The 125,119-nt window shown below is 38.3% G+C and overlaps 7 protein-coding genes across 13 annotated transcripts; 6 read left to right on the top strand and 1 right to left on the bottom strand.

The window, feature by feature from the left end:
* Window positions 1-4,202: 4,202 nt before the first annotated feature.
* LOC131777895 (succinate-semialdehyde dehydrogenase, mitochondrial) lies at window positions 4,203-12,934 on the top strand. Its single transcript, XM_059094257.2, has 9 exons — window positions 4,203-4,533; window positions 5,546-5,800; window positions 6,973-7,089; window positions 8,303-8,446; window positions 9,041-9,184; window positions 10,033-10,191; window positions 10,774-10,943; window positions 11,525-11,583; window positions 12,399-12,934. Exons 1-9 carry the CDS (start codon window positions 4,300-4,302, stop codon window positions 12,611-12,613), a joined length of 1,497 nt encoding a protein of 498 aa, XP_058950240.2. The 5' UTR covers window positions 4,203-4,299; the 3' UTR covers window positions 12,614-12,934.
* A 412-nt stretch (window positions 12,935-13,346) lies between these two features.
* Window positions 13,347-32,359, top strand: LOC131777893 (F-box and leucine-rich repeat protein 13). Its single transcript, XM_059094255.2, has 23 exons — window positions 13,347-13,680; window positions 15,452-15,561; window positions 16,366-16,462; window positions 17,077-17,144; window positions 17,323-17,443; window positions 18,181-18,214; window positions 19,356-19,465; window positions 19,910-20,017; window positions 20,319-20,440; window positions 21,543-21,652; window positions 21,765-21,817; window positions 22,870-22,970; window positions 23,677-23,806; window positions 26,467-26,565; window positions 26,658-26,778; window positions 27,348-27,510; window positions 28,727-28,846; window positions 29,121-29,331; window positions 29,589-29,642; window positions 29,747-29,827; window positions 30,136-30,218; window positions 30,893-30,973; window positions 32,006-32,359. Exons 1-23 carry the CDS (start codon window positions 13,606-13,608, stop codon window positions 32,085-32,087), a joined length of 2,334 nt encoding a protein of 777 aa, XP_058950238.2. The 5' UTR covers window positions 13,347-13,605; the 3' UTR covers window positions 32,088-32,359.
* Window positions 32,360-33,284: 925 nt separating this feature from the next.
* On the bottom strand, window positions 33,285-35,124 carry LOC131777894 (uridine 5'-monophosphate synthase-like). The gene has a single exon (XM_059094256.2). It carries the CDS (start codon window positions 35,107-35,109, stop codon window positions 33,685-33,687), a length of 1,425 nt encoding a protein of 474 aa, XP_058950239.2. The 5' UTR covers window positions 35,110-35,124; the 3' UTR covers window positions 33,285-33,684.
* A 34-nt stretch (window positions 35,125-35,158) lies between these two features.
* LOC131777898 (polyglutamine-binding protein 1-like) lies at window positions 35,159-40,510 on the top strand. The gene is made up of 9 exons (XM_059094262.2): window positions 35,159-35,307; window positions 35,421-35,557; window positions 35,951-36,006; window positions 36,566-36,624; window positions 37,226-37,276; window positions 37,856-37,968; window positions 38,713-38,761; window positions 39,053-39,128; window positions 39,879-40,510. The coding sequence occupies exons 1-9, from the start codon at window positions 35,250-35,252 to the stop codon at window positions 40,042-40,044; spliced, it is 765 nt and encodes a 254-aa protein (XP_058950245.2). The 5' UTR covers window positions 35,159-35,249; the 3' UTR covers window positions 40,045-40,510.
* Window positions 40,511-43,978: 3,468 nt separating this feature from the next.
* LOC131777902 (trichohyalin) lies at window positions 43,979-84,289 on the top strand. Of its 3 annotated transcripts, XM_066174359.1 has the most exons (56): window positions 43,979-44,303; window positions 45,047-45,161; window positions 45,623-45,796; window positions 46,284-46,390; window positions 47,434-47,571; window positions 48,326-48,510; window positions 49,878-49,920; window positions 51,516-51,588; window positions 52,125-52,221; window positions 52,512-52,565; window positions 52,836-53,092; window positions 53,666-53,719; window positions 54,000-54,045; window positions 54,497-54,697; window positions 54,847-55,008; window positions 55,360-55,385; window positions 55,642-57,010; window positions 60,158-60,248; window positions 60,969-61,163; window positions 62,270-62,339; window positions 62,447-62,681; window positions 63,522-63,654; window positions 64,553-64,732; window positions 65,019-65,340; window positions 65,571-65,675; window positions 66,068-66,202; window positions 66,661-66,740; window positions 67,034-67,118; window positions 67,518-67,574; window positions 68,024-68,143; window positions 68,670-68,716; window positions 69,487-69,586; window positions 70,219-70,266; window positions 70,660-70,785; window positions 71,252-71,314; window positions 71,479-71,544; window positions 71,829-71,978; window positions 72,931-72,957; window positions 74,697-74,816; window positions 76,871-76,942; window positions 77,279-77,377; window positions 77,466-77,516; window positions 77,594-77,667; window positions 78,223-78,292; window positions 78,751-78,849; window positions 79,225-79,306; window positions 79,824-79,852; window positions 80,356-80,427; window positions 80,556-80,624; window positions 81,024-81,080; window positions 81,542-81,631; window positions 81,941-82,024; window positions 82,434-82,528; window positions 83,142-83,262; window positions 83,524-83,593; window positions 83,749-84,289. In XM_066174359.1, exons 1-56 carry the CDS (start codon window positions 44,083-44,085, stop codon window positions 83,874-83,876), a joined length of 7,239 nt encoding a protein of 2,412 aa, XP_066030456.1. In that variant the 5' UTR covers window positions 43,979-44,082; the 3' UTR covers window positions 83,877-84,289. The 3 variants fall into 3 exon arrangements, with proteins under 3 accessions (XP_066030456.1, XP_066030457.1, XP_066030458.1); XM_066174360.1 differs by lacking the exon at window positions 72,931-72,957; XM_066174361.1 differs by lacking the exon at window positions 60,969-61,163.
* Window positions 84,290-86,945: 2,656 nt separating this feature from the next.
* On the top strand, window positions 86,946-102,022 carry LOC131777916 (apoptosis regulator R1-like). 4 transcript variants are annotated; one of them, XM_059094286.2, is made up of 3 exons: window positions 86,946-87,036; window positions 97,588-98,225; window positions 100,139-102,022. In XM_059094286.2, the coding sequence occupies exons 2-3, from the start codon at window positions 97,704-97,706 to the stop codon at window positions 100,253-100,255; spliced, it is 639 nt and encodes a 212-aa protein (XP_058950269.1). In that variant the 5' UTR covers window positions 86,946-87,036; window positions 97,588-97,703; the 3' UTR covers window positions 100,256-102,022. The 4 variants fall into 4 exon arrangements, with proteins under 4 accessions (XP_058950269.1, XP_058950268.1, XP_066030474.1 ...); XM_059094285.2 differs by lacking the exon at window positions 86,946-87,036 and adding an exon at window positions 88,734-88,872; XM_066174377.1 differs by lacking the exon at window positions 86,946-87,036 and adding an exon at window positions 89,896-90,035.
* A 53-nt stretch (window positions 102,023-102,075) lies between these two features.
* On the top strand, window positions 102,076-116,026 carry LOC131777928 (transmembrane protein 209-like). 2 transcript variants are annotated; one of them, XM_059094306.2, is made up of 19 exons: window positions 102,076-102,123; window positions 103,067-103,214; window positions 103,832-103,890; window positions 104,599-104,730; window positions 106,409-106,560; window positions 106,928-107,007; window positions 107,175-107,206; window positions 107,747-107,833; window positions 107,982-108,084; window positions 108,358-108,424; window positions 108,765-108,827; window positions 109,886-109,982; window positions 110,329-110,454; window positions 110,744-110,841; window positions 111,686-111,800; window positions 111,891-111,949; window positions 112,436-112,471; window positions 113,275-113,348; window positions 113,853-116,026. In XM_059094306.2, exons 2-19 carry the CDS (start codon window positions 103,075-103,077, stop codon window positions 113,908-113,910), a joined length of 1,578 nt encoding a protein of 525 aa, XP_058950289.2. In that variant the 5' UTR covers window positions 102,076-102,123; window positions 103,067-103,074; the 3' UTR covers window positions 113,911-116,026. The 2 variants fall into 2 exon arrangements, with proteins under 2 accessions (XP_058950289.2, XP_058950286.2); XM_059094303.2 differs by lacking the exon at window positions 102,076-102,123 and having other exon boundaries at window positions 102,970-103,214.
* Window positions 116,027-125,119: the final 9,093 nt, after the last annotated feature.

Consider the following 125,119-nt stretch of genomic DNA (forward strand, 5'->3'; position numbering starts at 1 on the left):
GCACTAGCTTTGCCATGTGTAGGATATCGGCAGCTGATGTGAGCTATATATCCCTTTATTCGAGTTTGAAGGACTCCTTCTGAGGCCTCCGGGGTCCAATGTACCGCATTCGAGAACAGTAAATACTCAGGGTTCGATCCGTCTCCATGTGTTCCGCAGCCATCTATCGGTATGTCGAACACAGCAAAGGTTTCGTTGAGATCTGTTGCTTTGCAGTTGGGATCGTTCAGGTGCATTTTTTCAGCTATCAGAGGAGGATATTTGCTCAAGTTCACCTCAACTCTCATTATCCCGGTCTGAAGACATGAAATAAACGCCCCCAAATCTAACGTGAAAAGAAGATGTAAGCAGTTAAATATTCAGGGGAAAGAAATATTGTATGAATTGAAATTTTAGGGCCAAAAAACTTAACCTCTTAATGTCCAAGAGTACCATACGGCACAAGATGCCATTATATGCTCAATATTTAATCATTTATCTGAAACTTCCACCACCGAAAGGTCATTGAAAGATCTTTACATTGACGGTATACAATCAATCAACTTTTGGTACTTTTTGTCTTTGTACTGTGTTGGTCAACGTGATATCTCACAACGTGATATCTCACAACGTGATATCTCACAACGTGATATCTCACAACGTGATATCTCACAACGTGATATCTCACAACGTGATATCTCATAACGTGATATCCCACAACGTGATATCTCACAACGTGAGACGCAGGCCCTTAATCTTCCTTGCCTAGAAGCGATGAATCGTATTCATTTTTTTGACAATTATCGATGCGCAAATGACTAACCTTCAGTTAATGCTTCATCTAGTTTGAGGCCAAGGATTAGGAAGAGGAAAAGTCTCGTAACATGTATCATTTCTTCACTTCTTCGTTCTCGATCAAAATTAGACAGTGATTTCGAACCTTACACCTTTAGAAAAACAAAAGATAATTAAAAACCAATTCCTATTATTGAAGAAATTCGTTTCCTTTAAAAGTCTTAAATACACCGGGATGAGACGGGAATAGTTTGGTGATAGCAATTATTTCTCCTCCTCTTTTGCCCGAGTCAATTCACGACGTGAACAGTGCTTTCAAACTTTAAATCTTCAGTTCACAAAAGGGATATGTTACTGACGGAACCAAGACAAACCGCAAGTTTGGAATGGAAAACAGAATAAATCATCTAAATAAGAGTTTGCTAGAGAAAGGGATCTAGGGCATTGGACTGACTGACATGACATAAGATTTCTTGAAACTTGCAGGCGCAACCAGCTGACCGAAGTCGATTACGAGCCAAAAAAAAAAACCTCCCCTTCCCTCCCCTCCCCTCCCCCTCTCAGACACATGCACCTTTCTTAGAGATTGGAAAACGACGTTTTTAATTTTTAAACGACAAAGGTGTCTGTCATATTTTATCGCCTGTGGGGGGAGACGGTTGGTGTTCTTAATTCCGCTAAGGCTCTTTACTATTCTAATGCCCTCCTTCCCCCTATTGGTAGTCAATTTTCTATACTCTCCCATTTATACTCAACGACTGACTGATTTCCCCCCCCCCCCCCTCGTTCCCTCTGCCATGTGATTCCATCAAAATCCTCCGACATTCAGTTGGAGACTACTATTTTACGCAAGGGTGCTTCTGCCATGATCGAAAGGCATTGTTCAAATGTGGATGGCATGTCAAACCATTCATACTTGCGCATGCAGCGAAAAACCTACTTACCACATCCAAACTAGATTACAAGATTGAGCAGTCAACTTTACGGTTTTTAATACCACAAATGTTATTCCATCTAACCAAAAGATTTGCTTAGTGACTTTTTACCTCGAACAATTGTTATATGCCATGAATATTTATCATTCAAGAGACTCATGCTCTCCGGAGTCCAAAACTTTCAGTATCTCGTTAAAAACCAACAGAACTAAGGTTCAAAACTGGGCAATCAGCGGGGTTGAGAGCTCTGAGCCGGCTAATTAGGTTCGCGAAAAACGTTTTGATTAAAATTCAATTAACTCTCCTGAGGTTAACTTCATGACCTTGTCTCAGCTCATGTTTCAACATGTCCTTTTTTAAGAGCTCCAAAATTTACATAAGTGCGTTAAGTGTTACAGAATGAACTTACACGAAACCGTAAGAAATGTTCCAACAACCATCTTTGTTTATGTTAAATTGTATCGATAAAGGTTCTCTTTAATATCACTTGGCACTCTTTTTGATTTACTGGAAGGTGTTGTAATATCATGCACCTTAATTGTTAATCGTGTCATCAATCATGAATGAAGTAAATGAAGAGTGAACACCAACCGGTCTTTCGTAATGTCTTTCTCTGAAAGGTCACTATGAATCCCAAACGTTGTGATCCTTTAATAACCATGCAAAATGGCGTGGTAATGAATTTTTTTTGTGATAGCTTGCGGGAGATTTAGGGGAAATAACTATGCAGATGACAACACTAGGATTCTAACCACGCAAAAGTGAAGTCTTAGCAGCACTTTGTATGCGTTCTACCACGTTCCCATCACATGGACTAACAAACAAACCGGCACAGTTGGTAGGCCATACAAATGCAACCGAACGAAGTCGAACGCATCCGGACAAACTGCAAGGTTTACGGTTCGAGTCCCTGCTGGGGACATATTCTTTTTAGTAACTGCATCACCGTGAGAGATTTTTATTTCCTTTACCCCTTGTTTAGGAACTTGCTATCTCTCAAGTTCGAACCTTTCATTTAAAAAGAAATTGTAAAACGCGAAGCGTGAAAAAAATTAAATCAATGACAGAAACGTTCTTCAGAACAGTGATAAAAGCCGGTGAAAAGCTGAAGTTTATATTGACGAAGTCTCTATATGCGTCACGGATGATTCATCATGAGGTATTAACTGGAATTAAAATTCAGCCCAACACAACAGTTTCCTTATTCGCAGTCCATACAAATCTTATGATGTTGACCAATTTTAATTGCTTTCAGATTAACACCACATTAGTTTCTTTCCTTCCAAACTCCTTAATACGTATGTTTTTCAGGTAAAATTTCCGTAAAACAAATCTGTTTTCCCAATGGCAATGTATTATCTTTGTCATTATTTTCTCTATCTAAGAACTGAATGCATAATGTTGTATGGAACTGTGCGGAAATTTTACCGTTTTTCACTTTAAAATGACCAGATAACTCAGTAAAGACTTCGTGTAGTTCACATATTTTGACCGCCGATACGAACGAATACAAGCGCTTGTCCCACTTACCTAAGAGATAGTAAACAAGTTGTAAACGAGTTTCCATGCGAAATAAAACCACAATGGACATTACTGATCCTAGCAGGGAGCAGAATTAACGTTTGAAGCGTAAAACTATGGTAAACCATGATAAATGAACAAAGGAAATATTAAGTTTCTAGAGAAACTGTGGTGCTGCGTCGATGGAAATTAACATATTAAGTGTAAAACCAAGGTCAACCATGATAAGTGAACAAAGGAAGTAATTTTAAACTGTGGTGCTGCGTCGGTGGTAGAATAACTAGGGAAATATAGTATTATTAACTGATTTGATAATGTAAATTGGCCACCGTCTAGAGTTTAAAAGCTGACGTCTCGAGTGTTAGCCCTTCGTCAGAGCGAATGATTACGTTATCAACGCAGTTGATAATACTAAATCACCAGGTTAGCAGAGCATACGATCTGAATTTCAAACGCTTGTGGGAATGTTAGAATTTTTCTTTCTCATATGCTGGTGACAAATATTTTTAGCGACATTTACCTGGCGAGTTAATCTGTTGAGTTCTTGTTATGGTGGTTTTGTTGTTGCTGTGGTGCTGCTTTGCTACAGTTTTTTTGTCGATAATTACCCTGGAGCAACTTCAGAATACCCCGCAACTCATTTACATGTCATTGAATAAGAATAGCGTCTATTGTGTTATGCCTCGATCTTCAAAGCCTCCCGACACATGTAAGTGAGGCGGACCAAAGTTGCGGGGTATTCTGAAGTTTAGCCATTACCCTGTTAGTGGTCTTGGCGACACAAGTGTCAATTTTATTTTCATGCTTAAATTCTTTTGAGGTTTTGTTGTCTGAGTGAGGTCACCGACGCTTCGATCCATTGACACTTGTGCTCGCTTCCTTCACGGTCAGGAGTAGGAGAGTAGAAATCAAGAGATTGGGAACAAATGAAACAATTCATATTCTCCCCATTCCTCTCTCTGTTAACGAGGATCTAAAATGGCGGCTCTTCATTCTCCGTGGTAAATTTACACTTTTTGAAGGTGTAGTTATAAATACTCATGACGTAATTTTTATCATCTATGCAAACATGAGGGCAAGGTTGCCGTGTGGATTATTGGGATGCATACGAGGCATGGCTCTTTACCGAAGTTCTGGTTATATTGGAGGAAAATGGAAAGATTGCGAGACGAAGTTTCCAGTTTACAATCCTGCGACGGGTCAAGAGATTGGGAGAGTGTCTGATATGGGGAGAGAAGATGCGGAAGAGGCTGTGAAACAGGCGTATGATGCATTTAAAGTCTGGAAAAACGTGACAACAAAGGTATGATGGGTAAAAACTTTTGTTTCAATCAGCGGAAGTGCATTCATGTCGCGCAAATTATTTTAGAAGTTGCTTTTTCTAGTCGCGATCAGATGTTCGAAAATGGAGAGATTATCCATTTGCCGTTACAATTAACTAACAATTGATGAGGTAATCGCGTGCTTTGCACTATTTTTATACTGCACAATACGTGGTTCAAAGAAAGTCGACAAAATAGCTTTGGAATAAAGATATGGAAACTTAACACGTTCTATAATTTTCCTTTATTTTCGGCATACGCGAACGCTTAAAATTAAATCTTGATTTCTAAGATGTTGCTTTTTATGACGTTTAAGCCCCGAAATCATACATAGTACGCTTGGGCTGCCTGTGGTATGAATCAAGGCTTGCACTACTTTCAAAATGAAACGTGCACAAATTAATCAGGCCACAGAGCTTATGCGAATTCCAAAGGTCTTCCCGATAATACTTAGAAGCCAGATCGAGTGAAAGTTGCTGTCCTTGGTCAGCCCTTTTCTGAATTTCTCCACTTCCTCCTTGCAATCCACAAATTCTCCAGGCTACATGGCAATGTAAAAATGAAAAATTTTCTCCTAATTTATTAAATTGACTGAAAGTTACTGTTCCTCCTCTCTTTTGAAAGTTCTTTCCTCCGTATATAATATTATATATCAGACATGGTGGCATAGCAAACTTCTCTGCAATCTCAACAGTGCTTAGTATGTCTGTAATCAATTTGTGATAATGCATGAATTGGAAGTATATGTTGTTTAATAGAAAAAAGGCCACAATGCATTATTTTGCAAGGTGCGATCTTGGTGTATCAATGGTGATTTGTTAAAATATCATGAGACTGGATTGTATCAGGGATATTTCCTGTGCCAAGAAATGTGGGTTGAGGGAGCAGGAAGACTGTGACTCTAAGTTTTTATTTTGGGAAGCTGTGGCTCCTTTACCCTTTCTGTTCCATTAACAATGTAATGTCTATTTCTTAACTTCGTTTTGTTTTAAGGAGCGAAGTCAGAAACTACGTAACTGGTATGACCTCATCGTCAAACATGAGGGAGATTTAGCTGAAATGTTAACATCAGAACAAGGGAAGCCATTGTTTGAAGCTAAGGGTGAAATCAAGTATGGTGCTTCATATGTTGAATGGTTTGCCGAGGAGGCTAAGAGGATATATGGTGATATCATTCCTTCACCTGCTTCTTCACGAAGATTGTTTTCTGTGAAACAACCTGTTGGTGTTGCTGCCCTTTGGACTCCGGTAATAAGCATATCTGAATTAACTCTTACTCAATGTGAACTCCAAAATTTATACCTGAAAAGCTTGACAGACTACTTAAATTTTACATCAGTCAACAAAATCCTTTTAGGATGACTCCACTCCTAACTTGGCATACATCCTATCTGCTAAATCAAAGAAAACTAAATGGTTAAATTAAAAAAAAAAACAAGAAAATGATAAATGCTCATTAAACTCTTGCCAGTAGGTGATAGCTAACAACAAACAAAGGAAAACCCCTGAAGAGAGTCAAAAGTAACTTCAAATATGCAGTTGTACCAGAAATAGGGATAGTTTCTGTGCTCTATAATTTTTTCTCCAAAAGACATGAAATCCATATAAATATATGGCAGATGCAGTAACAGTTACTGCATCTGCCATATATTTATATATCAGCAGGTTATAGTAACCTGCCAGCAGGGTTGGTCATAGCGTTTTGTTCTTGTCCTCATAGTGGGTCTGTTTGAGTGCACTGTCCCCTCTTAATGCCTCAGGTAGTGATTAATTATGGGAGGAGGCAAGTATGCAGGCAAAACAAGCCTGCAGAGCAGGTGTCTTAATATGGTGAGTTAATGTTACGAAGCTCGCGATTGTTTATTCAACTGGCCATGTTTGATTTGGAGATAAAGGCAGTGTTGAGGGGGAGGGGGGGGAGGACAGGGAAAAGCAAAATATTCAGTCTCCCACCCCTCTCCTTATTTTTCACTGTTGCTCACCCCCATGGTACTAATTTCTTTCTCTCCTCATCCGTCCACTGCTATTAGAATCAAAGATAGTGTTGATAGTTGTTGCTAGGAAAATACTGAGCACTTGCATGCCAAAATTCCACCTACTCTGCAGGTTAAGGCAAAACCAAAGCCATTACTATGGGGAGATAGAAGGGTTGTCAAATGTACATGGTGTCTATTTATGCCAAAAAGAAATAAATAGGATAAAATGAACCCATGTAAACCAAAACAGAGAGGAATCATGAAGAGAAATCTCCCCTGTGGATAAGCGAGTGCACAGAAACTTTAAACCTAAATTACAAGAGAATTTGGGGCCATTTGTAATTGATAGCCTGCAGTTAGAATGATGTTCCACTGTCTGTCACTTTCTCAAGCAGAATGCTGTACAGCTTTGCACTAACAAAATAATGCATCTTCATTTGATAGTGGAATTTTCCAGTTGCCATGATCACTCGAAAGGCTGCTGCAGCACTGGCTGCTGGATGCACAGTAATAATTAAACCATCAGAAGAAACTCCTTACTGTGCCCTGGCTCTACAGAAGGTACAAATATTAACTTTTCCTCTAAATTACACTTTGGTTCCTTTAAGTCAAACACTGTTTCATACTTTCTCTCTCATGGGAACGCCACTTAACCCTTTAACCCCTTAGAGTGACCAGCATCTAATTTCTCCTTACAATATCAGCCCTGAATCAAACATTCAGGTAATGAGAATAAAGGAGATGGTCACCAACCAGAGAAGCTCTGGATTATAAAACAAATTCTCCTCATCAGCACCTTAGGGAATGTATAGGGAACAGTATGGAGAATTTACATACTGATGTTAGGGTGGAAAGGGTTAAATTTGCAAGATGACTTAAACCACTTTCCAGGCTCCAGGTTTGACAAATCCTTTTGTTTACTTTTTTCTGATAAGTGACAATCAACAAGAATGTACAAACTCCTTGCATTAGTTGGACTTCACAAAGATCCGCTTTAACCCACTGTAAGGATTAAAGTACTACTCCTGAGATCTATCACCAAAAAAGGAATTCTCCCATGTAGCTACAACTTAAAAATTTCTTCATAAAATATTTAACCCTTAAAACCGTAAGAGTGACTAGAATGTAATTTCTCCTTACAATATCACCCCTGAATCACATATTAAGGTCATGAGAATGACACAAATGATCATCAACTTGAGAAGCTCTTGATTGTCAGACAAGTTTTCCTTGTTGCTCCTGTGGGGTTCTGGCTCAGAGGCTGGTACCCGAGGAGGCACTATAGAATCCCCTGCACATAGGGAGGAATAAGAAATAATGTATTATAGATAGAGTAGGTGGAAAAAATCTTGTTTTGTCCTGAAAGTGGTATACAGAATGGGCCTGTTGTAGGTCCTTTTCATGCCGCATGTGTTGACATCAAATCAATCAGCCAAAGACTTAATGTCACAGCTTGTGTTCCACATCAGATGGTAAGCAACTGAAACAATTCACAATACTGTTTTGGTTGAACCTGAATTCAAATTTCTTTTTTAGTTGTCCGACAATGCTTCATATAAACTCTAAGTAGAAGTTTTAAGATAGAAATTTGAGTGCTAAAAAAAGGCAGTGGGGTAGTTTTAGTGACACTTATTACAAGTGAGCAACTTAGGAAATGCATAGAGCGCAGGATTGAGAATTTGCATACTGATGCTAGGGTGTCATGGGTTAATAACAAGATGTTATGTGTCAATTTCTTCTGAGATTTAAAGGGTTTATTATTTTTCATTCTCAGCTGGCTGAAGATGCAGGTTTTCCCCCTGGGGTGGTCAATACGATTCCTTGTTCCCGAGACAATGTGAATCAGGTCACAGATGCACTTCTTGGTAATGACATTGTGGCAAAAATGTCATTTACCGGCTCTACTGCAACTGGAAAGGTATAATAATGCAGCTTAACTCTACAAGATCTTGCACTTTTCTGAGAAAATGAGACTGTGGGCTGGTTCAGTTCTGAAGAGGCTTTTGACACCAGAACCAGATTTTGAGGAAAATGTTACGATTGCCTTTAAATTGGCATCTTTTCCATTCCAAAAGGTAATTCTTGCACCAGCTATTGCTATCTTCAAAAGGTCTTATGACAAACAAGATATACCCCCATTGATCTCTTGTCATGGTTTAATTCAAATTTCTAATTTCCTCACAACTCTTTCTTTAAAGGGTCTTCTTCCCCAAACTGTGTTCTTGGTGGCAGAATGAAGACAGACACTAGGGAAAAGGTTATTCCTTGTCCCTGTCAAAGACAAGAGAAGTCACCCCCCCCCCCCCCCCCATTACTACCTGAGAAATGTGCACATACCTGCCAACACTGAGGATGTCTCTCTGAGGATATCTCTCACTTTTTGATTATCCCTTGACCTCCTAGGCAGCAGGCTGCATCAATTTTTTATCATGATTTTTTAAGCAATTAGAATTAATTTTGATGTGTTACCATCACAAGATATAAGGTATATGTGATATTTTTCATTGAATAGCTACTCATGTCCAAGTGTATTGATCCAATCAAGAGGGTCTCTCTGGAGCTGGGGGGAAATGCACCATTCATTGTATTCAATTCAGCTGATGTTGATGCAGCTGTCGCAGGAGCACTGGGTGCTAAGTTTAGACATACTGCACAGGTAATCTATCTCATTTCTCACAGCAATTATGATAAGGCAGCATGGCTGTGTGGTTAAGGTGCTGGTCTTGTAATCTGGTGGTCCCAGGTTCAAGCTTTCAACCCTGCTCAGTTGTCACAAGTTCAACTCCTTGTCTGCACTTTGTGTATAGCCAACTGGTCTGCCTTCTTCTAGTTGGGGTTTTAACCCTTTAATTCTCAATATAATATTGTTAACTCTCCCCTCGGCTGTGACACATTTCTTTGTAAGTAAGTCACAGGAATTTGGTGTTAAATAAAAATAATAACTGCTACCTGATAAGTTTGAGGTTTCTCATCACCTGTTTGCTGAATTAAGTATGGATGTGGTAAGGAGAAGTTACATGCAAATCACTTCTGGGAGTTAAAGGGTTAAACACTATTTATTCACACTATTTCAATATATATTGGCCCTGAAAACCCCATTAGGGGAGTGATCAATTAAGTATGCATACATACTGGTACATTCATACATATTCACCCTTGATAATTTATGATAATGTGTGATGATTGTTTTAAAATTTATGATAACTTATGCTTATCCATGATCTGAGTGCAAAGTTGATTTACAGACTGTATGTACTTAAGTGTATAACTTCATTACCAGCACTGGATGTAGATAGAGGTGAAAGAGGGATTGATACTACTTTGGGAGGGAGGCAGGGGCAGATTAGGGAGGGTCTTAACCCCCCTTTCCTCTCCCTCCTTGTATACGTATGGGAGGGGAGAGAAACTGCCAGCATTAGTTCAATTTTTGCGTAATTTTGTAGCTGGGATTAGCCTGTTTTTTTTTTAATTGGACTTAATTTTGTGTTTCATTCTTTCTACCAGACCTGTATCTGTGCCAATCGCATCTTAGTTCAGGACAAAATTTACGATGAATTTGCATCTAAGTTTGCTGCGGCAGTTGATGAACAACTGAAAGTTGGAAATGGAATGGATGCATCATCAACGCAAGGACCTCTTATAAATGAGAAAGCTGTGGAGAAGGTAGTGTCGAGAAAGGAGCGACTAATTCATGCGTCAGCCGTGCTTTCATCGAGATATCAAGCACGTGCGAGGCTTAGAGAGCACCAAAGATGTGTTAGAATTTCCTGAGGCATAGCTGAGAGTGGATCTGAGTTGTTGAGTGCCTTCTAACTTTCAAATCTCGTTAAACTCATACTTAAGGCATAAACTAATTGTTTCTTAATATTTTAAACACGTTAGTTTTAAACCTTAAATCGTGCAACACACATTTGCAGACGTTTTGCTACCTAAACTGTTGTTGTTGGTTTTCTTTTGAAGGATCGTGTCGTTTCACTGAGAATCACTGTACAGAATTTAGCATTAGCTTAGTAAAATTTACTTAACAGACACCCGAGTGAGTTCTTGAGATAGATTTTGAAGAGATTTTGATTTTGAATTGCTTTAGTTACGCATCTCATTGGTCCAGAGAGCGGTGTGAGTTTCTGAACGAATCATGGAGCGAAGTAGAGCAAAACCAATGCAATCCCAAGTTACTTTTGACAATTAATTGAAAAGTTTTCATAGAAAAGACTACTAAAGATGCACTCATTACTCCATTATTAGGTTGAAAGTCACGTAAAGGATGCTTTGTCCAAAGGCGCCAAATGTCTAAAAGGTGGTCAGCGGCATGAACTTGGAGGTAACTTCTTCCAGCCGACTGTCCTGTCCGACGTCACTCGTGATATGATCATCTGCAGTCAAGAGACATTTGGGCCGGTGGCTCCTCTCATAAGGTGTGTAAAATGTATTTAGCACAATTTCCCACTTGCGTTTCTTAGAAACCTGCTCACGCTGGTTCGAAAATCTTAGACTGTATGCTTTCACTTGATTCTGCCTTAATTGTCGACAATTCAGCATTACAGGTTTCGTTCTATTCCATCCTGATCTAACTTAAGGTTACAAAAATCGCTACATTTTTAGCCAAGGAAATTCACGCCCAGATACGTAATTCCATGTGGGATTCAAGGCTTTCAAACGTTCCACAACGATTCGTGGGCACTAATTTCTAATCGGAAGTGGGTTTACTTGACAATCATGCTGCTATGTTCTTACGCGCTCAAATAAGATTTATTTCTGTTCACAGAACTAATTTGGTTATCCAAAGCCTCTTCCTGTAACATTTTACTTTAACGGTAGAAATATTCTGCTATAACGGTAACGAAATTACACATTACTTGATACACAATTAAAACTATAATTGAAAGGGAATCAATTTTGAGCGTAGAAACGCATCCCGACAATGTCATTACCTCTTATGAAGATTGCTCTTAAGTAAAATTATAGAGTTAATGATCTGATCTGGATGATTTCTTAGGTTCAAAACCGAAGAGGAGGCCGTGGCAATAGCTAACGATACCTCATCAGGATTAGCAGGTGACTTTGAATTTAACTTACGTAGTTTATACCAATGCATACATAAGCGCTTGAGTCCAGCCTGAGCACAATTTCAGTTGTAGAATACGTGTTCTCTGCAATAAAATGATTAGCTGTCTTGCCTTAAACAATTTTTTTTTTTAATTTTCAAAAAAACTAAACTAGTTAGCAGCACTTTGCGAAGAGCAGTCGTAAAACTTCTTTATTCGGCAACTCATTTTGTCTAACTGTCGTAAACTTCTTCAGGGAGTTTTACGAGTTAACACTCAACGCCTGTATTTATAAGCCATAGTTAGCAGCTATTACGAAGGCCATTGACCATGTAGGCTTGGCCGGACTTACAAACAGGAACAGTCCGAGTTGTGAAAAATTTTGCAACTTTTTAGTGGGCAAGGTGAGAAAAATATTTCGGGGGCCCCCGTTTTTACCTAAAAACTAGTTAAGTTTTTAAGAAATTATGTGAGTTTTGGCCAACATATGCGGCAGACCTTTGCATAGTATGTCGGCTCAAGGAAGGCTCTATGAATCTATTACAGTGTTCAGTGCGTTCGTAATCGATTTGGAACAATGCATTGTTATGCAGTTTTTGAACCAGTCCGACAACATGATTTCGTTGTGTGCAATCCTAAAGGAAGATCTGTCGTAAGATCGCAAAGCTGAATATTTTGCCAGGGTGGGGTGGGCGGAGGGTGAATGAAAGGGGGCAATGACTCCTTCAAAATTTTTTTCTGGAGGCTACAGCCCCTGTTCCTTCTTCCCCTGCTTCGCCGCCTTTGTCTGAGGAAAACGTTTTTCTAATTTTTTTTCCATCCTAGGATACTTTTACTCCCAAGACGTGAGCCAAATCTGGCGCGTGGCTGAGGCCATGGAAGTGGGTATGGTAGGGGTAAACGAAGGAATCATTTCATCAGAGATTGCGCCTTTCGGTGGCTGGAAGCAGTCCGGGTTAGGGCGAGAAGGTTCAAAGTATGGAATTGAGGAATATCTCGAGATCAAGTATATCTGTTTGGGAGGAATCACTAATTCATGAAAACTGAACACAGACCTGATGCAAGACCTCATGGAACAATAACATTGAGCCATTTAAGTTTAGAAATTAGTTTACAGTCTTGACACGTGTCGATGGACTTAAAAAAAAAAACGCTGGGGAGATTTCATAGTAAACAGGAGACCGTAGACTTTAAATCTTCCCGAAAGTGCGACTTGCTCGGGAATTGTGTGGACGGTTTTTTTTTCTAGGTAAAGAGAGATAATCGAATAACGTTAGGTTATGATTAGGGTATGTGATTTTTTAGATATACAAGGGTAATATATAAACGGAGTCTATGAACTAAAGCAAACGGAGTCGTTTATTTCAAACACACCTTAGGTGCGTGAATTATGGCACCTTCCATCGTTGCAGTTTCCTGTACAGTCACTTTAAGGGATGCCGTTGCCCCCCGCCTTTGCTTGTGGACTGCCTCAGAATGATTGACCAGGCTCTTAAGGCCTTAGCTATCTTCGAGCATCTCCACGTAGTCAATGTCGCAGTTTGCGGTCGGTAAGAAACTGCAACTGCATGGAATTTTCTGTAAGAAGGGACCTATGGAAAGATTATTGAGTGCTTCGGCAGGGCCGATACTTTTCCCGGGGGTTGAGTAACGCTAGCCGCCGCGGCGTGATGTCCTGAAGGGGTCTAGTACTGAGTACCAGACCCCCGTCTCAAATCTTTCGTCGGGCGGAGAAACGCGCGTCCTGTAGCGCTAATGATGAGTCCTTCTCGCAGGTGATAATGTCAGTTGATGCATAAATTAGGTCTGAGGCGTTTCATATTTTCTCACTTGAATCGCAGTTTATTGACCAAGAACGGGATCGGGTTGTCGTGGATGCATATGCCGGCCTACTTTACCCAGTGGTCTTTTCGGTCTGCCTACTTGCCATTTTTAGACTGGGCCGAGGAATCTCGTTTCCATGGTGCGTAAATAGCAAAATGGCGGCTTCCCTTCAAGTCACAAAGTCAGTTCACTTTTTATTACTTAAATCATGACTTCTCTCAAGAATTGTGACCCGCAGTTAAGACGATATTTGCTTGTGCATCGGCTTCCTGATATATTTGAGGTAAGAATTCACTTTAACAGGCAAACTGCAACCTTGATTCCTGAATCAAAGTATTTTATCCAGCGATTTTCTCAGTTTGTGGGAGGAATCCTGCGCAGTGATTTTCCCCCCGACAGAAAGTGATAGTGTTTGAAGTTGGAATTTATATAAGCTCTGTTTGCGTTCGAGATCCATACTTTATCTGAAAGATTTGTTTCCGTAACCTAATGCGTCGTTGCCCAAGGCTATGGCCAGCTGTCTTTTTCTTGTTGTTAACTATTGCCGATAAGAAGTGGTATAGGATTGATAGAAGTACATTTCGTGTAGGTGAACGCTAGGGGCTGAGTTTAATTAACAATGGTTTTTGAACTGAGCGGAGTGCAATTTGTATAGGTAATCGCATGATTGCAAGTGATAAATCAGCACAAATATTGCTCATGCTAATTTATCCCAAAATAAGACAATTTTTTAAAGGCTAACCAAATTGTAGTCTTTTAAAAATTTACGTGTGCTGATTTATCCCCAAGTCTGGTGGCTTACCTTTGCCTTGTTGTTGAAGTAGTCAGGCTTTTTCCTCAAGAATTTGTTTCAAACTTTTAAAGCCTCTCTCAAGATTAATTGAGAGTTTGTACTCTTTCTCAGTTAGGTATCACGCCAAGAATCGTGCCTGTCTTTCATACAAACAGTTGCGTAAAACTCCTTGAGAATTTTATTCAGGGCCTCCGGCTCACACTTTCATATCTGTTTTTTGAGGCCAGACTTTAGGCCAGCTTATCCTTTGCTGAATGTTTTTGCTTTTTGCATACTACCTCAAACTCTGAATTAAAAAAAATTGTTACTTTCTCTACACCTGTCCACTATTTTGTTTTGTTGTGCTTAATAGAAACTTACCTGTCAATCAATGTACTTTCAACTTTCTGCACAAAATTTCAACCCTCTGCACTGTTTGGGATTAACTGAAATCACAAAATTCAGTCACTAATTACAAGTTTTGTGGGAAGCCATATCAGTGTTCAATAATCATCAATGAATCATAAAACGCAATAATCAGCTGAGTCAAACTTTGTTTTTGTGCCATAATGCCAAGGCAATGAAACCAGCCATACTAAAAACCATTACCACAATTTGTTAATGAAATAATAATACTTTAAGTGTAAGTGAAGCCTTTTTTTTGTTTTTAATTTCAAGTAACTTTGCTTGGGGAAATTACCAAAATTAAAGAGAATGCGCTCCTTCTCAGCCTATCAGAATGTAGTAATTTTGCCCTTTATGTTATAAAAGTGTTATCATGCAAGTGGCTAACAAAATTGGAAGACTATGAAGTGGGAGACTGTGTTGTTAATTACAGATATGATAACAGACAGAATTGAATAACATGAAGTCTTGTCACCAATCAGTCAAAACTATGACAAAATTTTAGATACAAACTAGTGATTCATCATAGGTTTTCATAAAAAGATTTCAGTCACCTTGGCAAAATAGGTGACAACAGTGAATGCACATGATGCATACTGTCCAATTACACAGGACTGGTATGCTATGCTTATATTGTCCTATAACGTTGTCCAATTGGTGTTGATTGGAACCAATCATGTTTGAAAATATTGATAAAGTATTGAATACAGTATGGAATTTTATGGATTTCAAGTTCACCCCTGTATGTGTGGTTAATAAGGTTGATTCCTGACTCATAATTTGACTTTCATCTTTTGTCATACTTGGAAGTGCACAAACCATATAATCTTTATGTAAGCTTTAAGATTGTAAGTAAAAAAATACTTTTGACTTGCAGGCTATTGTCAGTGCTTTAGCTGTCAACTGCCCAAGGGATCCACAGGCATTTATCCTTGAGAAATTAAAACTCATCATAAATTATGAAGAGGTCCTGGATGATTTGCGATGGTATGTATTTTATTGCATTTTTGGATACAGAGTTCTATCTGATTAATGCTAAAGTAACTGAAAAAAGTGCAAGTTGTTCTGAAATCATACATCATTGTGTTATTTCAGAATTGAATGAGTGTCTCTATAGTGCAGATACAATTGTGGAAAACAAATATAAATTCCTTACCAACATTTGCACAGCATGAGGTTGACTTGTCACTTATTTAGATCAGTTTTAACCCTTTAACTCACAAGATCTGACTGTTAATTCTTCCCTCGCCCTGTTACATATTTCTTTTTACATTGGTGACAAGAATTTGGTGTTAGATCTAGATAAAAACTTCTACCTGATAAGTTTGAGTATTCTCTTTACCATTTTGCAGGATAATGTATGGATATAATAAGGAGAAGTTACATATTAATCACTTCTGGTAGTTAAAGGGTTGATAGAGCAAAATTTAGTGGCCCACATACAGACTTTTGGTCAATGAAAAATATTCCAATTGACCCAGTGGCTATTTGGAAAAAAAAAAAGAGACATGAAGAGAGGAAAATGACTTTTAAATAAATTACATTGATGAAATTTCAAACCTATTTCGTTATTTTGATTTATTGATTTTGGATTTTAACTGGCTGCAATCAAATTGTGATTTAGAGACTGAAAAAGGAGGTACCATGCATAAACAAATCGCACTGCTTAGAGCCAACCAGATTGCAAGGATCACTAGTGATTTTAAAATGGATTTAATAGACTTGTATACTTACTGATATTACTTTAGGCTTCCTTTAAAATTGATTGATTAAATTTCTTTTTCATTCCAGGGATTCTTTTATTGATCAGAAAAATCGTCCCAAGAATAGAGTGGTGAAGGCTTCAGTTTTGGATTTTCTGTGGTCATATGAAGATGAAAATTCACAGGTAAAGAAGAGTTATTACATTTTAATTGATATTTGATAGAACAAAAATAAAGTAATCACTTCAAATGGCCCATCAGAACTGAGAGAATATTACAAGAAGCCATTGAGGACTCTAAATCCTTCTAAACTGCTTCTAGTTTAGGCTCAAGGGGAGATGTTGTGGGGAGGTGTGCTATGGGTTGTCTTCAAGGTCAAGAGGTTGGCTTTGAGATGTGGCTGGGTTATTGTATTGTGTTCTCAAGCAAGATACTCAACTCTCCTAGTACCTCAGTCCCTGCTCAGAAGTTTTAACCCTTTAACTCTCATGAATGACTACAACAGAATTTCTTGTTACAATACCAATACAATATCAACCAGATAAGTGATAAGAATAAAGAAAAATTTGAATTTGGGATCACAATCAGTTAATCCAATACTAAATTCTCTTAACTAACTGAACTTATTACTGGTAATAATTGTATGGTTGATAGTAAGGAGAATTAAAAATTTGATCTGGGAGTCAAAAGGTTAACTCTCTTAGTATCTCTTCCTGCTCAGGAGTTTTAAATGAGTACAGGCTCTAATGATTTAAAGACAGTCTAAATTAATTCAAAGTATTTTAACCCTTTCCCTCAGCCAACTCCTGAAATGTACCAAAAAGCCTACAACTTGTACAATGGTAAACTGAAGAAATCATGTTTCAGGTAAGGAATGAGCTGGAAATTGTTCGACTAAAGTTTGTTCCTCTATTTAGGTCTGTTGTTGGTAGAAGTCAGTGTTGTACAGTTAAGATTTAAGATCTTAACTGTACAACTATTTTGTTTTCATTTATTTTCATAAAGGAAGCTTTCATGAAATCCCAAATACTTTCCTTTGTCATAGTGCCTGGATGCGTTATCACAAGTACATGAGGAGAAAGAAAGCTTTATTGGCCAAAAAACTAGAGAATGCTCAGATTTGGCATCAGCGTAGGGTACAGAGAATACATCTTGAATATTGGATTGTATCTTTTTAAAATTCAGTCAGGAGGATATGTACATTGTGTAATACTAAATTACATTTTCAAGAGTATTTTGCTTTATAGTTTTTTGGGAAACCATCTGGCAGCTTTACTGTAAAAACCCGCAGATAAGCCGCACCTTTTTTCATCCGCTCTAATGCCTGGTTACTAAGCTTCGAATGTTCCACTCGCGTTCTTGTCGTAGTGCTAAAACCTATGGAAAAGCTGTGTTGAATGAAGAAATTCCCGTCAACAAATACCAGAAAAAGATGAATCATATGTCAAAGTTGGTAGAAACGATGTTCATTATGTTGAAGTGCCAAAATTGTGGGTAAGACTTTGATTTATTTCCGTTACAATGTTAATAGTGAGTGTACGTTCGATGAACTGTGGATGAAGAAGACTTCTCAAGACTCGACTTTGGATTTCTTTTGATTTCTTTTAAAAACCTTTTTTTCCAAATTTTAGCTGCTAAATTCAGGGTGTAGCTTATGCGGGTTTTTACGGTAATTTCTATTTGCAGGATGCCTCATAAAATTTGGCTTTTAGTATTTGCAGGATGTCTCATAAAATTTGGCATTTAGTATTTCCTACATTGTGATAAGAATCCTGTCAAAGATAAAAATCTACAGAGCCTTGGCTTTTTGAGTATAACTTTTTTCACATTTTATGTTTGTACAGCAATGAATAAAATTTGTGCTACATTAAATTTCTCCTTCACTTGATTGACGCTGCCACAGGCATGGGTTTCTGAGAGAAAGGAGAGGCAAAATGGTTAGTAAATTTTTCTTTTCCTTCCAGTTCCTCAGTTTTGAAACAATATTTTAGTTTTCAGTCTTTAATCATCCACATCAATGGGTGTCTGTAAAATATATAATGTTGAATATCAAACTTTAGAGTCAAGAAAATGTTTCACAAATAGTTATAGTTAACAGATGATTAACCCTTTAACTCTCATGAGTCATCAAGACAAAAATTCTCCTTACTATATCAATACAATATCAACCAGACAAGTGATGAGAATAAAGAAAAATATCAATTTGAGGATAATTAGTTGATCCAATACTAAATTCTCTGAACTAACTTTATATAAGAATTGTATGGTTGACAGTAAGGAGAATTACAAATTTGATCTGGGAGTCAGAGGGTTAACAGATGTTCTTACTACATTTTGATGTCCTCTGTGATCTGTTACTGAACAGACCAACAGCAATATGGAATCTATTTCAATTTGTTTTATATGATAAAAAGTAAAATATTGTTGACCCTGTAACTCCCAAGATCTCATTAGTAATTCTCCTTACTGTCTGCCATACAGTTCTTGTCATGTTAGTTTGGAGAACTTAGTATTGGATCAACTAATCATCCCCCGATTGATATTTTCCTTTTTTCTCATTACTTGTCTACCTGATATTGTATTGATATTGTAAGGAGAAATTCTGTCTTGGTCATTCATGGGAGCTATAGGGTTAATTGTGATGTCATTCATGCATCTGTCCTCCAATAGATCCTCATTAAAAACTGATCAAAATAAATGACTGTATACCTCGGCTCATCATTAAAACTGTCTTCTTGATGGCCATATCTTTGTTTGAGGATTGCAGTTTCTGTATTGATCAAAACCCTGCATTCTTAAATTTTGTGCAAGTAATAATTGTCAAACATTCTGTGAGAAAAAATGAAGCTTAATCCTTTTACTCCCTGGAGTGACTGAGACAGTTTCTCCTTAAAAAATCAGCACAATGTCAAGAAGACAGTCAAGTGATAAGAATAAAGAGAAATATCAGTCGGGCAATTGTTAGTTGATCCAGTGCCAAATTCTCTGGACTAACATCATAAGAACTGTTTGGCAGACAGAAAGGAGAACTACTAATGAGATATGAGAGTTAAAGGGGTGAATTTGCTTTAATTTCAGTGATCTCCACAAGGATCCGCAGAGTCCTTGCAATCTCATTGTTGCGTGTGGTGTTTGATGCATGGCATAGTGTTGCTGTGGATGCCAGGAAGACAAAGGAGTATTTTGAGGTGGGTAAGACAAATATAACAGGCTGGGGGGAAAATTTTGTGACCTACAGCTGTATGTGAAATTAGAGGTTTCTTCAGATATTGTAATCCTCAGGCTTCTGTGAAAGATTTTGCGCCTCTACTGAGGATGAGTTTGAGTGGGTACTAGCTGGGTGTGGGGAAAGCTTGACAACAAGCACAAGGGTGGGGGTGGGGGTTGTTAATCCCTGAGATGTACTAATATGCCTTGTAGTAGAGGAAGAAATACCACAAGTTTCTTGTTTACAAAAAAAAACAACAACAACAAAAAAAACAGGGTAAGCTTTGGTAGTAAAGACAACTCTAAGATGGGAAAACTTCCAGTTAGACTGTGGGAACTGTTTTTAGCACACAAGTGTGATTTTGTGTGTTCTTGGTCTAATAAACTAGCTCACTGCTTTGCATATTTTTTCTGGAAATATTCAGCGGATTGAAAGAGGAGAGATCATTGATTCAGGGTATGAAGGATTCTTCCGTGTCAGAGCAGACGGAAAAGATGAAATTTCATCCCTACCAAGACATGTGGCGTTAAGGGTAAGTGTAGCTTTGAAAGGGTGTGAAATTTTTAGATCCGTTTTGTTATTTGCTTTCCTTCATCTCAGGTCAATAGATTTGAGGAAGGTAAGTTAAAGAGGCATTTTATAAGTTTTGCTAGCTGCTGTAGTAAGGAAAACTTTTATCAGTTTGTGAAATTACAAAGCAGTAGAAGTTTCTTAACTTTTTTTAACAGAAAAATCAGGTTCATTTACATGTAATACAAACTTGTCAATCCAGATTTTAATATTTGATTGTCATACGATTTAAATCGTTTATTAATACGCGTTTCTGTTTTCAGATTTTCAGTTACCTGAGCGTGGGTGACTTGGGACGTTGTGCTCGGGTCTGTAGAAGCTGGAAGGTGTTAATTCAAGCCAACATACTCTGGAGTAAGGTTGATTTCTCCATTGTGAAACACATGTAAGTCACAATAATGGGGGTGGGGTGGGACAGGGGGAGGGCTGTAGCATCCCCTCCCCCTGTTTTAAACGGAATTGGAAGAAAATGGAACTGTTCTGATTCTTCCGTCTCCGATTTCGTCGCGCTAATTAAGAGGTCAGAAGCGCTCTTTTAACCACAATTCCTAATCCATCACCTGTCAAAACCAGCCTTTTAGCATATTTCATGTTCTTTATACTTCCTGGCTCTGGTGAGGGGCTAACGCTCGATACATCATCTTTGGGACCTTTCCTTTATGTTTATTTATGTTATTCATTGCCACAAAACATTACAAGTGAGAATTTACAATGGAATAACTGCAGAAGAATTGTGATGCTACTTTTATTTACGAACTGTCATTAACTATAAAAGACAAGTATCTCTACAATTATAACATTACCAACCCAGTTGCTAAATAAACAATAGCCTATTGGGCTATTGTTTATTTAGCAAAGGAAAGGTTTTAAATCAATCCAGATTAAGCCTTTTAAAGGCTTAAAAAAAGGCTTTTAAAGTCTTTTAAAGGCTGAGCCTTTATTTAGCGCCAAAATAAAAGCAGATATTTGTCCGCGGACATTATCGGTTCCAAGATGCGAACAGTTTTCCAAGAGTAAAGCTCGATGAAAACTGTGAGCTTCGAGGAACAGATTATGTCTAAGGAAAAATATACGGGTATATTTTCGTGCCAAATGGAGGCTATTGTGTTTATCATCCTTCAAATATTTTACAACACTCATGAAAAAATCTTTACAAATAGCTTACTGTTTTCTGCTTGAAATATGTATATTTTTAAGTTTTCTCTCGTACGCCTTTATGAGGAAACAAATGTTTCCCCTTCTTCTGTAACAACCACATAACGCTCTCTCATCTTGAATTAAATATTCGTAGTTGACGACAGGTTTGAAAATCGGGGAATATCACTAGGGTGATATCCTTGGACATCCCACAGTTTTAGCTGGGGAATATTCGGTCACGTGATGTATTAAGACCAATTGCGCGCGAGCAAAAAATATTTGATGGATTATAAAACCAAATTATGACGTATGTACCAATTGTTTACCAGACGTATTCTTTTTTCTTTCAGTGCAACAAATAAAGTAGCAGCCAGCGTTATCCACAAGTGCCGTCCATTTCTGGGACATTTGAATCTTCGCGGATGCTATAATTTATCGAGTGAAAGCATCAAACTTACTGGTACGGCTGTATATGCTTGAAGTAATTTTTTTAAAATTATATTTTACGTTATTTCTAACAGCGCATCACTGTTGTTATGGAAGGAAATATTTCTTTTTTTTTTTACCTTCAGCTCAGTGCAGAAATCTGCAAGATCTTAACTTATCAGAATGCTCAGGGGTTACGGTAAGGACTGATAATTGTATTGATTATAATGATGACAATTGTTATAATATAAATTGTTATCAGCGTCATTTTTTTATCATTTTAATTATTTGTCACTGAAATCCTGACACAAAGTTGTCCAGAAAGTTCTATTCTTTCAGAGAAAGGCGGAATAGTACTCACTACTTTCCTTACATAAAAAAATGTAACTTTTTTTGACGTCATTTTGGACAGGCATTTTCTCTCTAGGGGTGTATCACATCAAGTGAAGGTTTTCCTCGCTAATTGGAGCTATAGTTCAGTTTTCAGATAAGGAGTCGGATATAATCCGGTGTAGCATTGGAGTTATATCACGAAGCTCTATGATTGGCCTAGAAAACTGGCGCTACTTTCTGCGCCAATTAGATGCAAAACTAAAAACGATCACCTCGTGGTAACCCGTAATTTCCCGCGCCGCGGGCAGTTTACTTGTTTTTGCTTCGGGTTTTAATTAGCTCGTTGCGATATATTTCTTTGTTGTGATCGGTTCTGTGATTGCTTTGATTTAATTTACGACACTATCGAATTGTGCTCTACAGAGAGATTTCCACTCTAACCAGTCAAGTGCAAATCTACAATTAATCCCCTTGCGACTAAGTCACTCACGTTTTCCCGCGCTTCAGTTCGGTCACATAACATACTTTTGAGCTCTCATGGGTTCTTTGTGACCTTTTCTGTCCTGACTGGCCTTTGTAATTATCATGCGATTAGTACTAGTATAGGTAATAACACGATTTCGAGTGCAATTTGGTGTTAATAAGCACGAGTAAATTTTTTAAAGACAACAAAATTGTACTTTGAAAAATTTCCAAGTGCGAGAAATCATGTTGTTACTTGTTAATAATGTATATGAAGAAACGTCACAGAGAGTCAAGACAGACGTAAATTTTGACAGCGCGCGCGCTGTTTGTAATTTGCACTCGTGTTATATGAGAATACACCAGTTCAAGCCAATCAGACACGCGTAATTATTTCATGTACATTATTGCGGTAGTTAGTCGAATGGCGCACTAACTGTGTTTTCATTATTGTAGGATGAAACAGTCAAGAGTGTTGCCATGGGTTGCACTGCTTTACTCTATCTGAACTTGGCCAGAACGCCTGTTTCTGATGCGTCCCTCAGATATCTCGGAAGGTTAGTTTTCCACAAAATGTTTCCTTCAGTTTCTGAAGAGTGACTGAGACATTTAGGGTTGGTTACTGAAAGAACATTTCATCGTTGTTCAGAAAAACCTTCGTTCTAAACCATATTAAATTTAGTCATGTCATTCATTTCTTTATGGCGGCATGACTGAGCCCTTCTCATGCCCCAAGGATGCATTTTGACCAAGACAGAATTTCTCCTTACAACATTAATGCAAAATCAAGGAGACAAGTGATGAGAATAGAGAAAGATATCAATTAGAGGATTATTAATTGATCCGACTCCAAATTCTCCAAACTAACATCTTTAGAATTGTATGGCAGATAGTAAGGAGAATTACTAATGAGATCTTGGGAGTGAGAGGATTAAGCGTTTTCACCTTCACCTTTCAAATTTATCAGTCTACTGTGAGCAGAAAACGGGAGAGTTTTGTTGCGTTCGCAAAGGAAACGTTGTCTTCAAGATTCATAGGCTTATTTGGGATGGCTTCACTTGCAAGCTCTGACGAAAGGCTAACACTCAAAACATCAGCTTTGAAACTCTTTACGGTGGTCAATTTACGTTATCAACTCGTTGATAATACTAAATTACCCTGCTATACTCTCCCACTGAGGCAGCACCACAGTTACTTAAGAAACTTTCCCCCTTTATTGATTTGTGTAAACGTTATATTCACCTTTTCCTTGTGCTTGTTTAGATACTGTTCAAACATGCTGTACCTGAGCCTGGCTTTCTGCACAAAGTTTACCAATAAAGGTCTTAGTTACATGGCGAATGGTAAAGGATGTCACAAGATTGTTCACCTTGATTTGTCAGGATGTGAGCAGGTTAGGGGTCTATTAACTTCTATTATTATACATTCAACTCACTATCTCTTTTCTGATTCGCCAAAAGCGTACAGCGAATTTTCGAAATCAGCGCCTGGGACGTCATCTAGCTGCAGATTGAATAACAATCATGTCAAGAACACTCAATAATTAATTGGGTAATTGTGTCATGTAAGACAACGGAGCATGATTCTAAAGGTAATCATGTCAAGTTCGCGCGCTTTGTGTTGCTTTCTGATTTGTATATTTTTACACGATTAGAATTAATTTAAGTTCAACTTACTGTCCTGACTATTTTTTTTTTCGTTTAATGTATAATAAAACTATTATTAGACTCGGTTTAATTGTGATATCCAGAATAATCAAGATCTCGGTAGGGTTTATCAGTCTCAACCTTCGGCTTCGGTAGCCTACATTTAGCCGTACCCTCCCCCCCAAGGGTGAAACGGAAGCGAGGTTTTCGTAGACGTTCCCTCACTTCCGTTTCATCTTAGGAAGCGGAGGAGAGGAGGGGGGACGTCATCAGTGATCTATTGCTGAACAGACGCGCGGCAACATGGAATCTATTTGCTTACAATGTAAACCTTTTAAACCCTAAGAGTGATTTGTATCAAATTTCTCCTTTCAATATCACCGCTGAATCACACGATAAGGTCATGAGAATAAAGGAAATGATCACAAACGAAAGAAGCTTTTGATTGGTAAACAAATTCTCCTTGTCAGAACCTAAGGAAGTGTATAAAGATCAGTATGGAGAATATGCATACTGATGTTAGGGCGTAAAGGGTTAGGTTACATTAGCCATGAATTTAAGCTGCACCAGCTTTCATAATAGATATTTAAATAACAATGTATGGAACCGTATCTTCCTGTGGCAGTTCATCCATGATTTACACAGTGAAGGTATTGAAAGACGGAAAAACCAAACAAATAATGGTAATGGTGTTTTTTGTTTGTTTGGGTTTGGTTTTTTGTTTTAACTAGACTTAAATATAAAAAGCGCAAGTGAGAAATCAGTGAAGGACAAATGACAAAAGATAGTTGAACACTTAAACCCTCTAAAAGTGACCAGCATCTAATTTCTCCTTACAATATCACCCCTGAATCAAACATTAAGGTCAGGAGAATAAAGGAAATGATCACCTACCAAAGAAGCTCTTGATCGTTAAACAAATTCTCCTTGTCAGCAACTTAGGAATGTGTAGAGAACAGTATGGAGAAGATACATACCGATATTAGGGCGTAAAGGATTTAGTGTCTGGTTTCCTAGTTGTACTTACCCCTGCCGTCCAGAACCCAAGAATCTCGAAGGTTTTTAAAACCTTCAAGGTTCTGGGGTTATACGGCTTGGGTACAAACACTTTGCTACCAAGATCTAATAAGAAATTCTCCCTTTCAGCTGCTGAATATTACTTAGTTAACCAATTAGCACAATAGTTGTAAACGATATGAAAGAAACTAGGCTATGTAGATCAAAAATAAAATGTATTGATCGAACTTTTTACCACGGTCAACTCTCACCTTCTGGAGACTTCGCCATTAACTCTTTACCTTCTAAAATTGACCAGCATCTAGTTTCTCCCCACATCGCACTTTAAGACCAGAAGAGTAAAGGATATGATCACTAACTAAAGAAGGTCATGATTGTTACCCAAATTCTCCTTGTCAGCACCATACGTAATCTATTGAGAAAATTGTGGAGAATATGCATACTGATGTTAGGTTGTAAAGGATTATGGGCAGAAGCTAAATGTGGGGCTTAAACTCTCGACGAATGTTTAGAAACAACTATTACAGATATGCGAACACTTTATGTGCTTCAAAACTAACCTTTTCATTGTTTTACTCAAACAGTTTGTACCTATGAAATTACGCTCTCCGTGGTCTTGGAATGTTCCCGTTTTCGCCGCTTTTTTTCTCATACTCTAGTAATTTATCTAAGCCTTTTGACTCTGCTATTCATTAAAAGAATCTGGAGTTTAAAACAAGTAAACGAGGTTATATAAATCTACTGGCGTTCTATCGCTTATGGTGCAATCTTATTGTCTTCTCGTTGCTATTTATTAAGTACAGACAGTGTGCTGCGAGAAGCCTAACGGTGTGTGGTTGTAAACAAAATAAAATGAAAACATCGATCTGCCTTGTTGCTAATTTTGAACCGCTAGTATCGAGCTTCGCTTTCGTCAACTACCACGCGACAGAAATCTGGAATCTCGAATGAAAATCCAATTACTTAATACTCAATACTCAATGCGTTGTAGGTCATTTTTTATAACCAAAAACTGGATCATTTTAAACACCTTACCTCTTACGAACCCTCGAGATCGAAAACTCAGCGACACTGTGATTTTGGCAATTTGATTATGCATCTAACGATAGAAAAGTGAGTAACTCAATAAACAAGTAACGATTTACATCTTTACCAATTGAAATTACACGTTTGCCTCGGAGTCGGTGTGCGGGCGATGTCGTGGGAGCTTTGTCAACATTGTAAAATTTATCCAAAATTTTTCAAGTGATCCCTGTCAGATTTCTCCATTTTCATCGTTACTAAGAGCACCTAACGGCATTTGCAAAGGTGTGTGGTGTTACGATAGTTGGCAGAAAGCGCCTGCAAATCCATTAAGAATTCTTTCTAATTTTGTTCAAAATAATTTCAGATAACAGAGGAAGGCTACAAATATATTTCCATGGGTTGTGGTACTTTGACAACGATTATTTTGAATCAGCTGCCAGGATTGAGGGACGAGTGTATACAGGTATTTTAACTGAACGTTACTTGTGCACATGATTCAAATCTTTTTTTCATTTTTTTTTTCAAATCTTTTTTCATTTCTTTCGCATATTGAAGGCATTGACATCCGAATGTCGCACATTGAAGAACGTTTCGATCATGAACTCGCCCTTCTTATCGGATGCTGCATTCAAATGCTTGGCATCGTGTAAGAAACTTAACAAGATTAGAGTCGAAGGTGAGTTCAATCTATCATTCAGTGAATCATTTCATTTAGAGAAATTTCTAATTGAGTACGCATAACAATCCAGAATAGCATTATCATTCAATGTTCTATCGCTTTGACGAAGGGCTAGCGCTCGAAATGTCAGCCTTCAAACTCTTTACTAAATTATCCAGGATTGCTTTTCTTCGTTCAGTGATTGGTCAAGAAAAATTGCGTCACTATCTAATCCAATCAGATGCAAGACTAAACACCGAATGCGACTTGGTCAGTCGCGTTTTCCGGCGCTTCAGTCTGCTTGGTTTTACTTTGTGCGACGAATAAGTGATCACACTCGCCAATCAAAGTTCAGGGAGAATAAGGAGCCAATGGGAAACTCAGAATAAAAGCGCGGGAATACGCGAGTGACCAGCCGATGTGAATGGCTGTAGTTTTGCATCTGATTGGTTGAGAGGATGATATGAGTTTTCTGGACCAATCAAAGGGCGAAGTAAAGTAAAACAAAGCAGTCCTAGATCTCTTTCGACTCAGAATTCACTGTCACATCCTTTGTCTTTTTTTTTTTTTTTTTTCCTTTTTTCAAGGAAACAATCGTCTCACTGATGCATCAGTTAAAGTGTTGGCCAGAAGCTGTCCTCTGCTTGAACACGTGTACCTTGTGGACTGCCCCAGAATGACTGATCTGGCTCTTAAGGCATTAGCTACTTCCAAGCATCTTCATGTGGTCAATGTCGCAGATTGCGTTCGGTAAGAAACTGCAACTGTATGAAATGTTCTGTAAAAAATACCTTTTTTACAGATGGAAAGTAAGAAAGAGTATGAATTTTGTTTTAAGGCTTACTCGTGAGCGCTTCGGCACAAGCGTCTCCTTGCTCGCGGGAAAGTAGGAGGCCTGGAATGAGGTGAGCCGGCTACAGATCAACAAGGGGTCTGGCACTGTTTACCAGACCCCTGGCAAGCCTCTCCCGACTCCTCTTAACTCTGCCCGCGGGCGGAGAAACGCGCGTCCTGCGGTGCTCATAATAAGGGCATGCACGAAGGCTATAAGCTATGAATTGTCCTCCCTTTTCTGTCTTTGCTTTTCTCCAAATCTCTGTTTTTTGATTTTTTTTTTGTTTTCTTGTTTACACCGCTCGTGACGTTACAGATTCTGAAACCGAGAATGAATATTCTGATATTTTAACATTTATTTGTTTCACTGAAAGAGGTTTCCTTAAACTCCCACGAATCACCCAGACAGAATATCCCCTTACAATATCAATACAAATATCAAGTAAACAAGGGATGAGAGGGGAAAAAAATATCAATCAGGAGATTATTAGTTGATCCTGTAACAAATTCTCAGAACTAACTTTATAAGAATTAAAAGATGATGTCGATCAATATCAGTATCTGGGCAACTGCCCACCTACCCCTCCCCTAACTCAGCAATGGTCAATTGATAACAAGTTAGGGTTAATTTTGGGTTAGGGGAGGGGTAGGTAGGCAGTTGCCCAGATACTGATATTGATCCGATGATGTTATTCTGTGAATGACAAAAGCACACTCGGAGAAAAAGACGGAACTCCGAGTGCTCCCGAAAGAAGCCGAACTTACGATCTTCCGATTATTACTTCAAATGCTCTACCACTGAGCAATAGGAGACTCGTGACAGGCTAGGCCGTATAACTAGGTCCATAGTGACAAACTTCCGGCATACTGCTAGAATAAGATTTTCGAATGTGGTGCTTTTGTGCAGTGACGATGAAAATGATAAATGTTGAGCCTCGTTATTGAAGTGAGATGATGTTTTCAGTAAATGACACAGGCTTACTCTGAGAATTGTATGGCAGGCAGCAAGGGAAATTACTTATTAGACCAAGGAAGTTTTGTACGCTCCATTAGTGATGTTTTTGGTTGCGTTGCTTGTAAAGCTCTCCAACTGGAGTTTAGTGGTTTCACTTTGCTGTTCATATTTCATCAGGATACAAGACACAGGAGTGAGGCAGATCGTCGAGGGCCCGTCAGGCGCTAAGCTGAAAGAGTTGAATCTAACGAACTGCGTGCGAGTCAGTGACGTCACGTTGTTAAGAATCGCACAAAGGTAAGGGTGTGATTAAGGTAATATTCAGAATTATTTCCCAGTTGTTAACATTGTGTGTAACTCGTATCTCTGTGGTAGCAGAGAGAAAGATTTGGATTTGAATTTTTGAAGGTCAGTTCTAAAAACTGTGTTGTCAACAGGGAGATAATTCTGTTTCCTTTGAAATCATGGGAAATCAGTTCTTAAAACGTTTAAATATCAAACGCTCTATAACTTCATACAAGTTAGGTTGTCTAAAACGTTTAATTGATACCTATTTTACATTAATTTCTAGGTGTCACAATCTTGTGTATGCTAGTTTTTGCTATTGCGAGCACGTGACGGACGCCGGGGTAGAATTGCTGGGTACCCTCCCCTCCCTCATGTCACTGGATTTGTCCGGGTGTAACATTCAGGACCAAGGTGTGGCAGCACTTGGTAACAACCCGCGCTTCCGGGACATCACGCTTGCTGAATGTCCAAATATCACTGACCTGGGTCTGCAGGTGCGTACAGAGAACCTCAGAGAATCGGTTAGTCAGTCAGTCAGCCAGCAAGTTAGTCACTCACTCATCTACTCAGACACTCAGTTTATCAGTGAGTCGCACGGTTGATTTGTTGGTCAGTCAGTCATTCATTCCTTCAGTCGGTCGGTCAGTCAGTGATTCAGTCAGCCATAAATCAGTGAGTCAGTCAGTCTTGCGGCCTTTCGCATGTTTAAACGCGTCAAATAACAGAATTTGAATGTCTCCTTTTTTTGCAGAAAATGTGTCAGCAGTGTCGACAATTGGAGAACTTCGATGTTTCCCACTGCAAGGTACAAAGGGCATATCACGAACTTTTGAATAACTAGCTGGTAGCCACTCTCATTGAAAAAGTTATTGTGGACGCCGTGATTGACGTACGTTTCTCTTCCATTAGGGTTTAACTGATAACGCCATCAAGAACCTCGCCTTCTGCTGTCGATTACTTCGCACGCTGAACCTCGCCGGCTGTAACAAGGTAGAAGAGCAAAGGGTTTTTATTAAAAGTCAGTTACTGTCAGTCTACAGCTGTCTATAAAACCTCTCACCGCCGCTGTTTCGCCTGCATGCAGGCTCTTGAGTTTAGGTTCCGCCTTACGGCCCTTTTCAGGGCAAAAGGGCCTATTACACCATCGGCAGCCGCTTATGGAACAATTTATTGAAACCCCTTGAAGAGAATGCAAAACCGAAGATAACCTTACTGTTCCTAATGAGAAAATTGATTTCAGGCAGAATTCTTTGTTCAGGCAAAGCGTTTGACTTATCTCGTTTTCACTTTTTTTGCAGTTAACAGATTCAAGCCTTCAATATTTATCAGGTGTTTGTCATTATATTGAGGCGCTAGATCTATCTGGCTGTGTTCATATAACGTAAGTACAGACAAGAAAACCGTTAGTAGTAACATAACAATTTGGATACTCACAAATGGTTGTCAGCCATGTGATGTCTAAACGGATGTCTTAACAGTTTTAGTTGAGCGGTTGAAGTTTCGGCTCCTTGTGAAATTTACCTTTGTTCTGATCAGCCATTGAGATAAGTTTTTTGGTGTGTTGACAAGTGTTGTGCGATGCGTCGCGGACAGTTTCTTCTCCACTAAGCAAATTGGACGAATCTTGATTTTTATTACGAAATTCTTCAGTTCAGTATTACATTTGAATGGTAATCCTTGTAGTTTAAACTACGTACATCGGTTGCTTTAAATTTTATATCCTTGACGGTAGTTACAGATCGTCTTTCGATGTATCTGTATTTCGAGTGTAGTGCTCCTTAACCCCCCAAGATTGACTAGTATCTAATTTCTCCTTACAGTCTCGTCCCAGAATCAAACAGTAAAACAAGGAGAATAAACGATATGGTCGCCAATTTAAGAAGCTATTGATTGTTAAACAAATTCTCCTTGTCAGCACAAGACGAAATGTAAAGAGATCAGTATGGAGAATTTGCCTACTGATGTTAGGGTGTGCAGGTTTAACACCTTTTTTTAAAACTATTCTACTCTTTACGGAAGCGATGCAGGTCGTAACAAGACTTGTTTTGGTTTCAGAGACAAATCTTTACGGTACTTGAGGAAAGGATGCAAGAGATTGTCCTCTTTGACGATACTCTACTGTAGAAATGTTTCAAAGTAAGTTAAGTATCTTCCAATTTATCGATATTGCTTTTCAGGTCTTTTAAGATTGTCGAGGGAGATTGCGAACGGTCCCTCCTTTGTGGCGAAGTCCGTCATGCGAGTTAAAAAACAAAACAAAATAAATTGACGTTAGCGCGCTACGCGAATCTTTGGTAATGAAGTGTACGAGAAGTGGCTACTTTTCTGGCACCTTCCTCCCAAAGTTCCGCGTGGTCAATTTTTTCCTCCTAACTTTTACGGCTAGTGTGGACTGTTTGTTGTCTAGATTGCAAGGTAGATAACAAACTGATAACACCGCTGTAACTTGCCTCGTCTCGTTATCGCTTTTCTGCGCTTCAACAGATATCCTCGCCTTTGTCTACACCTTGTCCTGCGCTTTATGTGTCGTTACGACATGCGCAGTTTGTAAGGGCACCATGACTGCTTTAAAAGCCTTCCTTTTTATGCTTTTAGAAGTTCTTGAATCTCACAAGCAGGTGTAAGTGCACTAATCGCTGATTACGCATGATTGGTGGCGTAGATTACTTCGTTTCCGTTTCTGTTTCCCCACAGTTTGTGAACTCCCAACAATGACGGAATTCTGTTTATTTACGAAGTCATTTTGGTAATCAATACATAGCGTTCAGCTTGAATACTTAAAAGGATAGATACTTGAGATTCTTGTTTAAACAGGTGACTGAGTTGAACGAGAAATCCAAAATCTGTACTCGGATAGCGAGGACGATATTTTATTTTGTTTAGCATGAAATACGTCTGAAGAATAAATTCAAAAATTTTTTGGGGTAGGATGATTCCACCCCCTCCCCCCCTGCGACAAACTCGCGTCCTTAGTGCTAGTTTTCAATCCCCCGTTCCCCTCCTCCCCCGGTTGAAAATAGGCCCTGCCGTTCCTATATCTGTTGAGTACTATTTGAATTTCTCGTTTATTCTACAGCTAGTGTGTGCAGTCCCTTGAATCACTGATTTCATTTCTTAACCCATGGATTGTTTGTGCTCCAAAGTTGACGTATCCTAAATCTTTTGTAGGTCTTCTGTTCAGAAGCTTCAAACCAAATGCGAACACGTGCTCCACAGTTCTGACGATCCATCGCCAGCTCTAGGATATTAGCTGACCACTCACACAGATGGCTCAAGTCCGTTAGAGGTCCATGGGAATGTGTACTATTAGAGTCCATTCCATGCTCTCATGTTGTTTCAACAGAAAGATAGAGTTGAAAATTTCATCGTTCTACTTGCCTCGTTGAAACGGTGCTTTAGATATTGTTGTACATAGGTTTACAAGAAATACAATTCCTTATGTTTCAGAATTCACACAACTTTGTTTCAGTAAAGAAAGGTGAAATTTATTTCAATAATGTATAAAAGAATTCAATAAAATATCATGCATGAACAAAGAAAATAATTAAATTCAATATTAATTAAACTAGACTCATTTTGTTTGTTTTTTAGGCAGCTAATGAACTGGCCACAATTTCCGAAATTTAAATTTATTTATACATTACACATCTTTCTCTTATCAGTAGGCCTGCTTTTTGTGTCTATTTTTACATCCGTGTCAACAATAACAGACAGGGCTCACCTCTGCTCTATGGAACCTTTATTTATGGGACACTCTCATTACTACAGGAAATGCCCCATTAGAGAGGTATAGCTCCACTGAAGGTGACAGATACAAAGGTTCTCAGGGTTGCAATGAAGACGTTTTACAGTCTGGTTCTACTCAGACAGCATTTCATTGTATAGTGCTTTTTGATTGGTTCTTTTTCACCCAAATCATATGCAATCTTCTGAGACTTAGACAGCCCAGGTGGGGCTGTGTAAAGCTATCCTGCTTGGGAGAGGGGGAGGGGGGTGGGGTAGGACTTTGAATTGACACAGGTTTTTGTTGGGTTTGATGATGCCATTGTGACATCTGTTTCTTCTTTTCATTTGTGAAATCTCTTCTCGTCTTCTGTCCAGCCATTATACAGCATTATGTCCCTAATCACTCTAAAAGAAATTGTGAAATGCACATTTATGTGTTGCTCCTGTATTTAATGATCAATTGCCACAGATAATTACACACTCCATTGCCTCTACAAGCTGTAGAACTTAACACATTGATTCACCATGAAATGTAATTACCATGACTATGTAAATGTTCATTTTTCATGTGCCCTAGTAAATGGAAGTTTTTCTAAAACTAATAATGACAAGCCTTTCATTTATGGCATAATCTATGAAAACATGTGACTGTAGTGGCAGGTAAAAAAAAGAGTGAGGGTCTGGACCCAGCACTGCTCCACCCCCCCCCCCCCCTCCCTGAAACACACACACTTCTTGTCACACCTATGGGTTTCTATTACTTGACTAACACAAAAATTCTTGCAATAGCAGGATTGCATATTACGAACCAAATAGCTGTTTGCTTACTTGTTTGGGAAAATGAAGCACTTGTGAAGAGAAGTTATTATTGTGCCTTATTATTGGATCAAAGGTTAGACCTAACTATCAACATTTTGTGGATATGCTTCTAAACTGCATGACTAACTCTGTGGTCAATGGTGTGTGTCATGCTAGTAATTTCAAAGATACAAAAAAGGTCATTGAAGATAGAATGAGATTTGATGTAAAAATTCATAATTTACATTGATTGATTGCTACCAGTTAAAGTCTTCGCTTCTGAGCAAAACCACTGTGTAATAAATTCCAATGTCACCAACTCATCATTCAGTTTCAGTTCGTTGCATATAAGCTGCATATGCTGCTTCTTTATATTGAGCTGCTGCCTTAACAGGATCCTCAGCCTGGTAGATACCTCTTCCAACGATTATAACATCACTGCCTCGGTTTAGAATGACTTCTTCAGGGGTGAGGTACTGTTGGCCAAGGTTATCTCCTCCGGCATTAAGCTGTACCCCTGGGGTCATGTGAACAAACTGAGGATCATTAACCAAACATGACAAGCTAATGAACCCCATGACAAAGTCTTTGTGAGCCTGTGCCATGTCTGCAGCTGCCTTTGTGTATTCCCCAGTAGCCAATGTTCCCTTTGAGCTCATTTCTCCAATCAGCAGACACGCCTTTCCAAGTGGCAAACCAACTTCTTTGAGGCCATTAATCACACCATCCCCAGGAACTACATGTGCATTAACCAGATCTGCCCATTCTGCAATATGATACAACCCTTTGGAGTACTGATTCTTGACGGTGTTGCCAATATCAGCAAACTTCCTATCTTCAAAGATCAAAACGTTGTGCTTTGCAGCAAGCATTTGAAGTGATTTGGCAAATTCTGGGGTGAAATCATCCAGAATGTCAACGTGTGTTTTCACGATGCAAACATGGGGCCCAATCTTGTCAACAAGACTCAAAACTTTATCACAGCTGGTGAAATCAACAGAGACTGCCAGGTTTGACTTCTTAATATGCATTACCTCAAATAACTTTTTTGTGACTGAATTACTTGCAATCTGCGCCCTTGCTTCGAAGCTAAGTTTACTTCCCGGTTTGGCCGGTACTTTGGCAACTGCTGCTGGTGTAAACGTGTTTGTTGACAGAAATTCACTAACTTTTCCTGCCATTTCTTGACCAACTTTTCCCTTTGCCAAAAGCACATCAAGAACTTCAGGGAGCGTTAGAAGACTGTGAAGCTTAACACCCTGAAATTGAAGCATCTCCTTTCCGCCTTGAAAGCGATCTAACAAAACTACAGCGTCCGAAACGACTAATTCTACCGAAGCAAGAGCTTCTACAGTTTCAAGAACACTCGAGCCACTAGTAACTACATCTTCGATTACCAAACAATTACTCTTCGGAGTAAAAACACCCTCGATCAGCCGCTTCGTTCCATATGATTTAGCTTCTTTTCTTCTCATCACCATCGGGACATTTTGGTTAACTGAGATAGCAGACGCAATCGGTAAAGCGGTGTAAGGAACGCCACAAATCACAGAAAATTTTGCTCGCGATGAGGTAGCGACATCCCATAACATACCACTGATTTGCTTCAGAATTTCCGGATAAGAGACGATCACACGCAAGTCAACATACACTGGGGATTGTATTCCGCTTTTCAAGGTGAAATCACCAAATTTTATGGCTTGAATATCGTGTAACTTCTCGATCAGATTTTCCTTCTCGCACGCCATGATAAAATATCGAGAACATTCACGTGGGACTGGTAGTAGCGGTTGTACAATAAAGGATCGCAGGCTCAATACCGCCATATTGAAAATGTGCTTTCCTTTGCTTCGGTCTGAGATCGTGTCATTCGGCAAATAGTTCGAAAATGCCTCTTCCTCCGGCTCTTCAAGCTCGTCTTGCAAAGAGAGGGATAATTCATAAAGGTAAAGTGATCTTAAAAGGATGTATTTGGGTTTTCGATTTGTATGTGGTTAATGTCAAGAAAAAAGCGTGTCTAGTATGAGAGTAAGACTTTGTTGTTGTTGTTACAATGTAGATAAAGAAAAAGCAGATGAACCAAGTGGATTCGATGGACCCGTTAAAGGCTGTCCAAACACATCAAACCCGTATCACTCATGTGTGGAATATTGTCGTAAGAGATATGGTGAAAATGCAATTGCTCCTCAAGTAAAGGTGAGAGTTAAACGGTTCTGCCCAGCTGGATTAGCTACGTGCTGGATTCAGGAAACATTAAAGAGTTTTCAGAGAAGCCATTGACTACCTTGTTTGATTGGCCAGTGAAGGGTACCTAATCCTGAAAATTAATGTCGTCAGTGATGGCAACTAACATCATTAAGCATATTCTCCATACTGTTCTTAAAACATTTCCTAAGGTTTTGAGAAGGAGAATATGTTTAACAATCAATAGCTTCTTTAGTTGGAGATCATTTGCTTTATTCTCATGACCTTAATGCATGATTCGTAGGTGGTACTGTGAGGAGAAATTAGATGTTAGTCACTCTTAAGCTGTGCTTTGTAAATACAAATTATTGATTTATTATTATTTTATTGTTTTATCGTTGTCAGGATTACAGTATTGTACCATTACCTGTTGGATGGTACCTGGTACCTGATCCCAATAGGTAAAGCAACTTAGCAGATATTTTTACTTTGAAAAAAGAAATCATTCCTGTTAATGTTCTAGATAATATTTTAGTTGATTCAACCAATACATTGCTCTTGTTTCTGAGCCCTCTAAAAAAGCAGAGTGTTGCTGTTCTGATCCCAGTAATACTGATAATAGTGAAAAAAATAGCATTGCTTATGCAAGACATTCCTCGCGCTGCGTGTAGCTAAAAAGCTGCCTTTTCGATATGAAGAAACAACGAGGTTACCTGCCCTGCAATGATTTTTTTATCCTAAATTAAGAGGAATAGTCTAGTCACCAGCTCTGGACAAAGAAAAACAATTCTGAGTCCCCATGAGGAATCAAACCTCAGACCTTCATGCTTGGTGCTCTCATGCTCTACCACTGAGCCACAGAGACTCAAAGGTGAGCAAGGCCCATTACAAAGTTCATATATGACAGGCGTTCTGCATACTGCTGGGATCAGCAATGTCGATAGTGTCATGATTTGTCAGTAGAGTAAGAAAGATTGTAAGTTTAAAGTAAATTGAATTCTTTTGATTTACTTTTTATAGTGGATCCAGGTACTATTGGAACACTCTTACAAATCAAGTATCATGGCTTCACCCATTAGGTGAGAGTTTGTGTTACTTATTAGTCTGTCATCACTATGGCACATGATTATACAGCTGAGGGAAATTCTGGAGGAAATTGGTTGTTGATCTACTAGTGGACTAGTGGGTAAAGGTAAAGGTAAAGGTAAAGTCTGTACTGAAGCCTATTGACCCACCCAGTTGGAGCTTAACTTGGTTTCTATGAAGCAGCAACTAGAAGTATCACTACTCCCTTCTGGATGAGATGCCAGTCCATTGCAAGGTTACCCCCCCCCCCCCCCCCCCAGCATTTCATCAGGTTCCTAGACAATTCACCAGTACCCATTTGCAATCCTGGGGGGGGGAGAGACACTGTGAGAGTAAAGTGTTTTGCCCAAGAACGCAACACATTGACTTAGCCAGTTCCGAACCTACTCCTCTCAGCCTGGAGTCCAGTGCACTAACCAATAGGCTACAACGTCTCTCACTGATCTACCATTGAGGAACAATATAGTATAATTATAATGATATCTTTTTTGTACAAATGTGTTTCTCAGAATTTTGAATCAATTCATTAGCAGAATTTAGTACCCTCTGTTGGAGTGTAGTGCTGACAATTTAGTCTTAATACCTATTTTTCAGATCCTGAGGCAGATGTAACTCTCCCTTCATCTGTACTGGATAAACAAAAAGGTCATTACTATTTATGTGTAGTACATTAAGTTCGTTTTTTGTGGTTGTTCCTTTTCTTGACAGGGAATCAATTTATGTCTATTTAAGTGCCTAAAGGTTTTAGGTCATTTTATGTTGTCAGTTACTCTTTTGCAAGAAAATCACAAAATAACTTTGTTGTGTCTTCTGGCTATTTGTTAATGTGTACTTTCAAATTGTGTGAAATGATGTTCAGTTTGTAAGCCAGGATGCTCTTTATGCAGTGCTAGGGTATTACTTTAATATGTGTTGTCTCAGTTTGTTCAATAACTGTGAAGAAAAAATTCTCTCTCAAATCACCCATACGGTATGAAATATTGTTTAACCCCTTAATGGCCCCTCAGAGTGAGTGGCATCATATTTCCCCTTTCAATATCACCCCTGAATCATACCTTAAGCAAGGAAACGATCACCAACTAGAGGTTCTTAACTGTTAAACAAATTCTCCTTGTCAGCACCTTAGGAAATATATAGAGAATAGTATGGAGAATATGCATTCTGATGTTAGGATATAACAGGTCAAGGCCTTCATTAACGACCTGACTTGATGATATTTTTCAGAGGCCCAATCAGAAGTTCAAGCCAACAGAGAAATCCTTGCCCCACCAGGGGTGGACACGGAACAAGATAAGGAACAAGTGCTGAGTATTGGCAAACATCCCAGTCTTATGAAGGTAATAAAACATACATCCCTGTGCACATTTTTATTCATAAAAAGCTTAGAAAGCTCCATGAAAGCCTAATTGCCAATGAACTTTGTAGCTTCCTCTAGCTTTTTGTAACGTGAAAGAATATTGGTACTTGCATCTGCGTTAAGCCTTGAATGTTGGCCCAAATATGAATATGGGAGTGTGGCTTATTAAGATGATGATGATTGTTATTATTATTATTATTATTAACAACTGCATTGCTAAGTGGAGGTTGGGTGCCTGAGACATCCAGGAGTTTCCTCTATTAGTAGCCAGCTACAAGGTGGAGACTGCTCTCATGGCTGGCAAATCCTGGCAACTCAACCATGAGCTCCCACCCAGGAGAGGGAAATAAGCACCCATCACAGTGGAAAAAGGGAGGGAAGGTTGGGAAAAACTGCCTGGACAATGAGCTGCCATTCTAAACAATGCTGCAAGTTCACGCTCAAAGCACAGGCAAGAACGCCTCAAATGAAGAGCAAATGGAATTCTGAGTCATTCCCATATGTGAAAACTGCTGATTGCAAGAGTACTCTGATGCTCTTTGTTTTTAACTCTGTTAAATTGCATTTATTATTATTATTATTATTATTGTTATTATTATTGTTATTATTATTATTATTATTATTATTATTATCATCATTATTATTATCACTTCTTTCATAGTCAAAGCTGCATTTCATTTTACCTCTCCCACATAATCATTTTTATTTTCAATTGTTGTTTTAGGGTTCACAAAAACGACAAGAAGCAGCTGTAAAAAGAAAAATTGATAGAGGTGATGAATACCTTTCTGAAGCACTTTTACAAACTTGTACAGACATGATGATTCAATAAAGTTAACGGATCAATATCAGTATCTGGGCAACTGCCCACCTACCCCTCCCCTAACCCAACATTAACCCTAAGTTGTCATCAATTGACTATTGTTGGGTTATGGGAGGGGTAGGTGGGCAGTTGCCCAGATACTGATATTGATCCAAGTTAACCTACATGTATGGAGTGATAGGCCTTTTTTTTTTTTTTCTTTTTTCACTTGTCTTTATTTTCCTTTTGTTATTTTCTGTAGATACAAAGGCTGAAAAACGTAGAAAGTCAGAAGAAGTCGACCCAATGGACCCTGCTGCCTATTCTGATGCTCCAAGGTATTTTTTTGCTCTGAAAAGCAGACTGAATGCTGTAACTCTTACAATTATCATTCCATAGTCTCTTTTTAACTTTCTTTAAACCTCCAACTGATCAATTTGAGCATTCTCATTACCTGTTTGTTGGATAATGTATGGATATTAGAGTGAGAAGTTACATGGGAGATGATTCTCTGTATTGTATAACCTTCTAAGTCCCACTAGTGACCAAGACAGAATTTCTCCTTACACTATAATTATAATATCAAGCAGACAAGAGATGAGAATATAGAAAAATATCAATTTGGGGATTATTGGTTGATCCAATTCCAAATTCTCCAAAGTAACATCATATGAATTGTAGAGTAGACAGTTAGGAGAATTGCTAATGAGATCTTGGGAGTTTAAAGGTTTAATCATTATGGTAAATGGGGGAAGGTTATACAACGATTTTATTTAATTGATTAAATATTTACTGATTTTTTGTGGCTATTATACATAATATGATCTATTCCAAGTGGCTTTCCTATAGTTATCTAGCTATGTAGAAGCTTAGTAAAATGTTCACTCCCCACCAGTCTTAAGCTGAAACTTCCAAATAATCCTTTAACTGCAAACTATTAAGGGTAAACTTGGACATGCTCAAGCTGATATCTTTTGTCATTTCTTACACTCTGTTCACTGGATAATGTATTTGTTGAGTAAGAAGAAAGCATGTTATTCACCTTTGGGAGTTAAAGGTAAAAACTAATAACTGTACATTTTCCACAGGGGAACATGGTCAACAGGTTTACTCAAGAAGGGAGAGGCAAAAACAGGTGTAGATACAACTGCTAATGGACCATTGTTTCAAATGCGACCATATCCCAGTCCTGGAGCAGTACTCAGAGCAAATCAGCAAATATCACAGAAAGGTGCTGTGGAGACTGCTGAGTAATATTCAGTTAAAGTGCTTCTTAGCTGAACCTTTTTTTTTTCATGGGAGTTGCATGACACATTTTCCATGAAGAAGACTTTGTTTTAGGACTTTCCCTAGAAGGTTAGGGCCATGTAAAAGCACTGCTTTGTAGCTTTTATTTGGAAAGTCAAACACTAGTATTTTAACTGAAGAACTGAAAGGAAGAACTACATTGAACAGTATTTTAAACAGTACCACAACAAAGAACTGCCTGGTAACTTTTTGAATAATGACACACGGAGATTTTCACCAAACAGCGCAGAGTCAGAAAATTTGAGTAACCACAGGTAAACTGTGAGGGCATGACTAAGAAATGGGAAGAAATGAATCTTTAAGTCTTTCTTGTGAGTGCAAAGAAGATGCCATTGCATACACTGTGAATATTGTCATTGTTATTCAGTATATTACTAACACTTAAAATTATTAAAGTTAGTGAAAAAAATCATTGTTCGTAATTATGTGGGCTCTTCATTTCATCTGTCTGCAGGGTGCATGCAATATATCTTAAAACAGTAGTTTGAATGTGAACATTACTACACTCTTTCTACACGGTGGTTTAAAGATGAACGAATGTTTTATTTGAAAAAGCCTATTCAAAATATGAGATGCTGAAATGTGTGTAGCAAGTCTTAATTGCAAAAAAAAATTAAGAATTAAAGAGAACTTGTTAAAGGCTCAGTTTCACCCTTGATGCATTGCGCACCTCCCCCTTCATTAATGAATATTCCGTAGTCGAAAATTATCGACCAAGCGAGTCACTTCAAAATCCATTTCAATCGGCGGATATTTTTCTCTTTTAGTGTCTGTAATTAATGTAAACAGGCTTCTTTGCTATCATATTCTTGCTTTTCATCGATATTTCGGATAAGGAGTTCGAGTAGGCTCGATCATTTTGTGCGAGTTTGTGGCTGCGCTGACTGATCGGTTATGGCGGATGAGGAGAGAGTTGTATGTGTTGGAAGGCCCCATTTACCGGATTGGATTAAGTATGTTCGTCTCCGCCAGTCCGTACTCAATCTTTGGAGCGAGGGGAAAGACAGACTAGGAAAGTTTACGAAGTGGCTAGATGTGGCTTAAGTATTACACTACCCACACTTCAAGAAACTATCCCCCATCATTCCCCGCGACATCAGCCGTGCCAATGTGTCACTATGGCGACAAGCTAAACAATGGCGAGGCAAAGTGTCAGATTACGGCACGGCTAATATTTTGCAGCAGACTATGACAGTTGGTCCGGGTGCTACGATATACATTGTTCTAAAGCGCATACTAAACATCAAACCGTCAAGGTATGTCTGAAATTTGAATATTGGAGTTATATTTCTCAATTGTTTGATTGTGATTGCTATAAAGTTTATTCATAACAAGATTGAAAATCAATCTGTGAAGGGCTCAGGACAAAAAATCTCGTCTGATACTCTGACTATAGTTGAACCTTTATCCTTGGTAAACTGGTCGTGTGTTTTACGTAATATCAGTCTGTAGGAAACATGCCGCTGGACAGATTAACCAGCAGAGAGAAGTCGAGCTTTTTTTTCTCCCTTTACTGAGCTAAATTGAATGAGTGTAATGTTTGCATAGAAATGAGGCAACATTCCTCTGACGTAAGCAGACTGCTTAAACAGAAGAAGAAAAGAATAGAAAGAGGATGGAAACGAGAAATGAAAATATAGCAATTTAAACTAGCTGGCGCGTTCGTGCATTTTCAAATTTTCATTGTTGTTCTCTTTTCGAGCTAAGGTTGATGTGTACAGTTTAGGAGTTCTCCTCTGTGAGATTTGTATCCGGGAACTACAAGATCCTGACGGGCGCGACGAGCAAGTTGCTATGGTGACAAACCGCGTGCTTAATGCTTCGAGCTCTCATTCGGAGATGCCTTCAACAAGATGCTGATGTAAAACCAAGTATGGAAGACATCATAGATAAACTTGAACAGTCAATGTAAGACTGGTTTTGAAAAGATCTGATTTCTATCTACACTGGCAATCGAAAATAAAATAAACATAAAAACCTTCGAACTGAAATGGTCTGTATAAACTGGTTTTTTCTTGGCTCTATGCGAATGTGCTATAATGTGTAAGACTTGCTTTTTGAGATGCTGAACGTTTCATCAGCCGAACTTAAATCAAACTTGGACCAGCTGGCTGCACAGGAAGATAAAAAATGGCGAATTTTATCATAGAATCCTTTAAAAATTTTCAATATAGTCGAAAGAAAGCGAATTCAAATTTAACATAACTCCATTCTCCTCCTTTTCCTTCTGTTTTCTTTACCCTCCCTTGCGAGTCCCTTTTCCTCCCCTCCCCCGTGACAAAAAGTATGTGTCACAATTCATGATCGAGGACGAGTGATCAACAACCGTGGAATGATTCGTGCGAATCAGGAAATACAGCGTGATACCAGGAAGTTCATGGAAACAACAACAACAATAACAAAAACAATACAAGAGTTATGGGCATTGGAAGACACAGCTTGTATCAATCTACCAAAATTTATGGGCTGAATTCAACATTAGTAAAATGGTTTGTTTTTTCGTACCGTGACGAATAAAATCATGAAAGTCTACTTATAACAGGTTTAACTTTAAAGATTCTGTTGTTGTCTCTCAAGTTAAGCGCATAAGTCCTCTTCATGCGTCTATGCACAGAAGGCCTCGCGCAGAGAACACCAATTATTTCTGTCTGTTACCGGTTGGTCAAGCTGCCCCTATGACAAGCCTCTGTCCCCCAGTTTCCTTTCGACAATTCTTAGCCAAGTTTCTTTGTGACTGTTTTATTGTAATGCAACTATTTAACTATGTTAAGACTTTTCATTAAAGTCTTATTGAAAGAGAAAGGATGGGGGCTGTTTTTCATGTTGCTTTTTCCCTTTTCAAGTTAAGTTAATCATTCAACAATACTTTCAGTTAGAAAGTAGTTCTTACGCAAATTGATTAAAGAAGTCAGGAAACAAAATTTGCTAAGTTTCTGTGTACGCACGATTCACGTTGTTTTTAATTTTATCAGAATTAGTTATTAGTAGTTGATTGGGTCGTGATTTCGCTCATTCACTTAATAACATTTGGCAATAACCCTTTGACTCCCAGAAGTGATTAACACGTAACTTTTCCCTACAATATCCATACATGAAATTAGAAGATCCTCGCAGCTAAGAACACTACTGAAACTAGTAGTTGTAAGTAGGACCTGAAAAAAATTTCAGGCCCGTACGGGATTTGAACCCATGACCTCTGCGATACCGGTGCAGCGCTCTACCAATTGAGCTAACAAGCCAACTGGGAGCTGGTCAATGAATTGGGTACAATAAACATCCGAATTGAATTGTTAGCTCAATTGGTAGAGCGCTGCACCGGTATCGCAGAGGTCATGGGTTCAAATCCCGTACGGGCCTGAAATTTTTTTCAGGTCCTACTTACAACTACTAGTTTCAGTAGTGTTCTTAGCTGCAAGGATCTTCTAATTTCATCTTTCCACCGCAGTGCAAATATGTGAATTTTCATATATCTAAAATCTATATCCATACATTATCCTGCAAACAGGTATTGAGAAAACTTTAACTTATCAGATAGAAGTCGTTATTAAGACCTAACACTAAATTCTCATAACTGATTTACAAGGAAATGTGTAGCGGCTAGAATAGTCCATTTTACAGTTGCGAGCTTTGTTGACCTTGTTATGATACATACCTTGCTGTTTTTCAAATGTAAATTGCTTTGTTTTTATGCTAATTAGGTACTGGCTCTATCACAACAAGGTCACCTCCAGCCTCACTACAAATCAAAGGCTTGGCGAATCAGTACACAACTGTAAACATTTTTGGGAGTTTTAAAAGTGTTAAGCTATACCGAAGAGATTCATGGGTAAATAGTCTTTCCTCAGAGGGAGGTCTGGTACTTAATTTACATCAACTCAACTTGAGCTTAACTGCCGATCTGAAGTTCTTCTGCGAAAACTTTAAAAATGTCATCAACACTTAATACATAATACTACATTATACATTAGAGAGGCCCTTATCGCCATGTCTGGCTTTAAAAAATTCTTCAAAAAGAAGAGTCCCAGTGCGAAGAACACACTGTCAACCGAAGACCTTAGTGATGCCGCTAGCATTGCTTCTGGTTACTCGATCTCCAAAGACAAAGATCTACCTAAGCTTCATAAAGCTGTGTGGAGCGGAGATTTGACCAAAGTGAAACAGCTGACAAAGAAAGGAGACGTCAACCAGCTTGACAAGGAAAACAGGTAAAAATAAGGAAATATTGGTTTACTGTTGAAAAGCGATCGCAATTTCTTCCGAGTCGCGGTCAAGATATTATGTCGTTTCTTTGGTTACTCGGTTAGCGTCCTCTGGCTTTCATCCCATTTAAAAATACACAACCTACAGCCTACTTGACATGTATTCCGCAAATCGTTGGACACATATGGCTTTTGAAAAGTGCTGTTTCGTATTATTATACTGCCAAAAAAATCAGTTCTGTTTTCCAGTATCTAAATTACTGTAATCGTATTTTTATATAAACAAAGTATGTGATGATGGTTTTGCCTTTGCTTTGTTCGAGATAATTGAAATATTTTATCGTGGTCGTCATTGATTATTGTTATTGGGCTTAGTAACACCATGATAAGTCAGTTTACACAGCTGGTGACCACAAGAAATGACTTTTACGATCAGATCGATCGTTGACGAAAAAAATTTATTCGTCACTTGTGACATTTTTTAACACAACTTGTTTGGTAACTGCAGAAATTAATTTTCCTACCTACAAATATGTAGATTAATAATTTTCTTGAAGCAGGGCCGTATTCAGCGAGATAGCAATTAGTGCCAAATTGCTTGATGAGGCCGAGGTGGAATTGTGAAGAAATTATTTCAGCTATATAGAGAGACATTATTTTAAGCATATTTTATGGTCTAAAAATTCACCCAAGATAGTTAAATATCAATTTTGATTGACAAATTTCCTTTCCAATTTCCTTTTGGTTAGAACTGCCCTTCACCTTGCCTGTTCTCAAGGTAAAGAAGACATTGTAAAATTTCTCTTGGCCAATAATGCTAAGACAAATCTTTGTGATAACTATGGAAGGACACCACTTATGAAGGTGAGAACCATAATATTTTCAACTTGCTGTAATTATCCCCTCCCCCTACTGACATCACAGGGTGGGGGGGGGGGAGGGCAAAAAATTAGTGATAGACACTATTGAATTAAGAGAATGCAGAAGACTTCAAGAGGTTGGAGTCTCTATAGTCTTGTATACTTATTAACTGAGCTGGGATAGGCTGCTGGTTTTTGAATGTTTTTTTTTCCTTTCAATGAATGTATGAGCCAGGCAGTAAAAATCTTTTGATAAATTATTTGAAGTCCCTCCTCTTGTTTAGCAAGTACAGTATCACCCTCTTGCTCTCTGTATATGGAAGGGGAGGGGGGCTTTTTATTTTGGAGAAGCTGTCTAAGAAAACGACTTATGGTGTAGTTTTAGTTATTGTCTTCAACATCCTCATCATGTCAGAGTCCTCGTCATCTGATTAATGAGTCATAATTTTGAATTTTTCATAACAGGTAGTTGAATGCCAGTTTGTGGAGTGTGTTAAAATTTTGCTGGAACATGGAGCTCAAGCTGATGTTGTAGATGTTAACAATAGCACACCACTCCATCTTTCAGCAGCCAATGGTGACATTGACATTGCAGTGCTTTTGTTAGAGAGAGAAGCAAAGGTCGATGCCAAAGACAAGGTGCTGTAAAGTTCACACTGATATTGAATCTCCTGGGAATGAGCATAGCATAGCATTAAATGTTTTTTTTAGACACATGTATTCAATACTAATTGAATGGATTTGAAATATTTGGGTTTAACCCTTTAACCCTTTAACTCCCAGATCAAATTTGTACTTCTCCTTACTGTCAACCATACAATTCTTATAATGCTAGTTCAGAGAATTTAGCATTGGATCAACTAATTATCCCCAAATATATATTTTTCTTTATTCTCATCACCTACCTGGTTGATAGTGTATTGATATTGTAAGGAGAAATTCTGTCTTGGTCACTTGTAGGAGTTGGTGTGAAATCTGATCTCAGATTTGAAAATTTTAACAGAAAATACATGATAATTCTTTCTTTCTTAAATTTGGTGATTGGATACTTTAAAAAGAATAGAGAAAATCATTCCCGAAAGGCTTTTGAACAAAGGAATCAAGAAATATTTTCTTTTCTTTCCAGGAAGGGTTTACTCCTCTACATGTGTCAGCATCACTTGGAAATCTAGATTTTGTAAATTTTCTGATTAATGAAGGAGCACAGATTGACCAAGTTGATGCTCATGGCAGGTAAACCGACTGTGCTCATAAGCACAAGTCTTGGGATATCTCTCCGTGGTTGCCAAGCCTTTGAACAGGAGTGAGGCTAAGGGTGACCTTGTTATGATAAAAATGTTGCTGCTTTATAAATATATATTACTTTATTATCATGCTAGCTAGATACTCTTTTCAATCACAACAAGGTCACCTTCAGCCTCACTCCAAATCAAAGGCTTGGCAACTAAGCACACAGCTTTAAAATGGCTTATTCTCCAAGCTCAAATTTTTCAACAATTAACCTATTTGTGACTAATAAGATAATGAAATGGTGGCCAGAGAAAATTCCGTTTTCCCTAAAAAAAAGAAATATTGAAATAATCATGGATTCATCTCTTTCAGCTACTAAAAAAAATTATGAAAAATGATTTTAAAAAAATTTTGCCAACAGCCTTTTGTTTACAGTGTGCAACTGTTCTTATCATCACTGCTTTAATCATCATTATTATCAATATATGCGGCCAAATAGAAAATCGGCCTCTTCAAAACACACGCTCAGCGGGCCGCAAAAGACTGACAGCGGGCTGCTAATGCATTATCAGCCCTACAGCTGATTGGTTCTTGCTTCATCATCCGATGGATCATTTTAAGGTTAACTTTGTGATATGCCTATTAGTTATAGACGATTTTAAGCATTTTTTTGGTAATTTTCAATAAGTTCACTGGACTGAGTTGATTCTTTAATAGCTTGTTCAATCAACACTTACATGATGATTTGAAGTGACTTTGAATTCGTCATTCACTTAGCTTGTATTATTAAAACTCGCATTCTTGATATCATTTGGCCTTGTTTATTGATAATAATGATAATGACATGACTTTTTGAGGGAATATTGTTTATTTGCGCCCTTGTAGTGTCATTTGCGGCCCCCGCGCTTTGCGCTCAGGCCGCAAATGACACTACAAGGGCGCAAATAAACAATATTCCCTCAAAAAGTCATGTTATTCCCTTATTATCACTACCTTTGTCTTCATTGTTATTGTTATGATTAAACAATGTTTTTTTTGCATGGTAGGACTGCATTGATGACAGCTGCCAGTGAGGGTCACATGAGTATAGTCAGGCTCTTCCTTCGACAAAATGCAAACACAGAGCTGAAAGATGCTCAAGGTTGGAAGGCTTCAGATCATGCTGTTATTCATGGACACCACAGGTTAGGCAAGCATGCCACCCTTTACACAGGGGTACAAATCTCTTTCACCCTTTAACTCCCAGGATCTGATTAACATGTAGCTTATCCCTATGAAATCCATACACAATCCAAAAAACAGGTAATGAGTATACTCAAACTTATCAGGTAGAAGTTGTTGACTCCTGATCTAACACCAAATTATTGTTACTTAATTTAACAAGGAAATCTGTAGCAGCTAGAGGGGAGAATTAACAATCAGATCTTGGGAGTTAAAGGGTTAAATGAGATTTCACTGAATCATGTGAATGATACCTAATCAGCAGGCTGTGACCACTTTGGTGGTGATGGTGACTAGAAAAAATCTTGGGCAATTAACTGAATTGCTTTTTAAGTTGCTAATTTGGTAATATATATGCAGAGGAGTCATTAAGTAAGTTGTACACATTTTTACAACTTAGTTTTTATGGTGTTACATGAAAATGAGATGAAAACACTGCTATGGAAATTTAGTCATGCCTCGTCATCTTCTTGTACAAAGTTTGCCTCTTTCTTCCTTCAGTAAGCCTTGAGATGTTCTGTTAATCTCTGAAAAAAATTAATGTCAGTTCTTTTTAATCCAAAGACATTTATTGTGGTCAGTTGTTTATTAAACAAAGTAATATTGCACAAAATTTTGTTTTTGTGGTAGGCAAATTTCATATTTGAAAAACAGTTAGCTAGCAGCTTGCTTGATTGTCCTTCAGTTTAACTTTTCAGTCATTTTTTTCTCATCCAGTATTTCAAATATTATCGAGGAGCATGAGGAACAGCAAGAAAAAGCAAAGAATCAAGCAAGAGCTGCTACTTCAAATAAACCAGCAACACAAAACAAGAGAGGAGATTTTTCAGGTTTATTAGGATCTGGAACAGCAACAAATGATGCGGATTTCTCATTTGGGGGACCAGTAGCTGATGAGGGAGGTGAGAATGTTTTTGGCTACTCTTTGGTAACAGTACTGGATGAGAAAACCAAATTTGTTTTCTTCAAGAATTCTTAGCTCGTCTCAAAACTTGATTCTTAAACCTTGATTCTCAAATTTTGGAAACTCAAAACTCAAAACTCAAGCCTGGAAACGTGATTCACAATTTTTGAAACTTTGAGGAATTAAAGGATTGAGTTTCAAGTTAAGACCATCAACTTACTCTTTTAAGCCTTTTATTCCCAAGATCTCAGTAGTAATTCTCCTTACTGTCTTCCTTACAATTCTTGTGATGTTAGTTTGGAGAATTTGGTCTTGGATCAACTAATAATCTCCTGACTGATATTTGTATCTATTCTCATTACTTGTCTGCATGATATGGTATTGATATTGTAAGGAGAAATTCTGTCTTGGTCACTTATGGGAGTAAAAGGGTTAATTAGTGGTATTGTAAGTGAGAGAATAATAATACACAGGTTGCTGGTGACAGTATAGTGGACTAAAAGATCTAGAATCAAGCTCATTGTATTGTGCTCCTTGGCAAGACACTGTTGTCATAGTGCCTTTCTCCATCCAGCGGTTTACACTCAGTCAAACCTGTGCTAGGTGGCCAGTCCCTCAGGGTATGGTAGAGTCTCTGCTAAATACAGGTTCCACAGAATAGGAGTATTTTTAAAACTGATTAAAATCACCATTTTATAACTTAATTTAACCACTAGATGCTGAAAAATTCCATCGAAATACTGCTAGAATTGATTGTGAGAGATAAAAAATGGATTAAATTTTACTCGAAAGATTATTCTTAGTTTTATTTGGGAATGAGTGGTTCCACTTTAAGTGCCTGTTCAATACAAGGTGAGGAAAATACAAAAAAGCTGTTGGGACTCTCCCTTAATAGATGTGACTGCTTACCAGAAATGAAAATGACTGTAAACAGTTATTAAGGGGTAAAAATTTTGGGACTTTGAAAACCAGCTGTTTAATACAGGGTGTCCTCTAAATATGGTGACATGTAATATAGGTTCAACTTTAATTAGCTTCTGTCAAGAAAACCTCACAAAATGCAGGAAGGTAACTTGGGATGGACTAACATCTCATTTGGAGGAGTAATATAATACTCTCACTCACTTCATCTTAATAAAAGTGGTATTGTTGCTGTTAAGCCTGTGTGAGGAACATCTTGCTCTATGCCAATTTCCTTTTACTTGCCAAATTTTAAATTTGGTTTCACATTCCAAGTAATCTTCCATGCAGTTTTCATTGGCTGGGATGTCACGCAATGGGACAAAGCTTTAAGCTTTCTTTGAGATTATTCATAATTTACGTTAGACTCTGTAAACCTTACTGTAAAGTTTCCTTTTGATGCAGGTTACAACAGTACCTCAGCAAAGGAAGAGGATTCTGCCAGTCAGTAAGTATAATCTAAATTTACGTAGCCACCTTCAGGGATTTCAGGAAGCAGTGCAGTTAAGGAGATTAGCATTAAGTAAAAAGGAAGTAGTCTCCATGTGTGAGAAACGATAGCACAGGTTATTGAAATTTAGCACATGAATTCTCCCCAATAGCCAGTGAATTCTCTGACCCCCAATAAACAATTCATTTTAGGTTCAATTCCTCATGGCAGAGAATTTTACATTTGTCCCACACCCGTGACAAGATCACTATTTCTTTACTCTAAGCTTGCCATCTCCCTTATTCTATACAACCATGTTTGGTAATTGTTTGGTTAAAAATGGTAGGCCGGGAATATTATTAAGCTTGCATGAAAAAAGAACCAAAATGAAATGAAATTTTATCTGCATGCCAATTTGCACTTTCTTTATGATGAAGCAAGTCGATTATTTAATATATTAATGTGGCTAGATGTAACTAAACCTTGTGTAGGTGAAAATGATTGCTAGCTATAAATATGCTAACTTGGAGTAAGCTTAAAACAAGAAAACGCCTGCTGTGAAATGTTGTTATGTGTAATTATATGCAAGAATGAGTAATGAGCATCATAAACTTAACGTTGTAAACGAGAATCCTACCGGGTGTTGTTCTGAACAGAAGAGTAAGGTGGAAGACTAATATAGCAACTGTTAGTGTGTAGTTTATAGTACATTGTGTCATGTCATAACAAGCTCTATGAAGTTCAGAAACTGGTGATAGCTTCATACTTACCTTTCTTCCAGCTGACGATTCCTTACAAAGTTAATTTGTTGTGTATGTTGAATTTATGTTGTGTTTTGCAAATATTTACCATAGTGACTGAACATTTCCACTGCTGATGTAGTGTTAACTATCAACTAGTACACGCAAGCTTCCTTTAATTTTATTTTATGGCCATCAACATTAATTTTTATCTGTAAACACAGGTTATTACAACGGGGTTGAGTCCAATTCAGTGACTTGTATTTTTTTCTTCAAGTGTAGTAGTGTAGTTACTGCATGTAGTAGTGAATTTGAACAACTTTCACTAGTTATAATTTCCCTATTAGAAAATTCTTAAGACTTCTACAAAACATCAGCGAATTTTTAGTGTTGTTCCGTTACAAATTATTTTAAGAATGGCATCTGTCATTTACTACCCGCAGAGTGTTTTTCAATGAAGCAGGCCATACTTTACTGAGCGGTTCGCTTGAATTTTTATTTTTTGCCTGATATTCGGAACTTTCGCGCGCAAATGAAAGGATAAACCTTTTGTCCTATTTGATTCGTGCGTGTGAACGCTTTTCGATTGATTGACGTACAACGAAAATTAAATTAACCACAACGGCAAATCAGAGGAAAGGAAAATACCTTCAAGAGCCAATTAGAACTCAAAGGAAAACAACCGAAATGTCCAAAGCGCGGGAAAACGCGGGTGACCAAGTCGTGATTGGTTTTTTAGTTTTGCATCTGATTGGTTGAAAGAGAGGCGCGAGTTTTCTAGACCAATCACAGAGCGACGTAAACCAAACTCCAAGCAATTCCCGAGTGTTTTCGACATTCATTGAAAATTGTTGTAATTATTTTGCCTTGCAGTCACTCAGGGGGAGGGGGAAATTCATGGAGCTCGTCTGATGACGATGACGACATGCTTCAATCAACGGCAAAGGTAAACAGTGATTTTTTTTCCTCTTCGTCCTGTTTAGCCAATCTTGTTCTCGATGGAGCCTGATGAATTGAGAACTATACCATTTTTGAAGGTGGGAGTAGTCCTGAGAAGGACTCTTGTCGGTAGTGGTGACTGACGTTTCTAAGACCTTAGCGGAAGTCGTCATGAGAGTCGAGTGAAGAGTTGTTGTCAGTCGAGAGTTTTAAGTCCGGTTCGTTGTAAACTGATTGGTCAGTTTAGCCGTGATTTTTTCGGGCTGTAAGACTCAAGAGGTATAAGTCGATCGTGATTGGTCAGTTTCGATCCATCGGTAAAGTTAGGTCGTTCTGTATAATATGATTGAGGTGTAAATTACTGACCAAGTCGCGTTTGGTTCTAGTCTTGCATCAGATTGGTCGAGAAGGTAGCGCGAGTTTTCCAGACCAAATCACAGAGCGACGTAATTAAATCAATGCATTTCCAGATTACTTTCGACACTCAATTGAAAATTGATCACAGAGGTGATTTTACCATTGATGTATGTTTTGTGTTGTTAGTCGAGATCAGGCAAGCCAAGTTTGTTGGCAGCACTGAGCAAGTCATCCAAACCAGTCACCAGGACGGCGTCAGATGTTTCCACTCAGAGCGCTAAATGTGAGTATTGTTTGTAGGAAAATTCTCCCAAAAGATATCCGAAAATTTCTGCCATTTCGGTTTTGTAGAAATCAATTTTTATCTGCGAGAATGGAAGATTTGTGTGATTCACGGAAATCATGGAATTTAAATAGCATTTTACAGGCCATGGAAGTCGCAGATTTCTAGTATTGTGTATGGAAAAGTCCTTGAAAATAACTGATATTTTTTCATTAATTTTTATCGTACATTCGGTCGAAAGTTTCGGTATTGTTAAGTATCCAACCCTTTATTGCAATTTCTTTCTCCAGCAAATAGCCGAATTCCTGTGAGAACAAATGTTGTTAAAACAGAGCCTATTCAGGGTGAGTTAAGCTCAAGTTAAAATTTTACGTAGTTAATGTTATTGTTCTATTTTTAATGTGTAAAACCAGTTTGACACTCAAGATGCTTTTGGTGTTTGTCCAATTATAGCAAATTACAGCAGAAGCTATTGAATTTATTAATCTTCTAATATAATTCGCTGTGTGTTTTTTAATGTATGAACAAGTAAGTCACAGCGTAAATGAATGTTGTTGTTTTTTTTGATCAACTGATTGCTATTTTAGAATAAAGGTTGTTTGGTTTTACGCTAGAATCAAAGCCTGCAGCACGTGACAACAATGCACCGTCACGCATTCCTGTCAAGACAGACGAGAACCAGTCTCCATCTCCAGCCAAGAAACCGTTGATAACTGAAGCGAGTCCGAAAAGCAGCCCCACCAACTCCCAACAGAGTACACCCACCAGGAGGAAATTGCCAACACCAGGGGGAGTAGGTCAAGTAGTGAAGGAATCGCCTCAATTATCCCGAGCCACGCCGCAGAGAGTGACGGAGGATCAAGACTCGGAGGTAATTACGCATGATTCTGTAAAACGGCACATTTTGATTTAGTTTCGTAAAACCAAAACCAAAGTTATTGCTACGGCCAATCAAAGCGAAGGAAAATACCACAAGAATGAATGAGAACTCGAAGTGAAAAAGGCGGGAAAACGTAGGTGATCATGTCGCGATTGGTTTAACTTTTGCATCTGATTGGTCGGGAGGATGGCACAAGTCTTGTAGACCAATCATACAGCAAGCTAAACCAAATCAAATGGTGTCGGACGAATTACTTTCGACATCAACTGAAAATTGCTTCATTCCCTGTGATGCAAATTTCATGGTTTTGTGCTCAGATTGGGTTTTACTGTGCTTGACTTCGGTGATCAATTTCAAGCTTTTTCTATTGCTTGTTTTGTGGGTGCCAAGCTTCGAATGTACACGTTTTCCCGCGCCGTTCCCTCCCGCGGTAGACCCTTGCTTTGAGCTTTCCCACCCTTGAAATCCTCAAGCTTCAGTTAAACGTTTTCCCGCAATGAGCCAAATCTTTTAACTCTTTGGTGAAAAGGCAAGAGTTTAACTATCTTTCTCGTTGTGTTTTAGGGTGCAATCTCTGACACAGATGTTCTCGCTGCGCTGAGTGGTGGAAATACAAAGGTTGGAGGGTTTTTCAGAGTCAAAAGACAAAAGATTCGAAAAAAAGTATTCAGGAATACTACAAACCCAAACGTCCAATAAAATATATGCATATATATGTGGCAAAGGGTCTTAGGATCGAACGGATTAACACAGTAACAGCTGTCGCCTAAATTGTGAGCTTCTTCATCATACAATCTGCCTGTCAAAGCTACAAGTATTTAAGTTAATTGCTCAGCGCCTTCTTGTCGTCTCTAAAACTTAAGATGGTTATTAACATTAACATTTGGTTGTTTTTCAGCTGTCAAAACCAGATACATCTGCGAAGCCACCAGAGAAAGCAAATGGTAAACACACTTTGTTTGAACGACTAACTGGCTTACTAACTTACTGACTGACCGACTGACTGACTGACTGACTGACTAGATAATTTGGCTTTAACAGACTGAGTTGATAATGTTAATTAGCCACCGTTAAGAGTTTCTAAAGCTGACGTTACGAGCGTTAGCCCTTCTTCAGAGCGATTGATGAAGGGCTAACGCTCGAAACGTCGGCTTAGAAATTCTTTACGGTAGTCAATTTACGTTATCAACTCAGTCGATAAAAACAAATTGTCTTGATATGCTCTCACACCGACGCAGCACTACAGTTTCCTTAGAAACGTACCCCCTTCATTCATTTGACTGACTGATTGATCGACAGGCTGGATATCTAACTAGCTGACCGTTTGACTGACTTATGTAAAGAATGCCACACCGATTGGTTGATTGATTGACTAATTGATGTTACCTTTTGAAGGCGATCTCGACTTCAGCTTGTTATCAAGTGATGGTGAAGAGAATGATGGTGAAGATGTGTCCTTCAGCGAGCCTCCACTTGATGACGAGGACGATGAACTGCTGACCAGGCCAAGCTCTGGGTTTACACCCTCACCTCAACCGTTGACATCGACGCGGAAACCAGAGGAAGAGAGTGTGGGAATAGATAAGAAAGAAAATGGTGAGAAACAAGCAGCTAAATAAACTGTAAACAGTACCATAATCCTTTTCTTCGCACCTCTACTTCTTGGGATGTATTTTATCGGTAACAGTGCCTCTAATTATTGAAACCCGAATTTACCACCTCTTCTCGTCTATGTTTTTTCTCAGCCACACCCAAATTGAATTTCGAGCTTGGCAGCCCGGTAAGCTCCGTATCTGACCCCGACCTCAGTGGCATTTCAGACAACGAGCCTGCGAATAAAGGCAGCGGCAAAAAGAGTGACAAACCGGAAGAACCAGTCAAACCTGCTGGCGGAAGTCAAAGTGAAGGTAAAGTGAACCGATACATTTCTACTTTCTGTAGCTGATGTAAAAAAAGGCGGGAAAAGTCTCGTAATACAAGTAGCTATTGCGCGCGAAACCTGGTGCAGAATCTTAGCACTAAACCCTGTACACCCCAACATCACGATGCATATTCTCCATACTGTTCTCTATACATTTTCTAAGGTGCTGACAAGGAGAATTTGTGTAACAATCCAGAGCTTATTTGGTTGAGGATCATTTCCTTTATTCTCATGACCTTAACGTGTGATGCAGGGATGATACTGTGCGGAGAAGTTGTATGTTAGTCAGTCTTAGGGGTCAGAAGGTTAACTATTGATCTTTTCTCTCTTTGTACAGAAGAGTCCGCTTGGGACAGCTCGGATGTAAGTGGAAATTTATTCATTGTTAGATTGCTTATTCCAATCGGCGATAGCTGTTGATTCTGTGCTTCAAACACTATTGTGTGACATTCAAATGAAAGCTACTGATCAGTGCTTTCATATATAACTGGAGGTTTCGCCCCATTCGCCTCGACCACCTGTGCAAGTTCGCCCCCAAACTTGGTTCTTGTTACATTGTAAGTGGATTTGTCCTTAGTGGTAGACTTGTAACTTGATTTATTTTCTTCGTTTTCCGAAGGATCTTCTTCCGTCCGATGGTCCTGATACCACCAGAGGCAGCAGCTTGTTTGGTACGAGAAGCCCTCCGCCTACAAAGACTGTAGGTGAGACCAAACCTCAGGTAAAGGTTGCTGCTTCCCCCCGTAAGACTGATGTAAACGACAGCGATTCCGAAGTCACGGAATCAGAGGGCGAGTGGGAGAAGGAGAGAGCTTTAGAAAAAGCGAAAGAAAAGGAAAAACAGGAACAGGAAGATTTGGAAAGAGAGAAAGAAAAGCAGAGAATGTTGCAATGGGAGAAGGAACGAAAAGAGAAAGAAGAAGCTCTCGCCAGAGAACTGCAAGCAGAGTTAGAAATGGAAATGGAGATGGAAAGGAAGGAAAGGGAGGAGGAGGAGAGGCGAAGAAGGGAAGAAGAAGAAGAAGAGAAAGAAAAGAGGAGGAAAGAGGAAGAAGAAAATGAGAGGAGGCGAAGACAAGAAGAGGAACGCCGGAGGGAAAGGGAAGAAGAGGAAGGAAGATTAAGAAGGGAGGAGGAGGAGGAGGCGAGAAGACGCGGGAGGGAAAGAGAGGAGAGAGAAAAAGAAGAGAAGCTAGAACGTGAGCTGCGGAGGAAGGAAGAAGAAAGACGGCAGCTGGAGCTGCAACAAGAAGAGGAACGTCGGAAGCGAGAGGAAGAAGTACAAAGGATTAAAGAACAGAATGAGCGAGATATGCGTATGTTTGAATTACAAAAAGAACAGGAGCTTGAGAGGCAAATGCGTCTTAAAGAGGAAGAGATGGAACGGCAGAAGAGAGAGTACGAGGAGAGGTTGGAAAGGGAAAGGATTGCGTTGGAGGAACAGCGCGCGAAAGAAGCCGAAGACCTTCTTCACAAGCAAAGAACTGCAGACGAAGAAGCTGAAATTCTACTTCAAGCTTATCGACGAAAACAAGAAGAATTGTTGGAAAAAGAGAGATTGTTTGAAGAAGAAATGATTCGGCGTGAGAGGGAGCTGGAGGAGAAAAAGCGGAAGGATGAACTGGAAAGAATTGCTACGCAGGATATGGTGACCGTCGTGCAGAAGGATTCAACGTATTCCGCTGCTCCTTTAGGTGGCAGTTTAGAGCAGTCCAAGGAGTTGGAAGAACTAGAGGAATGGAAGCGGATGTACGAGATGAATGTAGAACAGGAGAAAACGGCTCTGGAAGACGCTGTCCGCAAGAGGAGGGAAGAAGAGCAGAAGGCCGCGGAAGCTGCAGAGAAGTTGCGTCAGATACAGCAGGAAGAGGATTTGAAGCGGATCGAGGGTGCGCTGCGTCATAGGCGGCAGGGAGAGGAGGTGAAGGAAGCAGAGAGTAAACTGAAGAGGCTGGAAGTAGAAGAACAGGCTGTCCAGGCTAAGAAAGGTGAGTCTAGGGGTAAGTTTCTAAAGAAACTGTGTTGCAGCGTCGGTAGGGGTATAACAAGATAATGTAACTTGGCCACGGTAAAAATTTTTCTGAAGCCGACGTTTCGAGCGTTAACCCTTCGTCAGAGCGAATCAACGAATTTCGCTCTGACGAAGGGCTATCGCTCGGAATGTCAGCTTTTGAAACTCTTTACGATGACCAATTTTCCTTGTAACTCAGATAATTGTTGAAACCAAATTATCCAAGAAAGGCGAGCTTTAGTTTAAAAAGCTGTTGCTTGGAACAAGAAGGTGTAAAGATTCAAAATGAAAGTTACCGAGCTGCATATTCATATGGTATTGTCTATTGTGCTGATGGTTGTAATGATGGTTCGAACTTTTCAGTCTGTTACTGAAACCCGAGTGTGTGATTTATGCCATGAAAAAGTTACTAAGCAACTAATAACTACCACATGAATGAACTTTGCTGTACAAGGTGGTTTTTAACTATGAAGTCTGAATGAAGCGTTAGTTTAAGACAATTCAAACGGAAGCAACTGAAAAGTAATTTTTTTGTGATGCCTTTTAGTTTTCGACGAGAGTTTTCTTCACTTTTACTCAGTATACTTGTGTAAGGTTATTACCTTCCACGAGTTTTTATAACTTTTTCCACGGGCAGCTGTCGATGTTTTAATAGGCGGCTGTGTCGTGAGCCGAAACTCAAACATGAAAGCCTGCGTGCAGGCTTAACAGACGTCGGTGAAATGTCATTAAGCCGTAGACCACCGTTAAACGAAACCCCTGATTTCCCCTTCTAATTTAGAGAAAAAAGTTCACCGAATGTATGCCTCGTCAAATTATGAGCAAACCCGTCAATTATTTCAGAGATTTCATGATCGAATGTTCCTTTTTTTACACCATTATTTCCAGATTCTAAAATTACACCAAATTCAAACAACTTTGTTTTGTTTGCTTAAGACGGAACGCTTGGCTGGCACGCCGATTTATTGAAATAAATTTACATCTCCATAGTGGTCTGTTTACAAATTTCACGGATGAGCGAATTTTTCGTTTTTTCGTGTAAGCGACCGAATACAGCACATCAAAGTAAAAGATCACCTAGAGACAACAGTTTTTCAGGATTTGAGGAGCTAATAGTTTATGAAATTCGAACGGCGAGTGTTTAGAGGGGAAAGAGAACTTTTCTGTGGAATTACACGGCAATGGATTGCAACGTTCGTAAACCGATTTAACGCTGTCAAGAACATTTTGTGTTCAGACCGTCTTCGTTAATTGTGGCGAAAACTTTCTTATAAAAAGCGGAGTTTCGTTTTGACTGTCGGCAATCGTCAAAAATTGAGGTAAGAGTGAGGCTAAATATCCAACAACCCTTTTAAACTTCTTGAAATTATAGCGTCTGTCGTTGACAAATTGATTCGGGTTTTAGTCTTTCAGAGTTAATTTGTGGATTAAAGTTCTTAATCATCATCGACCACTGTCTCTCGGTGTAAATCACTGAAATTTTCAACACTGATCGTTCCTAAGCTTACAATTTTGCCTTAACTCATGATTGACAGATTTTACCAATTTAGATTGAAGTGGCTGTTTCTCGCACATATTCTGAAAGGTGTGAAGTATTGTAATAATCCTTTGGAAAACAAGAAAGGAAATTGTGCATTTTAATCGCTTTCACCTTTTTGTTATTCTAACGTTGTCATAGCTTCAATAAGAAGCGAAAGAGATATATCATAAAATTTTGTTATCACATAACTTTGCTTGACTACAGTTTCTCTGTAAAATGAAATTCTTTTTCGCAAATTATATTTGAAGGTTTTACAAGGCGCTTACTTCAAGTTTGTTTCATTAAGTAACTCAAATGTGCTTTAAAGCACTTAACTTTGAAATTCTCTCCTTGTCTTATCCCATTTAGCCATAAGAATGATTAACATCTAATTTCTCCTTAGAATATCAACTTGAATGAAAAATAAGGTCACAAGTATAAAGGAAATTGATCACTAACCAAACAAGCTCTTGATTGTCAAACAAATTCTCCTTGTCATCACTCTAAAAACGTCTAGAGAAAAGTATGAAGAATATTCATACTGAAATGTGGATGCAGAGGGTTGTTGCACACTGCCGTCGACTCGTAAAGCGACTATTGCCTTTCTACAAGTATTGTAATGAATCGATTTGGTAGCTGAGCTTGATTTGACTTTTGCAAAGTTTCCGGAAAAAGTTAAAACAGTAAAGTTTACCATTTGTTAGATCATGACGAAAGTTGGTGGAAACTTTTACCATGACCCTTTTTGGGTTGCGCGTTCCCGCTGAAAGCACTTGGCTCGCTTTCTTGTCTGTATAAGATGTAAAAATGTGTATTGTATTTCAGAGTTTTTTCCTGCTCCCACCTTTTTTATTGAACTAGTAATAATTTCTGAAATACTACAGCTGTACACTTTTGAAAAATCTATTAGATTTTTATTTATTCTGGATTCTTCGAAGATGACCTGCTAATGAAAGTGGAACGATTCTCTCTGTGGAGGATGAGAAAATACTGATATGGTAAAAAGGTTTTTGTCAGCTTTCAAACTGCAGTAGCTAAGAAATTATTAAACTTTGCTGACACAACTCGAGAGGGGATGCTTGTTAGAGAGAGGGATAATTAGTGAGGGGTACTCATAACAAAAGGGGTTATAAGAGAGGGGGACTTATTAATGAGGGCGCTTTATAGAGAGGGGGGCTTATTGTACCGTAGGGGAAAAGTGGTGAAAGCGAACGTAATGGAAGAATTTCTTGCAATCGCGAACATAATTCTTTTAGGTTCTCACACAAGGCATTTGAAACAAAACAAAATTTGCAATAGGCCATTTTACAGTTGTGTACCTAGTTGCCAAGCCTTTGATTTGGAGTGAGGCTGAAGGTGACCTTGTTGTGATAGAGGCCAGTATCTAGTTAGCATGATAAAAAAGTAATTTGCATATGAAAAACAGTAAGGTTTGTATCATAACAAGGTCACCCTTAGCCTCATTCCTGTTCAAAGGCTTGGCAACCAAGCACACAACTGTAAAATGGACTATTAGACTTAGTTACAAAAACCATATTCTTGTTAAAGATAATTTTGGAAATTTATGGAAAGTGGTAAGGAGAACTTTGTTTCTGATCTTCACAGAAATCGAGCAGCAGCGCTTAATGGATCTGGAGGCCCAGAAAAATCGCTTGGACCAGGAAACCAGCACTAAACTGGCTGAGTTCAATAACAGGTAAGGAAACCTCTTTCAGCAATATGTAATTGAACTTCGAAGATAATGAGCGATAACATTTGTTTTCATCGACTCCGCTCTAAGTTTATTCTTAATGCAAAGGTAAAACGAATTGCGACTCGGTCACGTGAGTTTTCTCGCGCTTTATGCCGTTAACGAGTATTTACTAGATTTCTCATTGGCTCCTTGTGATTTTTTGCCCTTTTCTGATTGGCTGTTGTGATTGCTCTCGTTTGGATTACGACTCATCGATTAAGCCTTATACATGGAGTATGTTCTCTCTCTTCAAGGAACTACTTTTTTTTGGGCCATGTTACGAAAGTGAAAACTTACGATAGGGTCTGGCCTATCACGACTGGTTTGAAAAACAGTTACGCTTTTTTTTCTCGTTTCTTGGACCAGTTTCGCTGAATAGCAGAGTTCTTTAGTTTCAGAGTCAATATTTCCGTCGCTCTTGGCAAAAAGTTAGTCTTCTTTAGCTCTGCTGAAAATTTCTCGAAGCCCACAGGAATTCAGAGGTCAGAGATGTTGCTAGGCAAAGTGGCGTATTCATGACGTCTGACGTTCATTGTGAAGAAAAATGCGTACTTTTGAGATTAAACCCGGGAATAAAATACGAGGAAATGAAATATGATTGAGTTAAGTAGTTAGTTCTTCGCTTGAAACCCAAAACACTTCAAACCTCGTTCACCAAGAAAAATCCTCCCGCTTGCTGTATAGGCATCGTCGAGCGGAGCTTGAGAAAAAATCGCGGCAGATCCTCGAGGAACGAGACCACCTTAGCACCACGTTTGAGGCAACGCGGCAGAGGACCACAGAACTGAACCAACCCCCTTCGGTGTCGCTTCTTTCCCCGGACAAACGGCTCAGCGTTGTAAGCTTAGGGAGTGAAGGTGACCGCGACAAGAACACCAGGTAGGACTACTGATGGCGTCGTTTTTGCTTGTCACGCAACGATCCTGTGTGTCACAAAAGTTGTTCTTGTTTCGCGCAGAACTATCGGACGTCGCATAGCCTCGTGTATACTGCACGAATTCTCCACCTCCCAGCGTTGGAGTGAAAATAGCTAGCACTTGAACACGGAAATGAGTGAGATGATTGTTTTTCTTCTTCCTGAAAAAAAAAGACCAAAAAAAATTTTTTTTTCCAAAGTAGTGCACCTCTTCTCTCAAAAGAGGTACTCAATGCGAAGGAACAATGTCTTATTTTTTCCAACCTCCTTCAAGGATTCGAATAATCAACACGCAGTATTTTTTGATAAAGATTTATTTTTTGCGTGGCGACATCTCTGGCTTACGTTAAATTTGAAATTGTTAGTAGTTCCTAGACTAAAAATAGTCCCCGCTTTTTGGCGAAGTTTGTAGCGCGAGTAAAAACGAAATTGAAGTTAGTGCGGAACTCTAGGAGTGAGCGCGCAAAAAGCAGGGAAGGTGAGAGAGAGGAAGCTGTTCCAGACTTACCTCACAATTCTCTTCGCCGTAGGTAATTATTCACTTCAAGCGTAGCTTTAATAACTACAGGAAGACAATCCAGTTCTAGACCCTTAGTTGGTGAAAATGGGTGGTTTAGTAGCCCATCCAGTTGGAGCTTATCTCGGTTTCTTTGGCTGGAAGCGACTGAGAGTATACCAACTCCCCCTCTGGGTGGATAACAGGTCGTTAGCTTTCCCTGTCAGTTCGCTGGCCTGGTATTTTTTTATACTTCTGGATGGAGGCACTGTGAGGCACAGAGGTACTGTGAGGGTCAAGTGTCCTGTTGAAGAACACAATAGACTGACCTGGCTACGTTTCGAACCCAGACCTCTCGACCCGCTCACCCCCTTCTCGACAGAGGGGGGTGAGCGAAAATCGGTGGCTGTCAGAAGAACGGCTCACTGATTCCCGCTAATTTTCGCTCGCACGTGTTTTTTCACTCGTTTTTTATTGACCAAGAGCCTTGAACTGATTACAAAGAGCCTGGGGAAAGCGGGAAAATTCCCATTTTTTCTGCTCTTTTAATCTCTCTTTCTGTCCTTTTTGTAGCAATCCTTCCAGCGGTTACAGAATTAAAGACAAAGATAAACCAGATGGAGAACAGATGAACTCGCAGAAGGTATGTAGGAGTTTACCTCCGAGGTAACCTTTGCCGTTTGTAAAAGAAAAAATATTATTCTTTGTTTTTTTTTTTCATCTTACGTATTCTTTCTTTTTGTCTTCTAGCCACTCACAAATGGTTTCGCGGATGATGGAGACTGGTCCGAATCATCCGAGGAGGATCACCATGGCCGCTACTCTCCTTTAGTTGCCATGACAATGAACGGCACCAATGCCAAGCCTCCCACGGGAATCTCGCCACCTCGGGCTCAGTCTCCTTTGTACAAAGCGTCTACTCCGCTGAATACAACAGGTGGTGGACTGGGCACGTCATCCCTCAGCAGTTCCTTTGCGCTTCAAGGTAAAATAATTTCATATTTTTAGGAATCATTCCATGAATGGTCCGTTGAGGAAAAGTTCTCTCGAGAAACTGTGAGGGATTAATGGTTCGAGGGAACTCGACACATCTTTTAGCAGTTCCCTAGAATTAAGCCGCTGAGAAACGCGCTGCCAACCAAAACAAAAACTCTTCGAGTTTTCGAAAAAAAAACAGATTTTTATCTACCTTAAGAGGAATTTTGTTAATTCTTCGGAGGCGATCCGTAATCGTAACAGCCCGGAAACTTGCCGGGATAATGCTGCGGCCGTATTTTTTGACGCGAAAATCTGAGCTATTAGTTTGATTAGATAAACAGCTCTTTTTAGACTAATCACTGGCAAATTTCTTCGACACTATTGCCATGATGATTTAACACCCGGAGATTGCTGCGTCGGTAGGCGAAATCAAGTCATTTTCGATGGCGCACTTATTCCGCGCGCGCATTTCGTTTACACGTCACAGCAAAAATCGGATACGTCATAATGCACGAAAAAATTATTTGTTTACCGTTTGTGTTTTTTTCTGTTGTGGTAAGCACGCTCGTAAATCTGATCGACCAAGTCATATTTACAGTTTACAGCTTATGAAGTGCTGATCTCCGCTATCTTTTGCCGTTCTTTCCGAGTGTTACGTGGTTATCACAGCTCTAGATTTACCGGCGTCTTTCCAGCCTTCTCATCGTATGCGCTATGCGTGTTGTTTGTGTTTTCCACCTTTGACGCCCGTGGCATCCTTTCTCGTGGTTGTTCGCTTCTGATCAGTGAATTGCAGATTATAGAACATTTAGGGTGGCTAAGCTAAACATTCCCTTTGACATTTCAGACAGTACAAGCTTCGCGCGTCTTCAAGAAGCCCTTCGTGATTCAAAACGACAAGTTGACAAGCAGAAAGAGAGAATTGTAGCACTGGAGACAAGCAGGAAGCAAATGGAGATCGATTTAGCTGAACTTCAATTGTAAGAAAGATTTCTTGTTGGTGTATGTCAAGTATCATCCAACACAGTGCACTCTTAAGAAAAACGTATTTCACATTTCTTTTTCAGGAGGAGGGGAGACTGAGAAGGGTAGCTTTGAATAAGTGTTAGAGCAGTTTTCAATTGAATGACGAAGTGCCAAAACAAAAGTAGTAACAACGCCCAATTACCGCAGGGATAAACATCATCATTAGCCAATGAAAATTACGAGTAAATACAAACGAACTGCCTAAAGCGCGGGAAAACGCGGGCAACCAAGTCGCATCTGATCGGTTGAAGAGATGGTGCGAGTTTTCTGAACCAATCACACAATGAAGCAAGCAAAGCAAAATCAAAACAATCCTGGCTTATAATCAAAGCTCAATTGAAAATTGCTCCAATGGAAATAAAATTTGCAAGGTAATAAGCTGGAAATAAGTCGGGAATGCATCCAACTGCGAAATCGTATCTACAAACCTGGCTCCGGTTGTTCGAAGGGGGAATAACGCTATTTATTGGAAAGATCTGTATTTGGTGGATAGCGCAGTAGGTTTTGTTAACTTTAGAACAGTTTTCAGTTGAGTATCGAAGAGTGGCCTAGAAAACATCGCGCCACAATCGCAACCAATCAAATGCAAAACTAACTCCAATTACGACTTGGTCACCCGCGTTTTCCCGCGCTTTGCGTAATTTACTTGGTTTTTGTTTGAGCTGTCATTGGTTCTAAAAGGTATTTTCCTTTCCTCTGATTGGTCATTGTGATAATTTTGGTCATGGTTTTATCCGCTGCATAGCGTTCTCTGTATTTGATGGCGTTATCCTCATGAGGTATTTAGCTTTTTATGTGTCTTACCCTTATAAAGAATGTTTCCCAAAAATTTATATTTTTTTCCCTTACCAGGAATGTGGAGACTCTAACCAAAGAGAGATCTGAATCTGAGCGGCTGAAAATGGAGGTGGAGTCAGCCTATAGAACACTGCAGTATAAACATGAACAAGAGAGCGAAGCTTTGCGCGTATCTGAAGCTCTTCAGAGTCAACTGAAGGAGCAGATTTCAAGATCAGAAGAAAAACTTGCTAAGTAGGTTGAAGTGAAGATTTGTTTTTCGTTAGCGCTGTTTTGATCGGAGAAAGAGTTTAGACCGAGAGTTTTTTCTTGTTGTTTTCCAATGTTTAATTTTCCTCTGTGACTCTTAATGATCCGGTTAAATTCTAATTCGAAAGGAAACGAAATATTTAAATACAACGTCAAGAGCATCCTTTTATTTGTGTTTTACGTAGTCAAGCTTGTTACTGAATTCTTTGTAGTGTAAATGTTGATGCAGTGACATGACAAATATTGGACATCGTTCTTTGTTTTTCAACAGGGAACTGGAGAAGCGACAAAACTTGGAGGTCGAGAAGCGCCAGCAACAAACTGAGGTCAAATCCTTACGCAACACCGTTCAACAACTTGAGTCCGATATTCGAGACCTGAAGAGAGCGCTGGCAGAAGAACAAGACACCCGCGCCGCGCATAGCGAATTACTTGATGAAGAAAGGCGTAAAAACGACGCCTTAATGGAAGAAACGCGACATCATTCCCAGCAGAAAACTGAAGCTCTTTATCAGCTTGAAGCGGTGGACAAAACTCGAAAGTGCTACGAAGAAAGTAGTGGCTCACTGAGAGAGGAACTTAAAGCAGCACTGGTAAAAATTAATGAATTAATAACTTATCTCAGGGGCAGTTTGCTTCATTCCGCTTCGTGATTGGTCCATAAGCAACCAATAAGAGGCAAAACTAAAAATCAATAGCGACTTGTTCACTGGCGTTTTCCCGCGCTCGAGGACGTTTGCACGCGTTCACTTTGCATGTATTTTGTAATAAACGCGCTAGGGTTGTAACAGTTGAGTGAAATCACTCATTATTTGTTTGATAGGTTGAGTTGGCTGAAACGAAGGCTCGTCTAGAAGCAACCAAAGCATCTATGGGAAAGGAAATATCCATTTTGAAGGAAAAGTTAGAGAAAAAAGCGGTCAAAGTGGTAAGTTACTACAAACCAAAATTAGAGAAAACTCTAACACTCGGAAAAAGAACGTCTTGATCAAAGATTGTTAAAGTTTTGAAGAACACTCAACACTCGGTTATTATTTTTAACCCATAACCTTTCACCCTTAACCCATAACCTTTCACCCTTAACCCTTAACCTTTTAACCTTTCACCCTTGAGCTCCTACGGTCTGATTTCTAACTCTTCCCTTTGACTGATTCCCCTTTTACTTGTAATTGGTGTTAGATCAAGATAACAACTTCTACCTGAAACGTTTTAGTAATCCTATTACCAGTTTGTCCGATAATGTATGTATATTATAGGGAGAAGTTACAGGCTCGTCACTTGCAGGAGTTAAAGAGTTAAAATGTTCTTGTTTTGTCCCAGGCCAAGCATGAAGAAGCGCTTCTTCAAACTCGCGCCGAATTCGATTCACATGTGGCTAGCGGTAGAAACGAACATGCGCAGATAAGCAGCAAGTTGGAAAGTGAAACGCAGACGAGAACTCGCCTGGAGTCTGAGGTACTTCATATAACTATTGCAATGTGTGACATTACTGACAGATCAATGGTGGGCTAAATCCATGAGTAATGATTCCGGTTTTGACCTAGGTGTACCGTGGTGTGTTTTGCCAGACAGTCAATTCTCACTATGCCTCCCCCCACCCACCCAGGAAAATAAACGGTACAGGGAAACCTGAAAAAAAAAATCCAAGGGGAGGGGTGGTTAGAAATTGTAAAAAGGGATGGGGGAAGTGCATCGGTAACCTAGGCAGGGAAGGGAAGGGAATTAGCTCTAAGAAGCTTCATTTTATGTACAGAGGGTAGTAGTAATTGTGATTCCCATCAGCTGTATTTGAGGGTTGGGGATAGACTTAACTTTATCATATATTCGTCTGCATTGATGTTTATGTAACAAGAAAGTACTGGGAGTAAACGTTTTTCTTTGTTTCTTTTGCTTTGTTTCGTTGTTTTTTGTAGGTTTCGTCACTGAGATCACGCCTGGAGAAATCGGACAAGGAACTAGAAAGAGCAAGTGTCGGAAGAGTGGAGGCAGAGAGGTGAAAAGTCTTTAAATTATTTTCCCTTCGCTAAGTATTTCATTGTTCATACCATACGGCAACGTTATTTAGGCCGCATTTAATGAAGAATTGTTTCACCTGATAAACTGTTGTGTGACATACAAAGGGACGATGAACTGGTTACGTGACCGTGACATCGCAAGACCACTATCGGCTTCACTTTTTGGCTTTCAACGGAGGAAGCTTTGTCTCTGGACTATCTCTTGAATGACGTCCAAGTCGCAAGTGAATCGTAGACATAAAAGACTGATTTCGTTGTTTGTTGTTTTCAGACAAGTACAAAACCTTCGTGATGAACTTTATCAGGCGAAGCTTCGACTGGAAAAAGAGACTTTTTCGTTAAAAGACACAAACAAGGTAACTTTTTTAGAGCAGTTTTCACGATGGTCGAAAGAACCCCTGAATGATATTTATTTTGCTGCACTTCGCTCTCTGATTGGCCAAGAAAAACGCGCCCCTTTCTCACTCTCAACCAATCAGATGCAAAATTAAAACAAGCGCGACTTGGTCACTCGCGTTTTCCCGCGCTTCAGGCAGGTTACTTGTTTTGAATCTGAATTCTTATTGGCTTGTTGTGATGATTTCCTTTGCTCTGATAGGTCATTGTGATTTCTTTGGTTTTGGTTTTACACCACTCAGTCGAAATGCACATGACTGTAACCTTATTTCCAATTTGTTGGAAGGGTTAAGAATTAGTTCTTCTATGTAAATTTGTCCCAAAAGGTAACAATGATTCCTCTTTTTTCGTAATGTAAGGGTCTTGCAGTAAAGTTGGAGGCTATGGAAAGTAAAGCAAGCAACCTTGACATTGAGGTAATGATAATTCCTGTCGAATATATTTCGAAATTCTTGGGGAGTCGTTAGATTAACAGATCGCATCCTGGACTTCCCTTTTCGAGTCCTAACTGAGTCGTTGTGACCCAAGAAGGGGGAGGTGTACCCGGTTCTCCAAATCTGACTTATTTGAGGCCAAAACATCCCATTTTCCAAACCCGGTTTCCGACTCGGCCCCTAAAGCCAAAAGCCTTTTACAGGTCAAGTATCACGGCCAAAATTAGAACTGTTAAAATTAACCCGAAAAGTTCGTTATCAGAACCCAAAACTTTAAGCAACTTATCTGAACTAGCCACTCTTAACAAGAACCCACTTTCGTGTCGTCACGCAACGAGATGTCGAGAGCGAGAACCCCTTTCGTGAAAAAACCGAGTATCGATTGCTAAGGCGACATCTATTCCTCCTACTAAAACTTCTTAATCCTTCAGCTGCAAAATGCTAATCTTTTACTTACGGAGCGAGGAAGTCAACTGAACCTTGTACAGCGTGACACGGAATACCAGAAGTCACAATTTGATAGGCTGCAAGAAAAGATTCGACTAGAAAAGGTTTGTAGAAGTGTCACGTAGTATCACACATTGTGGTCAGGCTGTTTCAGTAGTCAAGCTTATACTATCATCGCAGTTAGCTATCTTAGAGTTGTCACGCAGTAGAGAGTCACGCGCAAGTGGCGTTGCGTCACGTCTGCTATGTCACGATCTAACCGTTTTATCCTTAGGTCTAGAGAGAAATTTTCTTCGCTTCCTGCCATTTATTTCTGGTAATGTCATTTCTAAAAAACTTGGTGTTGAATCGAACAGTAGCCCCTAGCATATGTTTTTCTTTTTCCTGATTACCAGCCAGCCAGGCAATGCATTGATATATTGAAAAAACTACTTTGCAGTCTTTTGAAAAGATTATGTGTGCTGGAATTTATAAAGGTCAGCTGAGTGATTACATAAGAACGCTTTTCAGAGCTATCCTCATCTAAAAGATTGCACAACACGATTTATTTAGTCATAAACTCGGTTCTCAGTAGAATAAAAGGACCTAATACCCTTGTCATTAATCACATCAACTGTTTCTCCCTTTCAGGAACAAAATTCAAGACTTACTGGTAAATTAGAAAGCAGTGATCACAAGTAAGTAATATAAATTGATAATAAATGTGTTTTATGGACAATCTGAATTTTTGTGTCATGTAAAAAAGATGATTGCGTTACCCACAACATTTGAGAAGTGTTTTTCTTAACAATCTCCCGTGCCCAAGAACTCACGTGGACGAATTGAACTGCTCGTAAAGATTACTTGACAAGAATACCTGCTTAAATTACTGCGAAGGGCTTAAGCTTAGATTCTACTTCAGAAAGAATTCCCTGGCAAGTACCATTCACAAGTGCTCTGTACTTAGAGTGTTTTGAGTGTGGAAGGTTATCCGGGATGTCATTGGTTTGCTTCGGTTTCGCTTTACTTCGCTCTGCGATTGGTCCAAAAAACTCACACCACCTTCTCAACCAAAGTATAACTAATCGCATCCCGGTCGGTGCGTTTTCCCGCGCTTTTAACAGTTTGTTTTTGTTTTGAGCTCTCATTGGCTAATGATGATGTGAATATTTGTGCTTATTGGTTATTGTCATTACTTTGGTTTCGGTTTTTTGGCACTCATTTGAAAACTGCTCTGAAAGAAAAAAAAAGAAAGATGGCGATCAATTTTCACTTGCTAAGGAAGAGTCGCCAGTATCCAAGTGACCTTAAAAGTACTTATCGTAGTTAAATATGATAGATAGAATTACATTAATAGGGGCGATTACCAGAGATGATTCCTGAGACTTAAATTCACAGTACATTCTTCATATAAAATACATACCTTCTTTATGTAAATCTCAACAAAACATTATGTGTTGTGTCTCAGAATTTCCAGTCTCCATGCTGAATGTGACACGTTACGCCGGAGATTGGAAGAAGCAACGGAGAAGTTGCGGAAACAGGAGGAAGTTGCCATGAGATCAGAGGTGGGTCTGCATTTTTATCAGTTAACTACAACAGGGCTCGGTTATTCGAAGGGTGGATAACGCAGTCCGCTGGATAAATCTATATCCGGTGGAAAGGGCAGTATGTATTGTCAACACTTATCTACCGGATAGTGATCTGTCCGGTGGATATCGATATCCACTCTTTAAACAACTGGCCCTGGTCCTAAATTTAATTCTTCTACTCTGAGATTGTCTGGAGGCATTATGGCCGAGTGATTAGGGCGACGGACTTGAAATCCGTTGGTCCCGGGTTCAAGCTCTCCACCCTAACACTCATTGGATTTATTCATGTTTTTTCCGAGTTCAACTCCTTAGGTGCGCTATGCAAAACCCAACTGGTCTGCCTCCTGTTAGTTGGGATTTTTAAACACTATATTTATTCATTTATACATACGTATTGGCTCCGAAAAGCCCCATTGAGGAAATGGTCAATGAAGTATTCATGTATGTATACCTCCTTGAGACTTGTTCTTGTCAGTTATAAGTTATCCATATGATTTAAGTTTTGCTTTCCTTTTGGTAGATAAAAGGCATGCAACACTCATGAATTCTCGAACTTCGTTTCCCTGAGAAGCTGTCTGAAATGTTCAAACTCTTGTTATATTTTGCAGGAAAAATTTAACGGCTTGCTTGCGTCATCGAGAGAAGATTTTGAAAAGGTAGGTCACATTCAAATCAAACATGTTTAATTTTTGAACGAAGTGGGTGATTTTGACAAGAATTGGGTGTACTAATGTCGAGACACAACCTCAAGGAAAAACAGCGAAAACAGTATGCTTTTGAACTAGAGAAGTAAACATTTCCGACGGAATTTAAAAGTAGAATGCGTAACATCCAAAAGTTACGGTCTCGCATCGGTGAATTTTCCAATGGAAAAATATTTATATATATTTATGTATTTTTTTGGTTCTTATGATTCAGGAGTTTCCCTCCGTCAGTTAAGTGAGTGAATCAGCGGTTACTTTTGAAAGTAATTTTCTTATTTAGGTCTGTGATGGGTGTGGTTGTTTTTAAGTAGTAGGTGATTATGTTTCATATTTGTGTTCCGTTAGAGTAAACAAGTTATGCAAGAGAAACATGAAAATCTCTTGGACATGATCAACAAACTCAAGTCAGACGTTGAGAAAGGAAAGGAAAAGAGTGCACAACAGAAAGCTCACATAAGGGATCTACAACAGGTGTGGTTTTTCCCTTTTCTTTTGTTGATTTTTTTCTTCTCATACTAGCTGCCAGCAACTTTTTTTATTTTTTTGTTTATATTTTTGCTTTTTTGTAATTCGTCCGTTCTTTCTTCGTTCGGATGAGTTCGGTCGTCGTTCGTTCTTGTGAGGGTGACATCGTTCGTTCGAATGAGTTCGTTCGTCGTTCGTTCATGCGAGGACGACATCGGTCGTTAGGATGAGTTCGTTCGTCGTTCTTTCTTGCAAGGGTGACATCGCTCGTTCGGATGAGTCCGTTCGTCGTTCGTTCTTGCGAGGGTGACATCGTTCGTTCCGATGGGTTCGTTCGCCGTTCGTTCATGCGTTCGTTGTTGTTGTTGTTGTTGTTTTTATTGTTGCTGTTGCTGCTGTTGCTGAGCCCTCTTACCTCGCCTGAACTTATTTTGTGTGGATGCTGTAGCTCAATGATATTCTTTTCGTGTAGGAGTTAAACGAAACATCCAAGAAACTTGTTCAAACTGAAACAACGTTGGCAATGCAAACCAAGGTATTTATATTTTCTTTCTTATCTATCGCCTGAAAAAGGAAATCAAGATAAATACTTGCAAGTGGAGAAGATTACCATAATTCTCCAACGCGTACATCTCAGTACACAGCTTTTTGATAACCTCGTGCTGTTGTCAATGTCTTTCCGGTTTTTTCTTGTCTTAGCTTCGCGAAGAACTGGAAGATGAGCGTTCGCAGTTAAGAAACCAACTGAGCAATCTTGAAAATACGGTGAGTTAATCTTTCTACTACAAAAATCATTTTGTGAGAGTTCAGATTAAAAGACTACAACTCAATAAGATGGACTACCATTTCTTTCTTTCCCCCAGGGACAGATTTAGGAATGGGGGCGGGGGCCCTTCTTTGTTTTAACACTACATCTAAGTTATTTAAGAAATATTTTAAGGCCAGTAAGTTTGTGAGTTTTGCATAGAAGGCACTGTCCCCTAATGCGTAGTAATTGGAGTCGTGAGGTAAATTTGATTTAATATCTTTGTTCCTCCGTGATTTTATAGGTAGTGACAGTAGAAGCCACACGAGGCGAGGTTGCTGGGCACGCGATGAAACTCGAGGAGGAACTGGAGCACACGAAACGCGTTCATGGAGAGACCACTGAACGGTTAGTCTCTAGGAGCGCGGACGTGGAATCCGTCACCAAATCTTTGGTAAGTTTTCACAATGATGAAGTTAAGGGCGTGGAATCTTTTGTCTTAGAGCAATTTTCATTGAGTTTTGTAAATTATCTCTGATTGCAGGGTTTTGCTTTGTTTCGCTGGTTGGTCTTGAAATCTCGCGCTGCCCCCACAAATGCAAATTAAACCAATGGTAGACTTGGTCACCAGCGTCAGTTTCCCGCGTTTGTTTTTACTTTGAATTCTGATTGGCTTCTTGAAATATATACCTTTGTTTTCGCGCTGCCCCTTCAAATGCAAATTAAACCAATGGCGGACTTGGTCACCCGCGTCAGCTTCCCGCGTTTGTTTTTACTTTGAATTCTGATTGGCTTCTTGTAATATGTACCTTTGTTTTCATTGGCCATTTGGATTGCCATAGTTTAAGGCTTACGGCACGCAATCGGAATGCGCCGCCAAACATGTTGAGCACATATGTTGCTGTCAACGCTATTTAGAGCACAAAACGGTTTTTTTTCTTTCTCCAAACTCTTACTGTCAGCTGTTGATCTCTAGTGGGGAAGATGCTTTTCACCAGACAAAGGCTCTACCATAATGTTAAAAGGCTAATGACGTAGAGCCATAAAATACTTATTAACTATTTAAACTAAAAGATCCAAGAAATCTTTGAAGATTTGATACTCATAGATCTTCCTCTGAATTAAAAAGATATAAATGCAAGTCTACAGCACAGCATTTTGCCCTCCACGCAGTCAATCACTTACAACGACGCGATAGTTAACGTCATTGGTTTCAAACTAGTGACACCCACGCCTCCACCCCAAAAGAAAAAAAAACCGGAAACTTATTAAACATTAGGGAGGTATTGTCTTCAGCCGCCAGCTAACGAGGTAATCTGCATAATAACCAGGACTTAAACTTTTAATTTTTAACTTCTGTTTTTTTTATATACTATATTTCATTTCATTACCTTTTTCTCTCGCAGTCTGGTGAAGAGGATGGCGAACAACCGGTATAACATTCTATGATTAACTTATTCATTTGTAAATATAATTTAATCTGATAAAAAATATAACTTGTTAAACAATATTTTTGCCGCTGTATCTTTTTTCTATAAAAAATCCTATTTTTTTAATTTATATTCAAATTTTGTTAAGTTATCGTAAAATGAAAGCAAAAGTGATTACCATTTCATTGAAGTTAAACACATAATACTAGTAGCTGCATGTTTTCTATCATTAAGGTTGATGACGAAGTTTCGAATCGTTAGCCCACTTACTTGAGAAACTAACGATGTTTTAACTGCCTAAAGCTTTCACTGCCGCAGAAATTATATTCTGTTGCAGATTTCAAGCTGTTTTCATTTGTAGCCGGAACAGATTTAACCAATACAAGTTTGTCCCTAAAGGAAACGATATTTCACCAAATATTGATAAAAAAAACATTGAAAGTTCTCAAATGCACTTTCTTTTTCAAATTTTATACCTGATGTAGAAAAAAATAGCTTTTTGTTTTGTCTCTTTTCCTAATTAATTTCGTTTTCAATTCTAAAAAAAGGTGCTTTACTCTTGAGGTTTATGTTTGACGATAACTAGTTAAGAATGAAAATGTATTTGGGCCCGATTCGAAATATTTTTGGTTAAAACACCATTAAGTCCCCCATGCTGTGAAACCGTAACAAACCCTTTCTCGATTTACTTTCCCCTTAGGCAAAAAAAAAACTTACAACAATCTCTTTCATTCAAACCCTCAGGAGTCTAAGATCTTGAACATGTTAAAAATATCGGAAAGCGGGCGTTGAAATTGCGTTCGGTTTTATTTCGTTAACAGCTTATTGGCAAAAATAATTTTAAAAAAAAGATACAGCCACCTCAAGCTATTCAACAAATCAGGTCTTAAAAGCTTTTTTTATGTTCTAAATTTAACAAAGATTTTTGGCAAAAATTGGCGACCAGAGCAGGCGACAACTATTGTTTAACTGGAGGGAGTGGGTTCCTAAAGTGTTGTGATAAGACTATATGTATAATAGGTACTGAAAAAAAATATTTTTTGTTATTTTAATTTATTTCCACATTGATCAAGGACTGTAGAAAATAAGTGTTGACTTGAGTAAAGAATATTAATATTTAAGTCTAAGGAGCGAACGTGGCGAAATTTCTGTCGTGTTAAAGAGCTAGTTGTGGGGCCATAATTTCTTAAAAACAAGCCGAAGATCATTTCGACGACAATTGGATACTAGAAGATGTATCAAAACAACTTGGTACTTGTGAAGGTTTTTTTCCGCTCTTTATTTTGTTCCACGGCCTCCAGGAATATTACCTTCAGCTGTAAAGTTCCTCAGGAGACTTACACCGTATGAACTGAAAAATCAGATCAACTTTGTTGTACGAAGAACTCGGGATATTGGACAAAAGAACTTTCAAACATCTCGACCCTTACGCAGCTTCTCAAAACTTTCCTTTTTTATTTTGGATTTCGGTTATTTGCTTCAAGACTATTTTTTTTGTATTGATTTATTTGTGCATCTGTATTACCGAGACAAACGCTTTTTGTTACGAATTGAAAGCGAATGTTGAGATAAACTTGCTTGTAGTTTATCTCGACAGTTTTCCTAACATTTTGATCAGTGATTTTTTAAGAGAGGCATACTCAATTTTTGAAATTATTGAAGTGTTTTTCTAAGCGTTTCATTTTAAGAGAACTAGAAGTCGGACTATTTCACAATCGTCCTTGATTTTCTTCCTTTGACAGGCTCAGCTGGAAAAAATGGTGACAAAACTGAAAGTAGAAAAGGCTCAAGTGGAATCTTCTTTAAGAGAGGAAGAGGCAAAGTGTGGCATGCTGTTGAGAGAAGTGAAGGATGCTAACGAGGTCAGCACCGACATATATTTTGTTTGTAATAAAACCCCTTTGATTTAGGGGTGTTCCGCCATGTTGTGACGTAATCAGACCGTTTCCTCTGCCTGACTACCAAGCAAAAAAATAATTCCTTTGTAAAACTATAAGTGGCTGGCGGCTGACACTGTAGAATTTTTTTTTTTTTTTTTTTTTTTTACTTTATCTCTATGCTTTAAGAATATTTTGAAAGCCAAATGTTTCTTGAGAACATATTGATCGCTTGCTTGTCAAAGATAGGCGTTTACTTCTATATAGTCAGGCTATCAGCATTTCCAGTGAAATAGAAAAAAAATAATCCAGATTTAATCATACATTTTGTATTGATTAAATTTTTTTTTTTTAGATTTTGCTTCTGAAAGATATAGCGAACCAACGCAAAGAATTATCTTTGACTTTGGTCACAGATCAATCACTATATTCTCGTTAAAAATGAAAAAACGAAATAGCTCGTCGGTGAAATTACAGAAAAAAATACCATTTAGAGAAAATTGTCGTCACATTGTGATGGGTTGTGCTAAATAATGAGCATATAATACACTGACAGTCTTAAACTTCTGAGCAAAATTATTATCGTGTTATCATTTTTTGCATGCAAGTTGTTTTAGTATGCACTTTATTTTATACCTTTTTTCGGTGAGGATTTTTTACTTTCTTTTAAATCGTAATAGAATGATCTTTGTTCAGATATCGCGACAGCGTAATTCAGTACTTTACTGTGGAGCAATTATATCGTTTTCGTATTTAAATCTATTATTTTTTTTTTCTCTTACTGAAAATTTTTCCTCGCTATTTCAGAAAGGTAAACATGTCGGCTTGATTGTATTTTCCCCTTTTGACGTCATTCTATTAAATGTATTCGCTTTCCGCCACGTTAGCAGAGCGAAAATCCTTCTCTGTACTGACTTGTGGGGAAAAAACTGTCTGATATTTCAATAATCATAAATCTTTCTTTGAAATCGGTTTTAACTGGCATCGAAATCAAAATCCGCTCAAAGATTTAATTTTAACGCGTTGTATAAAACTGAACAGTGGAGCCGAGGAGCGAATGCAATAATAGATGTGCTGTCCATGGTGAGATCAATTAATTTTGAGATTTGCATGGATCGTGTTTTGAGTAAGCTTAGTGTACATTTTCTCGTTTGTCTCGTGATTTAAATGCGAATTTGATTTATTAATGGTGAGTATCAGTTGTTTTATCTTGCGGTTTCGAAAATCATTGTGCATAAGTATTAATTATACATATTAATCGCGTCGTGTGCTATTTAAACCAATCATTACCATTTTTCTTGCTCATTAAAAACTTATGACCCCCAATTTTCACCCGACGCTAATCTCGAAAATACTTTAAGACGCGAGGAGGATTTTAACCACTAAAGAAACAATGATTCATCTGTCTTGCGTGAGCATTATTCTGCATTTCGTCGGTGTGATCCCGAGCGAAAAGTGATAGTTCTTAATGTCGGAGAAAACCGGCCGAACTGGAAAAATCCCAGTGAAATATGACGACAATCTGGTTTTATTCCTCTGTCGAGGTTCAGAGAGGAAGAAAGTTAATTTTCGAACGCGTGACGCCGTTCCCAAGTTTAAATATAAGGTGCCGTATGCTGCTTTGTTAATGTTGATTGGGATTAATGTTTTCTTATTAAAAAGTGACATCAATTACCTGCACTTCTTTTGGAACATGTTATAGTGAGAAGAGAAGAGAACTGAGTTCCAATTTGGACTAAAAACAGTGAACGAAGAGCCACTTGGTAATTTCGTTTCGAACATTATTTCCTTCTGTCCGCCAATCGGTCGGTCGGTCGGTCGATCGGGTCAGTTGTTTTTCAGTCGGTCATTAATTCGTTCGCTTGGTCGCCCGGTCGCTCGGTCGCTTTTTGGTCAGTCGTTTGTTCGGTCTGTCTTTCGTTCATTCGTCCAAATCTTCGTTGTTTCCTCGTTTCTTCGTCCATTTGTTTCGTTGTTCGTTTATGAGAGCGTAGGTCTGTGCATTTGACTAATCGTTTTTAATTTATTCCCAATAACAGGCGCGACAAAGCTTGGAGAAATTGTTGTCCAATGTAAAAGGAGACTCTGTTGAGCTTGAAAACAAATTACAGGTATGATAACGTTTGTTCGTATCTGTATTAACGAACGATGAAATTGCAAATACAATGAAACCGCGTGTGTTTCGCAAGCTTGTAGTTGATGGAGGCTTCGATTCTATTGCGTGTTCTGTAGTGGGCCATAGCACTTACAACAGCAGACAAGATATGACGCCTCGTAAGATTTGAAGGAGTCACTTTTGCGGCATTTAAATTTGAAAGGAATAGGTAAGGATGAAGAAGATTGGAGCGGATTGCAAGCAATGAACGAAACTTCCCTCTTTTAACCTCTGAAAAATAGTTACCAACTTCAGGTTACAGACTTAATTGCTTTTCATGTCTGTTTTCCAGTCTGAGACGCTCTCTCGAACCCAACATGAGAGAGAGGCCGAAGAGCACAAGGAACTGTGGGAATCGGAAGTAAGGTCAAGAACAAAGCTCGGAGCGAAGGTACAACGCGCATGTCTCACAGACAGAGTAGAACTGATACTTAATCGGGTGTACATGTTCCGCTAACTTAAACTTTTTACTGCCTTAGATCGCAGAGATGGAAAAACGGTTGGATGATGCTCGTGTAGAGATCGAAGAGGTGAGAATGAAGACTTTTTCAAAAATTTGGTAACTTTATGATGCCTTTTAAATGACTTCTGTTTGCTTTTAATGTAGGAAAAACGTAGAACTCGTAAAGCTCTGGAAGCGAAAAAAGTCCTCGAAGCTAAGCTAGAAGCCAACGACCAAAGGTAAGTATACCATGTGGTAACATGGTAACATGTGATCATTTAGTCTGATCGTTCGGGTAAGTGTAGTCCTGAGAGGAACTGGTGTCGGCAGTGGTGACCGACGTTTTGACGCTATAAACTGAGAGTCTGTGCAATGCATAACCTACAGTACTAACAATATCCCGCAAGACGACTTTTTCACGACTTTTACGCTACAAACGAACCGAACAGAAAGACTTGACATTACCGAAACTAATCGATCAGGACCGACTTACGCCACGTAAATCTTATAGCCAATAACATCACGGTTAAACTGACCAATCAGTTTACACAAACCCGACTTATAACACTCGACTGACAACAACTATTCATTGGACTCTGATGATGACTTCCGCTCAAGTTGTCAAAACGTTAGTTACTACTACCGACAACAGTTCCCCTCGGGACTACACTCACCCCGACGAGCAGACTACACGATCAAGAGTAATTTGTCCATTTTACACTGGACTCATAAGATCCCTTTGCACCTTACAGTACCTTGTATGCTGGTTCACCTTCTATATTCTTCCTTTTCAGAACATCTCAGCATCAAAGAGAAGTCGTTGCTCTTAAAACGCAGCTTAAGTCGTACAAACGACGTTTCAAGGTAAGGTTTGATCACATTTTTTTTGGCTCTCCAAGTTTTTTGTTAATTGCTGAAAAGAATTTGGCGTTTGATAGTTATTGTAAAAATTAATATACGAAAAAAGAGGCTAGCGTCCAAACTCCGTAGAAAATATGTATTAAACTTGTAAAATGAACCACAACAGTTGACTGAAATAAAAAATCCAACACTTAAAATTCCAAACAAAGGGGTAACAAATTTACTCGAACGAAAGCTAAAAAACAACTCCGCGAAAACCAACAGAAAGTAAGAGAAAAATGTCCACTTCAGTTTTCCAAAGTCAAAGTAAGAGTTCTTTCACGTGATTGGCTAATTTGTGAAACCACGCGCACCACGCTTGAATACAAAAAGAATACGAAGAGGGGAGAGGAAGAGAAAAATTGTAATTTGAAATTTGAAAACGAAAGAGATTTACTCGTTATTTCTTGATCTTTTTAAAGGAATATGAATCTTCGGAGAGTCGGATACCAGCTCTTCGAGTTGAATTTGACAAGGAACGATCTGCAATGGAGTCGCATATTACGACATTACGAAGACAGGTTTGTTTTCTGGTTACTTTTCAGTAAGGCAGGTATCATCAACGACATAGTTGAAGTCGGAGTGGTTGTTGTAGTCGTAGGACGCTTCTGACGCAATGCAAATTGAAACTAGGAAAGGTTTTGGTGAAAAGTTTGTGCTTTGCTTACTTGTTGAGATCTTCAGAGCAATTTTCATTTGAATGTGCACGAAAACTCGTGCCACTCTCTTTGAACCAATCACATTCAAAACTAAGCTCAACTGCGACTTAGTCATTTGCATTTTCCCGCGCTTTCAATAGACAATTCTGTGTTCTGCAGATATTAATATTATCCTAAAGGGGTAACTATCGAACATATATTTCTCTTTCATAATCTGATTTATTTTGTCTTCGACAGTTGGATAATTTGAGTGAGAGGCTTCACCAAGAATCAGAGAATCGCTCACGAGCTGAGTTGACATGCAAACAGCAGCAACAAGGTAATCATAAGCTTTATTAACCATTGGTTGGTATGCTGTGCTTCTTGTAGCTTCATGCTACACAGACCGAAAATTGAATTATGAGTCGTTCGGATTGAGAGGTCTGCGTTCGAGACCTAGCCGTGTGATCGTCTTGTGTACCCCTCCCCACCCGGGAGTATTAACAGTCAAGGAAACCTGGCGAAATGTTGGAGGGGGGGGGGTGGGGGTGTGTGAGGTAACCTGTAATTTACTGTCACCTCATCCAGGGGGGAGTTATTATACTCCTAGTCGATGCATGCTCCAGAACAGAAACCGGGATAAGCTCAGGCTAAATAGGCCACTTGGTTCCGTCGCAGCCTGACCTCTGCCTATGATAATTATGTTTTCTTTTCAGTCTAGACTTGTGCTTTGTCCGTCAATAAAGTTTAAATGGTAATGGCAAGTAGCGTCAAATCTAGTAACAGTTCAAATTTTAAGAAAAAAGGTCTCAATGGTTGTGCTCCACCTTACTCTCTCTTGTTCATTGTTTCAACAGAACTATCAGCTGCGAAAGCCCAAGAAAAGGTGAGTACAAGAACACCAATGATTCTAAGGTATTTTACTACCTGTGGACGAGTAAGTTGCAGAGTACGCGTAATTTTGGCGCAACCTTTTCTTGGTGGAAATAATAGCTGCTACCTTTGATTATTATAGCAGTAGAGGGCTATAAGAGGAAGAAATTTGTACTCAGGTGGTGAGCGACGGTCAAAAGGAAGGATAGGGGAGGGGAAGTGAAATTGAAATTAAAACTCGCCCTGATAAGACGCCTGCACTGCAGGCTAGTGGACGATTTGTCTTGTAGGTGACGAATCTGTCATTCAAAGTTGTTCACAGGCGATATTATTGCTGCCTCGTGACAAAACCTTGGAAGCGAATTTATTAGCAGTTATACATTTAATTTTGGGTAGTTTTGGGTGCCTCAGACGATCTGGATCGAGTTGCATGAGTACGAGGCACCGAAGGCCACTATTTCAGTGTTTTCTCATGAGCAGTCTTTTAAATACTTTATGTGTTTATATTATATTCAGCGTCTTCTCTTTGACCAAGAACGTCTGCAACTGACCAATAGGCAATTGGAGGAAGAAGTTGGAAGGTTAAAGGTGGGTTGGGCCACAATCTTAGGCAGAAACCTACAGTTTTTGGATGTCAATGGATTTTAGTGGCAGGACCAGAAATGACCATTTAGGGGAGCGCTCTTTGATATGTTTTCATTTTCTCTTTATCATAGGCGTTCTATGAAAGTAATTTTGTGGAGAATGGCCAGTTGGAGACCTACAAGCAGGAGCTTGAAGCTAAGGTAACTTGAGACTTAAGTCGTACCGATATCAGTCCATGAAGCACTTTACTACTGAGAGTGCAAAGTAATCCGAGACACATTGTTTCTGCTTTACTTCGCTCTATGATTGGTTTTAAAAAACTCGCTCCACCTTCTCGACCAATCTGATGCAAAGCTTAAACCTTTCTCGGTTTGGTCACCCGCGTTTTCCCGCGCTTCGAGCGGTCTGCTTGTCTTTGCTTTAAGTTTTGATTGGCTTCTTGGGATAACAATGGTTTTGGTCATGAGACTCTCGTTTGAAATGTGCTCGTAAGTTAGAAAGAAGACCCAAAATATGGACGCGCTTATATGTAGAGATTTTGTTATGGTGGATGTAGTTTTTACTGCTCTCGTTTCAAAATATGGTTCTTTTTTCAACAGTCCCGTTTTGAGTTGAATCGTAAATTAGAGGAAGTCAACGCTCACTTAGAAGAACAGGTGAGGCGGTTTTAATTTTAAAAAGTATTTTTGCACATTTTGTAAAGAGATTTTTATCAGTGTGCGTGTTTGTAGCATTTCCCTGGGATTGCTTTGGCTTCGCTCTGTGATTGCTCCAGAAAGCTTGCGCTACTGTCAGCCAATCAGATGCAAAGCTAGCACTAATCACGAATTGGTAGCCCGCGTTTTCCCGCGCTTTAGTCGGTTTTAATTTTAGTCCTCATTGGATCTCCGGGGTATTTTCCTTTACAATATTCAATCGAAAGCGTTAATGAAACTGTGTTGGAAGTGATAACTATAAGTTGCCCTTCTGGGTGGTTGTTTGATTTTTTTGTGTAGTTTATTTGTAGTTGGTGGAGTTATGTGCGCTCTCACTTGAAAATTGTTTATCACATGTTGTGGATTGGTTTTGTTACCAACAGGAAATTTTTTTATGAAACTTCGTTTATGTTTCCTCGTAGGCCGCTGCGCGGGAGAAACTTGAAAAACTTCGCGAAGCAAATGAACTGAAGACAAGAAAGGAGCTGGAGATGACTATAACAGATCTAAAGGTTAGTGTTATTCTGTCGCATAGCGGGCAAAAACGGAAAAAGAAAAAAAGTCACCGATCGCAAAAGCGTGGGGAAAAAAGCAATCACTAATCCCGTACGCGAGAAAAGAAAACAGTCGCTTACCGCAAGAAGGGGAAAGTCAGTGGCCAACTGCAGGCGCAAGAAAATCACTCACCTATCGTATGCAGGGCAAAATCGATCACTAATCGTAAGCGTGGTAAAACAATCAGTCACCGTTCACAAGCACTCGGATTACAAGTTATGAACGACAATAATTGGAAGCTTATGGTATTTATGCGTATGTGTTAGGCTGATGTGGCGAAAATGCGAGCTGGATTCCATGAAAGCCAAACGCGGAAAGAGACTTTAGACGCTGAGGCTAAAAGATACAAGGTAATATTAAATCAGTGATTTCATACAGCAGCTACTATCAACAGTCCTTTGAAGCTAATGTCACGTATCTTAACTTATACAATCTTGTAAGACAATTTTGTATGTAAATAGCTGCTGTCTCAGTACCGGTTGGTGCGAGAGACCCAGTGGCCTGATAGCCAGTGCGAGAGATCTGGGTTCCAGCCCCAACCGGTTCATTTGTGTTGTGTTCTTAAGCGAGACAGTTAACTCCCACAGTGCCTCTCTTAACCCCCTCCCCCTTGAGTATATACGGTTATAAATAAATTGTCAGGGGAATATGATGAAATGCTGGTGCTTTGTTTGCGATGAACCAACAACTTGTTAAGAATTAGATTGTAAGCTCGATATTTCTATCACTTGATAAACGATTAACATGTTTTTTCCTCAGGATTTATACGAGAGTGAGATGAAGTCGAAAGATAGGCTAGCGAGCCGCCTGTACAAAGCTAACGAGAAAATGGCGGAATCTCAAGCGTTACTTAAGTAAGCAATTCGCTATACCTTCAACTGATTAATCCAATAAGTTCGTGAATCACGCCTCGTGTTCGCCTCGCACTGGATTGAACAAAGATTTGAGAATTTTCTCCTCAAACAATCATAATAATTGCGAGCAGAGAGTCGATGAGAAGGTAGAAAAAGATGAAATAGGTTATATTGTTTAGTTGAACACCAAATTCTCCGAGTAAAGGTATATGGCCAATAGTGTAGTGAATTTATATTTAGATCACTTGTTCGGATTCTCAACACACTTGATTTGTATTTCATTTTATATGATCCCACACACATTTTGATTGATTCCTAACTAGAAGTATTGGAGGACAGACGCATAGATGACATCACTACGAACAATTTTTATTTTTTAATTTTATTAAGTGTCGTACTCGGTGACATACTCGGCCATGCCTGGTGTGCCTCTCTTTCGTTCTTACCACATTGTGACTTTATCTGTGATCTCTCGCTGAACAGACGCACGTCGACATGGGATAGTTTTTTTAAAAAGAACACAATGATAGGGTAGTGTTTAATAGTAACTGAACCTTCACAGTTTGCTCAGAAGTGTTACTAATACTTCCGAATGTTTCTTTTCCTTTCACAGTCTGGAGAGATCTCGCAGAAATTTCGATGGATTAAAGCGCGACACGTCTCCGCACCAGTTTACCTCGGGTGGCATCTTAAATGGTTCACCCAGAACAAGCCCTGATAGAATGTACTCTAAGGTACGCTTAATCCCGATCACGATAGGATCGATTTAATCTCTGTTGTCGTCTCAAAAAGCACCATGGAATAATCGGCTACTGGAATGACACCCAATTGGGGGGGGGGGGAGTGACATGACACCGGGTAAAGCTGCACTGAACTGGCCGCATGTTGGCTCAAGTGCATACTTTCTCTGTTTTATCTCATCGAGATAAATTTGCATTTTTCCTTCAAAAATCTAGATGGATGTATAGTAAAATATTTTGTGGTCTTCGGTTTAGGGGGACGGGCAATTAATGAAGGCTGTGGAGGATGAACTAAACAAAAGTATCAAGCGTCATTTGGAAAGTGGTAAGTAGTTTTCCGATTTAGAAGTACAAGTGAATACTTCCGGTGAGTGATGTCGCGTGACTTCCGGTGTTACGCAACGTTTTCAAAAGCAATTTTCGATATCATGCTGGTGATATGCTTTTCCATAATATTAAAATTGTTCTCTTTTTTTTTAGCTCCCTTGACATCAGACCTCGATCTCAAGCCGAGCCTGTTGAGTGATGGGGACAGCGGTTCATACGGACCGCTGACCGCATCGTCCAAACAATACATGTCAGTTTTACGGAAAAACTATTTTGTGTAAGCTACACACGGTGTGCCCACGAATTAACTAAATTAAACTTTTTGTGTGTGGGAAATGGCCTTGAAGGCTGTTCGTGCTGCTAATAACAATTTATGAGATAACAGACCAGTTTTTTTGGTCCATATTTTACACTGCGTAAAAAATTTCCTAAAAGAAAAGACGTTTAAAATTTCTTTTCAGAGGAAAATACTAATTTATATAAAAAATTCAGAACAAAATTAAGTTTATCGATATCCTTTGTAGTATTTGTATGTATGCATTATAAAATCATATTTGTATTATAGGGTAATATGACGGATTGCTTCATCGGCCATCTGTAATATTTATTTCTTTTTTCATGCAGTCAACAACTTTAACAGCTACACTTATTTTGTACGTGTATCCAAGACGACGTTTTTATACTGAATTAAAAAATTCTATTTTTAGAAAAAAAAAAGTCGTGTTTTCTTTTCTCTATTGGTACATTTGGTGTTCCCACCTCATTCTTGTGCCCAGATCATACTTGTGAGGCATGGTCTGGGTACAAGATAATCCTTATACTACCTGCCAGGCCTCTTCTGTTTCCTTGCCGTCTTCACGTTTTGATTACGTGATGGTATTACATCATGCAAATGCCGCGCGAGAGCGAGGCATCAAGCCCACGTTGTCAACAGCTTCTGTTTCAAATATAAAAATGTTGTCACAATACTTGCTTGTAGGACTGTCAGCTGTGTTTCTTTCATTCTCTTTTCTTTCTGTATTTTAAGATTGTTAGATTTGAAAATTTGCCAATTAACGAACCGTTCGTTATCTATCAAGAGGGGGACAGTGAAAAAAAGGAGTTGGTTAAGACTATTTCAGATTGGCTAGAGGCGGGGGAGGGGGGTTAAACTTTTTATAAAGAAGTTTAGGGAGTCAGAGGTTTGGGGTACATTGGTTAGGAGCCCATTACGTAATGGGCTCCTGGTGTGGTTCATCGCCCAAGGTGGGTATTATGCAAAGTTATCATGTTAAGGTTGTATGTGACATGAGTTGTAATTATTTATATGCATACAAAAGGGGATATGAGGTGACGAGGAGGTCATCATGTAATTATTGAGTTACAAAAGGGGGGGCACTTTGTATTTAGATGGCCCGGAAGGAGGAGGCTCATGGAAATTTTGATCTTTTCAACATATTTTTTTCCTCTTCTCTACATTGAGAATGATCGGTCCCTAAAGATGTTAAGATTGGAAATTAGTTTTGCATCATTTACGAATTAATGACTTGTTGAGACGAAGAATCTAACGAGCAGACACTGATCAAAACTTCATCCATTCTATTTGTTGTGATTTAAATTGTATTCTTGCCAAGAAAGATTCATGACTCAATCCATCTGACCCTCACGTGCTTAAATTAGTAGCCACGCGCTTTCATGAACAGTGCACGTTTATTCAACTGTATCCATTTAAGTTGTAACGAACCTAAAATAAACTATTGATAGTACTGCGTTAAGATCCCAGACCTTTTTTTTTTTTTACGAGAGGCATTTATATTGACGTATAATTTTTGAGATAAAGGACGTTTCATCTATCGGCAATCTTACAAAGTAAACGTTTAAAGACCATCATTTGGAAACAGCAACGCACTGAGTTTTTACTTAATTCATTGAATATTCCTAGGTGTTCTAAAATTCAATCAGATTGTCTATTTGTACAATTCAGTTTAAGAAAGCCAAACAATGTGACTCGCCAAACAAAAAGCTGTGGCTTAATTGTTAAATTTTGTTCTAGAAAGTTCGAATCCTAGACGATTCTCATGCTTTCCGAAAAGTAATTTAAACAAATAATTGACTGAGCTAAATTGGAAGTAAGGATGATGCGTTAACATTCTCGTCGCGATGCTAACGAAAAAAAGAGTAGGTTTCAAATTAATGTAACCAACATCTCTGCACATTAACCACTTTTTACAGAAAAATTCCGCTTCAGGCAGGGGCTCGTTGACACCAAAGTCGGTCGACAACGAGCGAATGGATTGATGCAGTCAACATCGTAGTATCCAACACTAAAGGGTACCAGCTATAGATTTTTCTGGAACGATCCGCAATGAACTGCGCTGACATAGGAATTTGATTAGACTCGCTGTACTTGTTTTTGTTCGCAGTGTGCAAATCACCACTTGTTTTCCTCGACAGAGTTGACCTTATTATATTTCTATAATTACGTTATAAAAAAAACAAACAAACAAACAAACAAGAAAATTTGGGCGATGAGGAAATGATCAGACCTATTTTTGGTTCAGAAAAAAAAAAAAAAAAAGAGAGAGAGAGAAACAGATTATGCAATCAAAACTGGTTATATGCCCCCAAGCGAAATGTTATCCTTATTTTTGTTTCCTAGGACACCTTGCTGCGGTATTTGATAATTAAAATTCCCATATCAACAAACGATCTCGTAGGCTTAAATGTATTCCTGTTGATAAGAAGACAGACCATAACACGAATGACGCGCGACTAGCGCGCGCGCGCTTTGCTGGAGACTACTCAAATTTGAAAACACATGCACATTTGTTACGCGTACGATTTCTGCGTGGGCGACGTTTTCAGTGTTGAGGTCGAGTCGCTTTTTAAAGGCTAATTCATTTGGGATTAAGGAGTCAACTGCGTTTTTGCCTCGGGATATTTTTTTTTCGCTTGTTTTTCAAAGATTTTACGTAACCGCTTTCGAACACCTTTATTATTTTGTAGATTACATTTCTCTGAATGCTCATAGTCTTGCAGGCGCCTTCACATGTATTATAAAATACATGGAAAAAATTACGCACGTCTAGTGCAATTTTGTGTAAATAACCGCTTGTAATTTTTTCAAAGACTAAAAATTGCACTTGCCCTACGAGCTCGTGCAATTTTGTTGTCGTTGAAAATTTTACTAATGTACTAAAATTGCCCTCGAAATCGCGTTGTCACCTTTCCTAACTTTCGAGGAGCGTGCACACTTTTGATGACGTCATATCAACAAAGGCCATCACCATAGCAGTGTAAAATTCTGACCAATCGTCATCAAGGTCAGTTTGAAGCTGATGACCTAAGAAATTTATATAGCTAGAAACTTCCTTGAATCCTCAGCCTGCAGAAATTTTAGCAAAGAGTAAAGACCTTTCTTGTTCGCTTCGCAAACAGCTGGAAAAAGAAACAAAGCCGAAGGTTGGTAGAATGTGGTACATTAGCTCGTTTGAAATGGGGTAAACTTTCTTTCCTGAAATAATTTTCAAACTTGCGTGATAGTTGCGCTGAACCAAATTGTGAAACGACAATATTTTCATTGATAAGTTATAAACATTAATTTATTCCAAGGATTAACTTAAACAGCACCTACCAGCAAACGAAAAACACGACTACTTTCCCAATGCCAAAAAAATCGATCTTAAGTTTGTCTGCAGAACAATCTGGGAGACTTTGCAGTTTTTCTCCCTCTAACAGACTTAAATATACTTTTAATTGATTGCATTTGGTATTTACTGCCTTGAAGAGCAGCATGAATGAAATTTCCTTCGCTAGGCATTTCCTGTTTAGTCTGAATCGGTTTTCACAATCCCACACTGAGATACAAAAATTCCAATTACCTAAGAAAAAGTGATTTTTCGATGTCGCAAAAGGTCTGCGTGTTCCGTGATCAAAAAGCCCACATGCGGTAATCATGTGATCATGTGACTTTGTATTCTTTCGACAGCATGTCTAAAGAACAGAGGTAATCTGCCGACGTCCGAGTTTCATTTGGCACGATTACCACTTTGCTTCAATTCGTTGCATTTTGTTTAATGACCATCAAGATATGTATACAGCCATTTGATTTGAAGAAGAAAAAAACTTGGAGACAAATTAAAGAACGATTTTACTGTCCACCTTGGCACTTAAAATACTCTCTACTCTGATATTTTTAGTAAACTTTCTTCTGCTTTGGAAATGAATGTTGATTAGGTAATAGTTCAATGCAGCGAGAGCAAACACGAAAGACGAAAAAACCAAAGGAAAAAAACCAAAGATGGAGAAACTCATACAGATTGAAAATATTCAAATCGACAGATACATTCGGTCAAAAGGGCGTGATTAAAAAATTAAAAACCTGTCAATATTCTCATGTTCTTCTTCCTTTTTTCAATATCTTTTGTCATCATGCCATTCTTTCAAAATTTGGATCATACCCAAGGTTTCGAATTTCTCGTCACCAAAGCGCATGCTTATCATCACTCCTTCCGCTGTCCACTAGTTTAGGCAGAATTCTAAGAAGCCAATATAATACGCAGATCTAGTGCTTCCAACTTTCCTGTTACAATTAAAACCAAGCGGATAAAACTTAGTACTTGACCGTACTCACTGATCACCGAAAATAGTTTCGTAGTTACCCAAGGTCACACTTATTTTTTGTTTTTTTTTGTTATTTTTTTCTGTTTTTATTCCCTATCTGGTTTGCTAAATCCCCCATACCCCTCGTGAAAATAATAGTGAGAAGCTATAACTTGATCGTCATGGATCATCAAAGTCTAAAATCTCACGCTTTTCAATCAGGCGTGAACTGATTTCGTAACATTTACGTATTTTCTCGATTTTTCGATCAATAAAACCTTGGTTACATGAGAGGCAGCTGAGCAAAAGTGTGAAAGTATTTTTGTCAGGTGTTCGTATTGCAAAACAGGTCAGTATTTTTGTATGAAACAAATGTTTCATTCAGTGCTTTCCATCCTTTTGAGCTAAGACATATTTTCTCCGAAAACCGGAAACCTAAGTAACAAAAGGGCAAAAGGTCGGATCTATTTTCGACCCGTGATACTCAGATCTCGTTATGTTAAGATATTTGATAGCCTTTCGGTTCAGCTGTGGTTATTGTGACAAAATTCACGAGTAAAACCTACAGGGCGATATTTTTTCAAAACAAGCGCACAGGAAGGACTAGTCTTTCGCAAAGCCGAACGCTTTTGGAATGCGCTGCCTCCAAATCTTTTTCAGCTTGACTTGATTCGAAACTGAAAGCGGCATCGAAAGGTATTTAATTATTTTCTTTATTATTATATATATAGAGAGGGATTTTTCCATTGAACTGTAGACGGGTTTAGTTTAAGTGAACGTATTTACTATCACGTGCTTTTAGACTGATCTGAAAACCGAATGTGACCTAAGTGATTTATAAAGCTTAAATAAGGAGGTAGCTTCACGCAGTTGCCACGAATGCCCTGAGACTTTCAATTCTTTCGTGAATGTTCTGCTTACAACAAATAAAGACGTGATGTACTATTTTCATCACGATCGATTTCATGACATGCCTACAGATGCAAAAACGCAATTCGTAGAGGAAAAAGTGTTCTTGACGTCGACGTATTTCATACATAAAAAAGGTTTCTGAACGTGTACCGAATGCTTTTTAATAAAAAGACGCCAATTTTTGGTTTTTCGAAAGTTTTCCCTCTTTTGGAGTCTTTTTCATTCATTTAGTTATTCATTCACTGGGTTGCTTCCTAAGAATGTCACATGCTTGGTGTCTTGATTCCTGCGAATATTGACAGCGGACACTAACAGTCTTTGGAGACGGACAATGCAAGCAGCTACAAAACGTTTCAAACTTTTTTACCTCAGTGTATCATGAAAAGTTTTACAAGTATGTTAAAAAGAGCAAATATTTTTTCCTTTTTCTTTTCGATTTTCCTACGTCGTAATAACATCTAAAAATAGCTGAACAAAGCAATTTCCCACTCTGTAATCCAAGATGACTTTTCTCCCATTGCGTCGTCAGGAAAAAGATTGTAATTTGTCATTTAACATTGATGTTTTTTCACCTGCCAAGTGAAGTATTTTTAAACTTAGAATTACAGCAAGCTAACACGAATTAAAGATGTTTTGTCAAGACTTAGACTCTTACATAATGGTAAATACTGGAGAAAAACGTGAGTTTCAACGAGACGGGATAAAATTGTCGAACTTTGTCTCATGGCTTATGAAGTGTTAACCTTTTGAATACAGGTTTGACTGTCCAAGCACTCAAGTGTCAAAATCAAGTTGAACTTTCGACTCCAACTGTGTAATATCATGATAAATAGAGAATTCTTGCGCCTTCACTAGGCAGTTTAAAAAGGGTTTTTTCCGCATTCACAGAACAGCTCCTTGTTGGAAAAAAAGTCGCTTTCATTTCGCTAACAGCATTTTACTTTCAGGTAAGGCGCAAATAACAAAAGTTATCTTTTGGCTTCACATAATTTTCAAGTGTTAACTGAATTAGCTGAATTAGCTGATCAATTTTAGCAAAATATCAAGATGTTTCTTTCAGTGATCTCAAGAATGTTCTTAGTCCGGCCAAAGGAATTTTCGTGTTCGTAATCAAACGAAACTGCACTGAGGACAGACCTGATCAGTAAAAAAAATTAACCTCTCGATCATCTACGTCAAAAAGATTCTTATCCGAAATAGGCGTGCGTGTCATCTCGTTTTGTTGAACACACCGAAAAAGTGTCGTGTCTTTCAGTTTCAATCAGCTATGAAGCAATATATCAGTAGTCACTTTTTGTACGACGCAAAATCTGGGGGAGGCACTGAACAGAAAGTTAGTTTTTTTCTTTATTTTATCCTGGGGTTCGTTTTTCAATAACTGTCTTCGTATGTGAACCACTCATCGACATTGTTTAACTCGATTTAAGGCATCTGGTCTGTAAAGACAGTGCCCCCTTAAAGACGCTAAAACAGTGAAACTGCACATAACCATTTAACCCCTTAAAGTGACCAGCATTTCATTTCTCTTTTAGCTATCAATACTGAATCAAACATTAAGTTTTTATCGCTAACAATAGAGGCTCTTGATTGTTCGTCAAATTTTCTGTCAGCACAACCGTACACCACCCCCCACCATCACCGCTGAGTAATACCACAACTCAGTTGAAGACCAGCAAGTCATACTTCTGTTAAGAAAGCGCAAAAATTTATTAAGAAACAACATCGATGATTAGGATAAATTTACAAACCATGAGGCAATATTTAGCTTTCATAGAAATGTCTGCAGATTTATAAAAGCGAGATCGGTGGCCTTATAAATATTTTCGCCTACCAAGCTACCAAAGACAGAAACAGTCTTTACATTGACTTGAAAGGAACAAGATTTTTGTCTGTTTTCACAGGAAAACTGAAAACTTTTAAGGAGATTTTAATTAAATTAAGTAAATTGTACTTTTATATGCTATTCGTTTTAATCCACATCGTAAGATTTTGACGCTTCTTGGATATTAGGAAAATATTTTCATTTTATTGATATCTATTTCATTAAATCACCAACTAAGTGTTCGATCCCATGAAAAACTTCCTCATCTGAATTCCTTTATTAAATATTATTATCAATATTTACTATTTTTCCCAGGTTTTCCTATTAGGTATGTAAAAGAGTCTTTTACCTTTTTATTCCTGAGTCATGTAAGAAAAAGTAATGATACAGAACGGAAGTCCACTGATATTTTCTTAATTCACGTTGTTTACCCCTTCCTGGCAATCATTCATCTATCGCGGGGATTCTTTTTTTTCTTTTTTTTTTCATCGCATGATCGCCTACATGTTGCATCACGCGGTTAAATCTTTCATACTGTAAATTACACCTTATAAGTTATGTAACGATACAATTGTTTTAAAGTGAGACAAAAGTAATTATGTAACCACCGGCCTACTTGAAAAAAAGGGCGCTGCCCTTGTTATAAAAAACCGTTCCTTGGTTTGGTACCAATGAAGACTAAAAAAAGATCAGTTTGAATAGAGAGTTTCGTCTACGCCGAAATTGTGTTTACCTCGTTGGTCTGTTTTTCCTATTCAATTTAGCTTTCATTCACAGAAAAACCGGAAAGAGAGCGAGAGAGATCGCTTTTTTATATCAGCGAGAAAATTTGGACCGGATGGCAGTTGAAAGCTGGCCAAAACTTACCCAGTGAGCGGAAAAAAGTAGGGTTTCTCTCACTGATAATTGACGTAGTTGGAAAAATTGTGAAAGAAGTGACAGTTCTTTAAAGATTTCCGCTGCCAGCCAGTCTTGTTTTCATGCCCCCGATAGACATGCGCAGAGAAAACGTCATGTAGAACGGCCTGTTTGTAGAATCGTTCCCAGTCCTTAGTTAGTTTTTGTTCAATGAGCCGATAGAATACTGACGTCGTGATAAGGGTGTTTCCTGGGAAGGGTCGAGGAGAATCGATCTCCAATTTTTGACGCAACGCGTTCTCACTGAATCTTTCTCAAAATCAGCGGGGAATGAATTTGCCCTAAGCCTTGTTTCCACATACATTACGCACGTTTTCCTAGCGAGCACTTAGTGCGTGGATCTGCCGAGCTTCGACATCTTGCAGGGTTGAATTTTTTAATTTTGTTCAAGAAATAGGGTTCGAGAAAATTAATCAAGTGATTCAGTCACGTGTTTATCTTTTATCACAAGCATAGGACAAACATAAAAAATCCGATCTCTTATCGAGGATAGTAAACTCAGACACTCGGATTTTGCGCTCGGATGTATTTTATGTCGGTACTGAGCTACAGGGAACTCATCGGGCATATGCCTTGTGTAGTCTCTTACTTTGCCGAGAAATAGTTTTCGCGATTTTCGCAAAAATTAACCACGCAAAATATATACCTTGCTAGATATAATTCTTTGATCAACGTCAGCGTCATTACACATAATTATTTTGTTACAAAGAGACATGTCCACTGTTTTCAGTTTCTTTTTGTTATAATATGGTTTTTAGGATAGTGTCATTGGAAACTACTCTAATGAAAAATTAAAGCCAGTTGTGCCAGTTCTAAGACTAACAGTTTATAATACAGATCATTATTTCTGAAATAATTTTTCTGCGAAGTTTAGTTCCTTTTAATAACAACTGCCTCGCCAATGGTGGATGAAGTGTAGGCATGTACGAAACAGTACTCACAACATATCGTCATCAATCAGACACTCGATTTCCGCGATTTTCCTTTTATCATGGCCGGTCACAACAACATCTAATCTAAATTTTTCAGAAGATCAGAGTATAATTGATGATCGAGCATTTCAGCGTTCGGGTCAGCAATAAACTTCGATATTCGGCTCTGTTACGTAACAGGCAAAGTATCGGGCGGGGATAGAAATTTTTTCATAACTGTATAAGCTCTGCTTGATCCGTAAAATTTACCATCATATCTCTGGGAAGACCTGATTGCTATTATGAGATTATGCTCGGTTGAATCATGCCGCTTAAGATTCGATCTAAAAAGGAATTTCATGTCGCGCAGAGTTGGAAATTAAATTTATTCTCAACATTATGCAAATCAAACATGGAAATCAATTATTCACTAAAATTTCGTCGGGTTGATTAACCTAAAAGGAATCGATGGCTAAATGATCTTGTCACTAAAAAGTCATTCAGTGTGATCAACCCCAGGGGGTTTTGATAAAGGCCGCTTACCGCCATCTATAAAACCTCCCAACCGCCGTCTGTGTAGAAGGCGAGCAGGCTCTCATCTTTCCCTGGCACAGTATCATCGGCAGCCGATTATGAGAAAAGTTACCGACACATCTATAACCTCATAATTTTTCAGTCAGGCACTGAAACAACGCAGACAAAAAAATTAAAGTTAAAGATTTTGTTTTCACACGGCGATTGTTCCTAATAATTATTGCAAATTGACAGATAGACTTAATTTGACGACATTTTGACGCGTACCTTCGATATGTCACATATCATGCACTTAACCACGTGTGCATGGATGCTGAAACACGTGGCAGCAACCTGGCACCCAAAATTTTTAAAGGTTAAAAATGAAATGAAATCTAGAGTAGAAGACATTCATCATTTGGCCAATAGGTTAGTGCAAAACCGCGACTTTTTGTAGGCCAACTAAACCTGTGTGGAAAAATAATTATGATGAAAGCAAATAAACAAAATTATACCATAAAAAAACACTTATTGATCGAGGCGAGACGGATAAATTAAGCGAATTAATCGATTTTTCAGACAATTATAGCGATCGACGCATTACCAAACTTCTACCATGGTTTTTATTTTCATCATTCACCTCCAAATTATAATCCAGAATCTGTCATTTACTAGAATTTTCAAACAAATTTAAGTATTTAGTCTTCCAAGGCAAAAAATTTGTCGCCTTGTCACAGTTGTGCTCAGACTCTTTGCTCAAAAATTTCTCGCCCGCTATATGACGCCCACTCATCGCGCATGTCAGACGAGCATAAACACGCATTTTGAGTGGCTTTGTAAGTGTTTACCTGGCATGTTTACAGTGTATTTAGATATACAGAAGCCATATTGTATAAAATATATATACACATACATATATATCGTATTGCTATCATGGTCCCCTATCATCACAGTGACACGATGGTGATATTCTTTTGCAACCAGATAATTTTTTTTCGTCTAATTTCTTTTATCCCAAGAAAACACGAAATAACGAAGAACAAATTTCTATTTTGTGTGGGTGTTTACAAGAAAAAATATCGAATGGATTTTCAATACTTTGACCGAGTCCTAGTCACGGGTCAAAGTGTGTGTGAAAAAAAAATCTTGCAACATATGCGGCCGAAGACTTTCCCGTGATATTAGATTTTTCGTGTTAAATAACATCACGAGATAAGTTTTTTATTAAAAATTGTGATCAGAAAAAAAATTTGACGGCCTCGGTTAGCTAAGCTTTATCCCACTGTTACGTAATAACCAAAATATTGATGGAACAAATCCTGTTTTAAAGCGAGATATTATCTCAAGAAATCTTTAAAGTGATGACTTGAAAATTTGGGAGATGAAAAACGCTGTTGTAACATTTCATAATCAGCGAAAATCACACCAAAATAGAGGGAAAACTTCCCCCCCTACAGCGAAGAAAGTTTCAAGTCAGATCCTATCCTGGGTCCACTCTGTAAACTAGTTTCATCACCTTTCGCGAATCAGTCGAAAATGCGAAAACAAAGATTGCCTTGTCTAAGGGCAGCCAAAACATTATTATCAAATCCCTCACAGTGCAATGAAAGCAAATGCTCAGAAAAAGTCGCAAAAATAATGTCAAGTACATGTGACGGAGGGCGGCTTCAAGTAACCTTGGCCTTTTCAGATTTTTTAGGGCTTCCTTCGTTTCAAGGCATTCACACATCCGAAAATTGTGCGCTCATTAGGCTGCTAACACCCGCTTGTTCTGCTGGCAAGAAACCAATCGTGCAAACTGTACAGGCGGGATGGTTTTTGCCTTTTAAACAATGATTCATTCATTGCTCAACATACAATGAACGATTGTGCTGTGTCACTGTTGTTTTCGGTGTTTAAACGCCATTGTGTGAAAATTCTTGGCGAAACGAGAACAATAGGCTACCATGGTTACTAAGTACCAAAATATTGCCATTCATCAGCTGATTTTATTTATTTCGTTCTGCTTTTGTCAAAAAAATATTTACAGCCTGCTCGAAGATTGAGTTTTTTCGTTAAAACAGTTACTCTAACGATCAAAGTCGGCGTCGCAAATTACAAAGCTAGCGGTTCTATATGATTCTCTCATGTATGTATCAGCAGTACATCTAACATAGTGAATCTGCATACAATATGTACAATTATTTTGGCGTAGAAATACAACTTTCAAAAGTAATTGATCGATAAAATTTTTCCGGTGTTTACGGAAGTTTATTTACTCCAGGCCGTGGTCTCGTATCATCATTCAAACGATGTCCATTGCGACAGTTCGCTTGAAGGCTATGCCCGTTTGATAGCATCTCTGAAGAGTTCATTCTGTCTCCAATTCTTGCCAAGATCCTTCCAATCACTTTGCACAACTCTTTATCCTCCGAGCTCAACTCACATGAAGCACAAACTTCGTTGTCTTGAGACTTTGTGCGAACTAATCCAGGTTTGCTTCGATCCATGAGCAACGCTGATAGAAGCCCCCAGAACGATCTGAGAACAGATGGCATAAATATTGTCAGACAGGTCGAGTTCGAAATTATTTTAGTCGAGAGGTGAATGATCATTAGCCTGACTGTGTTCTTTTGTGGGGTGTTAGCAAATGAAATTGAAATTAACGGCTTCTAGGTCCATCGCACCCCAGCATATCACAGCGACTGCTCTTGTTTGTATATATACATTTTGGCTGTAAAGAAAGACCCGCTAGACTCATTTCCTATTCGGGATATCAAAATAAAAAACTTCGAAAGCAGATGGCTTGTTTATGGATATCGATATCTTGGATGAGACCTGGAAAAATAGGGTCGAAATTCTGTATTTTGATTAGAGTAAATTTTTCTGATGCAACTTACCAAAACGATAGACAATGATCCTTGAATGCTCGCTTCGCGAGCCAACAACTTGTTGCTTGAAGTTTCAACCTCGAATCCAACTTGCTCGGCAGAGAAAAACGGTTAGAATTAAGATCACTCTCGCTGATAATTACTTTCAGAATTGTATTAAAACCTTTCCCAAGTATGGGTAGAATTCATGGCAAGATCGATCGCTCGGACGACCGATCTTCTCTCAACGAATTTCTTGGCCGCTTGCACTGTACTGCTAAAAAAAGTTCCCGCGAAAAAAAATATTTAACTGCGTATAAATATATTCACCAATTTTTTGATGTCTTGCCAAAATAATATACGTTGCAATATTTTTGTGATTTTTGATTGGTTGGCATCAGGAAGTTGTCAGTTGTTTAATTGTTTTGAGAACAATAGCTCACGCGTGTGTTGGGCCTTTTGTTTCCCAACCAATAACAGTTGTTCTTTTAATGTGTAATCCGATGTCCACGTGCAAGAAATTGCGGTTCCAGTTTCAAAACAAGAGCACACCGAAACCACGTTTCCTTCAAGCTTCAACAAAGACTATTGTCATTAATAATTCATAAATGGAGCCCTCTCACCTCTTAACAACATTTGCATAACGTTGCGCCAATGTGATTAATTTGACCGAGTTTTCTTGATTTCGATCGATGTTTTTCAATTTTAAGACGTGTTTTATTATGAATGATAATGTTTTCTCTACTGGGCGACATTGGGCGAAGAAATTTTTTTTCACTACGAAAGTGAAAATGATCGTCAGATCCCTTAGTGTGCATGTTTATTTTTGATGATGTAAGCAGTTTTTTCTGTTCCCGTTTCGCTTCGCCGGATCTTTGTAAATGTCTTTCAGCAATCGGCAATCCTAATCACTTATTCGTTGATCATGTCTGTGAAATTCACGCTATCAAAGAAAGCATTTATTTTTACTTTTTGGGTATTGGCAATCATTGCGTAGGGAACAATAAATATATTTCCCCGCTATTGTCATTTCTACTGTTGTATATCCGTGAATGACCTCATTGGGTGATGAAAATGGTCGGAAGATGACTCGGATAAGCAATCGACAGGTCGTTGAAAATAGCCAATCAGAAATCACTAGATCCTCAAATCGACCAATCAAATCGCGCGCGGTACATCAGAGAAGATTCCTCTTTTGCTACTCTTCTTTGCCACTGCAGGGCTCGTTTGATGGTGATAGTTTTTTTAGTGCTTCTGCGCCAAGGCTTGCTTCTCCTTTCTTACCCTTCTCTGCTTTTTCTTTACCAATTGCTGTTCCAAGTAAAATACGATGTGTTTTTACATTGGCTGACTTCTGTGAGAGGTAGTTTTCTTTCTTTTGTACGGGAGCAGTTGGTTGTGATTCACTACATGGACGTAGTGCGTCAGCGCTGAAATACGCGACCACTTACGGAGGTTAGTCTAATGTTTCTTTTTCTTGTTTTAGTGTGAAGATTACATCTACCTCGATTGGCACTACTTTGAAGAACGAAAAAAACTGCTGGGCCAAAGCAACACTTTGCGTGCGACTACTTTCACTTTTCTTAACTACGATATTTCAAGATGGCCGGAGCGACAGCTGCGCTGAACAACGAGGACCATTCTCTTACGCCCAATACTTCTGAAATGTCAAGTTGTGACAAAAATATCATCGAGATAGCTCGTTCACTGACTCTGGACTATATTTCCTACCGGTTAAGGAGCAAACTTGAACAGAGCAAACTCCAAGGGTTACCTCGACATTTCCTTATTCCTCCTCAATCGCCCACCAACGTATTAACGAGTACTCTACGAAAACTGGCAACCGATACGGAGGCAAAGTACCCTGATTTGTTCGAATCAGTTTGTAAAAAGTTAGATATAACACCAGTCTCGGCATATCGTACGTTCGTCTGTGTAGCACAAGAGATTTTCCAAGAAGAAACGAATTGGGGCCGAATTGTGGCTTTGTATGTGTTTGGCGGAGTCGTGGCTCACCATTTCGTGGAAACGCAACGACCAGAAATGGTTCAGAAGATCGTGGAATGGACTGTGTCCTTTATTGCCCGTAACTTATTGACATGGATTAGAGAAAACGGAGGCTGGGTAAGTCGTAACTCTGAATTTTTCAAATTTATTCTCCTTTTTTTATTTATTTTATATTATTTTTACTATTTTTTGATATTTTTCTCTTTATCTCGCTTACCAGCTGCACCTTGTAGTAATTTGCTGAATGCAAATTTCAGTCTATATTTACATTGATTATGAGTGAGACATTCATTTATTCTGTCAATGTCTCGTTTACTCTCGTGTCTCGAATTGCTGACATATAGTATTTTAATGCAAATTCTACATGAAATTTTCTGCCTAGACAAAATTTATAGGACCTTACTAAAGTAAACAAGCGAAATTAAAATTTCCCTTCAACAGCGGGATACTATTTCACCTCAGTATGTTTTCTTCAACTTTCTCGACATAAACAATGTTTCTGTTTTCGTGGGCAGGTTGGGATCTTGATTTGATGGGATTATTTGAAATAAAATTAATTTGTAAGTCTAATGTAAGACAAATTTTCGGTTGAAGTGTTAAAAAAAAATTCCGTTTGTCAACCGTGGCATCACTATATTGCCCTATGATTTTACTCTTTGATCACTCTCCAAAATTCAAGTAAAGATATTTGAAATTCTTAATTTGCGATTATGTAATAAAGCTTTAAAACTTATGGCGTGAACAAAACAAAATTGAACCATAAGTATATATCAAGTGACAAAATTTACTTTGTCTTCCCTATAGAGATAGTTGTTCTTTTACTTTTTAGAACGTTTATTTCTAGTTAAGAACGGTAAAAATCGTTATTATTTAGCCTTGCCCCAATTCACCATTTTTTTAATTATGAAGATATCACTGGCATTAAGTTCAGTATTTTGATATAGGCCAATAGATTAGTTTTTTTTCCTTGTTGTTTTTTTTAGCTCACAATTCTAGTTCATTGTTGTGCTTAGTTGATCTAAGTATTGCATAATATCTAATCCAGATTCATTGCCTTATTATCTTGCTGGAACAAAATTTGTTAATTTATATGTTTCATGATTTTATTTATCACTTTATTTTGCAAGTCTTGGGAGGTTGTGATATCATGCCAATATCTTGTGTTTCCTTTGGATGAAAGTTCTCTCGTTTATTTTTGTTCAATTTTTTCCTTTATCCTCAACTAATAGTTATCAGCTTTAACTCAGCTGGTCAAAGATGATCAGAATGACTAGCAAAAGTCATCTTTTAACTACAGTTTTTTTTCTATTAGCTCTTTGTAGTACATGCTGTTGGACAGACTTGTTGACATCAGCACTAGACATGATGTCTTAAAAATAGCTTTTTTAAATTTTTTCCAAGGTGTTTACAATATATCCAGATACTATGCTTTTTTAATTTCTATTTTGAAAATCAATTTTTTTTATTGGATCACACTCAATTATTAGTACAGGTATATTTTGTTTCTTTCACCTTTACTTTTCCCAATGTTGTTATAAGTGTCCTTGGGAAGGAGCTATATTCTTTTTTTATAAGTTTTCCCAATGATAGAGTTGTCACCTTCCTTTGATGGTCCATAATTGATCTTGCAGTATGGTCACCTTAACAAACTTTGCAGCTGGTAACATTGACTGACACAAAATTGCAGTTATTCCAATTTGGGATCTCTGGGAGAGAGTTCCTTTTACTTGGTTTGGTTGTTACTCCAGAACTTAATAGATTTCTCAAAAACTGCTGGCTTTATTACCATGCATGAGTCATTAAGGAGTGATTGTGGATATTATAACTAGTGTTCGTGTGTTACCTATTTGACAAGAAAGGGAATGTATATTTTCATCAAACAGTGTTGCTCACTTGTACATGCAAGTTGTCTCTTTTATTGATGATGCGTGTTTGGACTTTGAATACTTTTTAGTGTATTTGTAGATCTGGCTTGAATATATTTGACTTCAGAAATAATGTATTAATTTAAGATATCTTATTTTTTGCAGGATGGATTCGTTGCTCACTTCTCTGATTCTTCGCAGTCACAAACCATGTGGAAGAGCTTATTCACTGTGGGAAGTATCTGTGCTGCTGGGTTAACTCTGTTAGCTTTAAACAAGTAAAACAATTTCCCCTTTTTTTTTTGTGCACTTGCTGTGACACATTCTTTGTATCTGCATTGGGACAAACTTGAAGGACTTGGTTATTAAATCTTTATCCTTTATCACAAATTGATGAGAATACAATTAAAACAGAAGGTTGATCTCTACTTTTGGTATTTTTGGTTGCTGTGGCTTAGAGTCCAACCACTTTTACTAACTAAAAAAATCCACTGGGGATATTTTTGTTAATTGTTCATAAAATCAAATTATCATTGATACACATGTGTATAGTTACATGTAAATATGTTGTCTTTAATTTGGTAGTTGATAGAAATTAAACCCCCTTTAGTACAGATTTTTTGATCAGTCACAATGTAGATACAAGACATGCATGTCTCTTGAGAAACATGTGCAGCTGACTTCCTGCGGGGTTGAAAGAAGTAGTGATGCTGAAGAAGCAATTATTGCTCAAGTTGCTAACGAGTTATCAGCATCAAGCTCATTAGTCTAAGTTAAGCTTTTGAGCAATGATTAGAAACATTGGAAGTAGCTTTTCATGTTGAAAACTTAGTTTGCAATATTTGCTGAAAAAATCCCTAGAGGATGTTTCTTTATTGTTTTGCTAACCTTGCTCTCCAACATGAAAGTTATCAGAGAAGAGAGCCCAGCCTCAAAAATGTCCTTGTACAAGAACATTTGACCATGTCTACGATGAGCCAGCCCTACCAGGATGCTTTGTATTGTACTTAGAAAGGCAGAACAAGAGGAGATCATGATATGTTTAAGTATGTGTTGAAAAGGATGAAATGTTATTCCAGACTTTTGTGGAAAATCACAATACATTTGCTCCAGTGCTTCTTTATCTACGTATATACCTCCTTCCAAAATGTTACATGTTTTGTCCTTGGACTTGTGTTTCAAGTTATCAAGTTATACTATGCACTAAAAGCTGCCAGCATCAACCAGGGACATTTGCTATATGCAAGCTGAGAACAACAATATTGGCCAAAGTTATGGCACAGAGTGCTGCTGTAGTTTCTTGTAGCTAATCATGATGTTCTGTCACTGGTACTGATGGAACTTTTGCTGGATTCTATCGTGTGTCCATCCAAGCCTTAAACAACCAAAAAGTTGTTGAAGAAACTGAGCTGTGTTTGATCATTTATGCCTAGGTATTTTTTGCTCCAGACATTTATGCATTGTAGTAGAGACTTGAAGAAATGTACGGAAATGAAATGGGCTGAACTTTGTATAGGATTCTTATGATCTCATTTACATAGTAATGTTTAAACCTTGCTGCTAGGGTTGTGTCAGGTTATTGAGGCTGTAGAGGTAATAATATCTATCAACTTAAGTGCATCTTTCAATAATGTGAATAGTGGAGTTCAACAGATGTGCTGAATTCATGTCACTATCATTTTGCTGACTGATCAGGTAATGCAAACATAGCATGGGCTCAGGGCAGAAAGTTCTATTTATTGAAAGGTGCATTAAGTCCAAAAAGGCCAGGTTGGTAAAGCTGTTAGTGGTAAGGCTTGTTAGGCCCTTTGTAGGAGATCACAGGTTTCCTAGTCAATTATGAAAGCCTTTTTTCATTTTGTAGAACCTTTCTGCTGCTTTATTCTATGATAACATTTGTTGTCCACATTACTTTGCATTCTCGGACAGTGTGTTTGCATGAGTGGGACAGTGTGGACTTTGAAAAGAAATTGTATTGTTGAGAACAATTGAAACAACCACTTGCACAAGGGTTGTTCTTGAGTTGAAAATAAAAGAATTACTAAGCAACACTTGTTTATTGTTTTTCTGTACATTCCAGTTACCTCTGGGTTTTCCGTTGAGGCTGCTTCTGACATTGGTCAGTTTGACAGTTTTACATGATGTTGAAGGTAAAATGAGTCTCAGCCCTCATTTAGGACATTGCCATTTGATGACATTTGTCAAAATGTTTTAAAAAAGACTTAAAAAATCAAATTATTTCTTTTGTGGCTTTCTTTTTTTTAAGCATAGAACCACAAGTGCATTTATTTGAGATTCCTTTCTCCCTTGTTTTGTTTCTTGCTTGTTTCTTTCCAAGTTAATTCTTGAAATTACCCAAGAATCCCCGCCTTTCCTTGTGTGTTCAATTCATCGACGGGAGGCTAACTTTCATCGAGTTGAACAGTTCTTTCTCAGCGTGTATGAGGGCGAGATAAGGTCGAGGTGATGAATCTCTATCATCTAGTCACACATCAGTGAAATCACAATGGACAATAGGTGATCGCAAGAGTAATGGGTTCTTAGTGATCGAGATTTTTCTCAAGTAACATCTCCATTTTAAACTTGCGAGTAATTTGAAACCCCTCCCCCTTAGAGAAAGCTTGCTTTTCCTTTCCTGCTAAGCTAGTCAAATAAAGACAGTACTCTCAATTCAGGATCTTCATTGTTTAATAGGAATGAAATTGTCGGGCGCTTCACGATGTCTAACTTGGCCAACGAAGGCCAACGACTCATCTCCAGTTGATTCTTACCCGTATTTTTGAGGGAGAGAAATTAATCATTTTTATCAAGGAGATCGAGTGAACTATCCGGGACCGAAAGATACGTGATGCGATCTGTTTTTTTCCGTATATCCGGGAGATTCGCGAGTAACCCAAGAAAAGTTAGCCCCAGTTCCCAATTTTCTCCCAGATACTTAATCTGAGGGAGTCTGGATACAGAACCTGAGTACTTTTTGTCAAGTACGAACCATCAATGTGTCGCTCCTAATGAAAATTTATAATGGCGGCATAATCCCTGCTTGTGACAACGACTTTTCCTATTTGAATCGAGTCATATTTTTCAACGCATTAGGTGAGAAAATGCAAAGACGGATATTAAAGAGCGAAAGCCCGATTATTGAACGTTCGTATCAGCGGAAGCAGATGACAAAGCGTTCTCATGCAGCCTTCACGTGGGTGTTTGTCAACGTAATTTTGGCCGCAATTTTCTTCACTGAGTTGTAAGTTAACAGATATGTCTAATGAAACAAGGAAATATTACCCTTATCTTTAATCTTTCCATTTATTTTAATGTGGTTTGTAGTTTGCTTTAAGAGCGAAACGTTTTTATGGAGCTGTCATACAATACCATAATTATATATCCAACTGCCGCTTACAGTATGCAAGCCTTAGGCCTTCTTTGAACCTCGTAAGGGATTTTAGAAGGGTGTATAAACGGAGCGACTTATATCCGAGGGGGCTTGGAACTGGAATAGAAAAATACTTCAAAATTGGATACAACAGTGCTGATTAAGATACATTTTGCATTTGGTGGTTTTTAACCCTCTAACTCCCAAGATTTCATTAGAAATTCTCCTCACTGTCTGCCGTACAATTTATGTGATGTTACTTTGGAGAATTTAATATTGGATTAGCCAATAATCCCCTAATTGATATTTTTCTTTATTCTCATTACTTTGTTATTGTTTTTCCCTTCCAAATTTTGTTTAAAAAAAACAACAATAAAAACAAATAGAGTGTTTGAATTCAGAGTTTTTGTGGAAATAAGTGTATATTTCAGGCATACAATATTGGGAGATACTTTTAACAAATTATCTCAAATTTTCAAAAATTTCAGGGTTTTTGGATCTGTGGCAGAATATTTTGAATTTGAACATCCTCTGGTGTGGTTTGTTGGTAAGTGAAGGCTTTGACTGAATTTTCATAAATTTTGTTTAAATACCAGACTGTACATGTTTCAGAAAAGGTTAGAGAAGACTTCAGATAATTGGTTTGTTAAAAGGTAAACTAAACTTAATTTAGGTAGGGTGGCCCATTCAACCACATGGCTGTTATCCAGAGGGGCTGTGGCATTTAAACTTGGGTATCACTGATGATGACATTAAGGAAACCAGCTTGATTAATTTAACCAATGTCCACACTGTTGTCTTGTTAGCAGTATGACTAGTTGTAGTTTTTGGAGACATCTAAGGCCTAATTCTTGTGCAACTTAAGGTGTCAGTGTCCGAAAGTGTTAAATGCTAGTCCATGGAGGGACTAGCATCAAATTTATCCCTACGATATCACCCCTGAATCAAACATGAAGGTCAATTGAGAATAAACGACTAAAGAAGTTCTTGATTGTTAAACAAATTCTCCTTGTTAGCTCCTCAAGAAATGAATAGAGAACATTGTGGAGAATATAAAATCACACTGATGTAAGGATGGAAAGGGTTAACGTAAATGTTCTGGATCAATATCAGTATCTCGGCAACTGCCCACCTACCCCTCCCCTAACTCAACAACAGTCTATTGACAACAAGTTTAGGTTAATGTTGGTTAGGGGAGGGGTAGGTGGGCAGTTGCCCAGATACTGATATTGATCCAATATTCCTATATATTTAGTTTGTGGCTTGGCGATCTGGTTCACCTTCTGTTTCATCGTGGATCTCTATCATTATATGAGACCTGTTCTGGGACAGAATAGTGTGGTGCTTTCATTGGATCAAAGAAAGCTTCTTGGCATTCAACCAACAGGTACAGAGTGAAAGAGATTTGTGAGACTTTGACAACTATGTTATTTGCACTGATGACTTTGATGGAAGTTGTAAGAAAATCTCTCCTTCCAGTATTCACAATTCTATCTTCCTATCCTTGAGATATACTATTTTGACTTGTTATTAATTTTCTCTCTTAACCCTTTTACTCCCAGATAAAATTTTTAATTCTCCTTTCTGTCAGCCATGCAATTCTTATCATGTTAGTTCAGAGAATTTAGTGTTGGATCAACTAGTTATCCAAAAATTGATATTTTTCTTTATTCTCAACACTCATCCGGTTGATATTGTATGGACATTGTAAGGAGAAATTCTGTCTTGGTCACTCATGGGAGTGAAAGGGTTAATTGACTATGTTATCAGTTGTATGTGAGAGTTGCAAGTAATCCAGGTTTGGACTTGATTTGTATTACATTGCTATGTGATTGGAAAAGAAAAAGAAATAAATGATAAAAAAAAAAAAAAACATAAGCCAGGCAAAGAGAAAATGCATGATCATGAAAAAATTTTTTCAGTTTGAAAATCTCAACACAACTCATATTATCAGATAGGTGATGATCTGAAATTGTTCCATATTGTACAAATATATGTTTGGAAGTATATAATAAAACTCTTTGAAGCCCTTCTCTCATGTATTAGCCAGGGTTCCCTTTAACCCCAAACTGTGACTTACACTTAATTTCTCCATACAGTATCACCCCTTAGTCAAACATTAAGGTCATGAGAATAAAGGAATTGATCACCAGTTAAAGGAGTTCTTGATTGTTACACAAACTCTTCTTATCAGTACCTTAGGCTATGTAAAGAGAACTGTAGGGAGATTATGCATACTGATGTTCAGCTGTAAAGGGTTAAGGAACCACTCTCTTATAGGCCCCTCCTTCCAACCATTGAGACCCCCAGAGCCATGTTGTTCAAAGCTGGGTTAAGAAACCCAGAGTAAGTGTGAAATCTGAAATTAGACCTGAGACTTTAAAAGAAAAATAAATATAATTCTTTTTGTCTACAAATTGGTTATTGGATGCTCTAACAAGAATTATCCTAAAAAGGCTTTTGAACAAATACATGAAGAATCCAGGATTAAAATTTAACCTTGGGTTAGTGCTGATTGGCCTTTGAACAACTAGGCCATAGCTTACAAGCCCCCCCCTCCTCCTAAAAAAAGATAAAAAAATAAGCCCCCTCCCCAATAAGCCACTCGCATAAAAAGTCCCTCATTGCTAACAAGCTCCTTCTCTCTGATGAGCCCCCTCTTTTAGTGAAGTCCCCCTGTTCAGCCCCTCTTTAATAAGCCCTCTATCTGCTACAACCTTTCTTCTCTAATGAGCCCCTTGTAATAACCTGTAATAAGCCTTGGGGAAATTGATAGGGGCCCCCCATGCCCTCTCAAGGCCTATTTTAGTGTTAGCAGTACTTATTTTTTATACCCAAATCAAGCAGATGGTAAAAAAATTACCCAAATTCTTATTGAAGGTTTTTCCTCAGAAACAGCATTTGTTCCAATAAAACTATATAAGATTTTGAACCAAAGGATGCATGACTGGATGATTCTATAAATTTCTTGATGTGGAAACTTTTATCCTCATGGGATTTTGATTTTTAACTGCCACTTTGGAGTTGGGTCCATTCAATAATTCAATCAAGTTTTAACTCAACAGACTCAGGATTCAAGCTGGCCCCACCTGAATCTCCCACTAGTCATGGATCTGCTGTCTCTCCTTCCATTATCCCCAGCACTTCCTCCCCCGCCATGATTATGACTACAACCATCACCAGGACGCCACCTCGGCCTCATGGAACCCCACCAAGAGTAAGGATGCTGAAAAAATATTTCTGTGACATATATGGTTTAGGAAAGTCAAGATTTTTTTCCTGTCACTTACTACAGGGCCCAGTCGCTATCTAGTATATAAGTGTTGAGGTAAGATACTGGGCTACCCTCTGCATATAGAATTGTCCAATGGAAAACATCACCCACCCTTTCATTGACCAAAGGAGGGGGGGGGGAGGTCTTTTAGATATAGCAATTAGTAGAGGATGCTTATGCAAGAGGAGTTTTGTATAATGCTTTTCAACAAGAAGGTAGGCAGAGCCATATGGGGTCATATGATAAAACTAAATGCAGGTGTTGTTTTGTTGAATATACTGTTGAACAAGATGCAATGATTGTCTTTCAGTCTAACAGTAGCTCACCAAGATCTCCCATAATGGGTACACCATCATTTTACAACGAGACAGTGAGCAGTCCTGATACAAGGTTTGTGACTCTGTTAATGTGTAGACTATTGAATATTGCAGACTGTCAGGGACTTGCATCAGGGATTCAGTAACTTAAGACTTAAGGGGCATCAGTGGTGACAACAAAGTGAAAATAATGATCTTATGAATTAAAATGAAATAAATTTGTTTTTGTTCTTATTGAAGGTCAAGGCACTCATCCCCAGGCCGGTCACCATGTGAGTATCAATTCACTCTGACAAAGGGCTAATGCTCGAAATGTCAGCTTTTAAATACTTTATGGTGGCCAATTCACATTATCAACTTAGTTGATAATACCAAATTACCCTTTTATACTCTCCCACCAATGCAGCACCACAATTTTTTTGGAAGCTTACCCCTTTATTCACAAGTATCAAGCTGGTTGTGAAAAATTTGCTGCCTGATTGTGTGTATATGTAAAGCGCTTTCTGCTTGACTGTCATAAGACCGAACCAATTGAAAGTAATCACAACAGCCAATCAGAGGGAGGGAAGGTACCTCTTAGAGCCAATGGGAACTCAAAGTAAAAACCACCAAATTGCCTAAAACGTGGGCAACCAAGTTGTAATTGGTTTTAGTTTTGCATCGGATTGGTTTAGAGAGTGGTGGGAGTTTTCTAAACCAATCACAGGGCAAAGGAAATTGAAACCAACGCAATACCAGAGTTTTTTTTGACAAAACTGAAAATTGCTCTAATTTAGTTTCAGTTAATTTTAATTAAATATGGTTTTTATTAGTTCCCTCCAGTGATCACATGACAGATTTAAACTCACTTGAGCAGTATCTCAGAGAACAACAACAAGAAGAGGGAAGATTACATAGAGGTAAATGCATTCTTACGTGATAATTTTCATCATTCTCAATACCTGAGTGCTTGACTTTGTTTTAACACAATGAAGAGAATTTGTATGCTAATCTCTTTAAGATAAAAAGAGTTGACATTTTTCTTTTGAATTTTTTCTTGTGAACTAGTTGCCTCATCAGATGCCCTTACACCAGGGCGTGGACAATCTTTCTGGTCTGGCTACCGACACGACTTTACTCCCCCACTTAGTGTATACAGGATTGCAAGAAGGTGTGTTTAGACTCTGTATTTTTCCAAGGGATGCCATCTTGGTATCTTCACTGTGCAGTCTAGCATGGCAAACCCAAGATTTGTAGATCCAATCTTTGTGCTTTGTGTCCCTGCATGTCGCACTGTAGCTCACTGAAACTCAAGTACAAAGTTTACTGTACCCTGTTGAACATGCTTCATATTTGTATCACCTGTAGTCTCACCACTGTTTTGTTATAATGAGGACAATGTGGACAATTTTTCATCATATCTAATGTATTTTTATCATCACAGGTCACCCGATCTCAGCTCTTCAAGGGATGACGATGATGCAGGCTATAATAGCACCAAAGCTGATGAGGTACATTGCTCATGGTCTCAATTGAACTATTGAATTTATTGAATTGTCTCCTAAGAAATCAAAGCTTCCTTTGTTTTCTTGGTACTTCAAATTTGGACGATTTAATGAACAGCTTAAATTGTATTATGAATGTACCTATTTATTAGAACAATTCTTACCACTTTTAATTCTTTCAAGAGAATAGGTTTATTTCCCTACCCACCCCTTCCCCCCATTAGAAAATTGTATCTATGACACTGCTGAATGCAAGCAACAAACAAACGCCTCAGTTTCATGTTGTTTAATGTAACAAAAGTATGCCTCTTCTTTTCATTTTAAACTCACATTTTCCTGATCTCAGATTTGGACCCAATATGCTGTGACAAGAACAGATCTGGATCACTGGATTGAGAACTGCAGAAAGGTAGACATTATCCCTCCAACTCCTTAGATCTGATTGTTAATTCTCCCCTCTTGCTACTGCAAATTACCTTGTTAATTAATGAGAATTAATTATTAATTAATTATTAATGAAAATTAATTATTAATTAATTATTAATGAGAATTAATTATTAATTAATTATTAATGAGAATTTAGTCTTAGATCAAGATAACATCTTCTGCCTTATTATTTTGTGTATTCTTATTACCTGTTTGTTGGATTATGAATGAACATTTTTGGGAGAAATTACATGTTAATGACTTCTGGGAGTTTGAGGTTTAACAATAAAGCCTGATGCCAGGAGTCCGTATTCTCAAAGAAATGCATCTACTCAGTTTTACTCGTTATATTTTACATTTTGTTTTGCATGGACATTTTGTGAATTGTTTCCGCGTTCATTTTTTTGCCCAGTGTTATTTACATTCTCCTGGATTGTCTTTACATACTTTTTCTCTAGTTTGGATCTTTTTCTAAGTTTCACCGCTGAATTTTTTCGTTTACTTTTAAGTTGATATATAGTCAACATCATTTACGGTTGAATTTCCGCCGTTTTCCGTCCATCAGGTCATACAACGGTTATAGTTGTCTTTGCCTTCTCATTTCTGTTTCTTCTGTTATGTTATCATAAATTTCTGAGTTTTTAACCATGTGAGATCTGGACGCGAACATCGCGCGAGCTTGAAAAATGTTAACAAGCAAAACAAACAGGGCGGCTCGATACGGTCGCACGATTGTTCTCTAAAAAGGTGTATTAAAACACAATAAAACGGTACAGTTTTTATATAATGGACTCAAGGGTTTCCAGCAACTATGCCCATAATATTCGTAGTTCTTTTATGCCTGAAAAAGAGGTCGACAGAAAATAAAACACTGGGGGGAAGATTATGGTTCATGCATCACTTGAAACAAAGTGGCGCGTTCAGACAATTAACTGTTTTTTCGCCAAGCCCAAACCGTTGCTTTCTATTTATCACTAGTTGTTTTCCATGTTCCTTTCTTTATCTGCTGTTCCCAAAAAAAATTTACTTTGTTCTTCACAGTGGCTTTGTCAAACGATACTGTGTCGGCTTGTGGAGCAAATTGAAGCCGTTAATGAGACTCTCTGTAGAATTGGCTGCTCAGAACTTCAAGTTGGAAGTGAGTAATCCACCATTGTGCTTCAGCATTCCTCTCTCTGAGGTCCTTCCGTGTTTAAGGGGGCACTCTGCAGCTTCATGTAAAAAACTAAACAAATACATCGATCTTCAGGACCAAATGTAAATTTATAAACCGGACATGATAAATTAGGGAGCGTTATTCGTACCTACCCCTCCCCCAGCTCGACAACAGTCAACTGATCACAATTTAGGGCTAATATTGGGTTAGGGGAGGGGTAGGCGAGTAGTTACTCAGGTACTGACCTCGATCCGATCTTCTAAGCTCTAGAAATTTTGCAGTAACAAACAGTAACACTTGAATTTTTACTTTCTTGAATTTTCCTCAGCAATCAGTCTCAGCGCAGCCAGACAAGTAGCTGTTACTAAAGCCGACCAGGCTCCGACGTTACGGGCCATCATTCCATATTTAGAAGCTTCGAATAATCAGGAATACCTCGTGAAACGCCTGTCAGGTTTGTTTTAGCGGCTCCTTATACCATCTAGCTATTTTTGATTGATTGCCGCAAAACCATTCGCAAATATCGACAGTGACCAATCAGAACAATGGAGAATAACTCAACGAGCCAATGAAAATTCAAGGAAAAAAGGCCGCGGGAAAACGTGAGTGCATTGCGCTTTATGATGTCCATATTTGGATGCCAGCATAAATATCCTGTGCAGTTTAATGTTGAAAGGTCTTTTTTGTCAGCTATTTTAGTGAAAGGGTCTGTAGTTATCATGCTTGTTGCTGTATTTTTTCAGAATTAGCACAAGGTGGTTGTATGGGTCTATACCGATGGAATTGCGGCGGGCAGTACAGAGGCAAATCGTGGGAACAAGACTTATTAGCCGATTCGCAGGTTTGTAAAGTAGAAAAATTCCCATCTGTGGAAACAGCGGAGAAAGGTCACACATGTATATGTGGACCAATTTTTGCTGGCCACCTCTTACATAGCGGTAAAATGTGTGTGCCTTTGCGAAGTTGAAACGGCTAAGAGGCGGCAAAAATAGCTACACGACATCGTGTTTTCAGGTTTCCGGAAGCAAAGTGTCTCACAGGGGAAGAGGCTGGTAAGTCGGGGTGTCTGAAAACGCGTTTAGTAAAGCTCAAGAAAAATAGCGAATCAACAGCTATTGAGTAAACTTTGTGCCCAGGAAATTCATAAGCTTTCCTTTCCCAACCTTTGCATCCTTCGACAAGTGTCTCTGAACGTATCACTGAATTTTTTTTTCTGTCATAAATTTTAGGACAATAGTTAAATAATATTTCATTTCCTCTAATATTTTTCGGGGTAAATTGGCACGTAGCCGGCCAAAATTTATCTACCATCTGATGTTCAGGTTATACTGTAATGTCTTGGTTTTATCCGCTTTTTGAGAACTGAACCATCTGGGTCTGTGGGCTGTGGGACCAGCATCAAGAGTGTTTCGAAACCAACTGTTACCGTAACGCAAATATCGCGTCTTCAATTTGAACATTTTAATCCCTAAGAGTGACTAGCATCTAATTTCTCCTTACAATATCACCCTTGAATCAAACATTTAGGTCATGAGAATAATGAAACTGATCAACAAGTACAGGAGCTCTTGATTATTAGGCAAAATCTCCTCGTAAGCACTTGCGGAAATGTATAGAAAACAGTAGGGGGAATATGCATACTGATCTTAGCGTGTAACGGGTTAATACCCAACTCTCTCTCCTAGTTACTTCTTCACATGTTTTGTACATATATGGATTCCCGTCTGCCTGCAGACCCCACGTTCCCGGATGGAAGGACCTTTACCGGGCTTCACTTCCTCAAGACCCCAGACAAACCAAGTAAGCTGGTGGCTTCTGTGGTTATCTAGTTGAGTTTGCGAAATTGAAGTTGAAGTTTGGTCTGCTTATGCGTTGTTGTTTGTGTTACAGATGCGCGAAAGAGTGACTTGTGTATCTATCAGTCTCGTCTTCATCCGCCACATTTCAAGGTAGCTAACAAACGAATCAAATAACTTGAACAGGTAAAATAAGACTGAGGACCAGAAAAACGGCTGATGCACTACTTTAGGTGACGGTGGTCGTGAAGCGCAACTTCATGTGACCTGTCATGTGGTATGGAAACGTATTTTCATTCTAGAACAAATTCTCTTGGCTCCCTCCGTAAATTTTCATACGGATGTTGGTGTTGATCTCCCCCCCCTTTTTTTTTAACCTCCTGTACATCGATTATGTGAACATAGATTGCACTGCTTCAGTGAGCTGATGAGAACATTCACAACTGATTACCATAACTTAGTGATCCATCAAATTATCATGCGGCCGATCACAGTTTAGGTCTCAATCAAACTTTGTTAAAAGCAGTGAAAACGAGATTATTACTGATTAGCTCTCATTGGCATTAGCTCTCATTACTCATTAGCTAAACTTTAACAAAGTAATTAATATTTTAAAACTTTCTTTTCTCTTTTTCTTAGGTTATCATTGAAGATGAAGTCTACGATATGCCCAAGGTATGTTGTCCACACAAATGGTGCTTAACCCTCTAACTCCCAAGATCTCGTTAGTAATTCTCCTTACTGTCTGCCATACAGTTCTTATGGTGTCAATTTGGAGAATTTGGTATTGGATCAAGTAATAATCCCCTAATTGTATTTTTCTTTATTCTCATCACTTCTATGCTTGGTATTGTATTGATATTGTAAGGAGAAATCCTCTCTTAGTCACCCATTGGAGGTAAAGGGTTAACTCTCTCTTCCTATAAGGGACTATGGAGAAATTTTCCCTTACAATGATTCAAGCAGACAGTTGATTGGGAGAGAGAAGAACACCAAACAGGGGATATTGTGCGAGTTTACATTAAAATTCTCAAACTTATCGCACTGTAAGGATAGTTAACTCGTTACCTTGGGAGTTGGATGGCCAGTGTTTGTTTTGTGAGATTTCAGTGGATTCATTTCTACTTCAGATTTAGCCTTACATCATACGGGTTCTAAAGCCACACCCAAATACTAAAATATCATTCGAATATCAAGCATAATTCGGAATAATGCTTTCCTTTGCCTTGTGATTGGTCCTTAAAACTTGTGCCACCTCAACCAATCAGATTCAAGACTACACCAATTGCGACCTGGTCACGTCCGTTCAGGCAGTTTTCTGTGTTAAGTCTGAGTACTCATTGTCTGTTTGTGACATTTTCTTTCGTTCTGGTTGTTCGTTGCGATTATGCATGATTTGCGACAAACAATCCCAAATTCGAATGCGCTGAAACATAAGGACACTACGATATTAATTAACTTTATTGCTTTTCTTTCAGGGACAGAACAACTTGTTTCACACCATCGTCTTCTTCCTTCATCACGTGAAAACCAAGCAGTATGGAATGCTGGGGTTAGTTGGACCATTTTCTGTTTAAATCCTGATGTTTTCTCTTTTTTTAAGCCTTTGCTGAATTCGCTATGGTTTCATAGTTCCTCCATTTGCCAGGTAAATAAATACATACTAGTAAACTGTTGGGGAACCTAACAGAATTGAATGTGTTCATGCATGAGTTGTTGCATGAGGTTTTAGACTCAACTTTACTTGCATGTGAAGCCATTTTCAATTGAGTGTCGAAATTAATCTGGAATTGTTTTGGGTTTTCTTTATTTCGTTTCGTGATTGGTCCAGAAAACACGTGCCACTTTCTCAACCAATTAGATTTAAAGCTAACATCAATCGCGACGAAGTTGCCCGCGTTTTCCCGCGCTTTTGGCAGTTTGGTTGTTTTTACTTAAAGTTCGCATTGGCTATCAAAGGTATTTTCTTTTCTTTTGATTGGCTCTGGTTTTGGTTTTACTTCAGCGCTTCTGAGTCCATTGCAACGCAAATTTATGGACTCTTGTGTTTTTTCAGGCGAGTAAACTTGGGAATGTCCGGTGTGAACATTCTCTGCATTCTGAACATGAAGTGAGTGTAAACAGCAGTCCTCTCCAAATGTACGAGGTAAAGGAGCTAAAATGATTATTCACGCTAATCGCTTGGTCACCGTTGAAAGGAGAAAAGAGGGGAGCGATCTTATTGTCCAGCGGCAAGCCTTTATCAGGCTTGACACGTGATAATTACGCTAGGAGTGGCGTATGGAGTTGTCTAGAGGAGCCAGTAACATCCATTTTGGATCCATGCTACTTATAGCACTTGCTGTGTGAACGTTGGCGTTTATTTTGGAGATACGTGGATATTCTTTTGTTGCAAATCAATTAAGGGAAAGAAGAATGAATTGCTGAAAAAGGGCAGATGAAACGCATTTTGTTTTTATTTTTATATCGACGGTACAGCTCAGCTATTAGAAGAGTTGTTCGAGAAATTTAGACCTGTGTGGAATAATCAATATTTTTTCTGAGAACGTATTTTCTTACAGTTAAAAAAACTTAATCTATTACCAGCATGAGGTTAAAAGCCTCTGGCACTAGATAGAATGCGCTTTTTCCTTGTTTTTTTTGTTTATCTTAGTATCACTTTTTTCGATGTTTGATTAAAAAAAGGCAGGAAATGGAGACGAGTCTTAAAACGCCTTCTGACCGTTGTCTCCAGAACGGTGGAAGGAAATTGGCGGAGGTGGGGAAGTGGGTACGGAAAAAAAAAACAAGCCCTGTAATGAGCACCACTTTAGGAGCCTGACTTGAAATAAAGGCTGTAGATGCCTTTTCCTCATCCACTCGCCCTACCTACCCCTCCCCCCCTTCCCCCCTGTTCTACTATTACTCAAAGCCTTTCCATTATTGTTTTACGAACCACTCATTAGCAGACTACTAACTTGGACACCTTTATAAGCCAATAGTGCTTTGTCACAATGTGAAGCACATGCTCTGACTTAGCTCGTGTTCGCCGCTCGTGATGGTGAAGACGCGCGCGTACACTCTGTGTTTGCGTGGAAGACAGACTTCCGGGCGTATCATTTTTCTCCAGTTTAGCTTATTGAGAAAACTAACACAGCTTTAGCGATCGCGCAAAACTGCGTTTTCCAGAGGAAAGAGATTATAAAGCGCCTTAAGGGTTCATAGAGTGGCAAATTTCCTTCTGGATCCTGCCCCCCCCCCCCATAGAATGTGCTCTTGAAATATTTCAGGACGAAGTGGTGGTAATAAGATGGTGTTTCGTTTCTAGTTTTCCCGCATTATAGTGGCCTGACATCAATATTTTTATGCCCGAAACATAGGGCATAAATCAAGGGCAAGCCTTCGGATCGTGAAAAAAAATTATACCGCATTAGATTTCCAATGGAAATCATTTCTTGCGCTTGACAAGTGCTTAAATTGATAAATTTAGGTAACAGAACATTTTCCTTAAATTCCTTCTCCTTACTAACACGCCATGTTCCAAGATTTCAGGTTGATGTAAAATCTGGAGATGATATTTTAAACATTTTTTTTTTAATTTTTTTTGACTTAAGATGAAGCCTTTAAACTGAGGATAACAAATACTTTCTTATGTTTAATTATAGCAAGTTTCATTTTTTGAATAAATAACAAATTATAACTAAGAAGACTGTTGCCTGCAAAAGATAACAAGGATTGACCAAACATTTCTCGCAAACTTGCATCATTATGCTAATTTTTTTAATTGAAATGTCCAAAAGGAGAGCTTTTTGTGTCCGTGCTCGATCTGAAACCGATTCAGAGATAAAATGCTGTCATGGTTACAGACATTTTCCATTGAGCGTATGAGTCTTTTTTCTTCCTGTGTGCGTCAAACTCTCAATATCCAGACGAAGAGTCACCACTTTTCATTCTTGACTAAAACGTTAACGGAACGAGATTCTTTTCGTTACCACTGCATGTTTCGTGCGAGTCTATGACAATTACAAAGCAGTTTCTTCACAGATGTTAAGTCATTGAATGGACTGTTTGCGATTCAACACTCAAGAAAATTAGTTTCTTTTTGTACTCTTTGATCATGAAAAATGTTCAAAGCGCCTATAGCTTGCCTTTCAGATAAAAAGTTCAGAAAACCTTCTAACATCTCCCTTGAATATTTAAGCCAAATAAAGGACATAAAATTTAGAATTTTCAGCTAAAGCATCGGTTCGTTTTTCGTGAGTCAATATTGTTCAATTATGTTGTACGTAAGTGTGAATTAAAGCTTTTGAAAAGTTAACTCTTTTGTCGATGTATTTTTTCTAATATATTTATGAATCAGAAGAGTAAAATAAAAAACAATCTCTCTTACAGGACTTCGCATGGCACAAATATTTCTAGTTAACGGGATTTTAAGTCAAGCTTCGACGGAACATGTAAGGGCACCGTAAAAACGCGTAGCTATGGGAATTCTTTATTTACTCCAAGGTAGGGGAAAAAAGTCCTTGATACGAATTTGTAAGGAGCAATTATGGATGTAGTTTGAAAGAGGTGTTTTCCTATTGGATGGGTCTTTCTTTTCCACCCCATTGTTATATTTTGCACTTAACACTTTTTCAAAGAAGTTGTTTTCAGCTGTATGGTGACGCATGGATATGCAAATTGTCTTAGTTTTGGATGTGATGCGTTTTCAGATTCTAAACTAATCTAGATTGATCTCATCGGTCATAGACCAAGTTTTCTTAATAAGAATGTTTTCACTGCAACTTCCAAGTTTTCGTATCGGTGATGAAGCTATTTATCCAGAGAGTAAGCGAGAATTTTTGTTATTTTGTGATTTTTGTGATTATAAAAAGAACGGTTTACACCGCATCTTTTTCAGCGGTGCCAATTATGTCTCTTCCGTGAGTCTACCAGAAATCTTATAATTATTTAGTTACGTAAACAGACTAAATTGCTTTCTATTAACTCGATGGTATTCTTGTGCTAAAAGCGAAGGGTAAATTCAACAAATTTGTAGAGTTTTCAGATAACAAATGATTGCATTTTTAATAACAATAATTCTTTATTATTGTCATAGCGTTTAGCTCACGACTTTGCAAAAAAACAAAACAAAACAAAAAAATTATTTATTATTCGCATTTCTGAAATTTTTTACCATTTGTGAGGTATCTCCTACCGAATTTCGTCCATTAAAGCGATTAGAACAGGGCTTGGCTTTGTCACAAACATACTATGCATTTAAGCTTATCCCTTTTAAGATGACTATCGTTGTTAACTCTCCTTTACAAGGCATTTTTCCTTGCATTTCTGATATTGTAATTGTCAAACATCTGTCCAACTCTTTTTTACGTGGGATCTGGCCCTCTTAAAATATTTCATTTGCGGCGTGCTTTTCCAACTCGCCCTCTGTTTGCTTTGACTTTCAGACACTAGCTCTCAGTATAAAAAGCGCAATTTTCAACCATCTCTCCGATTGCCCGCATGAATTTGGTCCAGCCAAAGAAACTCCACTGCACGAGAATTTTTGGTATGAATGATTCAGTTCGTCTCCGATGATAGCTAGCTTGTTGGCAACAGATTTAATCACTTCCATGGTGTGTTTATCGTTTGTCTTTGTAACTAAAGCGACTGGCGCGGTGCGACTTGAGTTGCAATGTTTCCCGTCCATCGTCAAAATTTCCAGTAATTCGAACTTCAAGCTCTCCCGGGCGTAAATCTCCTGCAAGAGTTAGAGTTATCAGAGGTTAAAATGTTTCAATACATGTTGTGATTAAATGAGGTAGGTTAAGAAAAGTTTACTAAAAACACGATTAGATTTATCCCTGATTCTGCCTACTTTTTTCTAATCCTCAAATACATCGAAGAGATAAATCAAGCAATGAACGATTTACCGCAAATGCAAATATTTTTACGATATTGCAAAATGACCGAAGGTACCGAGCGAAAATGAAATTTTGTTGAGTTCCGTTCGCTAAGTGGGTCTTAAAATTTCCCTGTTATGTTTAAGTTTAGCCTTCCAATCACGTTATATCTAAAGAGATCGTTTTTCGACCCTAACCCCTTGAGGCATGTTTAACTGTTGTATTTTTTGTATCGAAAACGTAATTGCAGATAATCGAATTTCAAGATTCCTCAGATTTGAGGAAAGAGTCAGGAGAACATTTAATCGGAGATATATTGTAGAAATGGCTCGTTAAGCGTCTGAAGTTGGATACTTGAGTGAAAAGTCGAATTAGAGTAGTGTTCGAACCAAACTTACCTGATGATTTATCCTTCTAGAGTTGATTTGGTGCTCAAAGTTAGTTATGGTGTTTCAAGCTTACGGTTGATGTTTCACGCTTGTCTCACTGGGGCTGGATCAATCGTTGAATTTTTATAAGCTCCGGGAAATGTGCGGCTCTTTAGAGGTCCATAGCAATAACAACAAATCACGAAACTCGATCAAAATCTCACGAGATCGCGTATCCATTGGCAACAAGGTATCGGAGAAGGACGTCACAGAACAACATCACGAGAGAAAATTTTACTGAATTATAAGATTAGTTTCATACTTATTTAGAAAGACACGGAGTTTTTATGTTTAATTTTCATTCTCCAGGCTCTAAAAGAAGTTTTGTCGTCCAAAACCTTGACTTTTGGTGGTTTCGTGTTTTGCGCCCTAAACTAACTCGTTGTACTGTTTTGGACTCACTGAGAGCGGGAATCTTTTGTCTCACCTCAAAGAAGTGTCATGAATTAGAATTATGAATTACGTCATGTTTGGCTTGTCATTATACTCGATTATTGAAATTTCATTCCGATTGCCATTCTGAAAAAAAGTCCAAATAGGGCAGACAAATAATCGCATTCTATCAACACGAGTTTCTAGTGCTTAAATTTAACTCTAGTTTAATGTTTGTTCAAATGATATGTATTCGCAAAGGAAAAGTTATGAACGATTTTCTAGTGTCCTTTACAAACATAATTACTGTTGCACTTAAGAATATGTTAATGGTTGTTAATTCGAAAGTCCATAAGCGATCTTTGTTTTCATTGCTTTGTTATACATGGTAGCAGTGCGTGATTCTAAATCTGAATTTGTCGATAGTAATATTCACATACAGATAAAATTGTGATGATCAAATCAGCAATCATTTTTAATGATACGTAGACTTGACCATATTAGACACTAGATTTCCTAGCTTAGTTTATGATAAAAAATATAACTGAGTTTATCAAACCTTGAACCTTGAACCTTTGACTTGAATCACACAATAATGTCATGAGAATAAGGGAAATGATCAGCAGCTAAAGAAGTTCTTGATTGTAAAATAAATTCTTTGTCAGCTCCTAAGGATATGTGTAGAGAACAGTTTGGAGAATATGCATACTGACATTAGGGTGTAAAGGGTTAATTTGCGGCATCGATTTGGGGCTGAGAATATCTTCTTTACATTTATGGCTATATCCGTAAAACGGGCAATGAATTCATTCGACTCTTTTTCACCATGAAAACTTTGGAAGGCGGCCATTAGGGTGACAAACTTTGATGGCATACTGGATACAGGGATTGCAGCGAAAAGATTTCGATATAACTGATTTCTGCTGAAAAAATGAGAAAGATCTCCCTTGCGTAGTTAGATTGAAGTCAAGGGGAGCTTTACTCTGCGGAAAGAGGCCCTTTCAAGTGTTTATATTTAGATTTGTCACTAAACTCTTGTCAGCGGTTGCGCTCTCTTCGTGTCGAGTACCGTTTGTAGGAGAAACGTTATGACTTATAATGATTTATTGCCTTTTTAAAATTGACGTTATACACAGTTAAAATCGTTTCCAACTTGTACAATAGTTTGTCAAGAAGATTCGGAACTAGAATCAGTTAACTGCTTCAATATATTCTCAAAAACGGGGGAAAATATCAGTCAATCTTCATTATTGACACCACTATGTCAACCTCTCCAATACAACATTTCCAAGGCTATTGATGAAACAGTCAAAATATTCTTTTTCAAATATTTTTTCAATACAGTATGCTGAACAAAAATTAATACTTAACTAGATTGCTGTTTACACCTCTAACAAGTAGCTATTTTTCTGTATTAGTTTTGCAGCCGCGAGATTTTTCAATCTGAGTATTGTTTTTCTAATACATTTACATACCAAGCATGTCGTGAGTAGTAAAGACACTCGAATTAAGGATGGTAAAGAATCACGCTTTCATATTGGTTGAAAACAACACAGGGTTTTATTTCACGCTAGCAACACGAAATCAAAAATCGAATTTCACACTCACTTTGCTCAATTTCTGTGGTAAAGTTTATTAGTACAGTCTCTCCTAATGACAACTTTTTCGACCCATAGTCTAAAAGCGTAAGAGGAATTGATTTAATATCAAAATTTGCTGTCGTGATTTTATCCCGTGAAACGCTCGTGATGTATTGTTACCAAGAGTGATATCGTGATGTTTTTTTCGCGATTCGTGATTTTTTTGGAGCTCTTGTGACCTATAAAAGAACCGCATCTCTTCCTCGGCTCATAACAGTTTATGCCTCAACCAGCTTTGGTGGGAGATACGACAAACCTGTTACTGAAAAGATACATTTTTGGGTAAGTTGAATTTCGTTCATTAGATCTTATCATATAGTAAACATTTAAGACTTTGTATCGATGGCTTAAGTCAATGTACACGTACTTTTTTTCTTCAATTTTCAACAGACAATTCTAGTTGTTGTTATCTGTAGTCGGATATATTTCCTGTTTTTAATGTGTTTCTTTGATATGATTTTTACGACTGCGAATCTTGAGAAGATAACAAACTTTACCAAGTGTTGGTTTCATATAACTAACGTTAAAATGATCAATGAAGATACGTGAATGTTACAAATACCTTCGTGGTTAAGAAGGTTTCTAACGAACCTTTATTTTCGATGTATGAAATACATTTTTAACAGCGACCTTTGCAGTGAGATATCAGTCAGTAATAATGTTAATACTTACTCTTGCAGGAGATTTAATTTACTAAAAGAACCGGTCATGGGCGGGCAAGGTTACAAGTCTGGTCAAACACGACAATTCTCTTCTGCTGCAAATTCGGATCACGAACAAACCATGGAGGCGATTGAATCAGTCGCTAATAAACTGGCGACCATCGGGGACGAATTGAGCCAGTCATACCAAGAATTATCTTGCAGCGGAACAACACTGGCAGGAGTCAAGCCATGCGTGAAGTTGGAGAGTTGGTTGAACATAATGTTTTTTATATTGAAATTTCCATTCTGAAAGTCAAGAAAACAGAAAACGAGGTAGAAATGGCGCAAAAGTTGGGGAGCTTCTGGAATACTTTGGTTCTCATACCAAAAGCTTGAGTCTGAAAGTTAAAGAAGAAGAAGAGAAAAGAACAGTACAACTTTCGCACTTGTGCCAGGGCGAGGAGATTTGTTCGAACGTGGATCTGTTAACATAATCCAGCAATCGAGAAGAACCAACCATTATCTTAATAAAGAGACCCATGTTAATATACTTGGTAGATAAGCCAAAGCGAATCAAGTTGTGAAGAGGACGGAATTTCATTCGAACGAATAAAAAAAAAAACAGCTAACCCCATCAAAGGAAAATGTTCAACCATTCAAAACAGAATAACAAATATTTTTTCGTCCAGCTGTACTTAAAAGCGATATGATTGATGCATTAAAGATTATATTTGTTTGGATATAACTAAAATCCTTCCAGTTGCGAGTTCGTATTGTTAAAACAGTGCCAATTTATCGTTTTTCTTCCTTGAATTTTAAATAATCCATCTGAATAAAGTTAAACCTCTCTAATGAATTAGATTTAGACTGAAGTCTCCCTTGAAAGATAAGATTTGCACACGGCACCGATGCAGAGAAAATGTACTCGTTGCAATACCATGCGGTTATACACTTGTGCTTTTAGTGAAAAAAAGAAAACGCGGCGTACTTACTTTCGAGGAAATGACTCCTAATTTCACATGATGACCAAATGAAAAATTTTATAGCGATACACATTCATCCCAGGAAATCGTTTATTTCTGATAACCGCGATCAAATAAGAGAATTTATTTTTTTCCTTTTGAAAACCAACGCAATCTAAACTGAAATAATTTGCATTTAGTTTCCATGCAGGTGTAAACTTTTTCTTTTGAAAAGGTGATAAGTAGGAAATATTACAAAGGGGAACTGAAAAGAACCCGAGCCAATGGGAAAACATCGCTTTTTTACGGCGTTGGTAATCACCTGTCTCGTTGCTGTATCATTCACGTAAAGTTTTTTTTTTCCTAATAAACTTCATAAAAGGACATTTTCGGTTGGCTCGGATTCTTTCTTTGAAGGTTAGCCGATCTCAATCTATCACAATCCTTGTGAGATATTTATTGTAGTCCTTTTTATTTTTTATTTTGGTTTGGCACCAACTATAAAGCAAGATTTGTAAAACAAAACACTTTACGACGTTTTTTAGTCCGTAGCTGTCAATCAGCTATATTTTGAGAACGTGGTATTAGACAAATGACGAAACTAGCGATTTCCTCTCTGTAAATTATTTTGAACAGAGTAACGATGAAAATTGAAAATGCTGTTGAACTTAAGACATTTCCTGAAATTAAGGTGCAAAGTTTCCTTTTAGTTTTCCGTTTCAATTTTTTTCAGTTGTCAGAGAAGTGCGTAAACAGGTTGCCTTGACTTAAAACCGAAAAGTGTGAAAACACGAATTGCACGAAACGTTTGTTGACAATGATTTGAAGAACGGATGACTTTTAAACTTTGAAGGCTAGAATATTCACGACAATGGTGAGTCGTTATCGGATATCGCCAAACCAAAGGGAAAAAACCTATCTAGGAAGAAAATGTACTTTGGTTACTTAAAAACCCAAAATAATTGTTATTCTCTTTAATTCCCAGTAAACAGTACTCTGATGACAAAAGGCAACAAACGTTTCCCTGAACAAAGAATATTTCTGTAAATATCCAAGAACACGAAGGCTGAAAATTATGTTTTCCATGGGTAAACTAGAGTATTTGTGTTCAAAATCCTGAATCCTTGACCTTCCACGGCCAAACGGTTGTGAGGTCCCCTCAGTTACACGGTTAACTTTACAAAGGAAGTATTGGTTTAACTTTCCCTTTGACTCGTCTTCTTTTTTTAAAATTTTCGAGACTAGATTAACTAATTATCTTGGCAGTTTTGCCGCCATGATAAAATGAAGGAACAGCCGGCGGGACACTGAATATAAACCTGGTCTAAATAATTCGAGAAGAGAACATAATGCACATCGGGCATGCGCAGCGGATCAATTTTGGCCGTCCGCACCCAAAATTTCCCGCCCAAAATTTCAAACGAAGGCCCTCAAAAGAGACAACTGCTTTCACGCAAATTTATGGTAAAGGAAAACTCGAGACTTTTCGTACATATACCTTTATTGATCACCGGTATCGTGTTGATTTACTATTTTGTTTTGAGCTTTCATTATCGAAAACATTGTACGGTTTTCAAACACCACGACTTACTCGCTTGAGTAGTTATTTATATGGCAACTGAGGACAACTTGGTTTTGAGAGCCTGAATGCGCCATTCGAGTAGATAGGGTTGGTTGTCGGTATCTGAATGATCTGAGATCTTTCGCCACATGAACTGAACTTGGTAGAGGTTCGCTTTGCTTCATCAAGCTTGACTATGGCAAGCCGATTGTAGCAATATTCAATAATTTTATATATATTCAGTTTAATATTTATATCTATGTAAATTTTTTTTATTTGTTCAATTTAATATTTATATATATATGGAATATTTTTTAAATCCATTTTATTTAATATGTTTATATTTATTTTATTTAATCGCTCTATATCCATTTAATTTAATCCGTATATATTCGTTCAATTCAATCCGGAAAAATATTTATTTCATCTCAGGGACTGGGTCAAGCCATCGGATCAGAAAGATATGGACTTGGGAACGATAGCGTTTCACGTGCAGCGTTCGTCCGCCATTACAAGGAATACTTGCAGTGCAAAAAGGCAATGAAAGACGAAATTGCTGAAGCAGCAGGCCTTTTAAGGCGAGCCTCGGATATGTTGCTAACAGTGGATTCTCCATCTACATCAGTATTGTCAGAACGTATTGTCAGAACAGTATTGTCTAACGAAAGACTACGCTCTCAGATTCCTCGAGGAGGAACAAAAGGCAAGCCGAAGCGAGCTGTGCAGAGGAAAGGTATCAAAGAAAAGCCTTTTGAGTTTGCTCTTCTAAATTCCAAGGAAGATGATACAGAAGATGATTTTTTGAAGAAAGAAATGGTCGCAGAAATGGCCTGTTTACACTCAGTGAACAAGACTGCGAGGCGCAGGTCAGAGAAAAGATCGCATCAACCCTGAAAGAAAAATACAGTGTTATTGGACCCAACGATTTTGAATTCTTGAAAGTAACTCAAAAAAGAATCAGTGTCCTGCATCTAAGCAAACAAACCGAGTATAATTACGATGTAGTGAAGAAATTGGTTGGCCAGGGTCTGTTGTATATTAGGATTAAAGTGGGCTTTGAATTCGTGGTAAACGAAAACCATGCATCCAATTCTGACTCTGAGCTGCTGCAAGTTGGAGCCCAGGAGACTAGCACCATCCCCAGCAACTCTAATGGAACTTCTGGCATAGTCCCTGGCACCTCCGATGGAACTTCTTCCGCTGGCGTGGTGCGACTTGAGTTGCAATGTTTTCCGTCCATCGTCAGAATTTCCAGTAATTCGAACATAGTTATTTAGAAATACACAGAGTTTTTACGTTTAATTTTCATTCTCCAGGCTCTAAAAGAAGTTTTGTCGTCCAAAACCTTGATTTTTGGTGGTTTCGTGTTTTGCACCCTGAAGTAACTCGTTGTACTGTTTTGGACTCACTGAGAGCGGGAATCTTTTGTCTCACCTCAAAGAAGTGTCATGAATTAGAATTATCAATTACGTCATGTTTGGCTTGTCATTATACTCGATTATTGAAATTTCATTCCGATTGCCATTCTGAAAAAAAGTCCAAATAGGGCAGACAAATAATCGCATTCTATCAACACGAGTTTCTAGTGCTTAAATTTAACTCTAGTTTAATGTTTGTTCAAATGATATGTATTCGCAAAGGAAAAGTTATGAACGATTTTCTAGTTTCCTTTACAAACATAATTACTGTTGCACTTAAGAATATGTTAATGGTTGTTAATTCGAAAGTCCATAAGCGATCTTTGTTTTCATTGCTTTGTTATACATGGTAGCAGTGCGTGATTCTAAATCTGAATTTGTCGATAGCAATATTCACATACAGATAAAATTGTGATGATCAAAACAGCGATCATTTT

Source organism: Pocillopora verrucosa, chromosome 11, assembly GCF_036669915.1.
Source record: "Pocillopora verrucosa isolate sample1 chromosome 11, ASM3666991v2, whole genome shotgun sequence".
Classification (NCBI taxonomy): Eukaryota; Metazoa; Cnidaria; class Anthozoa; order Scleractinia; family Pocilloporidae; genus Pocillopora; species Pocillopora verrucosa.

Excerpts from the sequence above, each read along its gene's own strand:
- LOC131777895 (XM_059094257.2), top strand. The coding sequence starts at position 4,300 with ATGAGGGCAAGGTTGCCGTGTGGATTATTGGGATGCATACGAGGCATG. Across the intron at positions 4,534-5,545 it reads GGAAAAACGTGACAACAAAG|GAGCGAAGTCAGAAACTACG; the intron begins GTATGATGGGTA and ends TTTTGTTTTAAG. Across the intron at positions 11,584-12,398 it reads TACCTCATCAGGATTAGCAG|GATACTTTTACTCCCAAGAC; the intron begins GTGACTTTGAAT and ends TTTCCATCCTAG.
- LOC131777893 (XM_059094255.2), top strand. The coding sequence starts at position 13,606 with ATGACTTCTCTCAAGAATTGTGACCCGCAGTTAAGACGATATTTGCTT. Across the intron at positions 15,562-16,365 it reads GTCCTGGATGATTTGCGATG|GGATTCTTTTATTGATCAGA; the intron begins GTATGTATTTTA and ends TTTTCATTCCAG. Across the intron at positions 20,018-20,318 it reads CAAGACATGTGGCGTTAAGG|ATTTTCAGTTACCTGAGCGT; the intron begins GTAAGTGTAGCT and ends TTCTGTTTTCAG.
- LOC131777894 (XM_059094256.2), bottom strand. The coding sequence starts at position 35,109 with ATGGCGTGCGAGAAGGAAAATCTGATCGAGAAGTTACACGATATTCAA.
- LOC131777898 (XM_059094262.2), top strand. The coding sequence starts at position 35,250 with ATGCCTCTTCCTCCGGCTCTTCAAGCTCGTCTTGCAAAGAGAGGGATA. Across the intron at positions 36,007-36,565 it reads CTGGTACCTGATCCCAATAG|TGGATCCAGGTACTATTGGA; the intron begins GTAAAGCAACTT and ends TACTTTTTATAG. Across the intron at positions 37,277-37,855 it reads TGTACTGGATAAACAAAAAG|AGGCCCAATCAGAAGTTCAA; the intron begins GTCATTACTATT and ends GATATTTTTCAG.
- LOC131777902 (XM_066174359.1), top strand. The coding sequence starts at position 44,083 with ATGTCTGGCTTTAAAAAATTCTTCAAAAAGAAGAGTCCCAGTGCGAAG. Across the intron at positions 52,222-52,511 it reads TTCCACTCAGAGCGCTAAAT|CAAATAGCCGAATTCCTGTG; the intron begins GTGAGTATTGTT and ends TTCTTTCTCCAG. Across the intron at positions 63,655-64,552 it reads GATTTAGCTGAACTTCAATT|GAATGTGGAGACTCTAACCA; the intron begins GTAAGAAAGATT and ends TTCCCTTACCAG.
- LOC131777916 (XM_059094286.2), top strand. The coding sequence starts at position 97,704 with ATGGCCGGAGCGACAGCTGCGCTGAACAACGAGGACCATTCTCTTACG. Across the intron at positions 98,226-100,138 it reads TTAGAGAAAACGGAGGCTGG|GATGGATTCGTTGCTCACTT; the intron begins GTAAGTCGTAAC and ends TATTTTTTGCAG.
- LOC131777928 (XM_059094303.2), top strand. The coding sequence starts at position 102,982 with ATGAAAATTTATAATGGCGGCATAATCCCTGCTTGTGACAACGACTTT. Across the intron at positions 108,085-108,357 it reads GTATACAGGATTGCAAGAAG|GTCACCCGATCTCAGCTCTT; the intron begins GTGTGTTTAGAC and ends TTATCATCACAG. Across the intron at positions 113,349-113,852 it reads AAGCAGTATGGAATGCTGGG|GCGAGTAAACTTGGGAATGT; the intron begins GTTAGTTGGACC and ends GTGTTTTTTCAG.